The 137,490-nt window shown below is 60.1% G+C and overlaps 6 protein-coding genes across 13 annotated transcripts in view; 1 reads left to right on the forward strand and 5 right to left on the reverse strand.

Annotated features, from left to right (window-relative positions):
* Positions 1-4,912: 4,912 nt before the first annotated feature.
* KCTD17 (potassium channel tetramerization domain containing 17) lies at positions 4,913-15,494 on the forward strand. Of its 5 annotated transcripts, none has more exons than XR_006294506.1 (7): positions 4,913-5,185; positions 6,329-6,437; positions 8,649-8,740; positions 9,541-9,636; positions 11,426-11,551; positions 13,582-13,678; positions 14,610-14,722. XR_006294506.1 is itself a non-coding variant. In XM_043562487.1 (7 exons), the coding sequence occupies exons 1-7, from the start codon at positions 4,928-4,930 to the stop codon at positions 14,984-14,986; spliced, it is 1,122 nt and encodes a 373-aa protein (XP_043418422.1). In that variant the 5' UTR covers positions 4,913-4,927; the 3' UTR covers positions 14,987-15,494. The 5 variants fall into 5 exon arrangements, 4 of the variants coding, with proteins under 4 accessions (XP_043418422.1, XP_043418423.1, XP_043418424.1 ...); XM_043562487.1 differs by lacking the exon at positions 13,582-13,678 and adding an exon at positions 12,878-12,941 and having other exon boundaries at positions 14,610-15,494; XM_043562488.1 differs by lacking the exons at positions 13,582-13,678; positions 14,610-14,722 and adding exons at positions 12,878-12,941; positions 13,146-13,575.
* Positions 15,495-17,928: 2,434 nt separating this feature from the next.
* TMPRSS6 (transmembrane serine protease 6) lies at positions 17,929-58,517 on the reverse strand. Its single transcript, XM_043562486.1, is given in 19 exon segments — positions 17,929-18,780; positions 19,333-19,452; positions 19,454-19,470; positions 22,809-23,080; positions 24,482-24,650; positions 24,956-25,072; positions 31,052-31,165; positions 32,049-32,147; positions 32,459-32,604; positions 39,196-39,305; positions 39,644-39,756; positions 41,176-41,312; positions 43,164-43,368; positions 47,541-47,582; positions 47,863-48,047; positions 48,549-48,616; positions 49,808-49,941; positions 52,558-52,754; positions 58,330-58,517. Coding segments are annotated over 18 exon segments (2,403 nt in total). The 5' UTR covers position 52,754; positions 58,330-58,517; the 3' UTR covers positions 17,929-18,621.
* A 10,553-nt stretch (positions 58,518-69,070) lies between these two features.
* Positions 69,071-83,103, reverse strand: IL2RB (interleukin 2 receptor subunit beta). Its single transcript, XM_043562492.1, is given in 11 exon segments — positions 69,071-70,852; positions 73,475-73,559; positions 74,838-74,958; positions 75,159-75,216; positions 75,218-75,325; positions 76,472-76,620; positions 77,493-77,598; positions 78,337-78,415; positions 79,139-79,253; positions 79,685-79,805; positions 82,983-83,103. Coding segments are annotated over 10 exon segments (1,653 nt in total). The 5' UTR covers positions 79,782-79,805; positions 82,983-83,103; the 3' UTR covers positions 69,071-70,117.
* Positions 83,104-103,941: 20,838 nt separating this feature from the next.
* On the reverse strand, positions 103,942-111,059 carry C1QTNF6 (C1q and TNF related 6). The gene is made up of 3 exons (XM_043562493.1): positions 110,882-111,059; positions 107,946-108,204; positions 103,942-105,655 (listed from the first exon to the last, which is right to left on the reverse strand). The coding sequence occupies exons 2-3, from the start codon at positions 108,196-108,198 to the stop codon at positions 105,108-105,110; spliced, it is 801 nt and encodes a 266-aa protein (XP_043418428.1). The 5' UTR covers positions 108,199-108,204; positions 110,882-111,059; the 3' UTR covers positions 103,942-105,107.
* An 8,193-nt stretch (positions 111,060-119,252) lies between these two features.
* SSTR3 (somatostatin receptor 3) lies at positions 119,253-128,243 on the reverse strand. Of its 2 annotated transcripts, XM_043562495.1 has the most exons (3): positions 127,587-128,243; positions 127,248-127,412; positions 119,253-122,689 (listed from the first exon to the last, which is right to left on the reverse strand). In XM_043562495.1, the coding sequence occupies exon 3, from the start codon at positions 122,642-122,644 to the stop codon at positions 121,385-121,387; it is 1,260 nt and encodes a 419-aa protein (XP_043418430.1). In that variant the 5' UTR covers positions 122,645-122,689; positions 127,248-127,412; positions 127,587-128,243; the 3' UTR covers positions 119,253-121,384. The 2 variants fall into 2 exon arrangements, with proteins under 2 accessions (XP_043418430.1, XP_043418431.1); XM_043562496.1 differs by lacking the exon at positions 127,248-127,412.
* A 7,576-nt stretch (positions 128,244-135,819) lies between these two features.
* Positions 135,820-137,490, reverse strand: part of RAC2 (Rac family small GTPase 2) — a 15,741-nt gene continuing 14,070 nt past the window's right edge. For all 3 annotated transcript variants that reach the window (XM_043562500.1, XM_043562499.1, XM_043562497.1), the window contains exon 7: positions 135,820-136,693. The gene's annotated coding sequence lies outside the window, so the exon portion shown is untranslated. The remainder of the gene's footprint in view (positions 136,694-137,490) is intronic.

A 137,490-nucleotide genomic window follows, 5' to 3' on the forward strand; every position in this document is an offset into this window, starting at 1 on the left:
GCGGAGACAGACGCCATCGGGAGCAGCTGGCAGGCAGAGGGGCGCTCTCTCCACAGGGAGGTGTTGGGGTGCTGTGGGTCTTTACTTCTCCCGCCCCGTGGGGGGGGGGGTTCTCCCCTCCCTGAAGGCTGAGTAAGAGGGTTTTCCACGAGGCCATCTGCAGAGCCTGGCCTTTGTGCCCTGGATTGGGGGTTGGGGGCACAGGCATGGCAGGGGGGCACAGGGGTGGCGGTGGCGCTCAGAGGGTAGGCGGGACCCAAGCCTGGGAAAGCCTGCAGGCGGGAAGCGGAGCCGGCAGGCTGGTCCGTGGTGGAATGGGATGTACGGGGTGAACCCCGTCAGTCCCGGGCCTTGGCTTCCAGGGGGCCAGCTGAGGACCTGGGTCAGGAGCCGTGACTTGCTGCTGTGCCCAGAAGAGACTTTATGCAGGGCCAGGACACAAGGGGAGTGGGCAGTGGCACCTGGGGGGAAGTGGTCCTCGAGTAGGGTGTCCCAGAGGAGCCCCTGCCCAGGAAGGAAAGTACAGTGTGAGCCTCTCCCAGCAGTGGGGGCTCCAAAGAACCCTCGAAACAGTCCTTCAGGAAAAAAAAACCTAGCCAGCTTGGGTCGTTGCTCTGGTGAGAGCCAAGCCACCAGAGGACGTGCGCCCCAGGCGAGGGAAATCTTCCCTTTCTTTTCCCATCTTCATTCCCCACCAGCCACCGAGGAGAGGAGGGGGAGGAGCAGGGGACTCTGGGGGCGCACAGAACACCCCGAGGGGGTCCCCCCTGTGTAAAGGGGCAATCACCACCGCAGCTCCCTGTTGGGTTGAGATGAAAAGAGATAATCCGTGAAAGTGCATGGCGCAGAGGTGCTCATAAATGTCCCTGGGGCAGCCGAGGGGGGCAGGGGGATGGGCAGTAGATTCCTGGTTCCTTGTGAGTCCTAATTCAAGCCGTGAAAGGGCATCCGCAGGAGCCAGAGCGCCGTTTGCAGGCAAGAGAGGTCCCTGGAGAAGGCCGCTAAGACTGAGCCCACCGACTGTCAGGGCCCCAGTTCCCGGGAGCTGAGCTGCAAAGAGAACCAGCAGGAGCAGACGGACCGCGTGGGCCTGCCTGGTGGTTGGGGGCGCGCCGCCGGTGGAGGCGGGATGCGGCTCCACGGACCCGGGCGGGGTGGCGCGCCCCCTGCCGCCGGCCCCCGGGACGAGGTCCAGACCCCTGGCTGAAGAGGGCAGAGCCCAGGCTGAGGACCCGGGGGAGGGGAGGAGAGGAGGGGAAAAGAGGGGAGGAAGGGAGGAGAGGGGCGGGGAGGGGGCGGGAGGGCAGTGTCGCGGCCAGGCCCGGCGGCCCTTTGGTGCAAACTGGAGAGAAAGGCGCCCCTTCCTCCACACACTCGACGGCCTTTTCGCGGTGCGAACGGCGCCCCCTGGAGCCTGCAGAAATTATGGGCCGGCTGTGTGAGCTCTTCCTGGCGAAGGTCTGGGGCTCCTCGGGAAACTCTACAGTCCAGCGCTGGCGCGGGGAGGGCGGGGGGAGGGGGGGCTGGCTTGGTGAATGTTGCCCATCAGAGGAAGGTCTAGGTAAAAACATCGAGGCATCTTTGTTCTCTAATAAATATTCAAGTTTACGGATCAGTTGTGCCGACTCTCTGAGCCCCATCTGTAAAAATGGGCACAATAATACTGACCTAGGCTGGAGTGATACTTCTAGTCCCAGTAAGTGGTCAGTTATAATAGCTACCATTTAGTGCAGGAAAGAGTGCTAAGAAGTATGAATAACATTATGATGTAAATATTGCAAAAGCCGTAACGTAGGGGGTTGGAGAGGTTGTGTAACTGGCCACCATGTCTCACAGCCAGGGAGCCGGAGAGTCCCCCCCCCCCCGGACCACTGGCCTCTGAAAGTCTGTCCGAATCCTTCTGGCTCGTCAGGACACACTCCCCCTGACTGAATATGCCTTGTTTCTCTCCTCAGGTGACCTGAAAAGGTGACTCAGACGCAGGAGGCAGAACTGATGGCCAAGGCAGCGACTGCATTGGATCTGATGTAAACACAACAACAAAGAGTCGAGGCTGATCAGAATGTTCTGACATCTGAACGTGGGGAGGGGAGGGCTGAACCCCAAATCCCCGCAGGGCTGAGTGACATCTTAGCCACGGAACTGACGGCTGATGTGAGACAAGCCAGGGATGCTGCTAACACGACCCTCACAACAGCGTGAGCCGGATACAGTTTAGAAGTGGGGAAACTGAGGTGCAGAGAGGTTAAGCGACTCTGCCAAGGTCCCCTGGCTAGCAAGCCACAAAGGCTGGCTGGCATTCTTGTCTGGGAGCCTGTGCCCCTTAATCAATCACCTCTCCTCCTCTCTCGCTTGCCTTCAGAAGCCCAGTTTAGAGCCTTATTAAAAAGCACCTGAAAGTTGCTCTTCCCAGAAGGGGACAGCAGGGGGCGGTGTAACCAGCAAGCATTTGAAGTTTGGCTCGCGTCCTGGGTAACCATCATCCTGAGAAACTGTCTAAGGGGCGTTTGTGGTTTTGTCCTCTAAACGGGGAAGACACACACACACACACACACACACACACACACAACTAGGAAGAGTGCCAGTCCATAATCAGAAACAGGACCGTCTGGGATTCCATGTTTTGTCAAAGCCACTCCAATTCACCTCCCCAACCTGAGGTCCCCTCTAAAGCAGGGACCACGACTGACATCTTCACTTCCGTGTTTCAATGTCTGGCACGTGGTGGGCATTCAACAAACAGTAAGGCACCGAGTGATGGTTGGTGGGAGCGAAGGGTGTCAGCCCTGTGACCACACTACGGTGTCCTCATCTGATGACGGGGTTAAGGACACAGCTTCGGGACTCCGCGGGAGGCAGGGTGGTTATTGGCTTGGGCTCCAGAACCCACGACGAGACCAGGTTTGGAGGCTGCCTTGCGCTCGGCAGCCAGTTCCAGCACGACCTGTGAAGGCTCACGGTCTTGGAGCCACGGTCTCGTCTTCTGGAGGACGGAGGTGGGAACGGATCGCGTCCTGCTGAGTGACCCTGTGCAAGCCACTCTGTGCCTCCAGTCCTGGGGCAGGTCTGTGGGAGCAGTTTGGGTCTGGCCAGCCCTGGGCTCCTGAGGCATCATCACGCTGAGCCTCAGCTTTCTCAACCTACTCCTCATACGAACTTGTTTCCAACTGGCCCACACATGGGGCTTTTCCTGTCCTCTTTGGTGGGCGGTCTCCTCCCCTCTCCAGTCCAAGTAATTCTCCAGAGCGCCACACCTGGAGGGACAACTGTCATTTGCCCCACAGGCACGGCAAACACAGGTTGGCCCCAGACTGACCTCTCAGCCCCCTGCTCAACTCAATAGGCTAAAGACCAGGGACTATGCCGGGTGTTTAATAGACATTATACGATTTAATCTTCACGGCAACGCTCTACGGTAGCAACTATCAGAGTTCCCATTTTGCAAAAGGAAAAACAGGCTCAGAGAGGAAGTTGCTCAAGAGCATGTATTGTAGCAGCAGTGACGGATTCCCTGACCAGGGGAGGAGATTTCCTCTCAGCACGAAGCCAGGCTGCCCAGTGTGGGGAGCCCTGGGAGGCAGGGGACACTGGGATCACTGAGGGAAGCCTCACACCCCTCTCCCTTAATCCGAGATCAAGACTCGAGCATCCACTGGGGCACCTGGGTGGCTCCATCGGTTAAGCGTCTGACTTTGGCCCAGGTCATGATCTCATGGTTCGTGAGTTCGAGCCCCACGTCGGGCTCTGTGCTGACAGCTCAGAGCCTGGAGCCTGCTTCCGATTCTGTGTCTCCCTCTCTCTCTCTCTCTCTCTCTCTCTCTCTCTCTGCCCCTCCCCTGCTCATGCTCTCTCTTTCTCAAAATAAACATTAAAAACATTAAAAAAAAAAAAAGACTCCAGCATCCAGAAGGTGAGAAAGTTAAGGACAGCTTCCCCTTCAGCCCTTGTCCCTCCCCGGTCCCAGAGGACCACCCTGCAGTCCCCTCCCCTCCCCACCCTGCAGTCTCCATGATGGCAACAGTCCCAGCTCCAAGTTGTCTGGCTTAGAAGGGGGCGCACACAACCAGTCCCTCTCTCCCTCCCAAATTACAGATGGGAAAGCTGAGACCTTGCCCAGTACCTCATCCCACAAAAGCCAAGATGAAAACCCAGTTCTCTCGACTTTGATCCAGTGCCCCTTCCACCCTCTTCCCTAGAAACCTTTCCCTAGGAGCACTGACAGCCCATGGCAGGGGAGCAGGAAAGGGGCCTTGGTGGCGGAAAGGCACCTGGAGCCCACCTGGGTCCTTGCTGGCCTGCCACTCACCAGCCGTGTGAGTCAGGGGGGTCACTTCACATCAGTGTCCTCATCCGTACGATGGGTACAGTAATACCAGCTCTCACAGGGCTGCTGAGAGCTTCAGGGCCAAATACAGACATACTAAGCATCTGGAATGCAGTGGGTGGTCAGTCGACTTTAAGCCCAACTATGTTGTCCTCAACTTATGTTGGCAAAGAACCCAGCCTCCCCACCTTCATCCCCCGCTTCACTCCCCCCCCCCCCCCAGCAACCCAAAGGGCAGTATGAAAGAATCTTGGAAAACAGAGAACAGGTGAGTGCTACAGAATCCTGAGAGCAAACGTTTCTCCCGGCACCAATTGTTTAATAACCTAAACTGGAGCAAGAGAAAACAGTTCTCGGAAGAACACGCAGGAGGAAGGAGCACCGATTTGGGGTAGCACTCACTATTGCCCCACTGACCTCGAACTTGACCTTCCCCAAACACGGTGATTTGGCCAAAGGGCTTCTTCTGGAGGCCGGGTCTGCCGGCCGCCCAGGAAGCGCCCAGGCGGTGGGATTGGGAGCGGTGGCCCCGCGGACCACCACCCCGGCCGCCTCGCCCCGCCCCGCCCCGCCCCGCCCGGGGCGCGGACTACAGTTCCCGGCATGCCCGGCGCGCGGTACCTGCCCGCCCCCAGCCTCCGCGCCCGGAGGATGCAGACGCCGGGGCGAGCGGGGAGGATGGAGGCCGGGGAGGCAGCGCCGCCGGCGGGGGCGGGCGGCCGCGCGCCGGGCGGCTGGGGCAAGTGGGTGCGGCTCAACGTGGGGGGCACGGTGTTCCTGACCACCCGGCAGACGCTGTGCCGGGAGCAGAAGTCCTTCCTCAGCCGCCTGTGCCAGGGGGAAGAGCTGCAGTCGGACCGGGTGAGGCCCGCGCGGGGGGCGGCCGTCGGGCGGGGTCCTCTGCCCGCCCGAATCCGGGCCGGCCTGGCCGGGAACTCGGCTGCTTTGATTTCCCCAGGGCCCGAGGCAGGAAGAGCTAGTCGGAGGAAGGGAGGAGGGAGAGCACGGGATGTGCCCATTGTCGTGGCAACGGGACAACGCCGGGCCGCGGCCATTTAGGGCATTCGGACCACCGCCCTGGGCTCCCACCCAGGAGGCTGGTGGATCGGGACCCTCGCCCTCCTTTGGGGCCCTCCCTCCTTCCCAAACGGGACTCCCGCACCGGGGAAGGAGTTGGCTGCGGTGGCTTCCCCACGGCCCTTTGCGGTGTGGGTGGCCTAGGAGTGCTGCGCGCTGGGTAGAGAAGTCCTGGGGTGCCTTCCGAGCTGGGTTTCATCAGGGAGGAGCCCGGGCCTGTCGGCCACCATTTCTGGGCTCCCATCCCTGCTCTGCTGCAAACTGCCTGCATGACCTTGGGTCGGACCCCTCCCTGCTCCAGGATCAGCCTCCTGTCTGTAACCAGAGGAGGCTGGTCTGCAGGTGACCTGAAGGGCCCCCTCTCCCTCATTCCCTGACCCTCTGCTGCTGTGACCTTGGGCAAGTCTCCTCACCCTTTGACGTGCCTGCTTTCCCTCCGTAGAGTTGTCCAGATGCCCGCCCTGCCTCCCTGCAGGCCGAGCCTGTCCAATGAGATAGCGACTCCTTTGGAAACTTGTAAACATCCAGCATCCCCAGAATGACTGGGGATCTGATGGAGATAGTGTAGGGCTGGCTTCAGGGGAACAACCTCTAAGAGGGACAATCACCGAGCCCTACTCTGCGGCAGGTGCCGCTCAGAACTCACCGGATGCTCACCATGACCCCTGGTTATGGGGGAGCGGAGTGAGGCTCAGAGAGGCCCAGTCACTGGCCCCAGGTCACATAGTGAGGAAATGGCAGAGGCAGGACTTGAACCTACGCGGGTCTGACAGCAAAGCCTTTCTGTCCCATCATGCCACTTCATTCCAATGAAGAGCAGACTCAGCGCTCGCTCCCTCCCTCCCTCCAACCATTGCTGGGCCTGAAGTAAGGGGGTGGGTTGGGGGAGGCCTCTCCTCTCACTGCCTGTGCCCCTTATCTCCTTAGGATGAGACTGGGGCCTACCTCATTGACCGTGACCCCACCTACTTTGGGCCCATCCTGAACTTCCTCCGGCATGGCAAGCTGGTGCTGGACAAGGACATGGCCGAGGAGGGTGAGTTGGTCCAGGGGGCTAGCCGGGGGACTGCATCCTACCTAGCCCTGCCCTCTGCAGTCGGCCAGAGCCTTCCGTGGAAGTCCAAAGCCATTTCTCCCAGTCAGGGCTGGGGGGACATTTGATTCCTTCCATGTTTCCCACTTCCTCGTCCCTGACAAGACTGAACCGCAAAGCCTCTGCCTGGACTGAGCCTGGGGGCCGCACCAGGCTGACCAGCCTGAGTTTTGGCCGAGCGCTGTTGGGGAGGTGACGGAGGCGGAGAGGCAGAAGACAGAGGGCGACAGTGAGGCCGGCAGTGTGTGTTGTGGGCAGGGATGCCCTTTCTCCTGACCTCCTGGGAAGGCAGGTGTGAATAGGGTGGAGACAGGCACGGGAGGAGGCATGGGCTCTCTTTCTGCGGGTGATCCGGTATCTGAGATGCCTGGCAAGGGCTGACAGTCAGCAGGCGGGTGGAGCAGGTGACTCTTCTGCAAATCCAGCGGCCTCTGTGGCACAGCTGGTTGTGGGTGGAGGTGGGGGAGGGGGAGCCGGTTCCCCAGCAGGGGTTTGGTTCTTCCGGGGGCCTAGGGCTGAGGCCCTGTAGATGCCCATGTCTGGCTCCAGCAGATGGCGGGGAAGCCATGCCCGAGAGAATATCCTCTGGGCAAAGCCTCAGCGGGGGGGGGGGGGGGGGGGGGGGGGGCAACAACTATAAACAGCTCCAAGTCAACTCTTCCTTGGGGCACAAGGCGTGGCTCCGGGTCAGCTGACCCAGCCGGGCCAGCTTGGACATGTCACTTCTCCTTTCTGAGCCTCCACATGTCTATATCAATTAGGGGCGGCGATCTACATCGGGGAGAGCATGTTTGGGGACAGCAGGTGTCATGAATCCCAGTGTTTGTACCCTGTGGGTGTTTAGAACAGCCCATCCTTCCTCACGTGGAGCCAACGGTCTCCCCCACTGACCCCCGTGGGACCTGGTGATCTAAAGGCCATGTAGCTCCCCAGTGGGCTGGGGTTTCAAACTTGGAGCCCACGGTAGGCACCAGCCCCTCGGCTTTCGGGCAGCCAGCCCTCAGGGGAGCACAGGTACCCGGGCATGGCTGGGGCCCAGGAACAGGGCCCGCGGGGAGGGGACATAAACACTGCGTCACCGCCGACATCTGTTTACAGGTGCTGGGTTTCTGCCAGTTCTGCTACTCCCCGCACCTGCGACAGGGCCGGGGCCCCCATCAAGGGCCCCGGAGGATCTGGGACGAGATTTTTCTAGCTGTGGGACACCCGGAAAGTCACTTATCTCTCTGTGCCTCCATGCCCGCGTCTGTGGAGCAGGGTGGCGAGAGCACCCGCCTTCCTGAGCTGCTGTCAGGGTGGAGGGAAGGAATACAAGTATGTCCTTTAGTGCAGCACCTGGCACCAAGGGTCACTGATGCCGTGTTCGTCATCTGTCATGGGCAGGGCTCCCCAAGGCGCACTCAGGCAGCAAGACTCGCGGGCCGCCTACTTGGTATTAGGTGCCGTGTAGGTAACCTGGGACAGAGGCTAGATCAGACATGGCCCGGTCCTCAGGGAGCCCGGAGGCCAGTCAAGGAAAGAACCAGGGGGATCCTTGCCCTGTAGGCACTCAGGAGACTCCAAAGGCCTGGGGCCATTCCGCTTGTCGGTGAGACTCTCAGTTCCCTCAGCTGTGTGGGGACAATGCCTGCTTCCCCGTGTCCCCAGGGCTCTTGCTGAGTGCCTGAGGGGGCTTTGTAAAGGGTGTGGTAGTCGGGACGGACGTGTACAAAGATGATGCATCTGTAGTGGGTTCTGAAGTCAGAGGAACTTGGATTTGGATCCCAGCTCTGCTGCTTACCGGCGGTAGAGCCTGGGGCAGCTGCTTCTCTTTCCGGGCCTCGGTTTCCCCCATCGTTCAGTGGGGGCAGTGACCGTACCTACTTCTGGTGCTAAGAATTAACTGCAGTAGAGAACGTAACGTGCTTAGCACAGTAGCTGGCACTTAGCCGCGCTTCATCGATGGGAGTGTGTGATGGGGGGGTCAGCCGGGGTCCTTCTCGTTGTGATGTTCTAGCTTCCGGCCCCAGTGAGTCTGCTGCCTCTTGCCAGCCCTGAAGCAGCCCCCAGATGGGGGCACTGGCGGGTGTGGGGGGGTGTGGGGCAGAGGGGACACGGGGAGAGGAGGGCACGGGGGCAGCCCGAGTGACCCGGGGGCCGCTCTGTCTGTGCCAGGGGTCCTCGAGGAAGCCGAGTTCTACAACATCGGCCCGCTGATCCGCATCATCAAAGACCGGATGGAGGAGAAGGACTATCCCGTCACACAGGTCAGGAGCAGCAAGGCAGCAGGGAGCCAGAGCAGGCTGTGGCGGGAGAGCCAGAGCTGGGGGAGGCGGGAGGAGGGTCGGGAGACGTGGGGAGGCCCAGCTGGCCTGTGACACGAGGGGGTTGTCCAGCTCCCAGACTGCCCAGCAAAGCCCCAGACGGGGAGAAGGACGCTGGGTTCTGTCCCTGACTCGCCTCTGTTCGCGGTATGAAAGAGACCTGCCCCCTCTTCCCTTCCCCACGCAAAATGGGGTCAGTGTGGAGGCACAGGGGGCCTTGTGGGGGCAACGCAGGATTAGTAAATTGTCCATTTCGTGACATCAGGCAGACCCCTGGGGGCAGAGCGCGAGGTGCTGGGGCTTAGGCTTCTGAGCGCCCTGGGCCTGGTCTGGAGGCGGGGCTGGGGGGGCCCCCTCTGGCCACCCTGGAGGAGACGTGGGTGGGGGCAGGCGGACGGGTGGCCCCCGGAGATTGAAGGGGGTTAGCTCCGTGGCCTCTCTTCCCCCTCGTACCACCTGTGCTCCTGCTCTGCCACGCTTCGGCTCCGTGACCTTGGGCAAGTCAGAGCCTCTGTGAAGATCCCGTAACTCGTGGCGTGTGGGGAAGGATGAAGTGAGACCGTGCGTGTCGAGGGCTGGGCGCACAGGGGGGTCCTCAGGACGTGGCTGCCGCCTCCCCACCTTGCACCCGCCCCTCCTTGTCTCCTTAGGGGTGTGCGGTGGGCGGGGGGAGAAGAAGCTGCGGGGGTGACAGGTGCTCGTCCCTCCCCCGGCTGCCCTCCAGGTCACCTCTCTGCCTGCAGGTCCCCCCCAAGCACGTGTACCGCGTGCTGCAGTGCCAGGAGGAGGAGTTGACGCAGATGGTCTCCACCATGTCAGACGGCTGGCGCTTCGAGCAGGTGGGTGGGGGCCACGGGGCCACCCCTGGAACCACCCGGCGTCACGGGGAAGCCCCAGGCCGGGGTTCCCCGGCACGGCCCCCAGCCATCACGCTGAACAAGAGTAGGAAAGGCCACGCTCGGCCGCGGAGTGACCAGAAGGAGAGAGACAGAAGACCCGGGCGGCTTCGGTGGGGGTTCTCCCAGCCCCCGGGGCGTGGTCTCCGCAGGGGCACGGGTGGGTCTCTGGCCCCCAGGCGACAGCTCAGGAGCAAGGGGACGCGATCCCCCATAGGTGAGCGGACCCCACCTGGGGTCAACGCCGCCTCTTGTGACAAGGCCCGGCAGCTTCCGGGTCCCTGCCGGGGGGGGGGGGGGGGGGGGGGGGAGGGCCTGCCAAGTCACAGCCTTGCCACGCCCGGGAAGCCCAAGCGGTGACTTCCCACGAGGACTCACAGGGACGGATGCAGTCAGGAGCAACTTGTCGTGAGTGGTGCCATCCTGGCCACGCAGCTCATGTCACGCGGCTCAGGTTTCCAGAGGAACAGAGCCAGCAAGTTAACCCCACGTCACATTTGTCCTTCGAGAAGGAAGAGGGTTTGGCTGGCTCTGTAGCCGCACCTGCCCACGGCCCCTGGGACGTGGAGGTTGAAGAAGGGAGAAGGCCAGGGCTCCCCGGATGGCCGGGCGGTACGGAGGAATAGCTCCGTCCAGGAGCCAGAGGCCTGGATCTGCCACTTGCAGGCCATGTGACCCTGAGCAAGTCACATCTCCTCTCTGGGCCTCAGTTTCCCAATCTGTGACGTGGGCCAGTCGTGCTCCCTTTGCAAGACTGTTGGGAAGATTAGAAGTGCCGTGGACGGGGGCGCCTGGGGGGCTCCATCAGTTGAGCTACTGACTTCGGCTCAGGTCCCGATCTCGCGGTTCGTGAGTTCAAGCCCCGCGTCAGGCTCTGTGCGGACAGCTCGGAGCCTGGAGCCCGCTTCCAGATTCTGTGCCTCCCTCTCTCTCTCTGTCCCTCCCCTGCTTGCACTCTGTCTCTCTCTCTCAAAAATAAACATTGAAAAAGAAAAAAAAAAGAAGTGCCATGGGTAAAGTCCCTGGCCTAGAGTAGAACTCCCTGGAGCCAGGCAGGATCACACAGATTATCAGCCTGTAAGTCTCCAAGACTCCGGCGAGGACTCAGGATCCCGGGGTCTAACCCCTGTTCCACTCTTCCTGGCTGGGGGACTTCCTGCAGGTTACTGTCTCTTCAAGCCCCGTTTGCCAGAGGGGCTGATTTTCACTCTGCCTGTTGGGCGAGGGTCCTGGGTGGCCGAATGTCATGCGCAGGGCCTCGTGGTTGGGGTTCTTCCAAGGACCCCGGGACAAAGGTGGGGCTCCATGGAGCCCACGGGAGCCTCTGGCAGTTGCATGGGCTCCCAGAGGCTGAGCAGGCAGCTCAGGGGGCACCGATCGTTTGTCCTCCGGCCTAAGGCGGGGACAGCCTGTTCCACCTCTGCTTCTGAGAATGAACAGAATAGTCTGTGGGGCCCCACCATGCCAACCCTACCCTACAGCTTGGTTCTGGGGCTGCTTCAGCCACGCCTGGGACGGAGGTGGACGATGATCCGCCCATCGTGGCCTCCGCCTGCTTTTAGGCAGCGGCCTCTAGATCTGGGCCTGGGGTGAGGGGTGGGGAACCGCAGAGAGAAGGCGGCGTCCTCCAGGGGTTAGGCCCGGCCGGCCAAGCCAGGGCGGGTGGCTGTGCGGGCTGCCTTTAACCCGGCCTCCCAACCTGTCCTCTTTGTCCCCACGCTCCGCCCCCCAGCTGGTGAACATCGGCTCCTCCTACAACTATGGCAACGAGGACCAGGCTGAGTTCCTGTGCGTGGTGTCCAAGGAGCTCTACACCTCCCCGCACGGGCTGAGCTCTGAGTCCAGCCGCAAAACCAAGGTGAGCCCCCCCCCCGCCTCAGCTTCCCCCCCACCTTTTCCTCCATCCTCTCCCTGCCCTCCACCCAGCCATCCCTGCTTCTCTCTCCCTCCTGCTGCACACACATAACCAACCACCTGGTCACAGCCAATGCCATCCATCCCATGCCACCCACGGTCCCGTCTGCTCACGCCGGTTACCCAGGCCCAGGCAGGGGGAGAGATGAGCTAGGATCGTCCCAAGGGCACGGCCAGAGGGGGCCTGGATGCCGTTCGCACGGCGGCCACAGGGTGTACCGAACTAGGGGTTTGGGCACGGTGTGCCGCGCCCTGTGTGACCTTGGACAAGCCCCGGCCCTCCGGTGTGTTCTCTGAGAAGTGAGGGTAGACTACGTCCTCTCTGGTGCCGCCACGCTTAGAGCTTCTGGGATCCAAAATGGCCAGTTTATTTCCCAGAGGTGGGTAAATGTTCCCAGCTGGCCGGGGCCAGGGCAGGGAAGCCAAATCTGTGCATCCTGCCCCTTCCCCGGGCCCCTTCCTCAGGTGCTCTGCAGGGGAGAGGTCAGCAACCCCGGGGGACCCAGCCACGTGTTCCTGCCCTGGCCTCTGAGGCAGCAAAGCCGGCTGTGGGGAAGGGGGCTGAGCACAGGTCCTGCCGCCTCGAACCCAGAGCCGGTTAGAAGCCTCGAGGGCCTTTGGTGGGGCCGATGGGGCAGGGCAGCAAGCCAGGCAGGGAAAGAGGGAGACGGTTCCCTCTAGGGAGGAAAGGGGGGGTCTGTCCCAGTGCGTCGGAGACTTACGAACCCGGGCTTTCTGTCTGTCTGCCTCCCCGTCCTGCGACTCCCCCTGCCCGCCCCACCGCCATCAGGGTCAGTGGCTGGCACTGCCTTGCAAGGGTGCAGAGCAAGCCCGCTGCTCCTGCCTCTCTGCGCCAAAGCCTGGGAGCTTGGGGCGTCGGAACCTGTCCATGGCATCCCCGGGCCTTCCCTGGCCTCGTGTCTACTCTGGGTCAGCCCTCCTGAAGTGAGGCCTTCCCAGGCTCCCCTGGCCACACACCCACCCGTTCCTCTTCCAGCCCTCACCCGGCCTTGCGCCCCGTAGTAGCGGCCGGACTGCTCCGTGAGCATCCCCCAGCGGGGGCCCCGTCCCGTGCCCTTTCTCCGGGCCCTTCCAGAGCCCCCAGGGGACAGGACAAGACGCCCCAGCTTCTCCCTCCTTAAGGTCCCCCCCCCCCGCCCCCGCATCTCGCCCACCCTGAGAGGGGGCCCACGGGGACAGCTGCCCGCCGGCCCTGGCCCCTCGTTAGTTCTCCACTCTTTCTTCCCTGGGTCCGCCGGCTGGTCCACAGAGCACGGAGGAGCAGCTGGAGGACGAGCGGCGGCAGGAGGTGGAACAGGTGCAGGTGGAGGCAGGTACACAGGAGAAAGGTGCAGCCGCCCCCCGAGGAGAATGATTGCGCATAAAAGCCAGAGCCTCCCGCCCACTGCCCCGCTGGAGCCAGCCGCCGAACCGGGGGGCCGGGGCCTGCGGGCGGGGACGGGCCACCAGGGTCAGCTCAGCCGCGTGCCCGGCGCCTCGCCTGCATAACCATCCCTTCTCTCGCTTTCTCTTTACAGCCCAGTCCTCCCAGGAGCCCGCTAACCTTTTCTCCCTCCCGCCACCGCCGCCTCCTCCGCTTCCCGCGGGAGGCCCCGCCTCATCTTCATCCACCTCTTCCTCCTCCTGGATCTCATCTGCACCCTGCCTCTTCCCTCTCTGCCCCTGTCCGGGTTTCCTCTCTGCCTGCTCACGCCTCCATCCCCGGGCCGCCCCGGCCCCCGCCTCCCGCGCCCTCCACCCAGGCGCCCCGGCCCCCCCGCATCCCAGAGCCTCCCGCCTGCCGCCTCCCGCGCCCCCTCTGGCGCCTGCCGCCTCCCGGCCTGGGGACGAGGGTCGTGGCCGCGTCTCCTTGGCGCCCGCCAGCCCCGCCGGGCACCCCTGAGGCCGGGCCGCCCCGCCCAGCGCCTCCCGTCCTCGCCGCCGCCGCCGCCGCCTCACGTTTCCTCCTTGCAGGTCCCCGTCTGCACCCCTCAGGGCTGAGGCTGCGCTTGCAGCGAGGGCTTCTCCTCCTCGGGGCCCCTCGCCCGCCCCCCCAGAGCCGCCATCCCTGGTTTGTAGCTTGGCGGAGCTGGAGGGAGGGCGGCAGCCAGGAGGGGGCGCGTCTCCTGTCCCCGGACCTGAGCCTGACTTTTCAGCCGACTTTCTCCCCTCACCTGTTTGGCCTTGGGTGTGAGGCGCGGAGAGAAGAGCCTTAGGGGGCGGGGCCTCTTTGCCATCTGTCCCTCAGCCCCAGAGCCGGGCTGGGAAGGAGGGAGGGGGGACGGCAGCCAGACGCCGTGGCCTCACCCCTGCCCATCCAGGAGCCCCTGCATCACAGCCTCGCGGCACTGGGTTCCCTGTCTCTTCCGGGGTGGGAAGGACAGCCGGCCGCACCGGGGTTCCTTTGGCCTACGAGGAGTCAGCCAGAGCTGGCTGGGGATCAGGGCGTCTCGGAAAAAGCCCTGGCCGGGTGCCTCCAAGCCCCCACTCAGTCGTAGCCGCCTGCTCTGTGACCTTGGGCAAGTCACTGTCCCTGTCTCGGCCACAGTTGCCTCTAAAATGGGGATAGGCAGCTGCTGTCTGCCACCTTTTGCCTGAGCCGGCAGGGACCTGACCTTGACCGCCCCCCCCCCCCCCCCACTTCCCCAGCCAGAGTCACCAACGCTCTGGCTTCCACGGCAGCCACCACCCAGCCCAGGATGGGGCGTGGGGCTCCCGGATGGGCGAGCTGGGTCCCCTTCCTGCTCCCCCTCCTCGGCTCTGAATTCACCTTCTCTGGGCCTCAGCCTCCCCCCCCCCCTCTTCTGAGAAGGGACCCTGTAACTCACCTACCTCTTTCTCTCTCCCTCTCTTCCCCTCCCCTCCCTCCATTTCAATCTCCTCTCTGCCCTCCCCTGGCCTCGCCTCACCCCTCCTCACTGGCCCCACCCTGTCATTCCTCTCCTGGTGTTCTGACCACCCCCCCACCCGTCCCCCTGCCCCTTCCCCCTCTTATTTTCTAGCTGTTACAAGCCAGAGGCACCCGGATGTGAGGCCCCAGATCACCTCCAGGGACTTGGGGTTCCGATCTGAAATCCTTTATTTTTGTACCACGGGGTGGGGCCCCGGCTCCAGGCGGAGGAAGCACTCTCCCCCCTGCCACTTCTGTCTACACCTGCGGGGCTGTGATCTACCCCTGCCTCTGGGGGCCGGGTGGGGGCCCGCTGGAGCCTCTCAAGGCCTGAGGTGGGCCCTGGGACCCCTGGGCAGAGCCACTGGCCTGTGGCCAAAGTGTGGCGCTGTCCAGCTGTGTTTCCCACGCCGCCATGGTCCCTCCCCCGGGTCCCCCAGCTGCATGAATGAGACCCTCCCTCCTGACCCAGTCACATCTCCTCCCTGAGCCTTAGTCTCCCCATCTGTCCAGTGGGTTCTCTCTCCCCACCGCCACCTACCTCACAGGGTTGTTGTGAGGTTGACAAAGAGGAGCAGGGTCCCAGAAAGCCCTCGGGGAGTGTACAAAGCACCAGGCAGAGGGTGACCCTCCCTTCGCCCTTCCCTCAGAGGGGGAAGGATCTGCTCAGCCCCACATGGAGATTCAGGTATTGGTGGAAGGAAGGGGGTGGGGGTCGGCCCTGTCGGAGGAAGGGGGAGGGGGACTCAGCCTCCTCCCTGGCTGCTCCCACTGCCCTGTGCCCTGCTGGGTGCCGAGGGCCCCCCCCCCCAGCCAGGAGGGGGCGGGCAGGGGCTCCGCAGGGACAGGAACCAGTGAGAAGGGAAAGGGGGCCGTTCCTCCCTTTGCCCTGGGGAGAGTCTGGGGGCAGCAGGGGCTGAGCAAGGGGCCCCTCCTGCGTTGATGATCTCCCAGGCTGTGCCCAACCCCACCATGTAATAAAACCTGAAGAAACAGCCACGGGGCTGCCTCCCTCTCTTCCTCTGGGCCGCTTTTGGGGATGGGGCTAAGCTCAAGGTCGGATAAATGACTCAAAGGTAACGGGGCTTTTTCTTAAGGGGCCCTGCCCTGTGGTCACTCTTCTGTGTGTATGGGGAGAGTGGGGGAGGGAGGTCACGGCTGCATCCTCCGCCCAGTGGCCCAACGGCAAGGTCACCAGCTCTGCCTTGCTGGGAGAACGTTGGCACGTGCCTGCCCCTCTCTGGGCCTCAGTTTCCTCATCTGTAAAGTAAAGGGTTGGACCAGGCGACTAGCAAGGCCCAGTCCCTGAAGCCAGGCAGGTCTCTTCCTGCCTCCCGGCATCCCTAGACCAGCTAGGGATGCTGAGGGGGCAGGGGGTTGCTGAAATCAGGATAGCAGCCCCTCCCCCCCCGCTTCCCAGCCTCACCCTACCGTTCCCATGGCCCTTTGCTTCACAGCCTCTGCTGCGTCCTAACCCCCAGGGTGCCCCCTCTGCATCCTGCTGTGACTTCTCTTGGTCCCCTCCACACCTTGCCATTGCTGTCACCCTTCTGTCTCCAGTCTCAGAAAATATAAACACCCGGGCGCCTGCTCCACGTTCTCTGAGCCCGCCCGCCCGCAGGACCCTGGGCTTCTCTTTCCTGCCCAGGAGGGCCTCCCACCCCACCCTGCCCCGCCCTGGCCAAGCCCTGCTAAGTCTCCACCTTGCTCCCCTGCCCCGGCATCCCTGCAAAACAGGGGGCCCCTAGGCAGAGGCCTTGCCTGGGGCCAGGCGAGGCTCCCCCCCACCCTGCTCCACTCAGGCCGGGGGGGGGGGGGGGCCCTCACCACTCCCCTTGGGGCATCTGGCTCGCAGAACTGACCTCACATTTTGTGTCCTGCTTTGCAGAACCGTCCCCAGGAGGCTTGTTAAAAGAACAGACCGTCCAGCCCGCCCCCATCCCCATTCTAAGACCGGGGTGGGACCCACAAATGTCTATCTCAGCAGGGCCCCCAACACTGTGGCCGCGCCTGTGGGAAGCCTGAGAGGCTAGGGGCTGGAATGCTTTAACATCCTCCACCACCCCCCCCACCCCCACCCCCCCCCGGATCTGGAGCTGTCCCCCTAGGGTCTGCTCTGTCCTCTCATCCTGCAGGCGGGCCCAGCAGGCAAGAGATCGCCTGCACGGGCCTCTGGACTAGCAGGCCATAGCCAAAGCACCAGAGGTCCTCTCTGACCGCTGCCGCTTGGTCGCTAAGGCTCCGCCCTCCCAGCACCCTTTCAGCTCTGGCCACGCCTCTCAGCCTCCCGCGGGAGCCCCCCCTCTGGAGTGTCTATCTCCCCGCCTCCTCAGCCTCCCCGGCAGCGTGTCTTCTGAGGAGGGGCTCTGAAATCCTCCAGACCTCAAGCCCCCACCAGGCCAGGCAACAGGGGATCAGAACAGATCCCTTGGAATGGTCCCTGGGTGATTCCTCTGTCACCCAACCCCAATCCATGGAGGCACCTGGAGGACACTGAGGGTCCTTCAAGTCCATCCTTCCTGCCCCGCTCATTAGAGCCTACCCTCTCCCTCCTGGAGTCCTGCAGTGGCCTCCTCAAGGCCTCCCTGCCTCCCACTCCGTCCACACTGCTGCTGATGGTCCATTCCACAATGTGAATCCACTCGTGTGTCACTCTCCTGTCATAAAGGCTTGCGTGGCTTCCCAGAGCATGCAGGGTCAAGTCCTAAGCTCAACTCCAAACTCTTTGTCAGCTGCTCTGAGTCCCCCCCCCCCGCCCCCCCCCCACACTCCTTTTCATCCCTTCCCACTCAACCTCTGTTTCGCTCAAAACAGCTTACCAATATGTCCCGTTCTGGTGGGACTCTGCCTTTGCACGTGCTGTTCCCCTGTCTGGAATGCCCTTCCCCACCTTGGCCATCTTCGGGCCACACAACTCAAGTTCTCACCTCCTCCAGGCAGCCTTCCCTGACATCCCGAGTTCTCGGCTACCCCAGAGCCCCTTCATGCTGGATTGCCATCCGCAGGCCTCCTGAGATCAGGAGCTGAGCTCTGTGCATCTCCATGGCCCCACTGCAGGAGTTGACACACAGCAGGAGAGCCTGCCGGGTTAATGGCGCCAAGAATGCAAAGGGAGTGTTGTGCCGGAGAAGTGGAGGACTGGGAACCAGGAGGTGGGGCTTCCACGCCAGGCTTCACCCCCAACCGCGCGTGTGCCAATGAGGACGGCTCTGCTCCTCTCTGCCTCAGTTTCCTCCCAGGCTTCCAGAAGGAGCCCATCACTTGTCCCATCCTTCGCTCTGCTCTCCGGTTCACCAAACCCCTGCCTTCCTGGGGTTGGTCCTGGGACCTGGACAACTGCCCGGGAGGTCACTCTCCTGCCCCCACTGACCTAACCTTGGCCTTCCAGACATTTGACGAACAGACCGGGCAGGAAGCGGAGGCTCGCACAGTCGAGAGCGTGAGGTCAGTGCTCCGGGGCCCTGTTTAACCCCCAGAGCAGAGCCTCAGATCAAACGGCTTTATTCCACAGGGCGGCGGCTCATTTCCAGGTGAGAGTGAGCAGTGGATGCCCGGGGGACAGGTAGGGGTGGGGGGAGAACCCTACACCCAGGGCTCCCCCACCCTTTGGCGTACGGTGGCAGCTGGCCCAGCTGGCTGTCTCCGGGGCTCTGCGGGTTCGTCCTTGAGGGTGCCTTCCATCCACACCCCCCCCCCCTCAAGTTCACGGGCTGGGATCTGCTCGGCATTGGCAGAGGGGAGCCCAGACACCTCTTCTGGGACCCGGAAGCCCCGTTGGTGCTGCTGAACCATTTCCCCCACCCCCAGAGTCAGCAGTGGAGGAAGGGGGAGGGGGAGAGGGAATCAGAAGGTGACAGGGCTGGAATGTGAACCCCCTCAGCCGGGCCTGCTGACCATCCCGGCCCTGGGGTGCAGGGGGAGTCGACCACCAGCTGCTGGCCCTCCTCTTCCTCCTGTTGCCCTCCCCGGGGCAGATGTCAGGGAGCAGGTCGGGGACCACGGGACGCCACCCCCTGCCTCTGCAGGGCCCTGCTTGCCCCCAGAAAACTCGCTCCCCTGCCTCGTGGGTGCCCTGGCCACTTGAGTCCGGGAGGTGGGCCCCAGCTTGCAGGGAGGGCAGCTCCTCAGCTCAGCACCTGCTGGATCCAGCCAATCACTCCTGTGATGCGGGTGTAGACACCAAAGTAATTGGGCCGGCCACAGCCCAGGCCCCAGCTGACCAGCCCCGCCAGGAACCAGCGGCCACTGGGCTCCTTACACACAAGCGGGCCTCCCGAGTCGCCCTGCAAGGGGGAGAGAAGAGACAGGGCCGCGTCAGGGTAAGGCGAGGGTCCTGGCCGCTGGGAATTTTCCAGCCGACAAGAAAGTCACACCCCCTTCTGAAGCCTCTACTTGCCCCGCGCCTGGTAAGTGGAGAGAGCCCAAAGCAGCCCTGCCCGTGCTTCCGCGGGTCCTGGCCGTCGCGGAAGCGTCCGCGGGTGTCCCCACGCCCCACTCACCTCTGCCTCCCTTCTGTGGGCTCCCATCCCTTGCCACTGTGTCCCCTCGGGCAAAGTGCCTTGCAGGGGCAGGGGGCAGAACCGGGTTTGAGCCTTAGACCTGCCCCCCACGGTTCTCTTGAGATCTGGGACAACTTGGGGCAAGTCCCTCCACCCCACCCCCACCCGGAGCCTCAGTTTCCTCATCAATGAAGTTGGGGCTAGCCAGCCCCGCGTCGCTGGGAGGCTGCGGGGCCTCGGCAGGCCGGTGCGAGCAGAGGGCCAGGCCGCGGGTGGCGGGAGGGCCACCCTCCCCCCCTCCCTCCTCTCGCCCGCCCCCGCCTCCCCCAGAGTCACCTGGCAGGCGTCCTTCTTGCCCTTCCGGTAGCCGGCACACAGCATGCGGGGCGTCACCTGGTAGCGATAGGCCTCGCTGCACAGATCCTGCGGGATCAGCTGCACATCGACTTTCTGCAAAACCGTTGCTGGTGGGGCCTGCCCCGTGCGGCCGAGGACGGAAGGCAGACATGAGATCTGACTCTTCCTCCTGCCCTTCCCCTTGTTCTCAGGAGCCCCCCTTCATCTGCTCTGCTCACCCCCTACCCCTCCGCCTCACCATCACTCGGCTCTGGCTCCTTGCAGCCCCTGGGGACACAGCCCCCCCCCCCCCCAAAGCCTATCAGGACTAGTGTCCTTCTCCCCACCCCCCAGCCCCTCCTGCTGGCGGCCTCTTGCCTGCACTGCTCGGTGACGGCTCCTGGGGGATCTTTCCAGAGCGCACACCTGACCCCTACACTCTTCCCCGAAAAGTCATCAGTGCTACCCCAGCATCCAGCCCAGTGCTTTTCCACGAGTGCTTCACGTGAGACCCCGCAGGGAGCCTCAGTCGGCACTGTGCCTGGTCCCACCCTGAGATCTGGTCTGTTTGGCCAGCGGGGGGGCTCGACAGCGGTGTCTTTCTGGAAGCCCTCAGGTGGTTGGTTTGTTTTTTTTTTTGAATGTTTATTTATTTTGAGGGAGAGAGTGCAAGCCAGGGAGGGGCAGAGAGAGAGAGAGAGAGAGAGATTGGGAGACAGAATCCCAAACAGGCCCCAGGCTCCGAGCTGTTGGCACAGCCCGATGTGGGGCTCGAACTCACGAGCTGTGAGATCATGATCCGAGCCGAAGGCGGACACCTACCCGAGCCACCCAGGCACCCCAGCCCTCAGGCGGTTCTAAAGTGCGGGTCGGTGACAAAGCAGGAAAGACTATCCAATGGAAAAAAGACTGTCTCTTTAACAAATGGTGCTGGGAGAACTGGACAGGAACATGCAGAAGGTTGAAACTAGACCACTTTCTCACACCATTCACAAAAATAAACCCAAAATGGATAAAGGACCTGAATGTGAGACAGGAAACCATCAAAACCCTAGAGGAGAAAGCAGGAAAAGACCTCTCTGACCTCAGCCGTAGCAATCTCTTACTCGACCCATCCCCAAAGGCAAGGGAATTAAAAGCAAAAATGAACCACTGGGACCTCAAGATAAAAAGCTTCTGCACAGCAAAGGAAACAATCAACAAAACTAAAAGGCAACCAACTGAATGGGAAAAGATATTTGCAAATGACATATCGGACAAAGGGCTAGTATCCAAAATCTGTAAAGAGCTCCCCAAACTCCACACCCGAAAAACAAATAACCCAGTGAAGAAATGGGCAGAAAACATGAATAGACACTTCTCTAAAGAAGACATCCAGATGGCCAGCAGGCACATGAAAAGATGCTCAACGTCGCTCCTCATCAGGGAAATACAAATCAAAACCACACTCAGGTATCACCTCACGCCAGTCAGAGTGGCCCAAATGAACAAATCGGGAGACTATAGATGCTGGAGAGGATGTGGAGAAACGGGAACCCTCTTGCACTGTCGGTGGGAATGCAAACTGGTGCAGCCGCTCTGGAAAACAGTGTGGAGGTTCCTCAAAAAATTAAAAATAGACCTACCCTATGACCCAGCAATAGCACTGCTAGGAATTGACCCAAGGGATACAGGAGTGCTGATGCATAGGGGCACTTGTACCCCAATGTTTATAGCAGCACTCTCAACAATAGCCAAATTACGGAAAGAGCCTAAATGGCCATCAACTGATGAATGGAGAAAGAAATTGTGGTTTATATACACAATGGAGTACTACATGGGAATAAGAAAGAATGAAATATGGCCCTTTGTAGCAACGTGGATGGAACTGGAGAGTGTTATGCTAAGTGAAGTAAGCCGTACAGAGAAAGACAGCTACCATATGGTTTCACTCTTATGTGGATCCTGAGAAACTTAACAGGAACCCATGGGGGAGGGGAAGGAAAAAAAAAGAGAAAGAGAGGTTAGAGTGGGAGAGAGCCAAAGCATAAGAGACTCTTAAAAACTGAGAGCAAACTGAGGGCTGATGGGGGGTGGCAGGAAGGGGAGGGCGGGTGATGGGTATTGAAGAGGGCATCTTTTGGGATGAGCACTGGGTGTTGTATGGAAACCAATCTGACAATAAATCTCATATATTAAAAAAAAAAAAAAACTGCGGGTCGGGTGAACTCCTGGTTCAACCTCCTCACAGTGGCCTATGAGACCCCTGTCCTTCCTGCCGGTCCTCACCCAGACCCACCTGCCCCCAGCTCCCCTCTGGTGCCGGCCGTTCTCAGGGCTCCCTGGGCAGCTTCCTGTGCGCTTAACCGAACACCTTTCTTCTCCGCTTTGTTACTGCCCACCTGTCCTCCCAGCCCCAGCTTAGATATAGCCCCTCCTCTGGACGCCTCCCAGACCGTGCCTGGCTAGGTGTCTCCTCTGGGCTGCCACCGCCGTTGTGCCTCCCCACCCATGTCGGCTCTTAGCACCGTCTCCCCCCAGAATGTTCTCATCTTTATAGTCCCTTTGCCCAACTCAATGCCTAGCATATAGTAGGTGCTCATAAATGTGCCCTTGGATGAATGAATGAATGAAGGAAGGAAGGAAGGAGCAAATGAATCAACCCTTGATTTACTCTTCTCCATCATCCCCTCCATCCAGTCACTTTCCATCTGAGCCTCAGTTTCCCCATCTTTAAATTATCCTCACGGTCCTGCTGGCCTGCCTCCAGATTGTACATCATGTGCCCGTCTTTAAAGCCACCACCTTTAAGGGGTGCTGGGCATAGTCACGGAACAGAAGTAGCCTCTAGGGATGGTCAGTTTAGGTGGGAAGGGGAGAAACCCCCCTGCTGCTGAGAGGCTGTAGCAGGAACAGCAGGGGGTCTGGGGTCAGGCGGTCCTAGGTTCCAATCCTCTCTGGCTGTGTGACTTTGAGCAACTGCTAAAAAAAAAAAAAATGTCCCTGTGCCTCAGTTTCCCCATCCATAAAATGGACGTAATAGCCACCCTTCAGGGTGTCCGATGGAATACATGAGACCACGTTCCCTAAAACCCCACCTCGATGTAGAAAGTGGTAACAATTAAGAGCGCTCCCCAGGCCCCCTCCACCCCACCTCTGTCCCAGGAGCGGAGGTCGGAGCTTGCCCGTGGGGCTGGCTGTTGGGTTCCTAGCCTGCCCCACCACCTCACCCATATCCCCCAACGGAACATGCCCCCCTCCCCCGCGACCTTCGTTCCCTTTAAATACGTCATGCAAGGAGGGAAAGGCCTGGAAGGCAGGAGCCACCCGCTTCTGTGACAGGCATTCCGGGTTCACCCGGGACCAGAGGGCCTCCGGGGTGGAGCCCTGGGGCCCTTTGCCCCGCCCCCTCGGGGCCCGGAAGCTACGGGAGGTGGCCCGCTCCCCGACTCCCTAGACCTGCCCCCCACCCCCCCCCACCCCCGAAGCCGGCTCACCGCCCTCGCGCAGGGCGCCCCAGCCCGTGATCCAGCAGTGCAGGCCGGGCTCGAAGAAGTGGGAGCGCGCGGGCAGGCAGACGGGGCGCACGGCGGGCGAGCGCACCACGGGGTGGTCGAGCTGCAGCAGGGCCACGTCGTAGTCGTGGCTGTCCTCCTCGTGGTAAGGGTGCAGGAGCAGGCGGCTCACCTTGAAGGACACCTCGCCCGGCCAGCGCGAGCTCTGCCACACCTTGCCCAGGAACACGGTCCACAGCGCCGGGGAGGCCATGCTGGGGGTGGGGAGGGGGCGCGTCCTCGCTCAGCCGCGGCCTCCCCGGTCCCAGCCCCTGAGGAGAGCCAGCTTCCCCACGTGGGCCGCGGGCCACCACACCCTCCCTTCCCCACCCCCGGGTAGCTGGTGGGGGGGGGGGGTACAGCGTGGGTGCTGGCGCCAGAATCCCCCTGCCTGGGTTCCAGTCCCAGCTTCACCCCTGCCTCCGTGTGTGTGCGCCTCTCTAGCCCTCAGTCTCCCCGTCTGCGAAATGGGAATAGCACCTTCTACTCCTACGTTACTGGGGGGATTCAGTGAGACTGTGCGTGTAAAAAAATTAGCACAGCGCCAGGCAGTGACGAACATTTCTCTCCTTTTTGTCCCTGCGCTTTACAGATGGGGCTGCTGTGAGCTCGCTGAGACCTGCCTAGTCCTCACTGGGGAGGGGAGGGGGCTCCGAGTGTGGAGCAGTCAGCAGAGAAGGGGCAGTGAAGACCCCCTCCCCACTCCCCCGCCCCCCATGTCAGGTCAGCGTCCAAATCTTTCTTTACCTTGCGGGCTGCGGGGAGCCAGGGAGGCAGTGAGAGAATGAGGTGGTCAGACTGCACCCAGAAAGAGCCCGCAGGCACCTGGGCAGGGAATGCAAAGCGGAGCTGGGCTCTGGGCTGCCTGGGGTGGCCCGAGGCGCTGGCGATAGCGTGGACGGGCCACGGCTGAGCATTGGCCGGGTGCACCGAGAGAACTTGGTCTCTGGCTCTGGATGTAAGGAGCAGGGGGTGGGACGCCCCGATGGCTCCTGGCCTTTGGCTGGGGGCTGTGTAGACCCAGGACAGAAGAGGAGGTGTGGGAGGGGAGTCCAGGGCTGGCTGTCCTGGGGGTGAGGCGGGGCAGGGGGGATGATGGGCAGGAGATGGGGGCCGGGGGTGGGGTGGGGAGGAGGTGTTGAGAGCCCATCGTGCAGATGGAGAAGACCTCCGTGGGGCTGGGTGGCATGTCCCTTCTTGGCTTCTTTGGGCCCCACTCACCAGGTTGGGGGGCAACCTGGCAGAGGGGGGGCATGGCCTATGGCCAGGTCGGGCAGTTCTGTTCTCTGCTGGTACCCCTAGTTTCCGGTCCAGCTCCCTAGCAGGAGCGCAAGAAATATTTCTGAATGAATGAGTAAATGAGTGAGTGGGGAATGAATCACTGACCCAGCTTGAATCGAGATACTGGAAGTAGAACAGAGAGGTTGAGCATCCTTTCTGGGGCCGCAGACTATGTTCATGGTGGAGCCAGGACTGAACCCAAGGGTCAGAACAGCCCGTCTGTTGGGCTTCCACCACCCTTCCTTCCTGCCTGGATCTCAGACCCGCTGTCCACCCCTGCCATGGCCTTCTCTACCCCGTCTCTTGTGGTCTAGGTGCCCATGCCCCCCACTCACCTGTCCTCCTGGAAGCAGTGAGCGGCTGTTATCACCCAGCGGTCAGCGATCAACGCCCCCCCACAGATGTGTCGGCCCCGAACCTGGAGGCTGGCCTGCCAGGGCCACTCGCCCTCCGAAGACACGGCGCCGCCCACTATGCGGCCGGAGGGGCCCTGGAGGCCACAGTCTGGGTGCGTGGGGGAGGGGCAGGGCCAGAAGCCGGTGAGAAACAGGCAGAGAGAGACGGAGAAGGGGAGGCATCGAGGAAGGGCAGAGGACAGATGGAAGGAGGCGGGAAAAAGAATAAAGGAGAGGACGGACCCAGAGCAGGTGCAGAGGCAGGACAGAAAGAGACAAAGTGAGCTCTCCTTCAGCTTCCCCGTGTGGGCACCTCCCTCCCCGCCACACTCCAGGGCCCAGCCGCTGGAGAGAGGCTTCTCTCCGCCCGTCTGCCCTGTTGAAGGGCCCCAGGCAGCCGCAGGCCAGGCTTACCACAGTGCTGCTCGTCTGAGCCGTCCCTGCAGTCCAGCAGCCCGTCACACTGCGGGTTGGGCTTCTTCACGCAGCTGCGGTCCTCACACTGGAAGGTGAATGTCCCACAAGGCACCCCTGCGGGAGAAGGGGTGGGGATGGGTCACCGAGAGTAGGTGCCCAAGCCCAAGGGAGCCTCTGAAACAGGCCCAGGGAATATGGAGCCTGGAAGAGGCCAGAGGAGACTGCGGAGTGATCCCTCGACCACACTGAAGGGGTCCCTGGGGCTCCTGCAGCATGTCCTAAAGGCAGGCCGTGTCCCCTCCCCACCCTTCACCCCCTTCAGACTGGTGTGGAGACCAAGGCTGTGTCTCCTCAGCAGGCTGTGACTCCCGAGGTCGTGCCTGCCACTCCAGGTGTACCGGGAGGCAGAACTATGCCTCCACTTTCAGACTAGGCTTCCAAGAACAGGGCTGTGCCTCTCCTGGCATTCTGAGGCTCCCCGCCAAGCCCAGCCTGCCTCCAGACCCCGGCCCCAGCCAGCCGCCCGCCTGCTCCTCACCGTCTTCGCCGCGAAGACCTTTCTGTGCCACCACCTGGTCTTGGCCTGCTCTCCTTTCCTCCCGCCTCTTTACATTTTACCTCTCTTCAAGGCCATGTTCAAAGCCCACCTCCTCTAGGAAGCTTTCCCTGCCTGATCTCCTCCCGCAGTCCAGACTTCCTGTGCTCCTGGACATGATGTCCAGAAGGTGATGTGCCAGTCACCCATCATGTCTTCCTACTAATGGACAATCCCAGAGGGCAGGTGACTTTTATTCCCAGTCCCTCACTCTGCTTCACCTATCCCTGGGTTGTCTGCAGGTGTTGGTTGGCTGGTTGGATGAATGGATGGATGCATGGGTGGTTGGATGGTTGGATGGTTGCATGGATGCATGGATGCATGGATGGATAGATGGCTGCATGGATGGATGCATGGATGCATGGATGGACAGATGGATAAATGGATTGATGGATGGATGGATGCATGCATGCATGGATGGATGCATGGATGGATGGATGGATGCATGCATGCATGCATGAATGCATAGATGGACAGATGGATGGATGGATAGATGGATGGATGGATAGATGGATGGATGGATGGATGGATGGATGGATAGATGGATGGATGGATGCATGCATGCATGCATGCATGCATGCATGGATAGATACATGGATGTATGGATGCATGGATATATGGATGCATGGATGGATGGATGGATGGGTGGATGGATGGATAGATGGATGGATGCATGGATGGATGCATGGATGCATGGATGGATAGATGGATGGATAGATGGATGCATGGATGGATGCATGCATCCATGGATGGATAGATGAATGCATGGATGCATGGATGGATAGATGGATGGATGCATGGATGGATAAATGGATGGATGGATGCATGCATGCATGCATAGATGCATGGATGGATGGATGGATGCATGGATGGATAGAAGGATGCATGCATGGATGGATGGATGCATGGATGGATAGATGGATGGATGGATGGATGCATGCATGCATGGATGGATGGATAGATGGATGGATGGATGGGTGCATGCATGCATGCATGGATGGGTGGATGGATGCATGTATGGATGGATTGATGCATGCATGCATAGATGCATAGATGGATGGATGGATGGATGGATGGATGGATGGATGGATAGACAGATGGATGGATGCATGGATCGATGGGTGGATGGATGGATGGATGGTTGGATAGATGGATGGATGGATGGATGGATGGATGGTAACATGGATGGATGGATGCATGCATGGATGCATGGATGGATGGATGCATGGATGGATGGATAGATGGATAGATGCATGCATGCATGCATGGATGGGTGGATGGATGGATGGATGGATGCATGGGTAGATGGATGCATGGATGGATGGATGGATGCATGCATGCATGCATGCATAGATGCATAGATGGACGGATGGATGGATGGATGGACGGTAACATGGATGGATGCATGGATGCATGGATGCATGGATAGATGGATGGATGCATGCATGCATGCATGGATGGGCGGATGGATGGATGGATGCATGCATGCATGCATGCATGCATAGATGCATAGATGGACGGATGGACAGACGGATGGATGGATGGATGGATGGATGGTAACATGGATGGATGCATGGATGCATGGATGCATGGATGCATAGATAGATGGATGCATGGATGCATGGATGGATGCATGAATGCATAGATGGACAGATGGATGCATGGATGGATGGACGCATGCATGGATGGATGGATGGATGGACGGATGGATGGATGCATGCATGCATGGATGCACAGATGGATGGATGGATGCATGAATGGATGAATAGATGGATGGATGGATGCATGGATGGATGGGTAGATGGATGGATGGATGCATGCATGGATGGATGGATGGATGGATGCATGCATGGATGCATGGATGGATGGATGCATAGATGGATGGATAGATGCATGGATGGATGGATGCATGGATGATGGATGCATAGATGGGTGGATGGATGCATGGGTGGATGGGTAGATGGATGGATGAATGGATGCATGCATGGATGCAAGGATGCATGAATGGATAGATGGATGCATGGATGCATGGATGGACAGATGGATGGATGGATGCATGGTTGGATGGATGGATGGATGGATGGATGCTTGGATGCATGGATGGATGGATGGATGGATGGATGGATGGATGGATAAACAGATGGATGCATGGATGGATGGATGGATGGATGGATGCATGAATGCATGGATGCATGGATGGATGCATGAATGCATAGATGGACAGATGGATGGATAGGCGCATGGATGGATGGATATATGGATGAATGGATGGGTGGATGGATGGATGGATAGATGGATAGATGGATAGATGCATGGATGGATGGATGGACGGATGGATGCAGATGGACAGATGGATGGATGGATGGATGGATGGATAGATGGATGGATGGATACATGGATAGATGGGTGGATGGATGGATGGATGGATGGATGCATGGATGCATGGATGCATGGATGGATGGATGGACGGATGGATGGATGCAAGCATGCATGGATGCATGGATGGATGGATGCATGAGCATAGATGGACATATGGATGGATGGACGCATGGATGGATGGATGCATGAATGGATGGATAGATGGATGGATGGATGGATGCATGGATAGATGGATGGATAGATGGATGGATGGATGGATGCATGCATGGATGGCTGGATAGATGGATGGACGATGGATGGATGGATGGATGCATGAATGCGTGCATGGATGCATGGTTGCATGGATGCATGGATGCATGAATGGGTAGATGGATGCATGGATGGACAGATGGGTGGATGGATAGATGGATGCATGGTTGGATGGATGGATGCATGCATGCATGCATGGATAGATGGATGGATGCATGGATGGATGGATGGATGGATGGATGGATGGATAGATGGATGGATGCATGGATGTATGGATGGATAAATGGATGTATGGATGGATGCATGGATGGACAGATGGATGGATGGATGGATGGACAGACGGATGGATGCATGGATGGATGGTTGGATGGATGGATGCATGGATGGATAGATGGATGCATGGATGGATGCATGGAAGGACGGATAAATGGATGGATGGATGGATGGATGCATGCATGCATGCATGGATGTATGGATGCATGAATGCAGATGGACAGATGGATGGATGGATCGATGGATGGATGGATGGATGCATGGATGCATGGATGCATCGATGGATGGATGGATCGATGGATGGATGGATGGACGGATGGATGCATGGATGGATGCATGGATGGATGCATGGATGGATGCATGAATGCATAGATGGACAGATGGATGGATGATGCATGGATGCATGGATGGATGCATGGATGCATGAATGGATGGATAGATGCATGGATGGATGGATGGATGCATGCATGGATGGATGCATGGATGGACGCATGGATGCATGAATGGATGGATAGATGCATGGATGGATGGATGCATGGATGGATGGATGCATGGATGGATGGATGGATGGATGGATGGATGGGTGGACGGATGGATGGATCAATGGATGGATGGGTGGATGCATGGATGGATGGATGGATAGATGCATGGATGGATGCATGGATGGATGGATGGATGGATGCAGATGGACAGATGGATGGATGGATGGATGGATGGATAGATGGATGGATGCATGGATGCATGGGTAGATAGATGGATACATCTATTCATGGATGGATGATGCATGGATGTATGGATGGATGGATGATGTATGGATGCATGGATGGGTGGATGCAAGGATGGATAGATGGATGGATGGATGGATGGATGCATGGGTGGATGCATGGATGGATGCATGAATGCATAGATGGACAGATAGGTGGATGGATGCATGGATGCATGGATGGATGATTGCATGAATGGATGGATAGATGGATGGATAGATGCATGGATGGATGGATAGATGGATGGATGCATGCATGGATGGATGGGTGGATGGATGGATGGACGGATGGATGCATGGATGGATGCATGGATTGATGGATGGATGCATGGTTGGATTGATGCATGGATGGATGGATGCATGGATGCATGGATGGATAGTGAATGCACGGATGGATGCATGGATGGACAGATGGATAGATGGATGTATGGATGGATGCATGGTTGGATGGATGGATGGATGGATGGATGGATGGATGGATGCATTGATGGATAGTTGGATGTGTGGATGGATGCATGGATGGATGGATGGGTGCATGGATGGATGCATGGATGGATGGATGCATGGATGGATAGATGGATGGATGCATGCATGGATGGATGGATGGATGCATGAATGCAGATGGACGGATGGATGGATGGATAGATGGATGGATGGATGCATGGATGGATGGGTAGATGGATGGATGCATGGATGCATGGATGGATGGATGCATGAATGGATGGATAGATGGATGGATAGATTCATGGATGGATGCATGGATGGATGGATGGATAGATGGATGGATGCATGCATGGATGGATGGGTGGATGGATGGATGGATGGATGGTTGGATAGATGGATGGATGGATGCATGGATGGATGGATGGATGCATGAATGCAGATGGACGGATGGATGGATGGATGGATAGATGGATGGATGGATGCATGGATGGATGGGTAGATGGATGGATGCATGGATGCATGGATGCATGGATGCATGGATGGATGGATGCATGGAGGGATGGATGCATGGATGGATGGATGCATGAATGGATGGATAGATGGATGGATAGATTCATGGATGGATGCATGGATGGATGGATGGATAGATGGATGGATGGATGCATGGATCGATGGGTGGATGGATGGATGGATGCATGGATGCATGGATGCATGGATGCATGAATGGATAGATGGATGCATGGATGCATGGATGGACAGATGGATGGATGGATAGATGGATGGTTGGATAGATGGATGGATGGTTGGATGGATGCATGCATGCATGCATGCTTGGATGGATAGATGGATGTTTGGATGGATGCATGGATAGATAGATGGATGGGTGCATAGATGGCCAGATGGATGGGTGCATGGATGGATGGATGGGTAAACATGAATACAGACAGGAGACTGGGCAGACCAACAAATGAGTGGATTGATGGTCCAGTAGGGAGACTAACAGCTAGAAGGATGGATAAATGAGTGGATGGAAGGTCCAATAGGCAAATAGGTAGGTAAAGAGACCAATGGTTGGATGCGTGCATACATGCATTCATAGATATGTGGACGGAGAATGGAATGATGGACACACAGGTAGTTAAGTGAACTCATAGATGAGTAGATTAATGGTTCAGTGGATTGGGAGGCAGGTTGTTGGACAGATGGGTGGATGGGTGGTTGGACGGATGGACAGATGAATGGACATATCAGCATCCATACAGATGGGTTGGTAAGTGTTTGGACAAGAAGGCAGAAGCCCTTGCTGAAGAAGCATGTGGAAGGGCTGGGCTGTCTGGCTAAGCCCATTGTTTGGTTTTCCTCTGGACAGCTGGTCACCCCCCACCCCTACCTCCCTGGCACTGCTCCTCATCACTCCCGTTGAGACAGTCAGGCTGCCGGTCACAGATTCTGGACAGTGAGATGCACGTGCTGTCTTCTTGGCACTGGAATGTGGCTCTGCAGACTGTGTGGGGACACACAAAGGAGGCAGGTGAGAGAAGCCAGAGAAGCCAGGCCGGGAACCTGTGCTGCCTGCAGAACATGTGTTATGATCCCAGATGTCTTTCTTAGCTACTCTACCCACCAAGTTTCACAGCAACCCTGTGAGGTACTGTGAGGCACCCCGTTTCATCAGTGGAAAGAGAAAGGAAGTGACTTGTCCAAGGTCACCTGGCTGAGCCAGAACCTGCAGCCAGATGCTCTGGTTCCAAAAATGAGGCACCTTCCCCAGCACATCTCCCTTCCCTCCCGCTTCTCTCCCCAAGGATGTAAAATTGGGTGGGACGGGGTTGGGGGAGGCCTGGGGAGGTCACACAAGAAAAGGCTGCCCCGGTGGTGAATCTGGGGGCCCAGAAGCCAGAACTCAGAGGGACAGGCATTATTCCAAGAGACCACCAGGGCCGGGCAGTGGGGAACATAATTCCAAGAAGATGGCAGCTGCAGTCCGAACCCGAGTAGAGGAGTGAAGACCGCACTCGAGGGAGGGAGACACAGGATTATCTCCTTGGCCGCCCACGCCTCGCCTGTCCCTGCACAACAGCCTTCCCCTTCCTGGTCCTCCAGCCACTCTGTTCCTTCTTGGACAGCCGGCTGGGGGCCGTGACCTGATGGAGAGAAGCCCTGAGCTGGGAGTCAGGAGACCTGGGGTCCCACCTTATCCCTGCTCCTGCCCCACATGGCGGTCCAGGGGAGCCCACTTTCCCACTCTCTGCTTCCATTGTGCCACCTAGCACAGCGAAGGGAGCCCACTTCCCGGATGCCAAGAAGGGGGACCGTGCGTGACTTGAAGAAGGGGGCTCGGCTCAGCATAGAGGAGAGAGGAGGGGTGCGACGGGTGGGCGGCTCACCGCAGTTCCGCTCGTCCAGGCCGTTGGGGCAGTCCTTGACCCCATCGCAGGCTGGCACACACAGGCCATTCACAGAGCAGAGGAACTCTCCAGGGCAGGCTGGACGGGGAGGGCGCCGTCAGGACACGTGTCATCGTGCAGACACGGGCAGACAGACACGCTGCATTCGTGTGCTCACGCACGCGCCGGTATGCACAGTGCATGAGGACATACGTGGCCAGGCACACGGACCCAGCACACGCACGGGCGTGTATGAGAGGGTGTGCCCAGTGAACGCGTGTGCGCGCGCGCGCGCGCACACGCGCACACACGGTCCTTTTGTCCAGCCTCTGGGGATGGGAGGCAGGCGGGAAGAAGCTGCAGGGGCATCGGGGGGTGCCCGCCCTGCCCCCCAGGCTCCCCCTACTCACGATCTGACTGGTTGTATAATCCGTAGTGCACCTGCACGCCGGGCCCGGTGAGCGGGATCTGGGAGGTGAAGTTCACGGTGATGCTGGCGCTGGCCACCACGGGGATCCTCTCGGCATAGGGCTGCAGGGTGCGCAGGCCACACAGCCTGGGGGCGACCGAGAGAGGCTCAGGGCCACACAGGCCGGCCCGAGGGAAGGGACAGCTTAGGTCCCCGCGCACAGACAGGGCAAGGGCAGAGCAGCCGGAGAGGAAGGGGGAGCTGCTCCCCCATCATCCACCTCATCTGTCTTGACTTCTCCCTTGGGTGAACGCTCACCCCCACAGTCATCTTCTGGAAATCAGCCTCCGTCATCCCCCTGCTCAAAACCCTTCAGTGGCTCCCCATTCCCTGCGGGATAAAATTCAAAGCCTGGCTCCCTAGCAAGTCCGTGGCCTTCTCTGAGCCACCCGCTTTCCTGCCTTAGAAAATAAGAGAAATGGTCACCCCCGTTGACTCCAAAGCCGACAAAACTTCAGTGTGTCAGTAGAGGGAGGAGTCCTTGACTGGTCTACTGGGTGTAGACAGGAGAGGATGCTCCCCTTGTGCTCAGTGTGGAGGGGGGCAGGGGGAAGGCAGCCGAGTGCCCCCTTCGGGCACCGTCCTGCCCACTGAGAAGCCTCCATAGCCCTGGGGGGTCTCCCTGTGACTCTCTCTGGACCTGAGGGAGACACCAGTTCTGCTCCCAGGACCAATACAATAGAGTAACGCTGACGGCCATCAGCTTCTCTGTCCCACGAAGGGGGGACCATTTCCCCGGCCACAGGAGGGCCATCACATCCCTCCGGGACTCCCCCACCCCAAGATGATGCCCTCGTCCCCACAGAGCAGGTGGGAGAACTTCCACAGAGGGGTGAAGTTCTGCCCAGAGAGCAGGGAGGAATCTTCCCATCTCCAGGGATGGAGGTATGGGGGGGGCTCATCCCACCCCACGCCTGGGGGCACCTTGCCTCCCAGAGCACCTGGGCACACTTTCACCAAGGGGGGGTGGGCAGCCCACCCCCAGAGTGACGGGGTCGCTACCCAGACAGCAGCCTGGGGTTCCCTCCCTTCGCAGGTGGGATCCCCTCCCTGAACAGCTCATAGAAACGCCCCCCACAGGGAAGGGAGCACCCTCACAGAGCAAATAGGGATGCTTTACAGACGCAGGAAACACCCAGAACACAGGTCAGAAAACATGCAGACGGAAGGGAAAGTGCCCACCCCCCCCCCAGCAGAGAGGACAGGAGGAAGTCAAGACAGCAGGCGGGAATGCCCCAAACCATGATGGGAGCATCCCACAGCAGATGCAGCCCACAGAGCAGCTCCCCTGATTTGCAGACGCCGGGTACCTCCCCGGAACTTCTAGAACATGGCAAGCCCTCCACAGTTCACCTGACTAAGCAATGAGTTCATCAGCAAACACCCGAGGAAGATGTGGGGTTGTCTTGTCTGGCCCCTCCCACATCGACAGCAACATCGCATGACCTCACTGCCCAGAGATTTCGAGGTTCTTGCAACAACTCCATCTCGTGACACAGGGATTGTTCTTGTCCCATTTTCTAGATGAGGCTTGGGTAGGGAATCATCGAGGTAAACCAGAATCCAGGCTGCTCAGGACCTAGGAGGACGCGCTCAGCCCGCTCTGGGGGGGCAGATGGGCACCCTGGCCATCACTGCAACGTGAGCCCCACTTCCCGGGTTCCGCCACCGACCCGGCTTAAGGTCCGGCCTCCTCCTGCTGTCTAGTCACAGTGAATCCTCTCCTTGCCTCCAGACCAACAGGTAGTTCTCAAAGTGTGGTCCGGGGCACCTCAGGGCGGGGCGTCCAAAGTAAAAATTATGTTCATAATAATGCTCGGATGATACCCGCCGCGTTCACCCGCATTCTCTCAACAAGGATGCGGGGGAATTTTCCAGAGACTACACGATGTGTTAGCGATAATGGCAGCCGGTTGAATGTGGAAGCAGATGTGTGTATCCGGTTCTGGTCTACTAATCCAGTTTAGGAGAGAGTTGCAAAAACGTGAAACGATATTTTTTCCCACCAACGGTTTTTGGTTTGGGAAAATATAATTTTTTTTTTTGCAAAATATGTTATTTATGTTAAAATGTAACGGGCTCGTTATTTTGTTTTGTTTTGTTTTTATTTAAAAAAATTTTTTAATGTTTACTTATTCTTGAGACAGAGACAGAGCATGAACAGGGGAGGGGCAGAGAGAGAGGGAGACACAGAATTGGAAACAGGCTCCAGGTTGAGCTGTCAGCACAGAGCCTGACGTGGGGCTCGAACCCACGAACCGTGAGATCATGACCTGAGCCGAAGTCGGACGCTTGACCGACTGAGCCACCCAGGCACCCCCGGGCTCGTTATTTTAAATGAATTGGTAAGTGTTTTTAAATTTTCGTACCTCTAATTTCTAATGCTGTAAATGTAGATGATATGACCCGCATAAGAACGCTTTGGGGCGCTCAATAATTTTAAAGGGTGGAAAGGTGGAAAATTTGGAGAAGCCCGGCTCCTCCAGTCCAAGGGGACAAGACAGGGAGGAAACGCCACTAGGGGGCGCCTTCGAGCAGTCCTGGCCCTTGTCCTTTTAAAACTAAGGAAGCAAAGCGGGTTTGGGCTGGCTGGCTGGCTCGTCCATCGGACTGTTTCTAACGTGGACAAATGTTATCATGGATTATTATGCCCGGAGATTTTCCCTGAGGAGCAGGGACAGGGGAGGTAGGAGGTGGGAAATACGGGGCCAGGGGAAATGTGTCACAGCACAACCCTGAACGTGTTTAATTAAGGCTCAGGGGCGTGAGGCACTGTCCCACACAGTCAGGGACAGACTGTGGAGAGACAGGGAAGGAACCAGAGCCAGGTGGGAGAGGAGTGGAACATTTCAATCTAGAAGAATCTGAGGGCCGCGTGGTCACTCTGAGCTCTGGCTCTCATGTACCAGTGCGTGCTGACCGGACATTTTCCCTACTGGCATCTGAGAGAAGAAATTCCAGAATCAGCCCGTGGCTCAGCCTGGTGTCCCCGGGACCTGTCTGGGCAGCATCTGGGGCTCACCCTGGAGGGCTGGGGCAGGGGCTGGCGACAGCCTTCCTGGGGCAAGTCTCTCCATAAGAATTCAAGGCAGAGGCTACAATCTAGGGACTCGGGCTGACTCACCCAAGTTAAAGACGGTCTGTTTCGTCGATGCAATGTTAAAATAACTTTTTTTTTCAAGTTCAGTCAGCCGCTAATTTCACATAATAATCTAGATTCCTCTTCTGGAAAGGAAGCCCCAGGAACACTGGCTGGAAATAATCAGGGGCGTGTGTGGGGCTGCAGCCCGCCCCTCCCTCTCCTGCTCTCCCCGACGCAGCCTGCCTCACGGAGTGATGCACCAGCTGGGCCCCTGTGTGCATCTGCATGTCTGGATCCTGCTGCAAAGCCTTCTGGGGAAGGGCATGCACCCCCGCTGGCTCTCTAATTCCTCCCCGTCCAAGCGTCACCTCCTCCCCCACCAGCCCTCTTCGGGAGGCGCCAGGAGTCTAAAGGCCGTGGAACCCAGCTCAGCTGCAAAGCGTGGGGGTCTGGAGGCACATGTTTGCGCAGTGGCCAGCTTGCTTTCTCACCTCTCCGGGTTGGGGGTTTTTCCTTCTCGCCTGACCCAGACTGTCAGAAGAGACCCTATCAACCTTCTTGCATATCAGCAACTCCACACCGGGAGGAATTCAAGAAAGATTGGGTGGGTGGATGGAAGGAAGGAAGGAAGGAAGGAAGGATCCAGGATGGCTGCATGCACGCACACATTCCCTTCCCTGAGGACAGATTACGTGCGAAGGCGGGTCAGAAGGCACAAGCACTAAAGAAGGGAGAATAGCAGCGTCTGGCGTGGCGGCCAGAGCTCCGGACCCAGAGCCGCAGAGCCGAGCTGGAGGCCAGCTCTGCCACGTGAAGCAGCTGCGTGACCTCGGGCACATCGACCTCAGCCAGCGTCAGTTTTCACGTCTATAAAATGGGGGTGATAATATCTCCCTTGCGGGGTATGTTAAGGAACACAACGAGAAAACGACTTCCCGGAAAGCCAGCTGCTGATGCCATCGGGCTGTGAGCTCGTCTCGGGCAGCAGCCGGAGCTGGGCCTGCACACGGCCAGCACCCAGCCCTGGGGCCGGGCTGACCTCAGTCTGACCGCGAGCCCCCGTGGCTGCAGGCAGTGCCGGCCACCCAGGGGCTCAGAGGCCTAGGAGGGCCACCCGTAGCCAGGTCAGGCACAGGGGGCTCCCGCGGGCCCAGGGAGCCGGTGCTTCTGCCTCTCCCGTCAGCAGGAGGGAAGGGGAAGCGATCGGGCAGATCACGAGAAAAGTGACATCACAGGAGAGGAAGCTGGCAGGAGGCAGATTCCCGGTAAAGGGGAAACCTATGCTGTGGTGACGCCCAGCCAGAGCGGGTTCTGTGAAATCAAGCCGCCGGTGGCCAGGCTCACTAGGCCACGTCCCTCCCTGCCGCCTCCGGGCCACTCAAAGGGCGTGAGGCCTCGGCCGTGGGCGCCGGGAGAAGCCGGGTAGAAAGGAGGGAGGTGGGGAAAGGCAGAAAGGGCCCAGAGGAGGGAGGCCACAAAGCCGAGGATGCCCAGCCTTTCCTCATCGCTACATCGCCACCTGAAGGGCAAGTCCCCTTTGCCCCCAGCCCGCCCTCTATCGCTCCTCGTCCGTGGCCATTCTGGGTCCAAGGGCCGTGCCCTCCCCCTCCCTATACACCCTGTGCCTGCAAATCAACACCCTTCCCCGGACCTCTCATATCTTTGCCACCCACACAAGCAAATTTTCCAACAAATGCTCATTCAAAGAGTTTCTCAGCATCTACGCTGGATGATCATTATCAAAAAAGAGCGAAACTAGAGGAAATGTTTGTCCGGTGCTTATGATCTGGAGACACACGTCTGCCTTCCCTTCCACACTCAGACATGGGCAGGAACCCCGGGGGGCCGGCCTGGGGCGTGAGTCTCCACCTGGGGACCCTGGATCCTTCCCGAAGGTCTCAGGAGATAGAGGTGGGACTTCCCAGGCCGTTCTCGGAACTGGCGAGGGCCACAGAGGCCGTCAGTCCTCTCACCCGGGTGCCGGTGGGCTGGTCAGGAGCGCCGTGGCCAAGAGAGTGAACAGCCAGCACAGCTGCTCAGAGGCTCTGCAGGAGAATCCGCACTCGGGTGGGCACTTACGGGTGCAGGCGAACATGCGTGAACTCACGCACACAGGCATGCGTATGCACACCCACACACGCTTTGGATCCGACCGCCTCGCCCGACTCTGGTTGCAAGAGTGACTCCCCTGGGTCCCCAGGGAGCTCCCTGAGGATAAAGGTGGAGGTGCCCCGAAATGACACCCGCACGCTGGGACCCATGGGACAGGGTGCCTTTTGTTTCCCGAACAGCACGGGCCTGAGGTCACACCACAGGCATTTTGCCTTTTTTCCCTTTAACCACAGTCCCTGATGAATTGCCAGGGCCCCGGACAGGATGATGACGAGTCAAGGAGCGTCGTCAACCCTGTGACCTTTTGTCTGAATAGCAGCGACCGACAAAGCCCGCGTTGGCGAACGTGGACACCAGTCCCAGAATCCGAGGCTTTTGGAGTCCTGGAACCTTTTTGCATTTTATGTCCTGGAATCTCGGACGCTCAAACTCCGTGAAGCCAAGACGTCGGGAACTTTGCACATGAGCATCCCAGCCTCTGAGGCCAGAATCCTGGGATTGGAAGGGAGGGCAGAGGCCCGACACTACGAGGTGCAGAAGCTTCTCTCCAACGTTCTTGGACCCCACCCCGGCCGGCAAGGCTACTTCAAGACCCCTCTTCTCTCCCCAAACGTCTGCCCTGCCTGTAACTTACGTCATCATCTCACCGCTACAGGTGCCCGAACCTTCCCCTCTCCCTCTGGGGGCCGCTCCCACTCAGGGCTTAGGCATGGAGCCCCTCCCATCATAAGTATCCCCTCCCCCAAATGTCCCAGGTCACCCACCTCTTCCCAGACTGGGGAGAGCGTGTCTACACTGCCTCCCTTCCCCACCACCCTCCCGCCTCACTCCTCGCAGCTGTCAGGGTCACCGGGGACCCCAGGTTGCCTGCCCTAGTGGCCATTTACCAGTCCTCCTCCTACTGATCAAACTGCATCCCCGGATGACCCACGGGCGGCCCCGCTGTGTCCTGTCCCACCTCCCTGAGGGCTCACTTCTTCCTCCGAAACTTTGTCCCCCGGGGGCCCAAGTCAGGACAGACAGCAGGGCAAGCGTCCCGTGGGTGATGTGGGTGATACGGAGCGACCCTGGCGATCGGCCACCCTTGGTCACATTAGCCAGAGCGGGCTTGGCCCTGGCCATGCAGCTTTCCAGCCCGGAAGCCACTCGACTTTGGCCAACAGCAGGGCGTGGGGTAAGGGAAGAGGGGTCCCCAGGTGCATGTGGAGTCCTGTGGCTCCGGCATCGTCTCACTTGAGAATTCAGGGGACCAGTGGGGTGACAGCAGCCAAGGAAGCGAAGCCATCCCGCCCGAACCAGAATCAACAGCCAAGGTGTCCGAGACCTTCGGGTGGCAGGACGGGAGGCTGGGGCCGGGGCGGCGGGCCTAATAGCCTCGCCTGTGCCCTGTGCCCTCTTCCTGCGCTGCCCCTCTGAGGTCCGGGACGTGGGCTCCCCAGGCGGGTGACTGTGGGGAGAGGAAGGGGGCCCCAGGGGGTGGGTACCTCCGGTTCTGGATCGTCCACTGTCCCTGGGTGCACGGCAGGTCATACCTCTGCCTCCGCAGAGCATAGGCGTCAAACCAGAGGGCTAAGCCGTAGTCCAGGGAGGGCACCTGTGACAGAGGAGTGGTCACCACGCGGCCCGTGGGCTGTGGCTGGGCTGGTGGCCCCACTTCCCAGCCCCGCAAAGGGAGGAGGCCTGTCGACACAGAGGGCCTGCCGGGGCTGAGGTTTGTCTGTCACCCAACACACAGGCACCACTGCGGCCAAGGGAGGCAGACCTTGGCCACACTTGTCCTCCCCTCCCCCTCCCGGGGAGATTTGCACCCAGGGCCCAGCCTGTGGCTGCTCCAGCAGGGGCCGGACAGCGGTCCCCTCCCCGTCGGGGCTTCCTGAGGTCCATAGGGTGCCCTGGGCAGAGGGCAGATGGGTGGCAGGGCACGGGGCTCACCATGAGGTGCCAGGAGCAGTGGGTGCTGGGTGAGTAGTAGCTGGGGAAGTAAGGCGTGCTGAGGACGCCCTGCGGCTCCAGACGGCCCTCCAGGGTCAGGTTCACCTCGCAAGCTGGGGCCCCGAGAACAGCTGTTACACAGGGTCCCCCCGGTCCCAGCTCGCTGCGCCTCCCAGCAGGTGAGAGGCAGCCGCAACCCCACCCGCATCCTGCCATTAAACCGTCGAGCTCAGTGGTCGAGTGTGAATGTATGGCCTTGGGCCTCAGTTTCCCCATCTGCAACACGGGGGCCACAGTAGCACCTACCTCACAGGGCAGCTAAGCCGATTAAATAGACACGCAACGCACAGAGAGCCTGATCGGTGGTGAGTCCTCAAATAAATGTTACCTATTGGCATGAGTTGTGTTGCCCTTGAACGTTTACTACACGTGGTCACCACTGTGCAAGCCTCGCGGTTCTGGGCATCGGGGGAGGGAGAATCATTCCCCTTTGCAAAACTGAGATTCCGAGAGGAGGAGGGACGTGGCTGAGGTCACACAGTGAGAGGGCGAGGGATCAGGAGGGTTCCCAGGGGCCCCGCCACCTTTCCCCGGAGCCAGGGTCACCTTGTCCCCCTCTCCTCTGAGCTATGTCAGTGATTCCCTGGAACCAGCACGGGCTCCGGCAGCTCCTTGGCCCCAGGCACCCCCCACAGGGCTGCTGGAACCCAGCCGGGGCCGCTGGGGACCTGGGCCACTGCCAGGAGACCTCTGGGGCCAACACCAGGGGCGGGAAGAGGCAGACTGCCAGGAGAGGTGGGGGCAGCGTCTCGTGGTCTCCTGTCTCCAACCCTCTCTTCCACCTGCTCCAGAAACTAGAGGGGCCTCGCTGATCCAGGCCTAACGACAGCCAGGGCACGAAGGGCAGGGTGAGCTCTTCCTGGGAAAGGGGGTGTCAGCGAGGGAGATCCGGAGCAGGAGGACAGCGGGGAGACCCGCGGGCAGCCTGGGGAGCCCTTCCCGGAAATGGTGTGGATAGCCCTCCCTGAGCTGAACGCCTTCTCCAGAGAGATGTGGGGTTCACCCTAGGTATGCGAGGGTGATCTGGGGGTGAATCTGAGGTTCTCTGGGCCTCCTGACCACAGACCCACCCTCTAGCCTCAGGCAGGTGCAGGGGCGGGAGGGGGGCGGGCGGGGGGGGGGGGAAGGGCCAGGGGAGGAGCCTGGAGAGGAGACACAGGTCCAGGGTGGGGACAGAACAGACAATAAACAGAAAGAGGGGGGGAGAGAGAATGAGGGAGAGGGGCGACAGGGACAGGGAGGGCCGGAGAGCCAGGTGAAAGGTAGGGAAATGGAGTGAGAATAGAGGACGGAAGAGAGGGGCCGAGGGCACGGGAGGGTGGAGAGCGGAGGAGCTTCCAGAACCTTCCCTCTGCCCCCATCCCACTTCCAACTCCAACAGGAAGGTGAAAGGCCTGCTGGCCTGTGCCCTGGGTTTCTCACAGCAACGCCCCCCCCCCCCCCCCCCCATCCCTAGGGACCCGTCCCCTCACCCTGGAAGGCGACAGGCTGCACGGAGAGTACAAAGGGGTCGTAGTAGCTGTGCAGGCCTTTCTTCCAGACCACGGCCATGACGGCGCCGGATGCCAGGACTTCCACCACGGGCTCCTGGCGACTGCAGCCGTAGACCCTGGAAGGACAGAGAAAGGTGGCCGGGGCGGGAGGGGCCCGGGAGGGCGGTCTAAGAGCAGCACAGCTGTGGCCAGCCTGCTGTGTGTCCTTGGGCAGGTTTCTGACCCTCTCTGGCCCAGGAGGCCGACTGGAGGCCCTGGGAGGGTCAGGCCAGCTCCTCAGGTGAGAGAGGCCAGGAGGTTGCCTCCCGTCCCTCAGCCCCTGTCCCCTCAGAAGCCCTGTGACCCCCGAGTGCCCGGCCGGTACCCCGCAGGGAGCCCAGGTTTCAGGGTTGAGGGGCCCAAGGTCACCTGTAGTGGGCGCCTCAGCCTTTAACGTTGGGGGTTCTTTTCTTTTATCTGCTTAGCAGCAGAGACAAAAATGTGTCGCCGTCTCCCAGGGTGTGAAACCCATAAGAGAAACCACGGGGTTCAAGGTAGGTCGGGGACCCTCCTGCTTTGCCCTCTTTATCACCACGCAAGACCCTCTCACGACTCTGGGGTGCAAGTCTGGGGACCCCCTGACCTTATCCGACCCATCATTGGAGACCTGCAAGGCTCTGAGGTGGGATGTCCGAGCTGCCTGGGTACCACAGCGGGCAGGGGCGAGGCCGAGCCGGGTCCCCTCCCTCTGGGCAGGCCGTGTGGGGGGTGGGACTTGAAGAAGCCCCAGGGGAAGCCCGCAAGCGTCCCCACCCTCATCGGGCCTGGAAATCAGATGGTGTCTGACTTCTCCGCCTTCCCAGAGCCCTCCAGGAACCCAGCCCACGCACACCCCAGATTGAGGTCACCATGTGGGGGGCGGTGTCGCAAATGAGTGTGCCGCCTCAGAGCCAGGATATTCAGAGAGGCGGGGGGGGGGGTGAGGGGGGAGGGGAGGGATCTGGGGGAGAACCTCGGCCCTGCCCAGCCTCCAGGACTGCCCTTGATCTGAACACACGGGTCTCGCCCCCACTCCCGCCTGGAAGCTGGGCCAGCCCGAGCGAGACAGAGGAGGCAGCAGCCTGGGGCACCCCCCTGCCCTCCCAGCCGGGCCCCTCTACCTGTCACAGAGCCACGTGACACCTGGGCTCACAGAGCCCCTCCCCCACGCTGCGGAGGTGGCCACATCTCCTGGAGGCGGAGGCCATTTCCAGCCCCCTCGTGGTCTCCCCCCACCACCCCCCACCGCCACTTGCCTGCTTCCTGCCCTTGTCATCCTATCCGATGTCCTAAAGCCCCGCTCCTCTGCTCAAGAACTTTTGGGGGGGGGCTGGTAAGTGGGGGCCACTTACCAAGTGTTACAGCTCAAACTGCTCCTGGCATTCAATGCCCCTCGTTCAATCCCACTAGACTATATACAATGAGAGTAGTAACGGACAGCAGTTACTGGATATTTGATGGATACACTGAACACATAGCAATAATGGATAGCATTACGATGTGTGAGAAGCGTGGCACTGATGGTTTCCTTTAAATCCTCGCAACAACCCGGCAAGGTGGGCGTGATTCTGCCCACATTTTACAAGTGAGGAAACTGAGGCTCAGAGAGGCAAAGTGACTTGCCTTAGGACACGCCCCTGAGAAGCACCAGAGGTGGGGGGGGGGGGGTCTGGGGCTGCCAGACTCTGAAGCGTCCTGTCGCCCCTCAGAGCTGAGGTTCGGGGTCATCTCGTACAACCGCTTTGTTACAGGTGGGGAAACTGAGGCTCAGGGAGGGAAAGGGGACGGCCCACAAGACGCAGCCCCTTTCAGCCCCTTTTCCCTTTCTCCGTGGGCTAGCCCCGCTGCCTCTCAGAGACCACACACCGAGGAGCAGGGTCACACAGCCCCTCATCTCGGAACGGGGTGCGATTCGGCCCCCACATCACCGCCCCCTTCCCAGGACTCACGAGGTGATGAGCCTCCTCTCCAGGGGCCCGGCCACGTCGTACATGGCCAGCCGGTCCCGGCACTCGGCCAGCGTCCACTCGAGCCGGAGTTTGAGCATGAGATCCTTGGGGCCCTGCAGGTGCCACAGGCAGCTGGAGGCCAGGTGGTCGGGCCCCTTCAGCCGTTGAACCTGGCCCTGGCCCACGTAGCTGTAGCGGTAGCAGCCTGGAGGAGGGAGAGGCACAGGCCCCCTGACCCCTGTTAGCCAGGAGGAGAGACCCCGGGGGGCCAGCCGGTCCTCACCTGGGCGGCGGTGGCCCGGGGACAGCAGCTGGATGGGGAGCAGCCCAGATGTGCCATGTCCCTTCTTTCTGTCTCCCCCCTGGTTCCCATCTCTCCCCATCCACGCATTCACTCATGGGTCCATTCGTTCATTCGCTTAAGCGCTCACTGACCTCTCCATGCCCGGCGAGTGCCAGAGAAAGGTCCGGTCACCGCCTGGGAGCACCAAGAACAGCGAGGACAGATACAGAGCCCAGCAGTAAGTAACAGCTCAGGAAGCGAGGGCTCTAAGCCCAGCCGGCTGTAGGGCTGGGGAGACCTGGGGTGGGGGTGGGGGGTGGGGGGAGGCAGGGTCACAGCGCGAACAAACGGCCGGTGGCCAGAGGGGGCCAGGGGACTTTGAGGCAAGAGAGCAAGCCGGAGAAGGGAGGCAGGGCCCAGATCACGCCCTGGAACGGAGACCCTTTCCCCCGTGGCCACGGGGAGCCATGGAAGGTTAGGCAGGGCTGGGGCGTGGCGGGGCTCGGATCACAGACCCCTCTGACTGCTGGGAGCAGCTTCGAGGAGGCCGAGCGACCTGCAGGGTGGCTGTGCAATCAGGGGAGAAGGGCGAGGGGCTCCCGGGGGGCTCCGACGGTTAAGCGTCCGACTTCGGCTCAGGTCGCGATCTCGCGATCTCGCGGTTCGCGAGTTCGAGCCCCGCGTCCGGCTCTGCACGGACAGCTCGGAGCCTGGAGCCCGCTTCCGAGTCTGTGTCTGCCCCTCCCCCGCTCATGCGCTGTCTCGCACTAATGAACTTCTACAAAAATTTTTTTGCAAAAAGGGGGGACTAGGGTGAGGGTTTCATTTCAGGTGGAGAGGAGGGCGCGCGCTCCGGTGGGGCCGAGAGGCAGCGCTGGGTCGAGAAAGTGGCCTCAAGCTAATGATGAGGACACAGATCGCACTGATTAAGCATTTGATGCAGGGCTGTGGGGAGGGCGGCTAAGCGCCCTCCACTCACCACCTCACTTAACAGCCCCGTGAAGCAGTTGCCGTCAGCGTCCCGCTTTCCAGACCCGGGCCGGATGGGGGCCACCACACCGCCCTGCAGGCCTTGTCACACGCTTAGGGCTGATGTGCGTTTGCGTGCCCACCACGGGGCCTGGCACAAAGCAGGTGCTCCGAACGCGCGGCGAGGGTTCTCTGGGTGAGTGGGGGGAGGGGGAGGAGGGGGAGCTGGGGCAGAGAGCCCTGTGACTTGTCAGCCTCCAGCCGGGCCCCCCCGCTTGAGGCTCGGACACAGCCAGTCCCCCCGGCTGCCTTCACTCTGCAGCCCCTTCTCCGTCACGGACTCCCCTCCTGCGTCCGCACCCCGCTGCACCTGCCGCCTGACTGAATCCATGAGCCTTGCGGGCAATGTCAGGACGTGCACGGCAGGCCCCCCTGCACCGTTCTAGCATCTTCGTGCGCTCACCCCCTCGGCACGGTCGGTGGGGGCCCTACTGTGTGTTTGATTCAGGCCCCAGGGACCAGCAGCCAACAAACAGTTTCTCCCCTGGAGCCCGAGTCTCTCGTCGAAGCCTCACGCTAGGGTAGCCCGGGAAGCAGCAGGGATGAGGGGAGGCGCCCCGGTGGGTGGGAGGCAGCCTGGTGGGTGAGGGGCTCGCCCCCTGCCCTGCAGTCCCAGCGCCACCTTCTCATCAGCCGCGTGACTCGGTTGCTTCGCCACTCCGTTTTGGCGACCGCCCACTATGGTCGCCCATTTCCCACCTCCTTCTCTGGGGGGTTCTGAGCACCAGTAAGGGAACGGAGGGGAGGATGCTTTGCTCAGATGCTGCTGCCTCAACCCCCTCGTCCTGAGCCCTGGCCGTCCTGACTCCATCGGGGAGTTGATTTCCTCCGGGGGGGGGGGTGCAGGGATTGGGGGGACGGGGCACCAATGACAGGGAAGAGACAGGGCCTCTGATCTGCCTGAGCCAGCACCTGGGGAAGGCCGCCTGGCTCTTCCTGGTCGTCTGTTTTCTTCAAATCTTGCCCCAAGTTGAGGTTTTGCTTTTGCCATTTTGATAATTTCTCTTTTTTAATTAGTTTTCTTTGTTTTGGAGAGGCAGAGAGAGACAGAGCACGAGCGGGGAAGGGGCAGAGAGAGGGAGACACAGAATCCGAAGCAGGCTCCAGGCTCCGAGCTGTCCGCACAGAGCCCAACGCGGGGCTCGAACTCATGGACCGCGAGATCCTGACCTGAGCTGAAGTCGGATGCTTAACTGACTGAGCCACCCAGGCGCACCCCCCCCTTTTTTTTGAGGCTTATTAAGTAGAGAAGTACCTGCTGGTCTCTGTTGATCATCAGAAATATGTTTGGGAACCCTGTCACCTCTGGTCATTGGGAGAGAGTAAACGAACATGCCTGCTGCATTCTCCTCGCCTGGCCTTTGCTCATACTGTTCCTTCTGCCCAGAGTGTCCCTTCCTCTTCGCAGCCTGACAGACCCCTACCCATCTCCCACGCCTGAGTCTGCTTCCTGACCCCCCCCCCCCATGAAGGCATCCAGGACCCCCCGCCCTCCCGGGCAGGAGCAACTTTTCCCTCCCTCTAGAGGCAGGGTCTCTTCTTCTGCTTTGGACTGTGGCCCCTGGTGTCCCTCCGTCCCCAGGGTGGAACGATCCCCCCCCTTCCGCTGCCCCTGGGACCTCTGCTCTAGCGCTGGCACTTGGTGTTATGAGATTCTGTTTATTTGTCTGTCTCTCTCCTGGGCTCAGAGCTCCTCTGAGGGCAGGGGTGAGGACACGGTCATCTGATGTCCCCAGAGCAGGCACGGGGCCTGGCATGGGGGAAATGCTCGAAAAAGCCTGTACGAAGGATTTGAATTGTCATCCTCGCCCCATTAGACACCGTGCTCCCGGGGAGCAGGGACTCCAGACGTGCACCGAACCGAATAAAGATGAAACCTGAGGACGCGTGGACAGCCAGCTCAGGCAAGGGCGGCAGAAAAGCCCATCCAAGACCAAGGGTCACGGTGTGAGCACCGGTGCAGCGGAAGATGATAGGGAGCTACGTAGGGAGATCGATCGATCGGTCGATCCCTCCATCTGTCCGTCTTTCACATTCTCCTTTGAACCAGTTTTGCAATATTCTACTGGTTCCCTCGTTAAGAAGTTAAATACATCTTTGATGTGTGCTCACTATAGTTTCGAGAACCATGATTTTAGCTACTTGGAAATCGCACTTTGACCTCATCACCTCCATCCCCCGAAGAAGTGAACATTTGACCGGCCAGAAGATAAGAGAGGGTAGGACGATGATTTCAATGCTGCCTGCCCCACTGAGAGGGGGCTGATGCCCTCAGCCTGGCCTCAGCTCTGGGTAGACGCTCTAGGTAATGTAAGAAGGAGCTGGGAATTTAGGAGCTTCTGCTCGGGACCACAGGGCACAGCAGCACAGGTTGTGCACTGCACAACCGCAGGAGTCTCCAGTCACGCAGACTCCGGTGTGGACAGTGCCGCCTGGCGCTGTGCGGCGTGGTGGCCCTGCTGGTCCTTTGTTCCCGGGGCTCAGGAGGAGGACTACGGAGCCTCTTGGAGAAAAGCAAAGCGAGTCTGGCAACAGGGCATGGGAGTAGGGGAGGAAGACAGGGCAGATGAGCCTGGCTAAGAAGGGGAAGGAAAATGTGAAGGGAGTATCCTTGAACGTGACAGAAAGATCTCCAAGAGACCAAGGTTTAAATGCGAAGCGGCCGATAACGCTTGGAATTGGCAAGAGTGTTTTCTACCATTAGTGGAAACCGTAGCTTGGGAGTTTGGCGATAAAAAAAAGGAAAGTCACGTTTACGTGCAATTAACCCGGCTACTCACTCCGACACCCCGCACAGGCAACGCGCGCGCGCGCACACGCACACGCACGCGCACGCACGCACGCACGGGGGGGGGGGGGGGCGCACCATCCCTCCCGTCCCCTGCGGGCCCAAGCCTCGCTCGGGACTCATCACCAAGCCCACCACGGCAGCCCCCCCGGGTCCCTCCAGGCCACTGCTCCCCGCACCCACCGGAAGCCACGCGGCCCCCCGACACTCGACCAAAGCCAAGCGCAACAGCGACTCAAAACGAAGCGGAGGGGAAAGAAAAACCCCAGGCGCGTACCCAGCGTGGCGTTCAGGGCAACTATGTCTTTCACGCTGGCCTCTGTTAAAAGGAAACGAACAGACAGATCAACAAAGACCAAAGGTCAATAAATAAAACGACCTGAAAAAGTGGAAGTAAAAATTGCGGCCACCATCAGAGCCAGCCTGCCTGAGATTGACCCTGAGTGCCGACCCCCTACCGCCCCGCAGTGGTCCTGGCTCCCGGGGTGGGGGTGGGGGTGGGGGTCGCTCGGAGACCACCCCACCCCCACCCTGAGAGCATCCAGGCCTGCGGAGCCCTCACCGGCCCGCCCCACACCCCCCCCCTCCCCAGTACTGACCCAGGATCACCAGGCCCTCGGGGTCCACCTCGTAGTCGGCCCTGTAGGGGGCGGGGGCCGAGCCGTTGGCCGTGGACTGTATCTCCTCCGCCAGCAACGCCCGCACCACCTCGGGGCTCAGCATCGGCCGGCGGTGCTCGGGGATTTGGAGGATGAACCAGAAGAAGCAGGTGAGAGGCCCCTCCCTAAGGCAGGCAGAAGGCGGGGCGGGTGGGAAGGGGCCGGACATCCGGCTCCGGTGGGGGAGACAGCCAAGCTAGGCTCGTGCCCACTACCCCCCCCCCCCCCCGCGCTGTGGTCCCCCTTCACGTGGAAACCTCCTCCCGACAAACCCGGAGCGAGGCGCTCTCTACCTCCCGGCCGCGCGCGGGCGGGGTTCAGGGGTGTGCCACCGGCCGGAGCCGGACATGCACGGGACAGCTGGGCCAGCCCGACTCCCGCCACCCCGACTCCCGTGCGGCGTACGCGCGCCGCACAGCCACGGTCCGGCGTGAGCCCCACCGCGGCCTTGTGCCCATTCTACAGGTGAGGAAACCGAGCTCCGCGAAGGGAAGGCCCATGTCTCGGTGTCCCCATTTCTAAAAACAAGGCCATCGCATCGGAAGCCGCCAGCACCCCCTCCTTGTCCCTGAGTCTCAGGTTCTAGTGAGGGGTGGGGGTGGGGGTGGGGGCCCGGGGCGACTCACCCAAACGAATAGACTGAGCTGGAGTTGTAGTAAGGCCCCAGGCGGGTGCTAGCAATGAGCTCCTTGAGCTAAAAGGAGAGGAGACAGCAGCACCCTGGGGACCCTCTGCGGAAACCCCCTCCCACCTGCGCGCGTCCTTTGCCCTTGTCGGTGGCCCTGCTTGACAGGAACCCACGGGGTGGAGAGGCTTGCCCGAGGTCACCCAGCGGACGAGCCGTGGAAAACAAACTTGACCCCCGTTCCTTTCCCCTCCCCCCATACCTAGGCCTTGCCCCTCAACGCTGCCGCCTACGCCAGCCCACCGATGGCTTCCGTCCCTCCTCCTCAAAAGTCGCCCCTCCACTCCGAAGAGCCCCAATCGGCTCCCCTCCCGAGTCGGGTCCTCACCGCCCCCCGCCACCAGCCACGGGGGCTGAGCTGGTCGGTTTGCGCGCGTGTTCGCAGCCCGGCGCGGACGGCAGGAGGTGCATTTGCGGAGCATCTTGGACACCTTGAACAACGTCCCCACCATCCCCTTTCGACCCCGCGCCCCTCTGGATTATCCGCGCTACAGAGGAAAGAGAGCGTTGGGCGCGTCTCCCAGAAGCAAGTCCCGAGACAAGGGTGTGGGGAGAGTGGCTTCTTTGGGGGTGATTCTGGAGAGCACCGGGGGGTGGGGGGCGAGGAGGACAGGCCGGCAGGGGGACGGCCAGTGTGGCTGTGAAGGAGGACAGGGCCGTGGGCAGCTGAGGCACCGTCCAACACGGAGCCCTGGGAGGCCACCCAGAGCTGGCGCCTCACCAAGGCCAAGGGAGCTGGGGTATTTATCTACCCGCGCCCTGTCTGGTGGCTGAAGGTTACTCCCAGGAAGCACTGCCCCTCAGCACTTCCGGCCTGCCCTCCCGGGCGGGGTGCCATCCCGCAGCCGGAGGGTGGGACGTTCGGGCAGCCCGAGACCATCCCCAGGGCAGGAAACCATCGCCCTGGAGGGGAGGGGATGTGGGTGGGCCCGGACAGCACCCCTGCACGGCCCTGACCTCCCCCAAGGTAAGGCTGCTAGGGAGTGACCATCGGGACTTAACCCAAGTGCGTTTCACCCCCGAGTCCACTGACTTTCCCACCCCCCTGTCCCCCGTTCCCCTCCCGTCGTGCCTGGAAGAGGACCCGGCTCCCAGCGAGGGCTCTGAAGCGACTGACCGACGAGCTCGGCCTGACCGGGGCCCTCCGAGTCCCTCCCCACCCCTCGTCTATTCCCTCCCTTCCCTGCAGCCCTTCCCTACCATCCTCTGGGCTTTGGCCGTTTCACTGCGGAAGGCACTGGACTCCCGGCGGGCGAGGTCCTGGGAGAAGTGGCGATTGAGCACGCGGAGGCTCCCCGAGTACACCTGGCTGACCGTGACCTCCGCCTTGTACCCTGCCCGGGAAGAAACCAACAAGGTCAGCCGAGGGAGCCTCCGGTCTCCCCGACGCCTTCTCCTGCCACCCAAACCCTCAGCTCAGCGGCCGGCATCCCGGGCCTCCGAGGCCCCTCCCCCATCATCATCTTTGCCGCGGACGTCGCGTCGTCCGGTTTGTTCGGCGACAGGGAGGAAAGAAGCCCATAGACGATGGCGTCCCGAAGGCTCCCAGGCAGAAGCTCGGACACAAGAATCAGTCCAGGATACAGACCACACGAAAGCCAGGGGACCCGTGTGGCCGAGAAGGTCAGGTTTCGGGTTAGCGCCTCCGTGCATCCTTCCCTTCGCCAGACTCACAGCCCTGGGTCTCTAGCCCCGTTCATTCGTTTATTCACTCAGTCAGCAAATGGTACTTGAGAACCCTACTGTGTTAGCGCTTGAGGTTTAACAGTGAAGAAAACAACACCCTGCCCTTAATGGTTTGTTGAGCAAGAAAGGCAGACAATAAACGAACAGTTAGAGGCGTCAGTGCCGCAGAGATCAGGGGTGAGGGCGGGCCTCGAACTGGCGGCCAGGGAAGAAGGCGGATGTTAATCTACAGACAAAAAAACGTTCCAGGCAGAGGGACCAGCAAGCGCAAAGGCCCTGAGGCAAGGAGCTCATGTGGTGTACTTGAGGAACACAAGGAGGGAAGGAGGGGAGAGTAGGAAGAGATGGGAGGGGGGAGGGACGGGGGGGGGGGGGGGGACTTGGGTTTTGCCAGAAGGTGGGAGCCGGGGGAGGTTTAAGGGGAGAGGTTAGGTGCTTTGATCTGCTTTCTAAATCGGTCCCCCTGGTGTTGTGTGAACGGGCTGTAAGGGGGCAAGGGTGGAAGCAGGGAGCCCCGCGGCCGTCGGGGGAGGGGGTCTCCTACAGTCGTCCAGTGACAGTGGCCAGGCGAGGGGCGACCAGGCCTGCTGGCCAATTGGGGCCGGGGTGTAAAAGACGGGAGCAAAGGGGGGCATGGCTGGAGGGTCAGGATGGCCACTGAGTGGGCGGGGGGGTGTGGGTCCGGAGGATACGAGGGAGAGCCGTGGACTGCGGTCCGAGGTGCCCTTAGGCATCCTGGTGGAGGGCAAGCCCCGGCGACAGAGGGGCCCAGGCTGGACGGATTTGGGAGTCACCGGGGTATAAAGGACATTTAAGGCCAGGGCCACCGGATGAGACCCTGAAAGAAAAAGGCGGACTAGGGAGAAGGGGAGCCCTCGACCAGCTGAAGGACACGCGGGAGAAGCAAACAGTGTGAGCTGGGGGAAGAGAAAATGTGGGGCGCCCTGGCAGCCACGTGAGGAGAGGGTTTCGAGGAGGAGGGAGGGAGGGGCCTGGTCAGATGCTGCCGGTGGCTCAGGTGCCAGGCGGACAGAGGGCCGGACGTCGGATGTAGCGACGTGATGACTGGCGACTTTGGCGAGCGCCGTTGGGGGTGGGGGCGGGGAGCCAGATTGGAGAGGGTACCGGAGAGGCTGGGGGTGCAGAAGTAGCCTAGGCTTCCTAACAGCGTGGCCCAGGGGCCGGCTCCAGACAATCCCTACCCCGACGCCCACTGGGGCTGGGCCTAGGCTGATGTCTCTGATGCCTGCTCCATAGTGGGTCCCCGTTCCCTTCACAGGGCCTGACATTCACCATGAGACTCGGCCAGTAAGGAGACTAACTTCCGCGGAGTGTTTATGGGAAGTCTCTGATCGCTTGGGCAAGGTGCATTGTCTCCACTCTGGTTCCTTGGCCGCTCACCTTCCTCTGTCCTAGCCCATGGCGTGCTTCCTGGTGAGGGCAGGGGGCTATCTTCAGAGCCTGGCACAGAGCCTGGGGCACAGAAAGTGCTTGGTACTGAATAAGGGAGTGAGTGGATGAATGAATGAATGAATGGAAGGATAGACAGATGGACCCAAGAACATGGGCCCATTGCTCCTGGGTCTCCCGGGGACCAGTTGAGGGCTGTGATACCAGAGGGGGAGGCCAAACTTCAGGCCAAGGCCAGCGTCCCCTGGCTGCCTGCTCTGGACACTCCAGATCCCCCTTCCCCGTGTGTTGAATTGTAAGCGTGCCCGAGCTGGGGTGTGAAAGCCATCTCTGTGCAGGGACACTCCCCCGGGTGTCTGAGTCCTGTGTCTCCCTCCCCTTCATCCGCACTCATGCTGGGTCCTGGAGACCCAGAGGCGACAGCTGTGGTCCCCACCCCAGGTGCCAGGTACCTCCCGTGCCGCTGGGCCTCCTCCCGAAGAGCCAACTGGCTCTGAGCCCAGGGGCAACCCAGGAGGGCTTCAGGCAAGTGGAGGCAATGTTTACACTCCTGCTTGTCGGTTCACGGGAATTGGGTGCTGTGAGAATACGCCTTCCCCCGCTGGAGGGAGCTGGGGGCGCTTGACTCCAGCAAGGAACTTGCCCTTGACCTGAGCCCAGGACCTAGAACGTAGGTGCAGGAGGTCTCCCATCTCACAGGACGGCAGAAAGACTCAGAGAAGAAGTGCCTTGCCCAGGTTCACGCAGTGAACTCCGCATTCCCCGAGCCTGGACTTCCGGTCTCTCCTGGTACGCCCCCGACGGCCATCCCAAGTCCTCCCCAGGCGCCTCTCCCAGATGGGCCCACAGGTTACCTAGGAAATACCAGAGCAGGACCCCCACCGAAGCCAGCACGACAAGGGCCAGCCACAGGGGCGCCAGGCGGAGGTAGTCCCGGACTTTTCTCTTGGAGTCCTTGGGGGCCTTGAACATCCCCTCCGGCTCTGCCTCCTCGCCATCACCTCCATCACCCTGTCCGCCAGCTGCCTGGGGGGCCTCGGCCGTGGGCATCCTGGTGGAGAAACAGACCCGGGTTGGAAACGACCCGGCGTCGGCAAAGGAGCTTTTGCCGAATACCAAGGGTGCACGGAAGACAGCAGCCCTGCCTTTGGGATGGGAAGTCCGCGACTCTGGAAGGCAGTGATTGAGAGAGGGCACCTGCCACCTCCTAGGGTCTTGGGGCCGCTCGCTCCAGAGGGCAAGTGGAGCTGGACTCAGTCGGGCTCTGGAAACGCCACCTTTGCGGCCGCACCGGCCTCTCTGTGGTCCGAGGACAGAGAGGGGCTTCGGTTCCCAAGCCCCCCACCGCCCTGCGATGGTACCCGCAGCCGGAGAGCCCGGAGTGCAAATTTCTATCAACCAGCTCCTCGCGCCCTTGGCCTTCCGTCCACTCAGGCGATTTCCTTCCTCTCGGTTCTCCGTGGCACAGCGTCCCGAAATACCGCTGCCTTCCATTCACGTAAACCCTCCCCCGGCAGCCCCTGAGCCAGTATAATGCTGGGCCACACCCCTGCCCTTCCAGAAGTGCGTCCCTCTGGTCTCCGCCCCCCTCCCCCCCACTCCAGCGCAGAGTGTCTTGGGGCCAGAGGAGGCACAAACTAAAATTCATCGAGCGTCTCGGGAACAAAATTCATTTCATCCGCTCACCCAGGGGCGTGGGGCTCGTTGTCCCTCTGCGTTCCCCTTCCTCGGGCCCACGCTGTGTGGACACTTTACGTGTCTGCCTCAAACCTCCAAACACCGTTCGAGGTTCCGCACCCACTGGGCAGAGGAGGAAACCGACGGCCAGAGCGTTACAGCCACAGCTCAGTCCGGGATTTTCCTAGGCTCAATTTCCCAATGCGGTTTGAGGATCTGTCACTCACGATCAGCTCCGTTTTACAGATGAAAAACCCGACGCCCTAGAGGCTAAGCCACACTGGCCCAGGGTCACACAGCAGGAAGGTGGGGATCAAGCCCAGGGGTGGGCGGGGGGGGGGGGGGGGGGGGGTGTGGTTCTGTCTCCCTGCTCCTGCCAGGACCCTGGGCTGCTTCCTGTAAATGAGCTGTTCATTAACAGATCATGACTTCATAACAACCGGATGTTGCCCCTCTCAGTGCCCTGGGTCTGCGGCTGTATCTTCGGAACCCCCCAAGGAAACTTCTGGGTGTTATTTGGCTTTTCGGGGAAGGCCCTTTAGCCATCCGCCCACCGGCAGGGTCAGGATGCTAGACCCTCGAGAAGTGTCTCACTGCATCCATAAATGCCACTGTGGCTTTAAAATACACCCCCAGATGTGTATGTGGGGGTGAGGGGGTGGGAGGGCTTTCCTTGGGGCTGCGTCTTAGGTTTTCATACAGTGGGTTTTCTGAAAAATGGGGCTCCCCAGCGAAGCTCGAAGCTCTCCCGGCTGGATTCAAGGGGCCTCCTGGCCCTCCTCCCTGCGTCCCTGCTCCCCGTTGCTCCTCTTGGCGTTAAGTCTCTGGCTCCCAGCCACAGTGACCCTTACAGTGTCCCCTCCCCCCGGAGTGCAAGGGAGGAGGGACTGTTGGCAACCCTCAGCCGGGCTGAGGCTCTTCCAGAAGCCATCAGTACCCACGGGGCCGCAGCCGAGGATGGCCGGTGCACATCCTGCGAAGGTCGGGGCAGCCTCGCCCGCCTCCCAAAGCGTCCGCAGCAACCCTGGTGACAAACTGGCCGTCCCGACAGGCTGGCTCGAGGAGAGCCCAGGTCCTCTCTCAGCCCAGGTCCACCGCTTCTGCCAGAGGTGGCCACACCCCTGGTTATATACTCTTGAGCCTGGATCACCAAGGAGCTATTGCGGGATTTCTCGCCCCGCCATGGGGACTTGGGGGCACAGAGGTGAGGTTGAGCGGCTTGGCCGGGGTCTCACAGTTGGTTAGAGCAACAGAACCAGACTGTAAACCCAAGCAGAGTAGCGCCCCGACCCCTATGCTCTGCTGGCTCACGCATCATCGGGGTACCGAGGCGGGGGGTAAACGAGGCCCGGAGAAGGTCAGAGGTCTATTAGGGGAGGCGCCTAGGGGAGCAGTCCAGGGTGGGATGCTCAGCAGGCCTCCCCTCCCTTCTCCCCACCCCCGAGACCAGACCTTCACTCCACGGATTTCATCTTCTTCCTAAGTGTCCCTCACTCCCATCTGGGGGGGGGGGGGGGAGACAGTGAGCATCACAGAGGAGCCCAGTATTAGCAAAGCCACTGGGCAGAAACCCAAGGTAAGATCGGCCCAAGTTGGATCCAGCCCAAGTTGGCAGGGGGGGGGGTGCAATTCATCGGGACCTCCCCATCGCCTCCCACCTGGGCTCCTGGGGCAGACTCCTCCCTGGGAGGACTCCTCCCTGGGGTCCCCATCTCCTGTCTCCTCCAACGTGCCATCACACTGTCACCGGGCAGCACTCCCTGCCCACCTCCAACCGCTCGCCTGCTCAGAACGCCCTCGTGGCCACCTCTGCACCCTTGCTGTAGCGCCCAAGACCCTCCATGGCCAGGCTGCTGCCCACCTTCTCCCGTAGCCCTAACTCCCAACCCGCACATCACCCCGCAGGCCCACAAAGCCACACCTTTGTGCAGCCACGCCCTCCGCCTGAGGACTGCAGGGATCCCTAAAGGCCCCGTGCAAGGCCACCAGCCTGGCGATGGGTCCCCAGGCCCTGGGTAGTAGGCCGCCTCCTCTCCTGGGCGGTCAGATCCCCAGGATGCCTGGCTTTTGGCTTCGTCTCTTCCCCCCACAGGAGAGACAGGCCTGCGTCCTCCTCACCCCTGCTTCCCCGCAGAACCCACAGGCCCTGCTACGTGAATGAGAGAACGAATGGCGAGGGCCCCCAGGTCTCCAGACCCCTGGTACGGTGCTCTCTCCTACACCTTGCTGCTTCCAGGAGGCAGAACCTGGGGCTTGCCTGCCGTGTCCCCCTGAACGACTCCATTTAAAAACAAATTTTTTTTTTAACGTGTATTCATTTTTTGAGAGACAGAGCGTGAGCTGGGGAGGGGCAGAGAGAGAGGGGGACACAGAATCGGAAGCAGGCTCCAGGCTCCAAACTGATAGCACAGGGCCCGACGCGGGGCTCGAACTCACAAACCGCGAGATCGTGACCTGAGCCGAAGTCGGACGCTTAACCGACTGGGCCACCCAGGTGCCCCCGAACCACTCCATTTTTGTCGGGCACCTGCTTGGTGTCGGGCTCTGCACTGGGCACGGGGAAGGGGGGGGGACACGCGCTGGTGAATATGAGCCCTGTCTCCCGTCCTCTTGGGGCTGACAGCCCAGCAGGAGATGGGCAGGTGTGACAAGTGACAGCTGGGAAGATGACCCACGACTCCTGTCTTTTACTATGATACAGTGCCCCCCTCCCTGGTTGCTTCCAGGGTTCAGTCCATCAGAAGGGTCTGTGGTTCTACCCTCCAGCTGCTTCCAGAACCCGACCCCTTCCTGGAACCTCTAGGGCTCCCACCGTCATCCAGGTCAGTATCATCCGTCACCTCGACTCCTGCAGTAGCCGGCTGTGTGGTCACCGCCACTAGCGAATTCCCACACAACCGCCAGAGCGGGCTTTTCACCGTGGGCCCCGCTCGTGGGCCTCACATCGCTCTCCTCCACCTAGAGCGGAGCCCGAAGCCCAGATCACAGCCCACAAGAGCCTATGGGACACGGCCCTGGAGTGTCATTCTGTCCTCTCCCACCCTCTGCTGCAGCCACACCCAGCTCCTTGCCAGACCTTCCACTATCAAGCACGCGGCACCTCAGGGCCTTTGCACATGCTGTTTCCTCTGCCAGGAACGCTTTTCCTTCGGTTCGCCCCAAGGCCTGCTCCTCTCCCTCCGGGTCTTTTGCTCGAATTTCTTCACAGCCCTTCTGGTGACCTACACTGCATGATGCTGAGTGTCCTTTGTCTGTCTCCTCTCTGGCTGAAAGCGGGCACCGGGACAGGGGCTTTATTCTGCCCACCGCTGTGTGCCCTGCTCCCAGGGCAGAGCTCGACCCCCAGTAATTGTCGTCAAGCGAGGGAATGCTGGGATCCCAGCTCCTTCCCGATAGCTGGAGGGCGCTTTGGGCACGCGTGGCCCGGCCGACTTCTCCTGCCTTCCTTTCTCTCTGCTTTCTTTTTCCCCTTGACGCTGGACTTCTCGGCCATCAATTCTAACAATGAAGATGCTACAAGAGGTATACAGGTCAAGGGCCCTGAGCTCGCTCTGCATGAAAAGCGTCACGCGGGTCATTTCGGGAACCCTGAAAGTTCTTGCTCGTCACCTGGCTTTCCCTCTGCCTGGGCTGCCCTCCTCTGACTTGGCCAGCTCCCAGCTGACCCCTGCGCGCCTCCCACCTCCTCTTGGCAGTTCTCCCAGGGTGCCTCAGGAGGGGTGGCTGCTTCTCTGGAGCATCCCAGGCCTCCCCCATCAACGCGCAGTTCACCTTGGGACATTCTCTGTCCCCTGAGGGTGAGCCCCTGGAAGGAGGGCTGGGTGTGCCCCAACTGCCACCGGCTTCTTCTCTGATCTGAGCACCTGGCCCCTTCCCTGGCACCTGCCCCTCTGCCCTCCAGCTCTCCCTTACCCTCGGAGCGTCCTGAGTCGGCCCACCGGAAGCTGAGCTCCCCGGGGGGGGGGGGCGGGGGGGGGCAGGGCCGGGCCACCCCCCCCTGCCTGCCAGCCCTTTACTGGACAGTGTTGCGAATCACATTGTATCTCAGCCTCCAGCAGCCTGGGATGTTCTGCTTTGTTATCTCTATCTAATAGTTGGGAAATGAGGTACGGGGAGAGAAAACGACTTGCCCAAGGTCACTGAGCCACCGCAGGGCAGAGCGGGGAGGAACAGACCAGAAATCTCATCTAGAGCCATGGAAGGCACCTTCCAGCGAGGAGGACCCGGGCCTGGAGCAGATCCCTGCTACGAGCCACGTGGTGTGCGCCCGAGGGTGGGGGGAGCGCGTGAAAGTCCCTTCCACGCACACGCGAATACGGTATAAATATGTGATAAACCCACACACAGATCACAGAGGCAGACACACGTTCCGGTACACACACATCCGTCTGTGACACACGAACTCACGGGTGCATTCCTCAAACTTCACACACGCGCACGCACACGCGGAGCCGGCTGCACGCAGCTCCGGGCCTGGGACCTAAGGGTCCCCTGTTCGGCACAGCGTGAGGCTCGGGGCCCGTCTCCCACACCCGAGAGCCCAGGTGGGTGCGTAGGTAGGGAGCAGGGCACATCCAGTGTTGCGGAGTGTGGGTGGGGAGCTCGGCCTGGCAAACGGGGCCCCTCCTCCGCCCAGTCCCTGGCCCAGGGTCCACCGGCCCCACCGGAATCCAGGCCTCCCAGCCCCCGGAGCCCGCAGTGTCCCCACTGCCCCCGTGCCTGCCCATATACCTGGCCTCACGCTGCCCCGTCTCGCCCCCACCCCGGCTCTGGGGACCCCTCGCCCTCTGCTTACCCAGTCGCTGTCTGGCCGACGGGGCCCTGAAGACCTGTTCTCAGAGCAGGGCCGGAGGCTCCAGCCCCAGAGAGCCAGGCCTGGCTCTCAGAACGGACACTGTCACCGGGCCATTCTTAGATCCTGGTCCCCCGTCCTGGAGGCCCCCGCTTACCTCTGGGAGTGGCAGGTGGGTGCCGGGCCTGCACGCAGGCCCCAGAGCCTCTGTTTGTCCAGGCCAAGGTCTCCCTGCCCCCACCAGCCAGCCTGGGCTGGATCAATGGCCCAGAGCCATGGCCGGGCTGTCTGGCCCTTGTCCCCTGTGGCCTGTGGCCCCAGGCTCCATGGGCCTTCGGCCGGGTTCAGGTCAGCACGGTGACTGAGCCCAGGTAAACAGGCCGGAGGCAGGAGACAGGCAGCGCCCGCCCCACCCCACCCCGCCCCGTGGGCACCCCGGAGGCTGGCGGGCAGGTGCAGGAGATCCGAGCTCTCCCCTGAGGCCTGTTGCCTGGTGACGTTCCTGCCTGGTTACAGCCCCCGGTCCCCTAGAGCATGAGGTTGGGGGGGAGGGAGGGACTGAGGATGGGGGGCTGTGCAGAGGCCCGGGCGGCGGGGGCAGGGGCTCGTGTGGGTCTCCTTACTTAGACTGGGGACCCCGGAGGAGCCAGTGGCCCGGGAGAGAGCAGGAGGCTGGGCCCCTGTGGTCCGGGGACAGAAAGGGGGAAAGCGGGGTCTGCTGCTACTTTCCGTTCAGCTGGACGTGATTTCAACTCCTCCCTGATTCTATAGAGGGGTGCTCTCCATTGAGGCGGCCACTGGCCACAGGGGGCCCCTGAGCCCCTGAGGTGCGGCCAGTCCGACCTGAGACGCGCTTGTGGTGAGATCCAAGCCTCAGGGCGAACAAAGAATGTCCGACACCTCAGTGAGAAGTTTCCACATTGATTACACGCCGGCTGTATTGGGTTAAACAACAACTTATCGCAATTCATCTCACCTGCTTTGTGATGTGTGTGTTGTGTGATGTGGCCGTTAACACTGAAGTCACGATGGCCAGGCAGACGCGGAGGGGCTGACCCGAGTGGAGTCCAAAGAAGCCGGGTCGCAAGGAGGGGGAGGTGTGAGTGAGGAGGGTCGGGGTGAAGGGCACAGCTCTATACCGCGCACTGGCTGCAGGGGGCTGGCTGGGGACTCTGGCTGGGAGGGGGGTGGGGGGCACCTTCCCTGCCCCCGCCGGGACCCTGGGACTGAAGCCCCCAGCCTTGCCCCACCTCCTGTCACCGCAGCCCCCGGGAAATCTTCCCTCCTCCCTCCAGCCTCCCCTCTTCCCCTCCTCCCGGCCCCCCCCCCCCGCTGCAAACTTTCCAAGGGGAAGGGGGTTCTTGGGAGGGTGTGGGGCAGAGAGACTGAGACTTGCGTCTGAGCCGCATCCTGTCGTTCAGAAGGCAAGGTGGCCCCAGACCGTAGCCGGACGGACTGAAAAGCAGGCCTCGTTCAATCGGCATCCTCTGTACTTGGCGGCCACCCGGCCATTGATTGGCCACAGCCCGGGGGGAGGGGCTGGGACTGGGGGGTTGGGGGGGGGCAGCAAATTGCTGAGCGGGGCGTTTGAAAGCAAAAGTGCAAGAATGTCAACTCCCCAAGAGCTCAGAGAGCCACCACGGGCGGGGGACAGCCTGCCCCGGAGTCAGGGCTCCTCTCGGTCCTCAGGGCAGCCATGCGCCCTGGACACCCTTGTCCCGTGGCAGGGGGACACATTCCCACACAGACGGGATAAGAGCCTCAGTGTTCCCAGGGTATCTGCATTTCACGTTCACACTGGGTCCCCTTGGTCTCTAGGGACAGAGAAGCCACCTGGAGGCCTGGCCAGTGAGGCTTGGAGGCCAAGGGACACAGCAGGCTTGATCCATCAGGACAGGGAGGGACAGACCTCAGTGGGCCCACCACACTCAGGGGACGAGGATCCAGCCAGACGTTGGAGAGTTCGAGGACCTGACTGGAGTCCTCTTAGTGACCTGGCGAGCCATGTCACCTGCCATCTTGTCAGCTGTGGGAGGGAGATGATAAAGAATCGTCTGGAGTCGGGAAGATGGAAGGGGAGAGAATTCGCGGGTGCTGTGCCCTCTACACGGGAGGCCTTTCTTTTCATCCGAGGTGGGAGTGAAATTAGAGGTGCGGACGGGCAGGGGCGCCTGGGTGGCTCAGTCGGTTGAGCGTCCGACTTCGACTCAGGTCATGATCTCGCGGTCCGTGGGTTCGAGCCCCGTGTCGGGCTCTGTGCTGACAGCGTGGGGCCTGCTAGGAACCCCCTGAAGACAAAAGCTTGGTCTGTCCTGACCCCACTGGATCCCAGCCGGGCTCACGGGACACACACACACGCTCGCTGAGCGAGCAAATGATGGTTACTGTCATTTCTTTCGATGATGATCTGGTGGGTGTTTTGAGCTCTGGGCCGCGAGCTGGGCCCCTCCTGGGGATGCCTCAAGTCCAGGCTTGGGAGTGGGAATCCGTGACTCTGCTCAGCTGAGGAGGAGACCGAGGTTCCGGGGACGAGAGGCTGACTTGCCCCGGGTCCCACCGCCCGTCTCAGGGACTCTGGCCTGATCCCTTTGATGGGAGCGGTGTCATTTTTCTGGGCTGCCACGAAGAATTACCATCCCCGGGGCTGGAAACAACAGAAATGCGTTCTGTCACGGTTCTGGAGGTCAAGATCAAGTGTCAGAGGTCTAGGCTCGCTCTGGAGGCTCTAGGGAAGATTCCTTCCCTGCCTCGTCCTAGCTTTTGGGCATGGCTAGCAACCCTTGGCATTTCTGAGGTCCAGGGGCTGCGGTGGGGGCCGCGGGGGCGGGCCCCTTGTGTGCCACCCAGATGCTGTCTAGACAGGCGATGGGGAGGACCGAGCTCCCCTAGGCTCCAAGGCGGTGTCTTCGTTTTCTAGAACTGTCCTAATAAGGTACAGACGATGGAGTGGTGTCAAACGACAGAAATTTATTCTCTCACCGCTCGGGAGGCTAGAAGTTCGTGATCAGGGTGTCGGCAGGACTAAGCTCCCTCCGAAGGCTCTAAGGGAGGATGCTTCCTGCCTCTTCCCAGCGTTAGAGGTTATTGGCCGTCCTTGGAATTCATTCAATCTCCGCCTCCATTGTCGCATGTCATGTGTCTGTCTCTGGATCCCTCCTTTCTTATAAGGATGCCAGGCGTGGTGGATTAGGACCCACCTGATGACCTCATCTGATGTACATCTGTGAAGAGCCCTGTCTCCAAAGAAGGTCACATTCATAGCTATCAGGAGTTCGGACTGCGACATATCTTTTAGGGGATGCAAGGTCAACCCCTCCTGGGCAGGGGGAGAGGGGTTTATTGGCAATGCCGCGGACTACTGTTCCAAAGGTCCAAGTGACCCTGAGTCCTCAAGTCACTTCTTTTTCTTTTTTTTTTAATTAAAAAAATTTTATTTTGGGGCACCTGGGTGGCTCAGTCGGTTAAGCGCCCGACTTCAGCCAGGTCACGATCTCGCGGTCCGTGAGTTCGAGCCCCGCGTCAGGCTCTGGGCTGATGGCTCAGAGCCTGGAGCCTGTTTCCGATTCTATGTCTCCCTCTCTCTCTGCCCCTCCCCCGTTCATGCTCTGTCTCTCTCTGTCCCAAAAATAAATAAAAAAAGCATTGAAAAAAAATTTAAAAAAAAAAATTTTATTTTATTTTACTTTTGAGAGAGAGAAGCAGAGCGTGGGCAGGGGAGGGGCAGAGAGAGGGGGAGACACAGACTCCGAAGCGGGCTCCAGGCTCCGAGCCGTCAGCACGGAGCCTGATGCGGGGCTCGAACTCACGGACCGCGAGATCATGACCTGAGCCGGAGTCGGACACTGAACCGACGGAGCCACCCGGGCGCCCTCCCTGCTTCAGAAGCACGTTCCCTCTGCACGTCTGAGCTGCTACCCCTGCCTTGGTCGGCCCCCTCACAAACACAGATGTAACCTGTCACTTCCCCCTCCTTGTGGCCTCTGGGAGCCGTCTCACGGCTGGGAGGAAAGGAAGCTCCGTGAGCTGCGCACATCTTTCCAGTTGCCTTGACCAAGCCTTTAGGGGCTGCCCCGGTAGGGGCCCCGGAGGCCACCTCTGTCACCTCTGCCCAGCACACGGTGAACGTAGAGCAACTCGCTCGCTCTCTCATTACACGGGTGTCAGCACCAACAGGGTGCCGGCCTGTGCTGGGCCCCAGGGCCGCAGAAACAAACAAGGCTCAGTCCCGGTCCTTGAGGGACGCAGCTCAGCCGGGGGAAGACAGACAGTGCGACAGATGCCAGACTGTTCTCTCAGCAGCAGGCAGAGAACGAGGCCCTCGGCGGCACTTAGGGACACTCCTTAGGAATGAGAATCCGTCAGGATGGCCTGTCATCGACTCAAGTGTGAGACCTCGCAGGAATCACTGCCTCAGTGACCCTGCTTCCCTCGCCTATAGAGGGATTCGAGGCTCCTAAGGGCTTCCGGTACCCTTATGGAGGCCCTAAGGCTCTGCGATTTTGTGGGGCGCCCGGGTGGCTCCGTAGGTTAAGCGTCCGACTCCGGCTCAGGTCACGATCTCGCGGTCCGTGAGTTCGAGCCCCGCATCGCGCTCCGTGCTGACCGCTTGGAACCTGGAGCCTTCTTTGGCTTCTATGTCTCCTTCTCTCTCTGCCCCTCCCCTGCTCATGCTCTGTCTCTCAAAGATGAAGAAATGTTAAAAAAAAAAAATTAAAAAAAAGACGCTGTGACTTTGTGATACAGTTAACCAGACATGGGCTGGCCTCATCCCCTCCCCCCCAGAAGAAAAATGGCCATTTCACTCCAGTTTGCAGGTGAGAAAGTGCAGATGTCACTTGTCAACATCATACAGCCAGGAAGTGCTGGGATTCAACCCCAGGACCCCCTGATGTCAGATTCCCCCAGGGACCACCCCCCTTCTGGGTCTGTGTCCCTCCCCCTTGGGGCCCCTCACCCCTTCTGTCCCAGCTCTGGGTCCTGGCCTCTGGCCTCTGGCCTCTGTGTGCAGGCACAGTTAGAGGAGGACTCAGCAGGTCCCGGCCTGGCCCCTTGACACTTTCCCAGCCAGAGGTCAGGGGAGTGGCTTCTGATCAGGGGTTTGGGGGTTGAGGCCACAGTCGGGGACACAGAATGGAAACTCCTCATGCATCACCCAGCCTGTCCTCCTCCACTGTGCGGTCCCTCCTGGCGGCGGGGGCTCCCGGAACACGCTGGTGGGGGGAGGTCACCAGCAGGCCTGGGACTGGAACCCAGCTTACCTGCTTCCCAGTCCTGTGCTCTTCCCAGGGCTCTGCCCAAAGATAAGTTCTTAAGACTAAAACCCAGCAGGCAATAAAAAACTTCCAAGGCACACAGAAGTCCAAGTTTCAACAGATACGTGTACGTTTCTTCTGGTCTCAAAATGCTGTCACAGCCAGGGCTCCTCCCCTGCGGGCAGTTCAGTTTGAGGGCCCAGATCCAAAGGCTGGAGGCATGGAAGCTTCTCCAAGGAGCGGCTTTCTGGCTGCCTTGGAGGAAGCAGCCAGCGCTGGCTCGGGTCCCCCGCCCCCTCCGAGTGCCTCTCTCCTCTGGATACCTTGTGTCATCAGGGCAGCTGTCAACCCAGATGTGGCCGTGACGGCCTGTGGGCTCTGTCCTTTCTGCCGTCCACGTTGGTTCCAATCTATATACAAGTTCAGGTTCTTGGACCTTGTGTGTCCTTCCCTCCTTCCCTTCCTTCCTTCTCTCACCCATCCAGCAATACGCACATTCACTCAATGAACACCCTGTGGCAGGCGCTGGGAGGGACAGCGGTGGGGACAAGGGCCTGCGAGGATCCTTTAGTGTCCCTTCAAGAGCTGCCTTCACTGAGCACTTAGCACGCCTGAGCCTCTGTGCGAAGCACACGGTGTTATTAACTCACTTGATCTCCACAACAACACCATGAGGGAAAGAAGGAGGTACTATTCTGAGCCCATTTTATTTTATTTAAAAAAAAAGTTGTTTTTTTTTCAATGTTTATTTATTTTTGGGACAGAGAGAAACAGAGCATGAACGGGGGAGGGGCAGAGAGAGAAGGAGACACAGAATCGGAAGCAGGCTCCAGGCTCTGAGCCATCAGCCCAGAGCCTGACGCGGGGCTCGAACTCACGGACCGCGAGATCGTGACCTGGCTGAAGTCGGACGCTTAACCGACTGCGCCACCCAGGCGCCCCTATTTTTTTTATTTAAAAAAAAATTTTTTTTTAATGTTTATTTTTGAGACAGAGAGAGACAGAGAATGAACGGGGGAGGGTCAGAGAGAGGGAGACACAGAATCTGAGGCAGGCTCCAGGCTCTGAGCTGTCAGCACAGAGCCCAACGTGGGGCTCGAACTCACAAACTGTGAGATCATGACCTGCGCTGAAGTCAGACGCCTAACCGACTAAGCCGCCCAGGTGCCCCTTGAAACAATTATTTTATGTTTCATATGCTTTAAATATATTTCAGCAACTGTTGAGAACTACAGATTTGGTTCATTCAATTTCTGGAAACTATCGGCCATATTTACCTCACTGGCAAAGCCAACTCTTATAAGTCAAAACAGTTGACCAAATCAGATTTAAACTTTCTTCTTTTTTTTTTTTTAATTTTTTTAATGTTTATTTTTGAGAGACAGAACATGAGTGGGTGAGGGGCAGAGAGAGAGGGAGACACGGAATCTGAAACAGGCTCCAGGCTCTGAGCTGTCAGCACAGAGCCCGACGCGGGGCTCGAACTCACGGACCGCGAGATCATGACCTGAGCCGAAGTCAGCCGCTCAACCGACTGAGCCACCCAGGCGCCCCTCTGGGCCCATTTTAGGGCTGAGATGACCAAGGCACGGAGTGGCCAGTGACTTGCCCAAGGCCACACAGCTAGAACGTGGGGACGCAAGGATTTGAACCGGGAGGACTTTAGCACTCACCCGGGCAAGCTTTTTTTCACTGATTCTCAAGTGCGTGCACGTCTAGCGTCTTACCCAGTCTCTCAGCCATCCAGTGAAACAGGAATGACGGAGTTTCTGAGTTCCGCGTCACAGGGGAGGGCAAGAGGTTCTGAGAGGACAGCACACGTCCCCCAGTGAGTTTGGCTGGGGGGGGGGGGGGACGGCGGTGGGGGGGGCGCCGGAACCCTGGGCCCTCACCCCTGCGTTCTCCTATCTCAAGGCCACTGTTGTTGAGGGTTGGGGGGTAAGCGGTTGGGTTGTTGATTAAACTTAGCTCAGCACGGGTGCCTGGGCCTGGCCACTGTGACAGCCGGGACATCCCCTTGGCTGGCTTGTTCAGAGACATTTTCCACCACCATGATATGACACACTCGAGGCTCCCATCGCAGGGCCCGGCGGGGTGGGTGGGTGGCGAAGGGCTGTGGGAAAGCAAGGCCGGAAGTGCTGAGTGGGGAGAGAGATACAGGTTGGGGGGAGAGGTTCCCCGTCTACAATTCCAGGAAGCCAGGACGCAGAGGGAGGGAGGAGCTGGCGGGAGACGCATCATCTTCCTCTGTGCACCTGGCCTCGTGCCACGCGCTGGGCCACAGAGAGGAGGCTTGCTACTGTCCTTCTGCGGAGTCCCCAGCCCTGGGTGGGGGAGCGACCGTGGAGAACACAGAGAGGAGTAGAGGGACAGCCACACCCTCCTCTGTGGAACCTGAGCCTTTATTGGAAATGGGCTGCATGGGAAGCTTCTGGACGAGTCTCCTGAACTGGGGAGGGAGAGGGACCTGTTGCACGGGGCTGTGGCCAGAGAAGCTGAGCCACTCTTCAGCTAGTTTGGGATACAGTTGGCCGAGGACGTGGAAGAATTAAGATAAGCAGGTGGCAGGGGACAGGCGGACCAAGGAGGAGGCTGAGCAGGGACCCGAGCTCAAGGCGATGCTGCCGCCTCACAAGGGTGGGGACGGTCTCAACTACGATTACAATCGTGCAAAGGGGGCTGCTGTTGTCACTTGTTAATCCGTTGCCGGGAACTTTTAAACTTTTAAACTTCCCTGAGCCTCAGTTTCCTAATCTGCAAAATGGGGGACAAAACACCTGCTTTGCTGGGTCTTTTCAGGCGATGAGGGTAACGCCTGGCAAGCAGTGGCTAAATAAATGTGCCTCTTAATCTTTTCTGAAGTCATCCAGGATGCCAATAATTGAGAGGGCAGAGGTAGGTATTCACCCCAGGATGGACTGTTTCCTCCGTAATTTGCTCGGTGACCATGGACGCTGGAAGTTGCTTGGGGCGGGATCTGGGAAGCGGGGAGAGAGCAGGGATACCAGAGGGACTGGGGAGGTGAGGAACAAATATAGTTCGAGAAATTGGAGGTCTGAGAGGCTGGAAGGCCTGCCCACCTCTCCCTCCCTTTCTCTGATCCCCTAGTCTGCCCGGCTGCCTCCTGCTTCCCACTCCGCACCTGACAGGTCTCCCGGGGCTCTCTGCTGCCTGCTTCCCAGCTGGTGCCGCTCCTCTCCCTGCGATCTGACCCAGGCAGGCCTGTCTCTGCTTCGCCCTTCCTGCCCCTACCAGCTGCTTCCTCCTTGCCCTGTCCCCGGAGGCACAGACTCTGACCCACCCACAACATGTCACATGGTGGCTTCGGCCCCATCAGTCCACCTGGTGTAAGGTGGCCCCTCATTCTGCTCACCGCCAGCTCAAGCCTCTCATCAGACCACGGTGGGGACCCTGGGCATGTTCCCTGGGCATGTCTGCTAATTGGCCCCTCTCCGCTTTCCAGCCCCCAGCCCTGCCTGGAAAATCGGGCCTGGGAAGATAAGACCTTCCACTGTGGAAGGAATCTCAGGGGGATTATCTGGTCCAGATAGGTCACCAGGTGCCAGCTATGATCATTTGGGACCTGCCTGCGGAGTCTAAAGCCGTACCCAAACTTCGCGGGAAGGAGAGCTGTGATCGGTTAGCGATGTCTGGTATGAGAGGGTGCAATTGATTAGCAATGTCTGCCATGGGTGCAGCTTTGTGAACGTCAGATATCGCCATCCGTGATCTGGTCCAACTGTTCAGAGTCAAAGGCACTGAAAGGGAAAAAAATTATATATATATATATATATATATATATATATATAAAACTTTATTTACATTTATTATATTCAATTTATATTATATTACTTTATATTACATTAAATGTACATATTAGTCATATTTTTATGATATTTTATTTTTATTTTCCCATGAGACCATGTCAGAAGGTGCCTAGGCACAGAATAAGAGAAACCTGACTCCTATTAGTGAAAATGATATTCCTCTTATAATCTTTTTGCTTTCTCACTGTTTGGTGCTGGCATGTCTTCAACAGCCTCCCAACACTTGCCAATCTCCTCTTTAAAAACGTTTTTTAGTGTTTTTGTTTTTTTAATTTATTTTTGATAGAGCGTGAGTGGGGGAGAGGCAGAGAGAGAAAGAGAGAGAGAGACACGGAAACACAGAGCCCGAAGCAGGGTCCAGGCTCCGAGCTGTCGGCACAGAGCCCCATGCGGGACTCGGGGGCTCGAACTCGTGAACCGCGAGATCATGACCTGAGGTGAAGTCCGTCGCTCAACTGACTGAGCCACCCAGGCGGCCCGCTAATCTCCTCTTTAAACTAAGAAAGCGGATTTCCAGCTGGCAACAGACGGAGACATTTTGTTTTATTGCATTTACTTTTTAGAGTTCCCTTTTATTTACAGAGAATACCGGTGTCTCCATTCACGGAAGCAACAGGACGATTTGTCTTTAAATACAAGTAAACAAAATAGTGAATGGAGTGACAGGAAAATATTAAGTACACAGTAACAGAGGTGGCACACGCAGGTCACTGATACATACACTACAAATGAGAAATGTAACCGTCCCAAGAACGCTTCAAAGCGGAACCTGACTTGCAGAGCGGTCTCTCGGTTGGTCCCGGGACACAGCGCAAGGGTCTGGGCACGAGCTCGGGTCTGAGGCTCAGATCAGGACCGAGGAGCTCTGTGGCCCAGAACACATGGCATCACATGGTAGGAGGTGGGACATGAGCTGGCCAGGTAATGAAGCTCTTCCGTGGGAAGGATCCAAGACTCAGACAACCTCAGGAAAGGGGAGTTTATTCTTGTTTTCTAAGGAAAACAAGAATCTTGAGTGAACAGTCAGCAGCCTCCTTGGCAGCAAGAGTCTCTGTTAACAGAGCCCGGCGCTGTCCTCTATACAGGACGAAAGTCCTCCGCTGCCTTCTCCGAGGGCGCCTTTTCTGCAAGGACGTGCTCCCAGGTGCCTCCCTCCCTGAGTGCACCCTCTCGAGACAGAGAATAACCTGATTGGCCGGTGCGGGCCCCGCCTCTCTGATTGGGCAGAGCTTATTTTCTGAGCCAGCTCATAGGCTGCTTGTCAGCCTATGGGTGGGCTTGTGTCAAGTGCCCAATCAGGGAGGAGCAGGGCCTATAAATAGAGGACCTGTCTGGTCCCCCGCTGAGCTTGGACGAAGTCCTTTCTTGTATGAGGTTGGGAGTATGGGGGCAAGATTGTGACAGACGTCGCAGGTGTGACCAGTGCCAGAGACAAATGGGAAGAGAGATGGAGAGGTGGTGGGGAGCACCAAGAAGGAAGGGGCCGGCTCTGTGTGTTTGCGTTGGGGGGGGGGGGGGGGGGGGAGGATTGCCATTGTGAAGGGGATGAGCGTCTTGCTGGAATGGGCCCGCTGGAGCCTAGCGGGCATGGGGTTTGCCTCTCTGAGTCTTGACCTCACACGGGTCAAGGCGCCGGGGGTGCTCTGTGCGGTGGATGACGCCCCCTATGTGAAGGCAGCCGGGCACTGGGAGTCCGAGCAAGACGGTTCCAGACGGTTCATTATGTCATCCGGGGGATACGGTGGGGTGCCAGGTACCCCGTGTCAAGTGCGGTGAACGGAGTTGCGCTTCTGGAGGCGGTGTGCCAGCCCCGGAGCCACGGAAGAGGTCCCTCCAGTAGAGGGTGGAGTGGCAGGGGCCCAGATCTGGGCTCCCTGGGACAGCATCGGAACCTGCCACTGACAGGAGGTTCACTTTCCAGCAGCATGCCTTAGGAGTCTGTGAAACCTCCATGGAAACATCCAGCCAGTGTCCCCTCCTCTCCACCCCCCCCTCCTCCCGGGGGATTTGTGTCCATACTGTGGTAAGGACACAGCAGCGAAGCATGCTGAGGTCATGAGAGATCCCAAGGGCGGAGTGACAGAGCCGCTGGGTCTAGCCATCCCGTGACCCCGAGAACTGTCCCTCCAGCACGGAATCTTGAAGCCTGGGCACATGAATGGAAGCAGTGTTTCCTTCCAAGGGAAGCGGACACTTGAGGGATAAGGGGGGTTTGTCCCCTAGATGAAGGAGGCACTGAAGGCACCGGGTGGCAAGCATGTGCCAAGGTGTGGGGGCAGGAGGGAGCTTCTGGTGGCTCAGTAGGAAGGTTCCAGAAGGGAATGCCCCAACACGATGCTGGAGGAGCAGGGGCCAGGCCAAGAAGTGAAGCGGAGGGCAGTGAGGAGGCATGGCAGGGATTTAACCGGGGGAGGCAGCTTAACCATATTTACGTTCTGGAAAGAGCGTTCTCATTGTTCTCATTGCCCTGCGGGGGAGGGGGGGAGGGGGGGAGATGGGGCAGGAAGCCTGCGGAGAAGACCCCTGGAGAGCCCCGAGAACGCTCCCCCAAGAGTGCTTGCAGGGCTGAAGAGGAGGGATGCTTCAGGGACAAAAGCCATGGGGCTCCGTGACTGATGAGGGAGTGGGGGAGTCACGGTGCCCCCACCCCCCCCACTCTGCACTTGGGCCATAGGACCAGGAAGCAGCAACTGAGGTCTTTGGAAGTGAACGGCCAAGTGTGCTAGGTTGGGTGGGGGCCCTCTGGGCAGAGATGTCCGGGGCACGGCTAGAAACCAGGTGACCCAGCAGTGGACAAGCCTTGAGGACAGCGAGCCCTCAACTGGGCCTGGCACCACAGTGGGCAGTGACCCGCCGGGTCGTCCGTCTACCCCGAGCGAGCTGGGTCCTGATCCTGCAGCTCCTGGAGGGACAGGTAGGCATCGGTGTTCAGGGTCAGGCAGGAGGCAGGGGCTCTGAGCTGGCCTTGCCCAGGAGGGCTGGCCCAGGGGAAGCTGACCCTGACCCCCTCCCCAGGGCCAGGGCCCGGGCCCGGGCCCTCCTCTCTTGCTCCTTCCACGGAGCCCTCCAGGGGTGGCTGGATGTCCACCGGCTCAGGTGCCCCTGGCGGGGGAGACATCGGGGGCCGGGGGGCCCAGTCTCTGGGAGCTCCCTCCTGCAGGGAGGGGGCCAGCTTCTTGTCATGAGCTCCAGTGCCCCCCGGGGCCGTGTTTGGGGGGCCCGGGCCGCCGAGGAGGAAGGTGCAGTAGGCGTCTTCCTCCCCGGGCGGAGGCAGCAGGGGTGGCAGGAGAGACCCCGCAGGCGCCCCGGGCCCAGCCTCATCGGGCTCTTCCGTGCAGGGGTCATAGGTGAAGTACACCTGGCAGGCCTCGATCTCCAGAGCGTCCGGGAGGTGGAAGAAGAAATAGCCCTGATTGGTGAAGCAGCTGGTCAGCGAGTGGCCGCTGGTCTCGGCTGAGGACGAGGAGGGCACCTTCTCCTGCTGTAGCAGGAGCAACTGTGTGGCCTTGGCGTCCCTGTCCAGCACCTCCAGCGGGGAGATCTCGGGTGCCGGCGTGTTGGGGCTGAAGGACGACGAGGGGAAGGGAGAGGAGAGCCACTTCTGCCAGGAGAAAGAGCAGCGGGGAGGTGAGTGGGACGCCTCCTCCAGACTCTCAGCCACAACTCCTCTAACTACCGGCTACGCAGGGCGGCCACCTCCAGGAAGGCCTCCCTGACTGCCCGCCCGCCAACTGGCTTGGGGAACCCTCTGGGTCAGCCCGGGGAGTGTGCTTGCTGTAGGCGCCCGGGGGATGCGTTGTCTCCGCGCGCGACTGTCTCTGGGGCACCTGCTGTGAAGCCTGGCGCTGATCTAGGCACCGGGCACAGGGTAAAATCCTCCGTGTGTCTGGTGGGGGCTGGCACCGGTGTGAGAATCAACCAACCCGTGTTGGAAGCGGAAAGGGCCCTGGGGCACATCTCGTTCACTTCACAGATGCCCGGAGAGGGGACGTGCCCCGGGGCCGATCACACAGCCAGTGGCCCCGGGCACCGTGGAAAAAAAAAACTCTCTGGCGGGGACCTGATGGCCCCGCAATTCTCCTCTCCCTCCCAGCGCCGTGGAGCCCCCACCTCCCGCGCCCTCCATCCACGGAGAGAAGAAAGTGCCCGCCTGAGCCCTTCCCACTTGGCTCTGGGATCCGGAGGGCCCTGGCAAGAGCAGGGAGAACCACGTTCCAGTCTGGGCCCCGGCCCCCTCGCTAGCTGTGCGACCCCGGGGGCGGGTCACTGCACCTCTCTGAGCCTCAATTCCACAACAGTGAGCCCCCTCTTTCCCAACTTCCCTGGGGGGGGGGAGTTGGGGGGGGGTGGCAGGAAGTTGTCAAAGAAGAAAATGAAGGTGGGAATTCCTAGCACAGGGTGAAATGCAGGCCACCTGTGAGGGACAACAGATTCCTCGGGCAGGCGGGCGCGATGGGGGCTTCAAGTGGGTTTTTTGAGAACCTCAACAAGCCCTCTGTCCTGGGAGCCCTCAGCAGCCGGACTGTGGTCCCCTGAGTACAGGGCCCGGGCCTGATGGGTTCCTCTGACACCCCTGTGCCCAGCAGGTCTGGGTAGAGGAAAAGAGCGCAGGGCGGGGCGGGGGGTGGGGGGAGGCTGGGCAGGGTCTGTCGCGAGAAGAGGCAGTGGAGGAGGCTAGGGCCCGGCAGCCGGGCATCCAGAAGAAGCAGAGGCCAGTCCCGTGACCAGCACCCGTGTGCCAGGGCCTGGCCGGCCCCCCTCGGAGGTGTGTGTGGTCAGCCACTTCCTGGGCCCAGGGCCTCCATCCACAGTGCCCTGAAGCGGGGGGGGGGGGGGGGGGGCGGAGGGCGCAAGGAGAAGCTTCTCTCCCCCTCTGGCACGCTCACACACTGGCACGCACACTCCCAGATCCCGTGGACAGGGCAGCGGGCCTTGTGGCCCTGTCGCCGGAGGTCCTGGGGTAGAGAGGGAGGAGCGGGCCTCCCACCCCGACACAGAGGAGAGGATGGGGTCCCTCTTGGCCAGCCCCAACCCCCGAGCACATCGTGCCTCCCCAGGGCCTCCTTGGGATACCCCCCCTCCACACCCGAGGGCCGGGGGCAGGCATCTAGGCCTGGGGATGCCCTCATGGGAAGATGGGGTGGTTTGCACCCCTCCGGAAAGGAGCTCACTCCCACCCGGAAGGTCCTAGTCCCTTAGAACCTAGATAGTCAGCCAAGGCTTGCATGAATGCCTCTGTTGACGGGGAGCTCACGACCCTTAGGGCTTTAGGAAGAATTTTAAGGAGATGCATTCCTGCACATCAAGAGAACCGTAGGTTAGCGATCCCCAGTCTTGGGAGTTTTCCGAAGAATTCCAGAAGGGGCCCTGATCCCCGGGAACAGAGAACTCCGGCTCTTGATAGCTCGGGCCCAGCGTGGCTTCCCGGCCTGGCCCCTCGGGGCTCCTCCGGATCTCCTTCCATCCCCACCCCCACCCCCCCCACCGAATCTAGAGAGCCTGGGGAGGGGAGGGTGACAGAAGCAGCCCACCGCATCCCCCACCTCCCTTGACACTTCCTTCCTGAAGCAAGTGTGGGCTCGGGGAGGGGAGGCGACTGAGGTTGAAATGGGGTTCAGAGTGTTACTACTCTCGGGGGCCCACGCTTTAACCGTGAATCTGTGTCTCAAGTGACGAGGTGTGGCTGGAGGACTTGTTAGCACCGGGGACGAGGCAGGGAGCCTGCTCGGGGCTTTGCGCGGGGTCAGAGGAAGCCCTGCGCCCACGAAGAAGGTCTGCGCAAGTGGTGGGGTCGCGAGAATTTGTACCTGGCAAGCCCCGCTCGGTGGACAGACCGGGGACAGTAACTCCCGCTAGGGCCCCTCGAGCACTTACTGTGTCCCAGGCAGTGGGTCCCTACGCCTGGTAACACTATCTCTCTCCCCTTTTTACAGGCGAGGAAACGGAGCACAGAGAAGTTCTCTAACTTACCCAACATCACACAGCCAAGAAGGGGCGGAGCCGGGATTAGAACCCAGTAAGTCTGGCTCAGAAGGGAGGTGCCATTCAGCCTGAGAAGGCCGGTGCCAGAGCTGGGGAAAGGGGCCCACCGCCACCCCGGAGGCTACTCCCTTCCTTATTTCGTCTCCTTTCGCAAAGCGCAGACCCACTCACACCTCTGCCCGCTCTCTGGCCAGCCCAAGCCGGCCGTGCCTGCTTCTGGCCTCCACCTCCAGAGTCCTACCTGGAAATCTCCTCCATGCACTGACTTCAGCTGGGAGAAGAATTCTGAGGGATCTGGGATGTGACATTTCAGAACCTTCTTCAGCCTGAACAGGAGAGAGGGAGGGAGGGAAGGTGGATGAGAAGGGAAGGGGGCCATGGTGTCCGGCCAGCCCCCCACGGCCCTGAAGGTAGGGTACCGAACCCCTCCACATTCATTCATTTGGTCAGTGTCAAGGGAATGCCCAGTAAGGGAGGGGACACAAGAATGGCAAACAGAGAAGGCCCCCGATCTTAAGAAGAGACAGACACGAACCAAGTGTGCGACATTATCATGCATTCTATGCAAACAGAAAGCAGCGGACTGTGAAAGAGAAAATGTAGGGCTGGCGGGGGGGGGGCGGGGGGGGGGCACGTGAGCCAGACCGGTCAGGGACCACACACAGCCAGGCGTCTGGAGTAGAGTGAACCAGGAGGAAGGAGGCAGGAGAGAGGCCAGATCGTGGGTCTCTTAGTCCAGGCTGTCATGGATGGTGGTTCAGGTTGTGCACTGCCCAAGGGCACCCGGTTCTAGGAGGGTAGTGAGTGGGGGCCGACTTCCAGCCCGTGCTCGGCCTGCCAAGCAGAATGCCCCAGTATCTGTAGGCACCTGCTTCAAAATGTAGTCAGAGCCCCAAGACCCCAGAAAGCCCATCTGCCCCGCAGATGTCGGGTCAGCCCTCTCCTCCACCCCCTTCACGTAGGGTCTCTGCGTACCCGGTTTCTTCTGTTTGGGATGCGCTCCCCAACCCCCTCCACCCTGCCTGCTTAGCTCCTCCTTCAGATTTCAAGGGACCCATCACTTCCTTGGAGAAGCTTCTGCCAGCCACCCCTCAGTCAAGGTTCCTCTCCCTGATGTCTGTTTCCAATACATCGAACATCTTCCTTTGCCATCCTCCTCGTGGTGTGTCATTGTACTCGTGTGTGATTAATAAACATCTGCCTTCTCCCATGGGTCTGTGGGCTCCAGATTGCATGCGTGTGGCCTCCCCTGCATTCCCAGCACCCCGCCCCAGGCCTGGCACTGAGCTGGGGCTCAAGAAATAAAGAAATACACCAACGCGTGCCCGGACCTAGAGAGACCCGTGAGGACACACGCGCAGACAGCCGGCATGTCCGCACACACACACACACACACTCAGCTCCTGAGAGTAATGCTCGGGGCAGGGTTGCCATGGGGCTCTCCTTCCTCGGGTCCCCTGAGGCCGGTGCCATCTTTGGGGGTGGGTGGCAGGGCAAAGCCAGGTGTTAGGCAGGGGGGACTCTCGGGGGGGCAGAGGGAGCACCAGCATGTCGGTGCGTGTGTCAGAGGAGAGCACGACGGAGCAGGAAGGGAGGGCGCTCACCATGGCCCGATGTACCGGCAGTTGGCCAGCAGGTAGACCGAGATGATGAAGCCAAAGGCACTGCTGACGCCCATGATGATGTGGCCCAGCCAAGGAAAGGGCACAGCCTCCTTCCCTGGGGCTGCCCGGGGGTGGGAGAAGCAGGGAGAGGGGTTAGAGAAGGGCCCCCATCACCCAGGTCCCTCCAGCATCCCCCTGCCGCCGCTGGGGCCGAGCCCTGGACCCCGTCCCCAGGCCTCCCCCGCCAGCTGCCCTCGGATCACACCCCAGCCAGCCCCTCTCCTGCCTGAGCTCTGTCCCACCCCTTCTGCCCACTGGTACCTGCGGGCCTCGTCCTGAAGGCCAGGGGCTGGCTCCAGGAGCTCCAAGCCTCGTTTTTTGCCCAGCTGGGGCCTGACCCGCACTTGAAGTTCATACTGGGTGTCTGGAGTGAGGGTCTCCAGGCAAATCCATTGCTGGTTCTGCGCGAGGGTCAGCAGGGAGGCCTCCTGGGGCAGAGACAGGCGGGGGTGGGGGCTGTCAGAGCAGAGGGGTCCCCACAGCCCTCCTCACCTCCCACATCAGGGCTGCCTGGGAGGCTGAGCAAGGAGCTCCTTCCTTCCTCGCCTCCAGCCTCCATGCCCCCTCACCCAGTCCTACCAGAAGGCTCCCTGACTCCCCAGTGCTGAGGCCCCAACCCCAAGCTCATCCCGAACCCCTCCCTCTCACTCAGCCTCCACACACAAAGCCTGCCGCCCATCAGCTGGTTCCCCCTGCGGAACCTATTCTAGACCCTTCTCCTTCTCTCCTCTCCTTCCCCCATCTCAGGCAGGGGCTGGTCTCCCTGCTCCCACCCAAACTCTGCTGCAGTCTGTTTTCCACGCGCCCAGAAAGAGGATTTTCCCAGGGACCCCGCCCACCTCTGGATCCCTCGTTGCTCCTCCCCGCTCCCCCCGCCACCACCCCCCTGCCCTCCGCCAGCCCTCAGACACGCAGGGTCTTGTCTTTGCGGTGTCTCTTTCCTCTGCTTGGAAAGCCCTCCCCAAACCTTTGCAGGGTCTGCTCCTCCTTGGCCCTCGGATCCCACAAGCAGCCTTCTGTGGGCACCTGACCTGAGGGCCTGCTCCAGGCCCTCTCAAATGATGTCATCCCATTTAATTTCCTGGGTAGCACTGATCAATATCTCATAGTCTCCAGGGTCCTGTTTGCAGACAGTCTCCCCGCCCTCCATGTGAGTTTCCTGACCCCAGGGGGGGGGGGTGATCTGGTCAGTTTCATCCTCCACCCTCTTTGCCCCCTCGGGAGCACATAGTAGGTACTCAGTGTTTGCTGGGTGAGCGAGCAAATGAGGGAGCGGGTAAGTGAATGGGTCAGTGGATGCTGACCACACCGGATTTGAAGAACGGAAAGGTGGCTTCCCGGGGTCTCTGCAATCTCCCGGAGAGGACAGTCCCCGGCCTCTTGGCTAGGTAAGACCTTGTCCTGGTGCCAGCCCGGCATCTGCCACCAGCTGGAAGCTCTGGATTGTCAGGGGGCACATGGAGGCAGGGGGGGATCGGAGCTGGCAATAGCCTCGGGGCCGCCGTGGCTTGGCTGAGATGAAGGATGGACAGGGTGACCGGGGCAGGAGGGAGGAATCAGGGCAGGGCACTCACCTCCCAGCTGTGGCCTGGGGATCTTTTCCGGGCCTCAAACTCCAGGTATCTTTCAATGTAGTGGGAGGACTGGCGAACTTCCCAGGTTATGTTGCATCTGTGGGTCCCTACGTGGGTGACTTGGAGGGAGTCGGGGGCCATCAGGCGAACTGGAAGCAAGAGAGGGACAGAGGGAGACAGGAAGGGAGAGTGGGCTTGGGGGACGCCGGGACACGATGCTGAGGCGATAAAACCGAGACATGCTGGGATTCCGTGGTCGCCCTCTCCCTCTCCCCGCCCCCCACTCACGCGCGCGCTCTCTCTCTGTCTCAAAAATAAACATTAAAAAAGAGAGAGAGAGAGCTGCCTAGCTCTCGCCCTCTCTTCCTTAGAGACGGCCCCTGCATGGTCTGCGGCTGGAGTTGGACACCCAGTCATTCAACAAACCTTCCCGGAGCACTGCCCAGATGAGGCCTGGTGCTGAGTACTTGGAGTGGAGACAGAGGGATCACAAACACTCCGCCCTCAGGAGCTCACAGCCCAGTGAGGGGAACAGTCCCCTGATCAGGCAGTGAGGACCCAGGACCTAAACACCCTGAAGGAGGAGGCACAAAGGGCTGGGAGAGTCTGGGAAGGCCTCCTGGAGGAGGTGACTCTCCCCCGAGCCCTGAAGGGTGGGTGGGAACTTTCCTGGTGGGAAGAGCCTTGCGGGCTGTGGCACCCGCACGTGCAAGGGCTCAGAGGCACGGAGGGGCACGCTGAATTCGGAGAGCTGGACTTTGGTCGTGGCGGGAACACAAGCCACAAGAGGAGGAGTCCTAGATTGGGAAGCCAGGGCCAGACCCTGAGCCTCGAATAGCAGGGTAAGGAATCAGGACTGCATCCCGAGGGCGGCAGGCAGTGACAGCTCGCACGCGGGTGTGGAGAGAGACTGGGACAGGCAGGATCCCCCAAGGGAAAGACAGGGAAGGAGGTTCCCAGTCCGCCCCAGTACCCGCCCCCCCACCCCCCGCTCCCCCCTGCTTCCAGATTCTTCACTCACGGTTCTCAAAGGGCTTGAATTTCTGGGTCATCAGCACCCTCCACCTCTCCCCTTCGTGGCACGTCACCCTCATGTCCACGGTGTCAGCCGAAGTCAGACTCTGAGTCTGCAAGGGGGGAGGGGGGGGATAGGGGAGGGGGAAGATCGAGACCCCAATAAAAGTGGAGCCCCTCCGCAAGCCCCCCCCAGCTAAAGCAGGGGGTCGGCCAACTTTCTCCGCAAAGGTGCAGATAGTAACTCTTTGTAGCTTTGCAGGTCAAGCCGTCTCGGTCACGACTACCCAGCTCTGTCGCTGTCCTGCGAAAGCAGCCAGAGACAACCCGCAGGAGAACGGGCGTGGCTCTGTGCCAGTGAATCTTAATTTACAGAAAACAGGCATGAATTTGATCCATGATCTAAAGCGGGGTGGGCTGCCTCGGGGTGGGGGAGGGAGTTCCCCATCACAAGAGGTGTGCAAGCAGGTTAACCAACCCCCCCCCCTACCACCGCCCCCGGAAACGTAGATCTGGAACAATAGCTTTGAGTATGAAAGCCTCCCTTCCTCCATTTCTCCCCACCCCCACACCCTGACTTTTGGGGAAGGAAATGGCCAGGTAGTGAGTATCCCCTGCGGGCAGGCAAATGCTCAGGTGCCTTGGCCACTCCTCCGGTGGATTCTTGCTGCAGGTGGGAAACCCAAAGTCATGCATCTGGTCAGCAGGGGCGTCCGGATTCAAACCCACGCCTCTGCACCCAGAGCCTGTGCGCTGTGCGAGCCCATCTCCATGTTCTCCTGCCCCTTAAGAGTGGATATAACCTGCTGGTGCTTGGAAAACGGGCTCTCTTCTCAGCTCCCACTACTCACATCTGGGGATCCAAGGATCAGGTAACAGGCCCAGGAGGCCGATCCCATCGGAAGCAGCTCACAGGATTTGTTCCAAGACCTTCCAAGGCAAAAGAACCTCCTTAGGACAGAAGGAGGGCCCCCCAGAGCCGGCCCTGGGGACGGTCCCCCATCCAGCAGGGCCAGTCGGCGCGGGGCTCTGTGCCAACCTCGGCAGAGGCAGAATTCTGCTCCGCCTCCCGTCGTAGACACCTTCCCCAGCCCTCCCCAGCCCGGCCCCGCAGTAGCCACAGTGACCTTCTAGGGCAGGTGGCCTCCACACGGAAAGCCCTCCAGAATCTTCCTGTGGGGCTTGATGGAGCCTTTGGAACCCCGTAGAATCACCACCCACTCAGAGTCACCTTTGCCACGGCCACCCAGAACGTTTGGGTCACAGAAACCCCTCGCTGACTCCTCCTGGGGAGCCCCCTTCCTTCTCCCCCTTGGCTTCTCAAGTCCAGGGTAACCTTGGCATAACAGGTCTTACAGCTCTGTGTCCCCAGACTACGTTGTCCAGCCCATCCCTGGCCCCTGCACTGCAGCCTGGACCCCTGTTCCTCACGCCCGCCCTGGTCTCAGGCGTCTAAACATCTGCCTCCTAGCTTTTCCAGCCTGATGTGCTGCCAGGGGTCTGGGGGTCCCATCAGTCCAAATGCCCAAAATATAACATCTTGGCGTCTACAAGGAAGGCATTCCAAGAGTCTAAATGGCAATGATTAGAAGACCCACCCTGCCCCGCCCCCCGCCCCCGACTCGAGATGCTGTGGTTTCGCGGGACACTCACCGTTGATCCGGCTTAGCGTGGATCCTACAGGATGTGGCCTGTAGGTCGCCATCCCAGCTCCAGACGCAGGAGATGTTGGCTTTTGAGTTGTAGAAACACGCGAGCTTGGAGGGGTCTGCCGACAAAAAGAGGCGTGAGTGGCCGGCTGCAGGGTGCCCTCCGGGGCCGGCCTACCACCCTGCGCCCTGCACCCTGTGCCCACCAGATGGGCAGGTAGGCGACCCTGCTGGGCAGAAAAGATCTGGGCGGATCCATTTCAGAGAGGACAAAACTGAGCCCCAGAGCCTGCAAGGTCCCAGAGGCAGGCCGAGGCAGAGCAGGGACGAAAAGCCAGTGTCTTCCTTTGGCGTGGGGGGACGTGTGGATACAGCAGGACAGAAGGACCGAGGGAGAAGGTGGACGCCTGATCTCTGGTCCCATCGCCCTCGCCTCCCTCCCTCCCGGCCTCCTGCCCCTGCCGAGAAGCGGGGGTCCTGAAAGGGCTTCTAGATGGCTGTTGGCCACCTTCCCAAGAAAAGCACGGCTATCCAGATGCAGGGTCCTCACCGTTCACCGCTGTGGATGCCCGAGGGATGGCCAGGGGCAGGAAGAGGACAAGGAGGGACAGACACCAGGGCAGACCAGGAGCCGCCATCACATCCATGCATGGGAGCTAGGGAAGGGAGCCCTGGAGGGAGGAAGAAGAGAAGGCACAAGTGAACACCCGCCACTCCGGGCGGCGGGCTGGACCCTACAAAGCCAGCACCGTCCGGCCTCAGGGCCTTTGCACCTGCTGGTACCTCGGCCCCGCCTACACACTCCCTTCCTTCCGGGATTCAGAGCCCCACACGTTGTCAGAGCTGAAAGGGCCCTCTGAGCGAACCCAACCCCTTGTTCAAAAGCTGGAGGAACTGAGACTCAAAAAAAAAAGGGAAGACTTGCTCCAGTCCACACAGCGAGGCCAGCACAGAGCTGGGATTAGAGCCCCCCCCCCCCCCACCGTGCCCCGCTGCCCCTTAATCACACCAAAACCCGTTCATCGGGAGGCTCCTGTAGGCCGGGCTGTTTTCAACTCTTTAAATGAAGCGATAAGGCCATCTACCAGATGATACCCTTATTATCTCCATTTTCAGGTGAGGAAACTGAGGCACAGAGAGGTGAAGCAACTTGCCCAAGGCCATAGAGCGGAAAAGAGGCAGCTGTGGAATCTGAGCCGGGACAGGGCCCAGGCAGGGACTCCGGTAACTTGTCCCACCCACCGAGACCATTCACACGACCGACCGAAGACACGAAGACACGTACTGATGACCTCACAATACTCATGGACCGAGCGGTTTACATACATCAGATAATCTTATCTGCCCAGCAGCTTGGGGGTGGGTGCTTGTCTTAGCCCCTCCCACAGATGAGGAAACTAAGGCTCCGGGTCCTCAACCCGCCAAGGTCACACGCGCAGAAGGGGGCAGAACTGGGATGTCACGGCCACGTTCACTCCCAAGGCCTGTTCTCTCACATCCTCTGTCCCTGCCCAGACCCTGTCCGGGGCACTGGTCCCAGAGGTAAGGCCGACAGCCTCCCTGCCCTGGAGTCCGGGTCCGGCAGGGGCCCAGGCCCACAGTCAGGTCTCCGGTCTGGGTTCAAAAAGGAGCCCAGAGAGGTGCCCATGGGCTCCTCCTTGCTTGGCCCACCGTCCCCTTAGTGGGGTGGGCTTCCCAGCTGGAGTGGGGGTGGGGGCTGGTTACTTCTTTCCTTGGGAACCCCCGACAGCACAGGGCACAGGGTTGGGACCCTAAGGGGGTCCAGCAAGCCCTGCTGTGCCCCCTAGTCGCTCGATCGTGGCCTTGGGCGCAGTCCCTGTCAGTCTCCTGGAGGGTGTCACCCTCGGCCAGCGCCAGCCAGCAAGGCAACCCCATGCCCAAGACAGGACCTGGCACAGAGCCCCAGGGTGAGGGGAGGAGGGTCAGGGAGGGTGTCACCCTCGGCCAGCGCCAGCCAGCAAGGCAACCCCATGCCCAAGACAGGACCTGGCACAGAGCCCCAGGGTGAGGGGAGGAGGGTCAGGGCAAAGGCATACAAGATCACAGGAAGGTCAAGGCCAAACCACAGCCCCAGCAGGGGTGAGCCAGCAGGAGCAGAAGCATTATCTAGAATGAGCTCCCCACCGCTCCCATCAGAAAGGGCGCATGTACCCTCCAAGGTTGCAAAGCACATGGGTGGGGGATGCGTGGGGGGCACCAGAGGGGCTTGGGGCTGGGAGGGCTCCTAGCCCACTCAAAGGAGCCTCGGAGAGGTTAAGGAACCTGCTCAAGGTCACGGGCCCAGCCTCAGGGAGAGCAAGCAAGTAGGACCTCTGAGCCCCAAGCGCCCTTAGCCCTAGGTTCCCACGCACACCCACGCACCATGCCCTTCCCAACTGCAAAGCTGTCCACAGCCACACTGACTCATAGGTCCCCACCACAGCCCGGGAAGGTGGCTGTCGTCACCCGCCCCTTTGATGGATGCCAAGACTGAGCTCTGCACTGCCCAAGGGGCTGGACTCAAAGCCAGTCCTCTGATTTCAGGCGAGGAGATGATAATGACGGTGACAATGATGGTGATGACGGTCCTGATGGTGACAGGGATGATGATGGCGATGGTGACTAATACTCGGCTCTCACTCTGTGCCCCGGTCCTCAGCACTCAGCAGATGACACTTCATTTAGCCCTTACAGCAACCCCGGGAGAAGGTACCATTATGACTCCTTTTCTCAGACGAGGAGGCCAAGGCCGGAGTGTGTGTGGGGGGGGGGGGGGGGGGGGTTGGGGGTGGGGGAAGCTAGGGGTTGAATGGGTCATTACCGCCTGAGTTCCCGCAGGGCTGACGCTGCGGGACTTGGGGTGCTTGGGGGAGGGGGAGGATGTGAGGAAGGAGCTCAGTAGCCAGACCACTGACCTTGACGGGCTCTGTCTTCCCTTGTCCTCCTGGCCACACACACACACACACACACACACACACGGAGGGGGGAGCGGTGGGGGGAGGGGAGGGGGCTTGCCTCTTGCTGTTTAACCCCTGGGGCTCTAGACCCTGGCTGTGGGGCTAGGAAGGGGACCCTCAGAGCTGGCTCTGCCCCTCAGCTCTCCCACCCCCGAGGTGCTCCGAATACAGTTCAGGGCAGGAGACCTCGTTCCCCAGGGCAGGAGAGAGGTGCCCGCCCCTCCAGAGGTGCCCGGAGACACTACTGAGCTGCCCCCTCACACGGCCAAGGGCGGGACAAATCCGGACTCAAACCTGCAGGTCTGGCCTCCCGCCCAGGGCTTCCCTGGCCACCCCGCTTCAGGGCCAGGTCTCAGAGAGGCCCCCCTCTCTCCTCTCCTGCCCCTCAGCCTCCTCGGGAGCACTTCACCCGGGGGGCGCCTTTCCATAGCTGTGAGGAGGGGGCTTGCATGTCCCCCCCACCCCACATCCCTCTGTCCTCTGTCTGGGGCTCAGCAGGCCTCCCCTCTCCCAGTCCTCCCGCCTCTTCCTTCACCCCTCTGGGTTGGAAGGCCCCTTGCCCCAGAGCAGCCCCAGCGTCCCCAGGGATGGGCCGGGCAGGAGAGGTAGGTCCCAGCACTAGGGACCAGCATTTTTTTTCCCCTCAAGCCAACAGCCATGAGCTCAGGACCTGCCTCATTCCTGAGGGATTTCGAGATAAGGCTGGGGGTGGGAGGGGTGGCCGGGAGGGCTGGGAGAAGGAAGTCCGGGCAGATGACGTCCTGGGGCATCTACGTGAGAGCTGAAAGCTGTCCCATGACCTTCCCTTCCAGCGGGGGCTGGCGGCAGGGCCGGGAGGGAGCCCCTGGGTGCCCGGGGACCGAAGGGGGGCAGGGGCGAGGGCAAAGTCACCTGGCTGAGACATGGGGTTGCGGCGCACTCTCTCGGGATCTCTCCGCTGCTGGGGCCACGGCCATTGCCCCAGGGCCCTGCTCCGACTCAGACTCCCAGCCGCCCAGGTAGCAGCTGGCTGATGAGGCCAGCGAAGTAAAACCCCAGGGCCAGCCCACTTCCTGTGCAGAGAGGATGGAGGGGGCAAGGCCTGAGGTGGGGACAGGGGGGCGGGGGGGGGGCCCGGGGGGGGGGGGCAGGGAGAGATCAGGCTGGTGAGAAACTCTGAAACTCCTAAAGCACCTAGAGGCCAGATAAAGATCTCCCTCCCCCGCTGCGGGGTGGGGGGGGGGGGCACCGTGGGTGTCTTGGCAACAGACAGACAGACGCACAGACAGACAGACACACACACACACAATCGCCCTCGCCAAGGCGCCTTGGTGCACACAGGAGCCCCAGGGGGTGCAGCCCTCCCTCACCCTCCTACACGTATCCCACCCCATCTCACACAGGTCACTGCAAACCTCTGACACCTTCACCCAGCCACACACACACTCACACACACACACACACACACTCAGGCCTTACACACACACAGGTGTCCTTTTCGGTGTTCCCAGCGCTTCTCCTCTTATCCCACCCACCTCTCCGAGACCTCCCTTTTCGCCCAGGCTTCCAGGGAGCCCCTTCCTTAGTTTAGCATCCAGAGAGAACTATTTTCCAGGGCTTTGCAAGCAATTTGAGGGCCACTTATTGGACATTCTAGAACCTTCCCTTCCCGCTCAGGTCATGCTTCCTACTCCCCCCCCCCCCCCCTCCGCTCTTTGGATCAGCTCAGGGCTTTTTTTTTTTTTTTTTTTTTCAAATGATGAGAAGCCGCAGGGCCCCTCTTTAGAAAGGCGCACATCTATTCACGTGCAGCGTCCCAGGCCCGGGGACCTGTGAGGTTCCATCCAGCCTCCAGAAGAAGCAGTTCTGTGTTCTCTCGTTGTCCTGACCTTAATGCCCCTGCCTCAGGTGGGGGACTTTCTCATCAGCTGCTCTCTCTTTCAAAGAAAGGGACGGGGCAAGCAGGAGAGGGGTCAGGCAGCTCCAGAGACCCGGCTGTCTGCACAGAAGGGAGAGCAGAACTGACGACCCCGAGAAGAGAGGCAGACCCAGCTCCCTTCTGAGTCGAAGCAGAAGCAACAGGGAGGCATCCTTGAGAAGAGGATGACCTTCTTTGGGGCCTGCCCACAGAGCCACCCTGCCTTCCCAGGGGGAAGGAGGCGTGGTGGTTCCTGTAAGATATACGTGCCCGAAGCACTCACCGTCCACGGCACGTTTAATGAACTCACAATATTCCCTCCTCTCCCCTCCCCTCGAGCAAAGCTTTCTGGCTGCAGGGGCGGGTAGTGAACCACCCCCCACCAAGAGGAGAAGATGGCCAAGATGTCTGGAGCCCAGAATATTTCTGGGAGCTTCTCAAGAAACCAGGAACGTTGGTCCTCCCGGGAAGGAAAGCCAGGTCGGGAAGGGGCAGGGAGAATGTCTTTTCACTGTAGACCCCACATGTACCACCGGCACGTACGTCCTGCCCCAAAATAAATGAACTCGGTTAAAACTTTTTTAAAAGAAACATATGAAAAGAGCGGCGCCTCGGTGGCTCAGTCGGTGAAGCTTCTGACTCTTGATTTCGGCTCAGGTCGGGATCTCACAGTTCGCGGGATCGAGCCCCGTGTCGGGCTCTGTGCTGAGTCTGCTCGGACCAGTGCGGAGCCTGCTTGGGATTCGCTCTCTCCTCCCTCCGCCCCTCCCCCGGCGAGTAAATAAAGAAACATTTTTTTTTTTTAATAAAATCAAAATAAAAACACGTATAAAGAGAAAAGACATCCCCGGGCGAAGCCAGAAATCACAAACGCATCTTGTAATAAGGAGTCGGCACTTTCGTCCACGGGGACGGCATTGGCCTGCCCTGCGTGGCCTGCCTGAGACTCTGCACCTCCCCCAACCCCCTTTCCTTCTTCCCTTCTCTCATTCAAGTTCGGCAAACATTGGCTGAGCACTGAGATGTCCCCGCAGCAAGGGCAGGGACCGGCAGCAGGCCCCAGGCTGGCGTGGGTCCAGGGGAGGGAGGGGGGTGGCTCTAACCAGCCGGGGCCCTGGGAGTTGGGGGGCGGGTGCAGCACCACGTGGCCTCCACCCGCCGAGGCGGCTTGAATAGCATAGTGAGGAGGGTCCTGCTTTGGCCAAAGGGCTCCGGCCAGGACCCCTGAGGTGGAGAGGCAGGGGTGGCTAGGGAGCCCGGAGAGCTTCGACCCTACACGATCCACATCGTCCACCAGCAGTCGGGGGGCTTTGCCCCGGCTGATACAGAAGGGGCCGCGGGTGCCTGAGCTGGATGTTAAAGCCAGGTAGGGGGGCGAGGGCGCAGGCCAGGCTGGGGGCCCAGGGGGTGCACAGAATAGGTGGGGAACAGGTTGCTCCGTCCGGCCCCCGGGCCAGGTCCCACCTGCCATCACCCGCCCCTGAGCCAGGCCCGCAGAAGCCCCCTTACGGGCGTCCCTGTTTCCACTCCTGACCCTGCCCGTCCGTTCTCCACTCAGCAGCCAGAGCAAGCTTCCCCTGAGCCAGATCAGCCCATTTCACTGCAGCAACCCCGCTGAAACCTTCCAGTAGTTTCCAGTGCGTCCATAATACAATTCAGACTCTGCATCTCGGCCTCAAAGCCCCGCGGAGCAGCCTGGCCATCGTCTCTGAACTTTCCTCCGGCTCAGGCGCTGCGGCTGTCAGGCCTGTCCCCACACCTCGGGGCCGTGCGCCCAGATCCCTGCCCGCCCCACTCTCTACAGCGCCAGCCCCTTTCCCATTTTCAGGCCAGGAAATCGAGGCCCAGGGGTCATCTGACAAAACGTGGCAGAGCCAGGATTAGAACCAGGTGCGTCTGATGGAGGACATCAGATTCTCTGAGGTAACCCGAAGAAGAATCCAGAAGCTTCTCCAATGCCAGAGGCCTGACAGAGCTCACTGAGACCTGCCCAGACCTTTATCTCAGGGATTCTGGGGGTTGGACTTAGCCTCCTCCCCTCCCAGCACCGGAACGGCCAAGTGCATCAAACCCTGACTCCTACGACGGCCTCTCCCGTACCCTCCACGCCTCCACCGTCCCCCCCCCCCCCGCCCCGACGCGTCCTCACAGTGCCCGTGGCGAAACAACGGCCCCTCACCCCTGCACCCTCAGCCTTCATAGCAAAGCCCCAGCAGCTCAACTGCCACTGCCCGGGGACCCCACTTCTGTAGGCGCCACAGGCCAAGCACATGTGGGGGCTCCTGGCTTCCTCTTCCTCGCCCCCCACGTAAGCCGCCACCCTCCCCAGTCTCCGCCGTCACTTCGCCAGCCTCCCGGGCTCCAGATCCGATACCCGCGCGTTTCCGTGTTCCCGTGAGTGGCTGGTTCGCCAGCCCCTCGAACACCAGCACCCCAAGCAGCTCACATCTTGCATAAACCATGCCTTCCACTCGCCAGGACTGCTCCAGGGGGACTGGCTGTCCCGCCTTGCCTGGGCCTGAAGGGGTTGAGGGACATGGGACTTTGAGTACTCACGCCTGCAGGGAGCGGAGGGGGGGGGCAGAAAAGTCGGTCACATCATTCCCATCCCACTCGTCCCGGACTAACTCAGCTCCCCGATTTAAAGCCAGTCCTTCCCTGACCCCCCACCCAGCCAGGTCGGAGTCTATGCACGTGCCGGTTACCCCATCTCGTGTCATGACTGTTTATGAGTCTACACTAGGACCCCCCTGGCAGCAGGAACCGTGTGTGACTCAATCCAGACAGCTCCAGAGCTTAGCAATGACCCAGCATACAGAAGATGTCAAGATGCATGGAAGGAAGGAAAAAAGAAAGACTCAAGTGTTCCGAATCGGATACAACGAAGATTCCAGCAGATACAAATTAAAAAACGACTCGGGGAGGAATGTATCGAAGATTCCAAAGGCTCGCCATCGGTGTGGTTTAAAAAATTTTTTTTTCAACGCTTATTTATTTTTGGGACAGAGAGAGACAGAGCATGAACGGGGGAGGGGCAGAGAGAGAGGGAGACACAGAATCGGAAACAGGCTCCAGGCTCTGAGCCATCAGCCCAGAGCCTGACGCGGGGCTCGAACTCCCGGACCGCGAGATCGTGACCTGCCTGAGGTCGGACGCTTAACCGACTGCGCCACCCAGGCGCCCCCATCAGTGTGGTTTTAAAGGGTGGCTCCCGTCGCTGGTGTGAGCTCCAGCGGCACAACCTCTCTGGGGGCGCAATGTGACGACATCCGTCCCGTGACCCAGCAGCGCCGTGTCCCAAGTTCATCCTGCAGACAGAGGCAGGCCCACGTAGGAAACGTGCGCGCCAAGGCGGGAAGCAGCCGGAATGGGCATCGACGGAGGACGCCGGGTAAGCGGAGAAAGGACCATGCAAGGCGACACAGCCGCGACAAACCCAAGCAGGCAATTCTCTGCGCCTGACCCGGCACCATCCCCAGGGGGTGTGGAGGAACCAACAAAAGCCCAGCTCAGAACGAAGTGGGTAACATGCTCCGCCCCGTGCGGGAGGGGCCGATGCGAGTGAGTGTGTAAATGTGAGAAGGTGTGTGCACGCGTGTGGGTGTGTGCACGCGCCTCTTTGTATATGTGCGTTACGTGGGCAGGAGTCCGTGTGTCAGGGTGCACACGTGAGGGTGTGATGGTGAGTAGGTGTGAGCACCCATGCCGGGAGCGTGTGATGGGTGTGAAGGTGCACCTGCGTTGGGGGGGGGGGAGCGTGGAGGTGTGTGAGGGTGGGCATTGGTGAAGGGGTTGCTGTGCGTGTGCGTAAGGCTAACTGTGCGTGCGTGCGAATGTGTGTGAGTGCATGCGTGCGTGCGAATGTGTGTGCATGCGTGCGTGCACGCGTGTGTGTGAGCATGGCTGTGAACTAGCACGTGCACCAAGTGGAAGGAATCCCTAGAGATTTTCCAGCTGGGAGACCCAGGAGGGAGAGGAGGGGGAGGAACTCTCCGGAAGAGTCTCGTGTGCAATTTGACCTTTCTTTCCTGGGAACAGAGTATCCACTTAAGAAAGTGAATAAAATTAGAACCAAATAGGAAACAAAAGTGGAGGACCCTTTGCGGGGGTGGAATTCCCCTGAGGGCTCCTGATCACGTCCCGCCTCTCCCAAGGAACCTGAAAATCCTCCGGTCCCCAGGCCCCTGGGACCACCCCCCCTGCCCCGAAGGAGCCCAGGGAGAGAGGCTCTCTGTCCACACCCATCTCGACTCCCGACCCCTGTCTCCTGACTACCGGGCCAGAGTCCCGTGACGGGGACAGTCCGGAGAGCGCCAGAGACCCTCTACCAACACCTTCAACTGGTTGCCCCCTTTCCCGTGGGAAACAGGTAGAAAAGAATCCTTTCGCTTTTTCTTAAGCGGGTTTCACCAAGATATGTCATCTTTCTCAGAAGACAATCTAGGTGTCGCACCGGCAAAAGAGAATGTGTGATGTTTGCGATGTGTCTGTGAGAAGTTCCTCTCCATCTAGAAGTCGTGCTTGCTTGCCTGTTTTTCTAGGTGTTTTTATTAAGGAATCGGAAGAAAAAAAAAATGTAGAGGCCCCTCTATGGAGCTTGTGTCTGGCTGTCACCACTGCCTACAACGTCGGCTTGGAGGACAGCAGTTAGATGGGGTCAGGAATCGGCCCGAGCTCTGGAACGATGCCTCTCAGTCAAGCCTGGCTCCAGGGCCAGGAACCCCGGACCCCCAGAGAACAGGGGACCCCCGAGCAGTGAGGATGTCAGCTTCCGGCAGTGGGCAGGCGCGAGGTGGGCCACACGTGGCCCTGCATCGCGTAGAGAGAGACTCCACTGACAGCAGAGGTGGCTCGGGCCCGCCACAAAAGGCTGATTTCCAAGAGACGCCGAACGTCCGGATTTCAAGACACGTGAAATCCTCCCGCTTAAAATCCTGGCCATAAATTCTAACGAATACACAACACTCCCCTGCGACCAGGCCTGCCTCAGAAGACAACACAGGAAGGGACATCGGGCGAGGGGGTGGGAGGGTGGGGGTGGCTGAGGTCCAGGGCTGACAAAGGACCCTCTGTTGCAGGTGCTTCTTCTTCTCGGGCGCCGGCCAGATATTTATCTTCCGTCGTGGTCACGGAGCTTTGCAAACCTTTCCTGTGTTTGAGGTGTTTGCTTCTCTCGGCGGGAGCCCGGTGTCCCAAGCAACGAGCCGAAGCACTACTTTCCCAGAGTCCTTTGCAGCGGGGCAGGTGAGCAGGTGACCAGGCTCCTCTACTCTGACGTCTCCGTCGCAGACCTCAGTCTGGGAGCCGGCAAGACTGGCAAGGAGGCCGAGGAGGGTGGCATCAGAGCGTCACGTCCCAGGGGCGCCTGGGTGGCTCAGTCGGTTGAGCATCCAACTCTTGGTTGGGGCTCAGGTCGCGATCTCACAGTTCGTCGGTTCGAGCCCCGCGTCGGGCTCCGCAGCTGGCATTTCGGAGCCTGCTTGGGATTCTCTCTCTCTCTCTGTCCCTCCCCCACTCGCGCTGTCTTTGTCTCTCTCAAAATAAATACACTTAGGGAAAAAAAAAAAAAGAACATCACATCCCAGATGCCACACCCCCCTGAGCCCGATTTGCGGGTCCTGCCGGAGATGCCCCCACATCAGAATATCCTAAATAAATTCCTTTTCCAATGGAGGAAGGCAGGCTGGGTTCTGTGGCTTGCAACTGGAATTCCCAAGGCAGGTGCCTTTGCCACACGCATGGATTTAAGATTTCAGATCTCAGCGCACAGGTTTAAGATTTAAACTTGTCTTTAATTGCCCCCCCAGCCCCCCCCCCCAACCCTTCGGCAATGGCTGACCAGCCCAGGGCGAGGGGAGGGGGGCGGGCAGCAAGGTGAGAAGCTGGTGAAAACATAAGAGAAGTGTGCCTGGGGCGCCTGGGTGGCTCAGTCCATTAAGCATGGGACTTTGGCTGAGGTCATGATCTCACAATCTGTGAGTTCAAGCCCCGCATCGGGCTCTGTGCTGACGGCTCAGAGCCTGGAGGCTGCTTGGGAATCTGTGTCTCCCTCTCTCTCTGCCCCTCCCCAACTCATCCCCTCTGTTTCTCTCTCTCTCTCTCTCTCTCTCTCTCGTTCTCGCTCTCTCTAATAAATAAACATTAAGAAAAAGAGAGAGGTTTGCCTGGCCCGCGGTTTTCCCTGCTGGGGCCACTGGAATAGGATTGGCAGTGTGACGCAGGCCTGGAAGCCAGGTGTCTGAGGGGACAATCCAAGAGGGCCTAAGAAGCACCTCCTACTGCCTGGTGAAATCAAGCGGTAAGTGACCCTAAAAAGGGGGTTTACAGCGCGATGTCTTCCTGGCTGGCTCCATGGTTGAAGGCCTCACTTTCAAGGTCTTAGTGAGACCCAGGTACACACCCCAGTTGGCTGGCTGACCTTGAATCTGTCCCACTGACTTGTTTCCACTTTTGGGTGCTGGTTAAGAAGGAGCTCTCAGAACTAGCAGAGGCCCGAGTATTTGGTGGGTGGCTAGTTTCGCTTTCAGAGTGACTTAGACACGGCCCCATTGTGGGTTCTCCCACCACACGGAGTCACAAACCCACCCTGGCTCGTCTCAACCAGGTCAGCACATGCTCTGTTTACCAAATGCTTGTTCCCCGGGAGGCCCTGCAGCCGGGGCGGAGCTCCTACCACCTGCCGGAGGGGGGGTGGGGGGGGCTGGTGCTGGGCAGGGAGCCTTGCTGGCCGACCCCACCTGCCCAGTGTCCCAGCGTGGTTGAGCCACCGACCTCCCCTGCCCACCCAGGGGCCACGGGCGAGAATATTCATTTCTTCTCTTCCGTTCCGCTGCATTTCAGTCCTCCCGGGGGACGAGAGCGCTGGCTGGGAATCTGGACACCTGACTTCTGGTCCCCGCAGGGCCACCAGCTCACCAGTCACAGGTGCTAAGGCTGCAGGCCAGAAGAAGAGGCTGTGGCCAACTTGAGCCACACAGAGCTAGCCAGAAGAATCTAGAGTGGCTTACAGGTTCTGGAAAGAGCGGGAGACTCAGGCCTCAGGGGGGAGCAGAGGGAGCTCGGAGGAGTAGCGCTACAAAGACCCCCTTCAGGTTCCCCCCCCAGTACCCCCCCAGCTGTTTCCTGGTTCGTTCCACTAGGATTCAGAGAGCCTCGCTGGCTAAATGAGCTCAAACGCCCTCCCCTTGGCTGGAGAGGATGGGGTCCTTTGACCGACGGCTTGACGGCGACCTCACCTGATGCAGGAAGGTAGATTTCCAAAGAGAAGTGGGGCGCGGCTACCAGAAACGGGGGACCAGACAGAGTCTGGATAAGCAGGAGCCAAAAGTGCCCGGCATCCCCTCTTTGGGCTCAGCCTTCCCCGCCCCACATGGATGGGATGGGGTCCTATGAACCTGAAAGCTCTTCCAGGAGAGGCAGCCTCTAGTTGGAGGACTCTGACCTGGGCACCTTGTCGCCCTCGGGGGGAAATGGGACTCTCTTCAGCCCTCAGGGGCAGCCTCTGGGGTGAGGGAGCTTCTCAGGCCCCACCCGGAGGCCCCCCATTTAGGACACAACCGGGCAGGGGCAGGGCTGCCTCAGTGGAGAGGAGGGAAGCTCGCTTCGACCCCCTACGTGAGGCTTGACCAGTGACCTTGAACTCATGGGCCTCCGGGAGCTCACGAGCCAACCTGAAAGCAGCAGAGGGTAAGGGCCCCGGACTGCACCGCTCTCTGTCGGGGGGGAGGCCCGAGGAGCGCATGATTAGCTCAGGTCCTCAGGGCCCTGCTCCCGGGAAGGAGCTTCAAAACAGAGCTGAGGCAGCCAGCTGCACGGGCTGGGAGGCCCCCACCAGCTCCTAACCGATGAGTGATTTGTGTTCCCAGAACACTCGTCACAGGGCATCGAGGGGGACCCCTCGAAACAGGCTGGAAGATGAAAAATAGAGACCATGAGCGAGGGTGTGCTGGGAGAGGCAGCTCGTGTCCCACACTCGGCCATCCACCTCCCTCTACACCCCCTGCCCCCCAGCCCCTGCGGCTGCCCACCCCCCAGCCTCCTCCACCTCTCCAGAAGCACCTAGGATCCCCAGCCTCACCCTTCCCCCAGCCAGGGCTAGGGATCACACCAGGCCTGGTGGCCAGAGGCCAGGAGCGGGGGAGGGGGTTGGGGTCAGGGTGAGGAAAGGGCTGTGGGGCGCTGCGATCAGGAGGATGTGGCCAGTGCCTTCAGGCCTGCGGTTCCAGCCCAGAAGTGCTGCTGGCACCCTGGCTGAGGTCACCTGTGTCTTTCCCGCCGGAAGCAGAGGTGGTGGGAGGGGAGGTGGCTGGGAGGCGGGAGGGGCGGGGGGAAGCTGCGAGGAGTGTGGTTTGGGCTGTGAAGCTCACATCAGAGCGAGCCCGGACACTCAGGTGAGTGGGCCTCGAGAGACGCTGCTTTCCACCGCCCCCCCCCCTTCCTGTTTCCCTTCTCAATTCTCTCCTGAGATCGTCCTCTGCCGGCCCACCTCCCCCCCCCCCCAACATCTGTCCCTCTTCAGGGCCCCGAGCACAGACCCCAGAGGAGGTTCAGAATAGCCCAAAGATATCAGAAACTACAGCATGGCCAAGGATCCGGAGAGCAGAGTGGCATGAAGGACGGGGAAGGCAGAAGCCATACGCTTCCCTGAGAGGTGCCAGGTAAAGGCAGCCAGGAACACCTCCCAGCCCTTACTCTGGGCCAGGCCCCGTTCTAAACACTTGAGGCATGAATTGCTAAATACTGCCAAATGCGGTTTGAGTTCCAACAGCAGGGCGTGCCCAGGAGCTCGTTGGAGATGCAGCATCCCAGGCCCCGAGCCAGACCTGCTGAGTCAGAGTCTGCATTGGAATGCTTGTTTATTTTTGAGAGAGAGAAACCGGAGGAGTGTGAGCAGGGAAGGGTCAGGTAGAGAGAGGGAGACACAGAATCCGAAGCGGGCTCCAGGCTCCGAGCGGTCGGCACAGAGCCCGACGCGGGGCTCGAACCCACGAACGGCGAGATCGTGACCTGAGCCGAAGTCGGACGCTTAGCCGACTGAGCCACCCAGGCGCCCCAGACTCTGCATCTTAAGCACATCCCTAAGGCAGTTCCCGGGCACATGGAGGTTTGAGAAGCAGCCTATTAACTCATTTAATCCTGGCAACACTTTCAGGTTGGTACTCTTCGGGATCCTATTTTATGGCCGGGGAAACTAAGGCACAGAGAGGTTAAGTATCTTGCCCAAGGCCACCCAGGCGGTGAGTGCCGGGGCTGGGACTTGAACCCAGGCCGTTGGGCTCCAGAGGACATGCTCCCAACGGCTAGGCTGCTACTGCCTTTGGCACGAGGAGCCCTGGGAACGCAAAGCCCTGCTGATGGTTCTGTGCCTACCCTGTCTGTGCCACCCCGGCCTTCCAGAACCCAGCTGGCCCTCCCACCGTTTCTCTGACCCCGACCTCTCTCGGGAGAGTCTGAATGGTGTCCCCAGGTGTCCAAGATAAAAACGCCGCGCCGTCAGCATGGAGCATTTTTCAGGCACCCGTATCAGCCCGGCTCTGGGCTGGGAATTACGGTACCCGCCGAAGATCTTCCAGACAACCCGGCCTCGAGGACGCCAGGGCCGAGCGAAGGAGCCAGGGCACAGGCGCGTGTGCGAATGCAGTAAAAATAACCAGAGTTTGTTCGAGGTGTTCAGACACTCCCTGGGCAGCTGCCTCTTCAGGGCAGACTTCACGGAGGAGGCGGCTTTGAGCCAGGCCTCGAAGGCAGAATAATGGCCAACACAGAGCCAGGGGCAGAGACCGGCCTGAGCACAGGGGCACAGGTGGGGATGGACACGGGTGTAACGGGGCCTGTGTGGCTGAAGCAGACGCCTGGAGCTTGAAACATCCCAAGTGCAAGGCCCCTCCAGGGCGAGTGCCCAGGCTCCCTTGATTTCCTCCTGGGATGCAGCGATCACTCCCTCCCGGAGGAGCAAGCCCATTCCGGCTCAGGTGTGCACCCAGGTGTGCTCCAGGCAGCACACCTGTGTACAGGTGGGCCTCCTCCAGGCACACCTGAGCCAGGCAGAGCCAGCCGGCCCGGCGGCTAATGGGGAAGCGAGAGATGCCTCCCAGGCCCAAGGTCCCCACTGCACTGGACGGGCCCCCACAACCTGACCCATACAGAATCCCTTCTGTCTTTAACCTCGCTGCCACTCCTTCATGCCTGGCTCGGAATATTGCACACAAAAGGCACTCGATAATTGCTTCTGAGGAATACTTAGGTGAAAATGCAACAGGGCACGGGGACGTGTGGTCCCAGAAGTTGCCACCAGAGGGCGGTGCTTGCTCCTCCTCGGCCTCTACACAGCGCTCGTGCTGCTGGAGAGGACGCAAAGGCAAGGTGAATGACCCAGATGGATCAGTACCCGTTTCCTACCTGGGAGTTCCGGGGGGGGGGGGGCATGCCCCCGCAAGATAGGATGGGGAAGCAGGCAGGGCCCTGGATTCCAGGAAGACAGCGTGAGGGGAGCCCAAGGAAGGAGAAAGCCAAGACCAGCGACCTACAAAGGGATCTGGAGGCTCTGATGATGAGTCTGAGCTCAGAGAGAGCAGCTATCAGCCTTAGGTCCCACAGCAGAGTGAACCTTGAACTCTGGCCTGCAGCCCTCCAGATCCCTCCATCCCGTTCAGTCCTGGGACAGAGCAGGGAACTTAACCCAGGAGGGTCCTCATCTTTCTTTACTTGGTACAGATCAGAAACAGGGTCACCTCCTTCTCCAGGCCCTGACTGTTAGGGTTCCTGACACAGCTCTCTTCCTCTTGTATCTCTTTCCCTTAGCCCTGGTGATGGTGTCGCCCCCCCACCTCTGGCCCTGACTGCCCCTGAGTGCCAAGGATTCACAGTTCTGCCCCTGCAGCCCCGACCCACATCCTCAGCCCTCCTTCCTCCTCCCTCCCTCCCTCCCAAGTACCACCGTCATGCCCTCAGCCCCAGCTGCTTCTGAAGACAAAAATCTTAAGACTCTTTCTCGTCCTTACCACCACACCCCTGGGCGCCTGTCGTTCCTGGAAGGCTCAGAGCTCTTTCCTGCCTTGGGCTCTTACCACCATGGCCTTCAGCCAGTGGTCACTCTCCGAGGGACGCCCTCCCTGGCCAGCCCCACCCCAGCTAAGGCAGACGCTGGCCTCTTCTGTCCTGCCTCTTGCCCTTCTTTCCCGAGCATTTGCTCTCATTTAACTGTTGGGCATCGGCGGAAGATTTGCTTGGTGGCTGTCTTCCTGGCTGGACTGTGGCACCTCAAGGTCTCAGGGATTCTCTGGCCCCTAAAGCCATGTGTGACTCAAATAGACACTCACACTGTATTTGTTGAAAGGATGGATGGATGGATGGAAGGGTGGATGGAAGGATGGATGGATGGATGGATGGGTGGATGGATGGGTGGATGGATGGATGGACAAATGGACAGATGGATGGATGGAAGGATGGATGGAAGGAAGGATGGATGGGAGGATGGATGGATGGATGGATGGAAGGATAGATGGATGGATGGATGGATGGATGGATGGATGGACAGATGGACAGATGGATGGATGGAAGAATGGATGGAAGGAAGGATGGATGGGAGGATGGATGGATGGATGGATGGACGGATGGATAGATGGATGGGTGGATGGATGGGTGGATGGATGGATGGACAAATGGACAGATGGATGGATGGAAGGATGGATGGAAGGAAGGATGGATGGGAGGATGGATGGATGGATGGATGGAAGGATAGATGGATGGATGGATGGATGGATGGATGGATGGATGGACAGATGGACAGATGGATGGATGGAAGAATGGATGGAAGGAAGGATGGATGGGAGGATGGATGGATGGATGGATGGATGGATAGATGGATGGATGGACAGATGGACAGATGGATGGATGGAAGGATGGATGGAAGGAAGGATGGATGGGAGGATGGATGGATGGATGGATGGACGGACAGATGGATGGATGGAAGGGGAGTCTTGGTATCAGATTGAGGAGGTGTCTGTTCATGCTTTCTTTAATTCGACAGGGATTTACGGGGATCCTGTTGACAGCCCCATGCTGGCCACTACAGAGGTTACAAGAACACCTGGCACCTACCATCTGCATAATTCAAGGCACCTTCTCTCTGGATGGGGGCAGGACAATACACAAATAATTGTAACTAAGGGACCGTGTCAGTACAATGACCACTGGCTTGAAATTTCAGGACAATCCCAGTATTGAGTGATAAGAATAAGCTCTTATTTGACTCTAAGCCTTTTAAGGTTTTATCTAAATCAGTTAGCAAGACAGAAAAAAGAACTGTTCAGTCTCTATAGGCAATTGTGCCTTTAAAAAGTGGTCTTGATGGGTGGGAGACACATAGAGTGTGCCCCGTTCTAACAAAACGCAGGCAGAAGACATTGGCTGGGGCAAACAGGGAGAGCTTCCCCACGCCCACCCTTAACCTCGACCAGTTCTAGAACTCCTATTCATCCAGTAAACAAACATTTATCGAGTGCCTGCTACGTGCCAAGCTCTGTGCCACCAGCAGTGAGCGAAACCGAGACCCCTGCTCTTACAGAAGTCACAGTCCAGCAATGGGGGAGGGGGAGACACCAACAATAAATAAAACGACAAAGCAAACGCCATAGGAATTCGAAGACAAACACTATGGGGAAACCAGAAAACAAGACACAGGGTGCAGGGGCACGATTTCAAATCGGGTGGTCAGAGGAGGTGATGTGAAAATCCGAAAGGAAAGGGGATCTGGGAGGAACTGGAGGAGGGATGACAAGCGGGGACTGTCTTCCGAATTTGCGGGACAACTGCCATGCTCCCCGAAATGTGCCCCGGGACCCCCGATCCGTGCCCTCGCCCCATGCCAGCCTGTAGGTCCTACATGGCATGAGGTGGCTTGACTCGCTCTCAAAAAGTATCTATGAGGGGCGCCTGGGTGGCGCAGTCGGTTAAGCGTCCGACTTCAGCCAGGTCACGATCTCGCGGTCCGTGAGTTCGAGCCCCGCGTCGGGCTCTGGGCTGATGGCTCGGAGCCTGGAGCCTGTTTCCGATTCTGTGTCTCCCTCTCTCTCTGCCCCTCGCCCGTTCATGCTCTGTCTCTCTCTGTCCCAAAAATAAATAAAAAACGTTGAAAAAAAAAATTAAAAAAAAAAAGTATCTATGGGATTTGTGGGCTGATTCGTACAGAATGGAATGCTCCCTGCAGCCTCCTTCTTTGCCTTCTTCCACACGAACTCCTACTCATCCTTCAAGACCCAAACACATAAGGATAGAGTTGGTTGCTCTCTCCTTGGAGCTACCCACCCTTATTCATGCAAGCTTTGCACCTTATACAAACTTCTTTCATAGCCCCCGCTGCACTGTATTTCCCTTCTTTTCCTGAAGGTCCTTCCCTGCACTGGGAGCCCTCAAGGGGATCTGACTTCTGGACCCCTGGAGCCTCCTGGAGATGCTTGGTTAATGGTGGCCGAGTTGAAATGGCCTGCTGTCCCTTCAGCGCTCCCTCTCAGAGAAGTGGTTTGCATTTCTGGGGGCCTGGGGTGCCAGAGCTGAGCTCCTTTGGGATGTGAGCAAGATAATTCAACTTTTGCTAGTTTTAAAGTTGAAAAACAAACAACAAAAAAAAGTGATGTTGAAGATGAGGGCTTGAACCCCAACCAAAGCTCAAGGTGGGAAAAACCCAGAGCCCCAGGACCTTGGCACGTACCATGCCTGGGCTCCCTGACTGGAGCCCCGCCTGAATGTGCCCAGCTCCGTCAGCTCTGGCCGGGGCTTTGCTTCCCTCATCCCAGGAGCCGGACTCAGGCTGGCCCTGCTGGGGTGGAGGCCTCCCTTGGAGCCACCAACGACCCTGGCCACCAGCGGGCAGGGTGAAGTAGACAGCCTGGGCCCTGGGTGGGGTGGGGGCTGGTGGGGTGGTGAAGGGTCCCAGATAAAGAGCAGGTCACTGAGCCTGGGACCAAACACCCAGAGAGCCTCCTTCCAGGGGCCCTGCCTCACTCAAGCCTGCCCTACGCTTCCTGTGTGAGAGGCCCGGGACTCTGGCCTTATTTGAAGGGTAGGGGTGTTGGAGGCAAAAGCTCTGGGACACCCTTTCCCTCCCAGGTGGCTGCATTTTTTTTTTTTAAACAAAGGCTTTGTTTTCCCCAACTTACCATCGGAACATTGTGATGTCCCTGAACTCAGAGTTGGGAACAGATTCACACCATTGGCCCTGGCCAGCTGGTGCGAGCCGGCTCCAGCATGCCCCTGGCTGCGGGGGTCCAGGTTCAAGGGCACGAGCTCCCCTGAGACTCCCCGTGAGGAGCCCGGCCGGCCCTAGCTCGAGGAAGTGTTGCCCCGTCCAGACACCCTCTGAAAAATCCTAGCTCGGGTCCTAGATACTCGTCAGCAAGGCCTGGGTTTGACTCCTTCAAGTGCCCACTGGACAGGTTCAAAATCCCAGGACCCGCAAAGCCGGCTCCTTCCCGCCTCCTGGCTTTTTTCAGTTCCCGGGAAGGGCTGAGCAGTTTCCTACCCCCAGGCCCAGGGCCTTTGCTTATAGACTGTCAGCCACACGAGGGCGGGGCCCGTGTGGATTTTGTGTTCACGGCATCGTCCCCCGGGCCTAGCACGGCGCAGAGCCTGGGAAAAGGCAGTGACTCCGTAATTGTCGAATAGATGTGCACGTGGTACCCAAAGGCACTTATCTGGTCTCTTTCTTCCTCTGTAAAAAAGCAGGGGCGCCCTGGTGGCTCAGCCGGTTAAGCCTCTGACTCTTGATCTCAGCTCAGGTCAAGATCTCACCGTTTGGGAGATCGAGCCCCGAGTTGTGCTCTGCACTGACCGGGCGGAGCCTGCTTGGGATTCTCATAGTCTCCCTCTCTCTCTGCCCCTCCCCTGCTCGCGCGTGCTCTCTCTCTCAAAATAAATAAATAAACTTAAAAAAAAAAAACACAGCATAACCCAACGTCCTACCTTACAATAATACTTAGCATCTTGGGGCGCCTGGGTGAACCAGCAACCTCGACTGAGCTCAGAGAAGTGCGACTCTTCTTGGGAGGGTGGGGGCGGGGCTCTAAGACATGGTGACCTTGGTGCCCCGGGGGTTTGAAGGCCAAGGGGCAGGGCTGACAACTGATAAGCGCTGGGGGACGCTCAGGGCCGATGCTGCCCCCCCCGCCCCCAAGTCTGGGAAGGCTCCCTAGAACCAAGATACCTGGCTGAATCAGATGGCCAGCTGTACCTTTGACGCCTCCCCCACAGCCCCTCTTATCCCGCTTGGGGGTTCGGCCCGGACTCTCAGGGCTCAGAGGTAAACCTTGCTTCCCACAGTTCTGTTCTTCCCAGAGGCTGGGCCGGGTGCGGTCATGTGACCGGCTCTGGCCAAGGAGAAGCTGCAGGAGAGGCTGCAGGAGGGAAGCCTGGTCATCTCACCCGCCCTCGTCATGCCCGATGTGACACGCCGGGGACCCGGGACAGCAAAACGTGTGGCCACCAGCTTGTGGCTGCCGTCCTGTGGCCCTGAGGGAAGCTGGCCTGAGCACAAAGCTGTGGCGTTAAGAGCGCCCAGTGGCACCCTGGGACAACCCGTGATCCTTAGCGAAGCTGCGGGGCTGCTGAACGAACCAGCCCTGGGATTTCGGGTTATTTGTCCTTTCTGACGCCTTATGTTCTAGAAGCAGTCTGTGCCCCCCAAAGCATCCTAACAGGCACAGAAGGGACATGCCACGAAAAGCAGAGGGAGGAAAGGATTCTTTTCTAGGTTCTTATGCGTTTTTTTTTTTTAATCTTTATTTATTTTTAAGAGAGAGAGAGAGATACACACAGAGTGTGAGCAGGGAGGGGCAGAGAGAGAGGGAGACACAGAATCCAAAGCAGGCTCCAGGCTCTGAGCTGTCAGCCCAGAGCCCGACCCGGGGCTCAAACCCACGAACTGTGAGATCGTGACCTGAGCCGAAAGTCGGACGCTTAACCGGCTGAGCCACCCAGGCGCCCCTAGGTTATTTAAAACAGGGAGGAAAGAGCCTGTCTGCCCTGCCGAGAGCTTTGGGAGAGGGTGCCCTGAGCAGACACTGAGTAGATCTGAGCTCCCGGCTACCCCTGGGGGGAGGCGGGCAGAGGGGGAGGAAGGAACGTGTCGGTCTTGGGGTTCCTGGCTGAAGGGGACCGTCGCCCCTCCTCCCCAGCTGAGCCTGGATGTGGGGTACAGAGGAGATCCCCAACAGGTGTGGGGCAGCTGAGACTCAGAGGGGCCATGGCGCCCTCCCAGGCCGAACCCTGGGGAGGCGGCTGAGAACCCGGACAAGAAACGGCCACGCGGTGTATTCAGGCACAGGATCCCGGGCTCAGACAGCTCCCGGAGCGATGCAGAACCTGTGAGACAAGCCCCTGTGCAGAGCGCCCCAAGAGGGACGAGAACCCAGGGGGGCTCCGCAGGAGTGAGCGTGCGGCTCAGCGGGTATGTGGGGGGGGGGGGGACCCAGGAGCCCAGAGCGGTGGAAAGCAAGTTCTAGTTCGCGCACCTCTGTGTTTGTGACACCGATGCGTCCCCCGCCCCCAGCGGGGAACAGCAGTTGGCCAGAGGAAGGACAGGGACGGCCGCCCACACTCACACTCTCACTGCGCTGCTGCCTTGCAGTGGGTCCCCTGTTTCCTCCGTGGGCCCGGACCTCGGTTACTAGTTCCTCCCGCCCACACCCTCACCTCCAGGCAGCAACTTCACACCCCAGCCCGACCCTGCACGGCGCCCCACCCCCCCAGCCTCCCTTCCTGCTGGGTGTGCAAGCCAGCTGCTCCCGGCCACGGGGGCTTAGCCTCGCACTCTTGACTCCTGTCCTGGAAATCCCTCCTTCCTTCCTCTCTGGCTCCCGCAGCCTGCCTTCTGGAAGCAGCTCTGCCCTGCCGGGCCCCACCCCGAGTGTTCTTGACATCTGTTTCTGGTCGTGTTGAGTCTCTGCCTATGTTTTCCCTTCCTCCAGATGCACACGTGGCAGCCTGTGGCTACCGGGCCCCGGGCCGCGGAGCTGGCGGGAGGAGGAAGAAACAGTGGAGGGCGCTGCACGGATTCCAACCCCCCCCCCCCCCGCCACCCCCGGGCCAGGACTCCTGGACCTTGCCTCCCGCGGCTCCTTTCCCCTCCTGCTCAGTACACGTCACCCATCCAGCAAAATGGCCTTGGAGCGCGGGCCGGGCGCCAACCCCCGCGAATGCGCGAAACACCATCACGTTCGGTCTTCATTTGAAACAGAACTGAGACTCACGGGGACGAGGTGACAGGCCCGGTTTCGCGGGCACAGGAGAAACAGTGGTGTCGGCCCCGAGCCAGGAGCTGTTCTAAGGGAACAGGGACCCGGGATCAGAACCCCCCCTGGCTGGGCTCCAGAGCCCACATGCTCTGGAATCTGAGCGCTCACCGCTTCCCTGAAATTTCTCAAGCCCCGTCACTTGGCACTTTCTATTTTCTGGGACGATCAGCGCTGGTTTCACGTTCCTTCCCATCGTCAGTCCAGGGGTCCTGTTCTGGAGTTCTGAAAGTCACCCCGTATAGCCTTGGGCACCCGCAAAGGCCTCCGTGGGCCAAGAGAGGAGGGGCTTTGAACCTGACGTGACAGATAAGGACAATGGGGGGACCCACAGAGACTAGATGCGTTACCCAGCACCTTCTAGTCCTCAGCTGACTCAGGGGGCTTCCCCGGGGCAGAGCCGGCACGGGAGCCCAACTACTGGCACCCAGGCCTGCCCTCTTCTCACTGTCATAGAAAAGTCTAGTAGGGGCAACAGAGCCTGGTAGACCCGTTGCCCAAGCTGAACCCGCCCCCCATCTGGCTGCCCTCCGCCCGCCCCCCTCTGCCATTAAATCTCTTGCCTCCCTTGAAGTCCAGTGGGAATACGGCCCTCTCCCGCCGGATGGCGTCCTGGGTCCACACCGTGCCCTTCCCGGGCCCACAGCACCGCTGACCGCCTCTGGTCCCACCCTGTACAATCCACACTCCCCCCGGCCATGAGAGCGGTCTGCCCCGTTAGTTAGCTCTAACCAGTGACCACGCGGCTCAGAACCCTCCAGCAATGCCCCAGCACGTGGGGGGTCAAGTCCAGACGAAGGCAGACATTCGAGACCTTTTATGACTTGGCCCCTCCTCACCTTTCCAGCCTCAAATCTCATCCTGCCCTTGTCTCTTGCATTTTTCCAAACATTTCCATAGCGTGCTGCCCTCTCCAAGTGCCCAGAGCATAGACCGCACTGGCCCACGGCTATCCCTTGCACCCCACTGTCCCTTTTCCCCCAGATCATGGTGTCTTTCAAACTCCTATTCGTCCTCCGAGGCCCGGCTCAAATGCCCCCTCCACTAAGAAGCTTTCCTAGATCACCCTCTCGAGAATTCTCCACACTCTTCCCCATACTCCAGTGCAACAGAGGAAGATCCTTCCTCCTGTGTGACTTCCGGGCACACCCTACCCAAGCCCATGGGATGGATCCAGCCCACCCGTCTGGGTAGCAGGCCCCCAGGGACACAGCTGGGTTCAGCTGCCTGCACCAGCTCTGTTCCTGGTTTCAACTCAGATCCCTGTCCGATCACCATTCTCCCCGCCCCCCACACCACCCGACCAAGCAATGGCCAAGCTGAGGTGAGGTCCCCTGACTCCTCGTCCAGGCTGTTTTCCATTTCATGAGCCTCTTCGCCCCCTGGCCCTCCTCTCTCTTCCCTTCCTGGGTCACTAACTCTTCGGAGGGAAATATTCTTTTCAAAATATGTAACTGAAAGGGATTGCCCCCGGGGTGGGGAGGTAACCACATGGGCTCGCCAGAGTCACCAGGACTAAGCATTGCAGATCTCCGGGGGACACTGCCCCCCCCCACATTCCTGGCAGCAGGTTTGGGGGGCCTCCAGTTTTCCGGGCCCCTCACCCAGCCCCCGCCAAGACGTTGCCTTCCGGGAGAGCCCCCATCACAAAGATCCAGGGGCTCTTACCACCCATTGGAGAGAAGCCACCAAGCCAGGAACTGGGCTCCTGTGGGGACACCTGGCCCAGGCAGGCATCAGAGGCCACTCTGAACCACGGATAGAGGCGGCATCTGCCACAGGTCCGCTGAGACACTGGGGGAGATGCTCTCTGGGAGCCCTGAGCTAACATGGCCCGGAAATGCCTGGGGACCTTTGACCTCAGCTTGCAAAGGACAAGCTTCAATCCTCCTGCGGGTGCTTGGTGAGAAGTTTCCAAAGCTTTGCTGCCAGAAAAAAAAAAAGGAAAAATAAAGTTTTGCTGCCTTATCAATCAGCAAACCGGCTTGTCCTTGTGACGTGACCATGGCAAAAGGCTCCTGGCGTGGTGGGGGGGGGGGGCAACCTTTACCGCCGGGGGTCGGGGGATGCTGAGAGGGAGTGCTGGTGAGGCCAATGGCGCATGAACAGAGCCTGGACGGAAAGCAGGCCCTGGGATCGCCTCCCCCTGAGTAGCCCCTGACCTGTTAGGAGCCCCTCGGGTGAGAGCTGCAGGGAGTTCAGGTCCAGTGGGAAAACTTCTGTGGCCGTATAGGTTCCAAAGACTCGAAGACTTGTGTCTACCCCCTGCCTGGGTGGGCCACCGGGCTGGGCTAGGCTGAGTCCGGGGGGCCGTTCGTCCTGCACAGCTCGTTCTCACACACAGCACCCAGGAAGCCATCTCACACAGCCACAGGGAGGCCCAGGGGTGCAGGATGTCCCGTCGAGTCTGCGAGGGGAGCCTGCGCGGGTTACGTCAACTGTAACTACATTTACGTGAGTGGCCACCACGCGCTAGCTTGGCCGCCCCCGGGCACCCTGGTGGATGAGTGACAGAGGGGGCCGGTGTCTTGGTGGGTGGGAAGCACATGGAGAGGAGCCCTGGGCTGCCTCCGTCTCTCGAGCCTTCCCCGGGGGGCACCGGCAGCACCGGGACGGGCCGCCCTCCCAAGGTGGGCAGAGGAAGCCGAGCGGAAAGAACCAGCCCGCATTGCCAAAGAGACACATGAACTTTAATCACTCTGGACAAGCAGGGCAGGGGCGGAAGTCAGGCTGGGGGGGCGGCTGGGAGAGCGCCAGCCTCGACGGGACCTGCTCAGGTCCCGCTGCCAGCCCCCAGCCATGTAGCCATGGGTCCGTTGGCTATGAGTGAGCACCAGAAACCACCACTGGGGCCACCTCTGCCCCGGGGTCTGTGTAAGCACCAATGGGCGGAGGCCATCTCCCTCTGGAGAGAGGTTCAGGCCACCCGGGATGGGGGGAGGGGAAGGCTGGACGTGGCCATGCCGGCCCACCCTGGGAGGGGGAGAAAGGACAGAAGGCCTGATGTCCCCTTACTTGACCTTGGCCTCTCCCGGTGCCTGTCTTGGCTTCATGGCTCAGAGGAGCCTCCCCCTGATTGACCCGGAATGTTGGCCGCTTCAGTTCCCTAGACCTGCTGAGGGGTCCAAAGCCCGGCCCACTCCCCGGTGGCATTTGTAAAGGCGGCATCGGGCCAGAGGAGGCGCTGCTGGGCAGGAGACGCCCACCAGGGCTTTAGCACCTTAACCAAGCCTGGAAAGCCAGGGACGCTGGGCTGGCGAGAGAGGCCAAGGAGGGTCAGCGAGCACCTGGGAGCCAGGCACCTTCGGGAGGGTGGGCTGGGAGGGGCAAGAGAACAGAGGAGGGGGAGCCCCAGAGGGATGCGAGAATGGGAGGATGTTGGGAAGAGAATGTTCTGGAGGCTTCCAGAATGTTCCGAAAGTAGAAGCGTGTGAAAGTTCTAGAATCTGGTGGCTCAAGCGGGGTCCACAGCCCAGCCCCATCAGCACCACCCAGGAACGTCTTAGAAATGCAGAATCACGGGCCCCCTCCAGAATCCGAATCGGAATCTGCATTTTGGCACAGCCCCCAAAGTCATTCAGATGCACGTTCAAGTCCGGGACGTGCCGGTTTAAAAGGCTGGGAAAATTCTAGAACGTTTAGGTCAGAGGGCTTCTTAAGATAGGTCCAAGAGAGGAGAGAAAGGGGTGACGGAGGGGAGAAAAGAAGAGGAAGACCATCCAGAACGCCAGGTCCCGGGGGCCCACTTTACGGAGGTGCAAACTGAGGCCTCGCAGGGGACGGCCCTGCCCCCAGCCACCCCCCCCCCGGCCGGAGCGGCCCCCGCTGGAGGCGCTAGTCCTCCTCGGGCTTGATGAGGTGGCCGCTGAAGGTGATGTAGGTGTCGACATCGTCGCTGTAGACGGCGTTCTCCCGCTCGCGCTTGAAGAGCCGCACCCAGACGCGGTCCCCGGGCCCCAGGGCCAGCATCACGCTCTGACTCTGCATGATGCTGCGGTCGCTGGGCTGCGCGTACAGGATGACGGCCGCCTCCTGGTTGTGCACGACGTGCACGTATGTCTCCTTGAAGTTCCAGCTGTGCACGTTGAGGCTGAAGAAGTAGAGGCCGCGCAGGGGGGCGACAAAGTGGCCGGCGGCCAGGTCGAAGTGGCCGTCCGGGTTCACGAAGACGGTGTCAAAGAGCAGCGGCTGGAACCCCTCGCTGCTGTGCAGGGCCGTCTTGCGGCCCACGGAAAAGGCGGAGAAGCGCGTCCGGCACGGGCCCCCGGGGCTGCCCGCCTGCCCCTTGGCGCCCTTGGTGCCCTGCGGGCCGCGCTCCCCCCGGGGACCCTCCCTGCCCAGCTTCCCGGGGGTGCCCAGCAGGCCTCGGTCCCCTTTGTCACCTGTGGGGACAAGAAGGGGAAAGTCAGGGCGGGCGCCCAGGCCTGCGCCAAGGGAGTCCCTCCGTGGGTTTGCGGAAGACGCGAGAAGGAGGCCAGAGCGGGAGCCAGCGTTTACAGAGCCCCTTGGTGCATGCCAGCCCTCACCTCCCTGAATGCCCGTCTAAGGAAGATACCATGACCGTCTCCGGTCCCAGGAAGGTTGAGGGAGTCGCCCAGGGTCACACAGCTCAGGGGAAGCAGGTAAGGCAAGACTCAGGAGGGTCTGTCTTCCGCCTGCCTGTTCCCCTCCTCCCTACAGCGAAGGCGTGGTGTGGCCCCTGGGAGGCCAGGCCCAAACCCCCAGCCAGACTGCAGTGGAGACGTGGGCTACGTGCAGGATGCGCTTTGCGTTTCTGACCCAGAGAAGGAACCCAAGGAAAGTACCTCTGCTTCCCTGAAGGGAAAAGCCTGGGTAGGAGCCAGGCGGCCCTGGGTGGGGATTATGTCCCACCGGGGCGTTTCCCGGTCAGGGTCCTTGGTTGCCTTGTCTATATCTTGAGAAGGATCACGTCCACCTCACAGGGGTGCTCCTGGGCCCTCAACAAAATGTCCTAGGGACAGTGCGCCACAGCCCACACTCACGAGGTGGGATGGCCCACCCAGCGAGGCTCGGCCCGTCCCTGCCTGCCCTGGGGTCCGGCAGCGTCTAACCTGGTCCTCAGGCACGCACGCCTCTGCCCAGCCTTTGTTCCAGGCCGACCCTGAACTCAGGAGACGCAGGTGACCGCCTGTGTCTCCAGGTACCTGACCCCACATATTTGATGATCGCACCATCAGCCCCTCCCCTTGGAGAGACCCGCAGGGCCCTGTGGTTTCCCAAGGTCTCCTAGGACCGTGGCCACACCCGTGGGAAGAGAGGAGGAGGGCCCAGCCCCTGGGAGGAGAGGCCTGGAGACAAGCGGGGACAAAGGGGTCCGCAGCGCTCTGGCTCCACGGCCTCCACGGAGAACGGTCTCATCGCGTGCCCAGCACTTTACAGTTTATGGAGCACCTCTTTGCCCCGAGGGAGGAGGGGGTGAAGGGTGGTTTTAGGAGGGGGTCTCCTTCTCCGTTTTACAAGTGAGGCAGCAAGCCAGGGAGGGAGAGCCGAGCCTGACCCACAGGGCAGAGGTGCCCAGCAGCCGGGGCTGGGACCCGGGAGCCTTGACGCCAGCCAGGAGCCTTGCATCGCGGCCAAGGGTCCACCCCCACCCCCCCCCCGCAACTAAGTCTGACCCGGGTGTGTCCTCCTCGACTCAGGGTTTTCGGAGGGCCACATGGAGGAAGGGAGGCGTCCTCACCCGTGAGATCTCAGGGCCGGAGGGTCTCAGAGGCCAGCCGAGTCCTGGCCCTCCGGAGACCTCGGGCCAGACCCTGGCTCTGCTCCTGACAGCTGTGTGCTCCTAGCACAGCTCCTCCCCTCTCGGGGGCTCAGTTTCCCCATCTGCAAAGTGGGGGGGGGGTGAGGAACGACAAAGTTCCGAGCTCTTGGGGTGGTTGTCAGCGCAGGCAGAGGTGACGGGGGTCTAGGGCCTGGCCCCAGCCCAGCTGCCCGCGGCCCCCAGCAGCAGAAGCCTCTTCCTGATTTTAGAGGACAGGGAGCCAGCTCCGACCTGGACAGCCCCAGGGGCTGCCCACGGGTCTCCCTGCTTCCACCCTGGTCCCCATCTCACTCAGAGGGGAAGCCCAAGTCTGATCGGGTCCTTGCTTCGCCTCCAGCTTCAGCTCCTCCTTTTGTCCCCTGCCCCTGAAACACACCAGACCCACTCCTGCCCCAGGGCCTTTGCACCTGCTGTTCACCTTGGCCCACTCTTCCCCGGATATGGCTTCTCCCTCACCTTCTCATTGAAACTATACTGACCACCCCCATTTAATATGCAACCTACCCCCCCCTTTACCTGCACTCCTGATGCCCCTTGCCCTGCTCTGCCACTGCCACTGCCATAGCATTTTTCACCATCCAACGTCTGTCTCCCTAACGCGGTAATATATTTATTGCTCACTGTCTGCCTCCCCGACTAGAGCGGGAGCTCCGTGGCAGTGGGCTTCTCTGTCTGGTTTGTTCACGCTCCGTCCTCAGAATCCAGAACAGTGCTGGCACATAGCAGGTGCTCAATAAACGTGCGAATGAAAGAAAGGGTCTCGGACAGCCTTCCGTCCTGGTGTTTCCTGCTCCCTCCACCTCACTGACCCCAGCCCGGGAAGAGACCCCCCCAGGCCCTCCCCATCCCCAAGCGGACCCGTCTAGCCTGAGCCACGTGTGGGCACTCACCCTTCAGGATGGTGATGTTAATGTAGGGCCTGACCTCAGGCAGCACGTACGGGAGGGCAGATGGAGAGGCTGAGGACACATCTGCTTCGTCGGCGGGGGTCAGGGAGTCCTCAGGGTCACAGCACCGGCGACAGTACCCAGGGGGACCGGAGGCCACAGCTTCCCCAGAGGTGGGCTCCTGGGTGGGGATCCCAAGCACCAAGAGAGGGAACAGAAGCACCGCACAGAGGAGGCCCAGGGCAGCTATCCCCATGGCGACCTGGAGCAAGGAAGGAGGGGCAGGGACTCTATTTAACTTAACATCTACACCGCACCGATGCCCGGCCTGGAGGCTGCCCGCTCAGCGTCCGCCCACCTGACATAACTCGGGGAGGGAGCGATCGTGCCCCCACTTAACGGACGAGAAGACTGAGACCCACACAGAGAAGCAACTTCTCCAAGGTCACGAAGAGACTGGCGGCGATGCACGGCCTGCAGGCCGAGGCCCCAGAAACCCAGGGCCTGGGAGGGAAACCCCTCTAGGGAGCCACAGGCCAGGAACAGACAAGGGTCCCTGGAGGCCTCTGCTGAGGAGGGTGAGGAAGATGTCCCAGCCACCCAAGAGTCATCACCAGTGAAATGCTGTTTCTGCCCCCCCCCCCCCCGCCCCGCCCCGCCTCCCCGGGGCTTGTGTTCTTGTCACCCGCTCCTCCGTGTCCGGCGAGCACATGCCCCCGGCAGCACGAGGAAGGTCGGTGGACCCTTGGGACAAACACAAAAGATTCTGCAGCCTTGTTCTCCGGGAGGGGGACGCGTGGCTGAGCCCACGGTCTGGCACAGGGGCACCGTGGTCCGGCCAAAGGGGCCAGGAAAGTTCATTTACTCTAGCAGCCAGGCAGCGACATCCGTCAGAGAAAATGCACGGGGCTGTGCCCCATGATGCTGCCCTTGTACCTTTGAGATACAATTGCCTGGGTGCCAGGCAAAAGGAGGTGACTCTCTGGCCGGACGCGTTAGAGACAAATACAGAGAAGACGTCATCTTGGGAGGAATGCGGCACTGAGGGCGCGTGGCTTGGCAAGGGCTGGCGTCAGCCCACCTTCCCTCTCAGCACCTTTGCACCGTCGACAACCCGCGCGACCTCACACGGAAGCCCTGCAGGGAGGGCTCCGGAGTCAATTCATTGGACGGCGGTTGCGTCAGTCATCACAGATCTGCCAATCCGCTGCCAAGGGGGTAAATTGGAATTAAGGAGCAGGCTGAGGAGGTCCGGAAAATTCAAAAGGCTCGGAGAAGCCCAAGGGGCTATGCAGACCCGTCTCTGGCCTTGGCCAAGAGCCGATCCAGGGTTCCAGGAGAGGGCAGGAAGTGGCCGGGACAGCAGACACCGGGGACAGGCGGGTGGGCAGGAAGCCAGGCAGAGAGCCTTTGAGGTGATAGCGGTGTTTGGGGGCTGGCACCTTATCGCAGGATCAGAAACTCAGCTCTTGAAACCAGATTGGCTTTGACACTTCTGGCGTTTCTTTGTTTATTTCCTCTTGGTTCTACTTTAACATTTAGTACGATTCAAAAATATTTTTTTGTGTGGTTAATACGTGCAGAGAAGGTAAAATTATTATTATTTTTAAATGCTACTCTGTCTCCACTGAGCACTGAGGTAACAGAGAGGTTTTAAAAGAGCAGCTCTGGGGGCTGGGGGGGGCAGCAGCGAGTGGGGGGGGGCAGGCAGTCCCCGGAGACACCACCCCTCTCCTTAGAGGTGACCATTCCCAAGCTCCACCTGCTCTGGCTTCCTGGTTCTGCTCAATCAGGCAGATCAGTTTCTCAGAGATCAGCCTAATCTCTGTCCAAGATTATCACCCTCATCTTGTATTTGTAAATGTCACATCCCAGTGATTTTTGAGAAGAGCAAAAACCCCCTCTTTTTCCCCCCCACCCCGGTCATAGAGAGAGACGTGACTTTCTGGGGACAGGGGAGGCCTCGGGGTTGGACCTGAGATCCCGGGAGAGTTTACAAGTTGTGTGACCTCCGGGCTAGCGGCTTAACCTCTCTGGGCCTCCCACTCCTTGACACGTAAAAGCAGAAGAAACCACCACCCGCCTCCCAGGTTGTTTGGAAGGATCCAAAGGCAGGGAAAGTGCCTGACTTGTAAAGGACTCTGACAAAAAGAAGGAAAAGAAGACAGCAGAGGGAAGACCGTTAATAACATTGCAATAACACCGAACGGTGACTATGCTAATCGCGGTGAGCACTGAGTAATGTACAGAATTGCCAAATGACTGGGATGTAGTCATCTACGCCTGAAACTGACACTGCATGTCAATTACCCTTCCATAATAAGCAAATAAAATAAAACAACATGTTCCTTCTGCAACCGACAAGACGTCTTCCCAGGGCCTGCACAGGACGGGACGAGCAGAGTCTCTCCCAGAGGACTGGCACGATCGGGGATCTTTCTGTGGGCCCCGGGCCAGCCGGGAGTCAAAAGCTCGGAGACACAGAGAACTGTAACCTGGGAAGCAGGAAGCAGGAAGCAAGGCAGCCTTGAACTAGAGTATTAATAACCATAGCCATGATCATTGACTGGCCCTGGGGGAGGGTGCCTGGCAGGGATCAAGGGTGAGGGACCGTGTTGTGGTTGGGGGGGGGGGGGCGGGGGTGATCAGGGGTCCCTGCTGCCTCCACTCAGGAGCTGGGAGCTCTCTGGAGAAGGAGGGAGCCGGGCCTGCAGAGTTGAGCCGGTGAGTGTCCAGACAGGGGCAGCCCTTCTGGGGTGAGGGGTGCTGAGATCTCAGTCAGCCAGAGAATGAGCGAGAGGGGCTGGCCAGGGTCAGAGGGAGACAGCAGAACCCAAGATGTGCCTAGGAAGACAGGGGGGGGAGGAAGGGAATTCTGGGCTCTGACCCCAGCCCCCTGGGCCCTGCTGGAGGGAGTTACAGGACCTTTCATCACTCACCCTGTGTCCAGCGGCCTCCACAGCGGCTCACAGACCCCCAGCCTCTGGGCAGCCTCTGGCTCCTTGGCCCATGTCTGCCTCTTGCTGGCCCGGACCCCCAGGCCAAGCAAGCAAGCAAGCTGAAGAGGGAGGGATGAAGGGAGGGAGGGAGGCGGAGGGAAGGCGGAGGGAGCGGGCTGAGCTGGCTTCCCACTTCCCCTCCTCCCCGCCTGCTCCTCTCCAGCTTCTGGGATCCGCGTGGAGATAAAGGGAGCCTAGGGAGCTGGGGATTTCCTTCGCTTAACTCTTTGGCGATCCAGTGGGGTCTGGTTTGATTCAGAGGCCCCATAGAGCTGGAGCCGGAAGGGGCCTGAGTGAGGCCCCCTGATGTGCAGGCTGGAAAATCAAGGCCAGGGAAGGGATGGGACAGGAGCCACCCCCCCCCCCAAGTTGCTCAGGAAGGGGGAGGCAGCGCTAGAATCTGGGGTGGGCCTGGGCTTGGTGGGGGAGGGGGGCTGCGGAATATTTGCAAAGGCTGTAGCCTCTGGGGTCAGAGAATCCGCCAAAGGCAGGCTCAGATGTCCCTCACCCTCCAGCACCCTCTGATTCTGCATTTGTTGAGGACTTACTGCCTGGGCTGGACCTCATCTTTGCAAGGTGAACACCTAAAGGTGTTCCCATTTGTTATCTCAACAAACCCCCCCTCCTCCCCCCGCCAGCCTTGGGCTTTCCCAGGGTCACACGGCAAATGAAGAACCAGAACCCCACAGAAAAGAAGGGCTCCCCCACCCCACACCAGAGTCCCGTGAACACGCCTGGGCATCGCTGAGGGGCAAAGGCTGTCGTTCAGGGTCCGTGCCCTGGGAAGACGGGGGTGGTGACATTACTGTCCTCGGGAGGCACAGAAATGTAGAGACCCAAGGGTGATCGGATTTCAGTCTGGGGCTTCGGACCCCAAACCCCAGGCTCCGCTCAGCTGGGCAAGGTTGGAGGAGAGGATAGCCCCGGGGCTGTGTGTCCTTGACCGCCTCTCCTCTCTGGGCCTCCGTTTTTTCTATCAGCTTGGGGGCTAATCAAACAGCAGAATATCAGGCCTGGGAGGACTCTTCGAGGTGACCTAACTCGATGACTTAATCTGACCAGCAGGGACTCTGTGACCCAGAAAGACCCAGGGCTTTGGCTCAAGGTCACAGCCAAACTGGAGTCCGAGCTGGAATGAGGCTCAGACTCGCCCAGGTTCTAGCCTTGTGCTGCTTTCACCTCCCAAGCCCACGTGGAGCCCCCCCCCCCCGCCCCACCAGGCCTATTTCGGGGTCCCAGGGGCCCCACAGGAAGCAGACTGAAGGACTATGGCCGCTGAGAAAACTCGAAGTCCACGTTGGCCATGCCCTCTCCGTGGCCCTGCCCCAGGCAGCATTCCCAGGGCACTGAGCCAAGGCTACAGAGGGAGGGAGCCAAGGGGAGCCACCCTCCCCACCCTCCCCGAGCTGCTGCCACCAGAAAAGGGCTGAGTCAGCAGCACCAGAGGGGGAGACAGCTCCTGGCTGTCTCTGAGCCCTCTGGCTTAGGACAGGGGGAAGGGAAGGGAAGACGGACCCGACGGGATGGGAGGCTCAGCTCAGGGACACAGGAATAGTTTATCCTCTCGTGTGCCTGCACTGTACTCCGTGCAGCCCCCCCGACAAAGGCTGCTCATCCCCTTTAACAGGTGAGAAGGTCGGGGGCCAGGAAAGGGACTGGGCTTGCCAGGTTCTAAGGCCGGCTCCTTTGGCCCCCAGCCAGGCCGATGCCCCAGAAAAAAAAAAAAGCCCCTCTTTTATTCTGTCCAGAACAGCTGGAGGCAGGGCAGGCAAGACAGCAAGACTCAGATGTATTATACTTCAATATTTTTCCTCTCGCTCTCTCCCACTGTGCCTAAAATGCCTTCATCGATGCAGCATCCCCGGGTCCTCCCAGCCATTCGGAGGATCTCCCCAGCTGGCCAGATAGCTTAGAGACAGAGTTCCAGCTCTGGGGCAGAGAAAAGTGTTAGGTCTCCGCTCCTCCTAGCTGCGTGACCTTGGGCACGCTTCCCTACATCGGAGCCCGGGAGTCCCCGGGCCAGAGGGACACGACGAGGCCGAGGGCGTCTGAACAGCTTGTGGGACACCCGGTGGGGTACCCTGTGTGGGCCACCCATCAGTGCCTCTCCATGGTTACACCGTGAATATGGCAAGGGCATGAGCCCATTCTCATGCACACCCGAGTCAGAAGCCCTGGGACCCAAGAGACCGCACCCAAGAGAAGCTGGCTTGGCATACCTCTCGTCACTCTGCGACAACCCCCATCAGCAAGGGTGTAACCCCAAGGCAGAAAGCCAAAACCTTCGTCGCCAAGGCCAGAAACCCAGGGCAGAGCTGTGTGTTCCCCAACCACCCTCTTTCCCCCTGCTTACAAAAGATGACTTTTATTCCCTACCTGGCTCTGTCCTAAGGGGGGTTTTTTTACGCATATTAACTCATCGAATCCCTCAGCAAATCTCTGAGTATTATCCCCATTTTATAGATGAGGAAAATGAGGCACAGACTCCCTCTCAGAACCAAGCTCCTAGCCACGCCTAGGTTATTGCCCAGGATTGGGGAACAGGTATAAAAATAGTGACATTCGGTCAGTGCTTACAAAGCGCCAGGAAACGTCTTGTAATTTAAAAAATAAGATGTGTGCTTCTCAAAAATGAGATAGAAGAGAACACATGATTCCTGGAGTCAGCTTTGCAAATTGCGAAAGACAAGTCACCGATCTGACCGCTCAAGGTCAGTAACCAATTAAGAAACTTAACAAAGGGAACCGGGAGGGAGCGCCGCCTGCCGAGCAGGGCCGGCGCGCCGGGTAGCTTGTGTGCGTCCCATCCCACCCGCGGCTTGTGACGCTCCCCACGCGTCCCGCCCCCTTCTTCAGGAGATAATGGGGTAGAGGAGGGGACGAGGAAGATGAAGGGCCCACTGCGACGCGCTTAAGGGGTGGCCCTGGAGCCCATGCACTTTTCCCAAACCCCATTCTCCACAAAGTGGACGGAGGGTCCAAGGGGACCCTCCCTCTCCCCAGCAGTTCGTCCAGCTTCCCCCCCCCCCCTGCGCGGTGACCCCCAGACTTGGTTGTACCGAGCCCTTCCACTGGCTGGTCCTGGGGGAACGTCCACCTCTGGACTCAGTTTCCGTCCTGGACTCGCTGATCCCAAGGGTGTTAACCCGAGTTGGGCGCGTTTAATCCCGTTTCAACCGAAGGGGAAACTGAACGCCCAAGAGGCCCAGCGAAGGAAAGGGCCCGCAGGTCTCAGGACGCCTGCCCGTCGCCCGCCCCCCTGCCCCGCCCCCCAAGAACCCCGTTCGTTAACTGTTAGAGGGGGAAACTGAGGCTAAAGGAAACAGGTGCAGCAACGGTTCCCTCCCCACGGGGCGGCTGGCGGCAGAACCGGGATGAGGAGCCCGCCAAGGCGCGTGGGAGGGAATCCAGCAGCCAACCTTGGCCTCCTCTGGGAAGAAGTGGGGGTGGGGGCGACTCCCCGACCCAGGCCCACCCGCTTCGGCCTCGAGCACTGGGAAAAGCCTGCCACCCGGCCGCGGGCACGCTCGCGGCACCCTCGACACGGCCCAGGGCTCGGCCAAACCGGGCCCCACCGCGCCACCGCCGACCGGCTGCGGAGCCTCAGGGCCACTCTGCAGCGGCCTCCGGGCCTCCACCCGGGAAGCCCAACCCCAGGCGGCAGGGAGGAGCCACCGCGGCGCCAGGGAGGGGACTTGGCAGTCTAGGGCCCAGCGGCGTCGAGCGGGCGCGAGCCAGGCCGGACATAGCCGACTCTCGCCGACCGCTGCCGAGGACAACCGAGCAAGAGCCGAGTCCGGCCGGGCCTTAGCGGGTGCGGCCGAACACAGCCGAGTCTGAAAAAGCGGGTCCGAGCCGAAGAGAGCCGAGTCCAGCCGAGCGGAGCCGCGACCAGGCGGAGGTGCCGCGGCGCCCCCTGCCGGACACAGCGCACAGCGCTGGCCTGGGCCGGAGCCCGTGGCGCAGCCCTCGGGTCCTGCGACAGTCCTGTGAGATGCGGGTAGGAGCCCGTTTTACGGATGAGGACACCGAGGCTCGAAGCCAGCCCGGAGTCCCGCAGCGCTAAGACGTGGTGGCGGCTGGGGTCGGAGCCCGATGGTGTGGCTGACCGCTCAGCTGACTGCCACCCGCATGAAGAGGCATTGACGGTTCGCTTCGTTCTCTGTGTAACCGCTGCCATTTGATGGCCCGAGAGGAGAAACCCGCCCTGAGGAGCAGAGGGAAGGCGACGACCCCTCCTTACAGATGGAGAAACCGGGTCTGGGCCGTGTTGACCAAGTGCGGCAGCCGGCCACCAGTTCCCATGTGCAAATATTGACACATTTTCTGGCAATTAAAGCAGACAGCAGGCCCGAGAGGCCGCATCCCACCCTGGCCCTCTTCCCCCCTCCCACCATCCTCTTCACTCCTGCTGTCCTCCCCCCTCCCCCATCCTCCCCACTCCCCCCTGGTCCTCCCCACTTCCACGGTCCTCCCCACTTCTCCGTCCTCCCCACTCCCCCCCCCGCATCGTCCTCCCCACTCCCCCATCCTCCCCACTCCCCCCCACCCTCCCCACTCCATCGTCCTCCCCACTGCCCCCCCCCGTCCTCCCCACTTTCCCCAGGTCCTCCTCACTCCCCCCATCCTCCCTACTCCCCTGTTTTCCCCACTCCCCCCCATCCTCCCACTCCCCCCTGGTCCTCCCCACTTCTACGGTCCTCCCCACTTCCCCATCCTCCCCACTCCCCCTGCCTCATCCTCCCCACTCCCCCCCACCCTCCCCACTCCATCGTCCTCCCCACTCCCCCCCTCCGTCCTCCCCACTTCCCCCAGGTCCTCCTCACTCCCCCATCCTCCCCACTCCCCCTGCCTCATCCTCCCCACTCCCCCCCACCCTCCCCACTCCATCGTCCTCCCCACTCCCCCCTGGTCCTCCCCACTTCCCCATCCTCCCCACTCCCCCTGCCTCATCCTCCCCACTCCCCCCCACCCTCCCCACTCCATAGTCCTCCCCACTCCCCCCCCTGCGTCCTCCCCACTTCCCCCAGGTCCTCCTCACTCCCCCATCCTCCCTACTCCCCTGTCTTCCCCACTCCCCCCAGGTCCTCCCCACTCCCCCCATCCTTCCCACTCCCCCTGTCCTCCCCACTCCCCCCAGGTCCTCTCCCCTCCCCCATCCTCCTCATTCCCCCCAGGTCCCCTTCACTCCTCTCCCTCGTCCTCCCCACTCCCCTCCATCCTCCCCACTCCCCTCCATCCTCCCCACTCCCCCCAGGTCCTCCCCAGTCCCCCCATCCTCCCCACTCTCCCGTCCTCCCCACTCCCCTCCAGTCCTCCCCACTCCCCCCCATCCTCCCAACTCCCCTTCAGTCCTCCCCACGCCCCCCCCACCCTCCCTACTCCCCCCCATCCTCCCCACTCCCCACAGGTCCTCCCCACTCCCCCTGGTCCCCCCAACTCCCCTCCCTCGGTCCTCCCCACTCCCTTTCGTCCTCCCCACTCCCCCCAGGTCCTCCCCACTCCCCCCCCACCCCCAGTAGCAAGCCGACCATAGAGGACACGGGCTCCTGGCTGCCTACTGACCGTGTTCCCGGGGTTGTGTGACCCAGGACTATGTTCCCGGGATGTGTGAACCGGGAGGTGTCCGGAACCCTGGAGATGCCAGGTGTGGCCTGGGCATTTTCTTTGAGCCTGTGAAAAAGTGAGGGCTGGCTTTGCCCTCTGCGCACACGTGCGCGTGCACACACACACACACACACGTGCACAAGTGCATCCCCTTCACTCACCCTTGTGTGCACACCACCGTGACCTGCCAGCCAGGCCTGTGCTGAGGCTGAGGCCGCAGGGCTCACCGGAGGGGGGGACTGAGCCTCTAGGAAGCGACGGAGGTCCCCTGTGGGGCCCGGGCTGGCCTCTTGCCTGTCAGGTCTTCCCTGAGGGCATCACCTGACTACCCAGGGGCCACCCGTGGCCTCGGGGCCCTCTCTCCACCGCCAGCCTTGCTCCTGTCCTGCCACCCTGTCCCCCCGTTTTCACAATTGTTAAAAACTAGAGACACTGGACTGGGGGACTGGGGACTCAGAAAACAGGGCTCTTGGTCCCTGCTTCCGGAGCCGTGACCCTGAGCAAGTCTCATGAGCATCCCAGGCCTCACCGTCCTCAGCTGGGAATGGGTATCGGAGCCGTTCTGGGTACCTGGGCCTCCTTCCCTGCGCCATCGACTCTAGGTTCCTCTTTCGGCTCAGCTGGGCCCTAACGCCTCCCGGGGAGAAGACGTCCACCCTCCACCGGCAGAGGGACTCTTGCTTCTGTTAAAACACTTCCCACGTCAACACAGCACCTAACGCATCAGGCGCGCGTCTAAACTGTGTACAAATATTAACTCATTTAAACCTCCTAACGGTAGAGAAATCTGCCCTCCCTCCCCGATCTCAGAGCGGAGGAAACAGAGGCACAGGAAGGTTAAGTTAAGCGGTTCAGGGCCCAACAGCTAGGGAAGGGAGGAGCCGGGACTCGAACCCAGGCAGCTCCAGAGTCCGCGTGCTTAAGAACTGACTTCTTTCTCTCTCATCTCCGCTGTGACTTCCTTTGCTCCTGAAAGACGGACCTTGCACTTCTCTGCCTTCAGCCTTTTGCAGCTGACAGTTGCCTAATAAACGCTCACTGAATGCAAGAGCGAACGGGGCGGTGCCACGGTTCCACACACACACACACACACACACACACACGCGCCCCCGGAGATCCCGGAGAAGAGGGGGGATTATCTCTGTCTCGCAGGTGGGGATCTGTTAGCCCGTGCGCTGGGGCTGCCGTAACCGAGGGCCCCAAACTAGGTGGCTTCCAACAGAAATTAATTTTCTCCCGGTTCGGGAGTCTGGAAGTCTGAAATCAAAGAGTCAGCATGGTTGTTTCCTTCTGAGGGCTCTGAGGGCCTCTCGCCCAGCTTCTGGCAGCGGGCGGGCAACCTTTGCCATTCCGTGGCTTGTAGAGGCATCACCGGGCATTCTTCCTGTGCCCCTGTCCGTCCAGATCTCCCCTTCCATTAAGAACACCAGTCACTGTAGGATTGGGGGGAGGGGCCGCCCCCCACCCCGGCATGACCTCATCTTAACTCCTTGCATCTGAAAGGAGCTTACTTCCAAATAAGGTCGCATCCAGAGGCCCTGTCTGACACCACTTCTGTCCCTCAGTTGGGCCTGACCCCTCCCCCCCCCCCCCCCCCCCCCCCCCCCCCCCCCCCCCCCGCCTTCCACCTCTCTTCCTTTTATTCCCTGCAGCTCTCCAGCCTCAGGGCCTTAGCACACCAGGTTCCCTCTGCTCCAGGCTCAGCCCCCACCCACGGCCGGCCCCGCCCCCCCACGCTCCTCCCCCTCCCCCTCCCCCTCCCCCACCAGGTAGTGATTCGTGCGCTTCCGTGGTTCCGACAAAGAGCACGGAGACTGTGCGTTCTTCCTCCCCCGTGCCTTCAGGCCAGCCTGCCAGCGGTGTCACTGAGAACGTCACCAGGGCCCGCCAGTGACACGGGGCACTGCAAGGCGTTGGCAGGGCTGCGACCTCGCGCTACTCCGGGGAATGCCCCTCACACCCCAGCCTGGGGTTCTTTGTGTTTAGAGTCCTGTGGAGCCCAGCTGTCACCTTCCCATGGGACAGTGACCTCCATCTTCCCCACCCCTTGTAGGCGAGGACACCTGCAGCCTTGGGCCCTCGGCTCCCCCTACTCCAGGCCCTGCAGACTCCCAGATCCTCACCGCCGATGCCGATGCCAATGCCGATGCATGAAGTCCGGGCCCAGAGCCTGATGGCCATGGGCTGTTGCCTGGCAACCGCCTCTGAGAGAGAAGTTGAAGGTAAGGCCCTGGCTCTGAGCAACTTGACCGCCTGGAGAGGAGGAATCAGGCAGGGAGGGCCATCACCACTCTATCCTTCCTGCTCAGGCTCACAACCCCAGGTCTCTCCTCACCCTGTGGCCCCCGCCTTTCCAATAACCCACAGATTCCAGGCCCAAACCCCTACACAAGCTCCTTCCAGCGCCGCCCCCCCCCCCCCGCCCCGGCCCTCCCCACATTTATTCAGGGTCCCTTCGTGGCACAAATGCAAAGGAGGCTAGAGTCCCGGTGTGAAAATTGCCCCCCTGCAGCTTGGGAAATGGGATCTCCCTATTCGTTCATTTATTCCAAGTATTCATATGTACGCGACCCCGGGAACACAGCCCATGCCCGGAGAGACACGGCTGGCGTGGCACGCACACACGCGCACACACACCCATCCATGCACACCAGTCTAGACGCACAGCACCTGGCAGAGGAATTGGCCCAGGTCACGGCTCTTGTCGGGGGTCACTGTCTTTATTGACAAGAACTAGGGGGAGGAGTCGCACAGGATTTCCCTAAAGGGCCTTCCAGCTGCCCTTGGAGAACAGGCGCACCTGTCCCAGGGCTCAGGAAGGCGGGGCCGGCCAGGGAATGCCGAGATGCCGGGCCCTTCTTCCCTCAGACCCCCAGATCCTCATCAGGGGAATCCCAGACTGGGGGCCGGGCCTCCAGCGCCAACACGCGTACGAAGTCTGGTTCGGTGACCTCCTGAGGGGGCCGCGTTCCCCCAGCCCTGCCTGTCTTTGGCCTCTGACTCTCCGGAGCCTTCCTCCTGTCTTGGGCCCCGCAGTATTCTTACCTCCGAGAGCCAGAGCCAGAGAGGCCGCTGGCGGAAGGAGCAGGTGTCGGCCAAGCCTGGCATGGCATGGGGGTCGTTTCCACTTTATAACGTGACGCGCCCACCCCCACCCCCACCCTTCGCGCTGTGCTTGGCGGCTGGCCCAGCATGACTCATTTTCTTCCCCAGATCTGAGCAGGTAGGCAAGCCGGGACAACCTCCATTTTATGCTGGAGACACTGAGGCCCAGAGAGGTCAAGGCTAGGCAGGATCCTGAGGTGGGTTGGAGACCTAGGTCTCCCCACATTGTGGTTTCCGTACTTTCCCTGAGGAGCCCCCTGCCCTCCGCAGGGGGCGGGGGAGGGAGGATTGAGGGATTTAGCCTGAGTACTACCCTCCCCAGGGCCAGCCTCGCTGTGGCTCTAAACGGTTATCTCCGGAAGAGAGTCCTTGCATGGCGGCCCCTCCCTGTGGTCCCTGTCCAGGCCCCGCTGGCTTGTCTTCCCTGGGCCCCCTCAAACTGTAGCCCCAGAGAGTGAGGGGCTTCCATCAAGACACGGCCCCTCCTAACCAGCACAGACAGGCCCTCCGGGCAGCCAGCGCTGTGCCTTCCAGACCATTTGCTTTCCCGTCCTCACTGCATCGTTTTCTTGAAATTGATCAGGCCCGGCATCCACAGCCTGCCTTCGGGGACGCTGCACCTGAGCCCGGCCCAGAGGGGCCAAGGATCGCTCCAAGGTCACGGAGCAGATCTGTCCTCCACCCACCTCCTCCTCCTTCCCTCCCTTCTCTCTCCTCTCCCTCCTTCTCTCCACCTCGCTGTTGAGACGCTGTGCTTCCCTGCCAGTCTGCCTGGCCCGGATCCTGCCTTGGTCTCCGCGAGGGGAGGAACGCCGGGGGGTAGCTGCTAAGGGGAGGCTCCTGGAGCCCGCAGACGCCCAGAGACACCCCCACTCCAGCCACGGGACGCAGAGTGAGCCGCTTTGGGGATTGGTCAGCTGCCCTCAACGGGAGCTGAGCCAGGCTTTAGGTGGCCTAAATGTATGCAGTGTGGGGTCCCTCTTTATGAAAAAGAATACAAAATTACAAGTACAAAATAAGATACAGGGCCTTGGAAGGGCCCAAGCGGTAAGGGGCCCCGAAGCTGAACTGCCTGACTGTCCTGCAAAATCCCGGACAATTCTCCTGCCCAGGAGCACGGGAGCCCCAGCGCTGGCCGCCCGGGCCGAGAGGGCCTGGAGGTTCCTGGGTTGTTCAGCAAGGGAGGCCTGAGGCCCAGAGAGAAGAGCCCGCCCAGGCCTTGCAGCGAGTGGGGGAGAGCTGATGTGGGGCCTAAGCAGTGTGTACCCCTCCCTGCACTGGGTAAGACTTTCTTCTATTTGGGGTCCCAGGCCCTCTCCCGGGAGCCTGACTCTGAGCCCCGGGCGATCCAGACCTCGGTCCGTCCCTCCGAGGGCCAAGATCCGGGCCCATCTGCCAGGATGCTCTGTCTTTGAGGGGGAAGGCCGGTGCGCAGCTCTCTGGGCCCCACGCAGGCAGGTCGGCCCGCGGCAATGCCCCTCCGGACTTCTCGTCCAGCAGAGCCGGGCCAGGCTCAGTCCTCCCATCCCTGAGTCACAGAAGAGAACACCAGGCGCAGGGAAGGAAAGTGACCTACGCGAGGGTCACACCGTGAGTCTCAGCAGCCACAGGATGGGAGCCCAGGCCTCCACACATCCCGTCACGGGGCCCCGGGCACCGTGGGTGGCCCGCCCGAGGCGTCCCCACAGCTTCGGCCCCGTGCTTGGACCACGCTGGCCTCCCCGCGGGCCCCTACAGACAACTGGCGTGCAGTGCGCCCGGCTTGCCCCCGGCTGCGGGCTCTCGGGGCAGGAACTGCCTCTGCTTGCTGGCCGTGCCGCTGGGCGGCCGCTCCTGCCCGCCGGTGCCAGGCCGTGCGATGAGGCTGACCCGGCCGTTCATCTCCTTCCCCTGCCCCCGCCCCCCTGCCGCCTCCTCGCCGTCCTCCTCCCCCTCGTCCTCCCCGGTCTTCTCCGGAGGCCCGGCAGAAGGCTCCTGACTGCGCACGCGGCGGGAAGGCCGCAGCAGGACCCTGCGGAAGCCCTGCTTGAAGCGGTAGGAGAGGAAGCCGTAGAGGATGGGGTTGGCACAGCTGTTGGCATAGGGCAGCGCCACCACCAGGAAATAGAGGCCGAAGAAGGCGGGCTCCTCGGGCAGCGGGCGCACCACGTTGACGATGTTGAGCACGTAGAAGGGCATCCAGCAGAGGACGAAGAGCGCCACGACGGCCACCACCATGCGCGTGACCCTGCGCTCCGAGTGCCGCCGCCGCTGGCACGAGGGCGCCCGCACCCGCCGCCCGGCCGAGCGCACCTTGACCACGATGAGCAGGTAGCAGAGGCAGATGACCAGCAGCGGCCCGAAGAAGCCGAGCGCGGCCGTGTAGATGATGAAGCCCGCGCGCCAGGCGGCCGCCGGCTCGGGCCACTGCATGTGGCAGGTGCTCATGCCGTGGGGCACACCCGAGAAGACCACCACGGGCAGCACCACCACGGCCGAGGCCACCCAGACGGCCACGCTCACCGTGCGGGCCACGGGCGCCGTGCGCCAGCGGGCGGAGCAGGTGGGACGGACCACGGCGAGGTAGCGATCCACGCTCATGACCGTGAGGCAGAAGATGCTGGTGAACTGGTTGATGGCGTCCACGGCCATGACCAGGCGGCACATGAGGGAGCCGAAGGGCCAGTAGGACAGGGCGTTCTGGGCCGCCAGGAAGGGCAGCCCCAGCATGAAGAGCTCGTCGGCCAGCGCCAGGTTGAGGATGTAGACGTTGGTGACCGACGGGCTGGCCGTGTGCCGCAGGACCACGTAGATGACCAGCGAGTTGCCCAGCAGGCCCACCACGCACACCACCAGGTAGACCAGAGGGATCAGGACACCGCTGACGGCCAGCCCCGCCACGCTCGGGGCCGCGGACACGTTCCCCAGGGCGACATCCGGGGGCCAGGCCGAGGAGGCGTTCCCAGGCTCCCAGGCGGTGGGGGCCGATGAAGGAAAACCAGGGGTGTCCATGGCCGAGGAGGCGGGGGTGGCGGCGGTCAGCGGGCAGCTATTGGCCTGGAGGGGGAAGGACACGGCCGGGTCACGATGGGTGATGGCGGTCCCTCCACCGCCCCTCCCCCCGTCGCTCCGAACCTGGAGACGCCGAGAGCGCCCCCACCCGGCCAGAGCCGGACAGACGCCAGCCATTTTACTCTGCACGGGCCGCCAAGGCATCCCCGCTTGTCAGACGAGGACACTGAGTCTCCGAGAGGTGACGTCTGTCACATGGCCAGGGTGTGGCCGGGGACGCGGGCTTGCCTGGCTGCAAAGGGCGGGGGCCTGCGCCGGCCTGTGCCTCGCAGGGTCCCCGTCCCCTTGGCACCCGTGCCCCTGTGGGTCCTCCACAGGTGTCTAACGGAGGAGTGAACGGATCAGTCCACTGGCCCTTCCTTCTAGACCAGAGCTTATCGGCCGTCTCTGACGCCAGCGTATTTTACATTGTGACTCAGCGAGGTCCTACTGTTTCAGAAAGCAACACTGGCCCTTTCTACACAGGATGCCTCGGCTGGCAGAAGCCCAAGCCCAAGGGCATCACCCCCTGCGATAGACCGAACGTGTCCCCCTCTCCCAAATTCACGTGTTGAAACCCTCCCCCCCCAGTAACGGTCTTAGGAGGCGTGGCCTTTGGGGCGTGAGTAGGTCTTCGAGGGTGGAGCCCTCATGAATGGGGTCTGGGCCATAAAAGACCCCAGAGGGCCCCTCACTCCTTCTGCCCTGTGAGGACACGGCAAGGAGAGGACTAACCACGAACCAGGAAGCAGGTGTCGCCAGACACGGAATCTGCTAGCACCTTGATCTTGCTTTTCCAGCCTCCAGAACTGGGAGAAGTAAATGTGGTTCGTAAGCCCGTTGTGGTCTGTTATAGCAACCAGAATGGACCGAGACAGCCACCCACAGGTCTCAGCCCTCACATTGGAAAAACAGTGCTGGGGGTGGGGGTGGGGGGGCGCCTGGGTGGCTCCGTCGGTTGAGCGTCCGACATTCGGCTCAGGTCACGATCTCACGGTTCGTGAGTTCGAGCCCCGCGTCGGGCTCTGTGCCGGCAGCTCAGAGCCCGGAGCCTGGAGCCTGCTTCGGATTCTGTGCCCCCCTCTCTCTCTCTCTCTGCCTTTCTCTCTCTCTCCCTCTCTCTCTCCAAAATAAATAAACATTAAACAAACAAACAAACAAAAAAAACGGTGCTGCGTATCCCGGGTCTTTAACCTTGAACGTGGGTCTCTCTATGAACTTCAGAGGATCCATGAGCCCCCCAAAACTCTGGCGAAAGTTCATGCATCTACGTCTTGTCTGGGCAGAGCCCAGAGCTTGTATCAGATTCCTCAGATTCTGAATGGAGTTAGGAACCACAGGCACAGTGATGTCCCCTGTCTTGGAACCGGAGTGCTCGGGAGCCCCCCCCCAAGCCTAGCCCGTCCCTCTGAGCTCCCACAGAGGCCCTGCCTGGGATGGCCAGCTGTGAACCTGGACAGGGGGGTGGGCGTATGGGGCCCCTTCTCCCCCCATGGTGAGAAATTCACACCGGAAAGGAGGGACAAGAACAGCCACACTTCTCTGCACCGGTGGGGCAGGTTTCCCAGGGAAGAGAAGGTTCCAGACGGGTCCTGAATCATGAATGAGAGTCTGCCCAGCGACACGGTGGGCACCATGCAGCATGCCCGTTCACTAAGGTTAGTACCTTTCTTATCGTGTCTCCCGTGTGTTGCAAGGAGCTAGACTCTTCCCGGCTTCCCCGCTAGACTGACTCTCCCGAAGTGTGGAGACCCTCTCACTCCGCTTTGAAGCGTCTCCTCGTCCCTCATACAGCACAGGCTCTGCATCGGTGTTGGAGGCATCGGATGAATCAGAGGAACCCGGAGTGGACAATTCTTAATGCAAAGGGGGTGGGAATTGCCGACAGTGGAAATTCAAGACCCGCTAGGAAAGGCCGCCCACCTCGGAACTTGCTAGCCTACCTCTGGCTCTCAGGAGGCCCAGGTGGAGGCCAAGGCTCCCCACCCCTTCTTCCTAATGACCTCCCCCCACCATCCCTTGGCTCCTGCCTGTCCCTACAGAAAACCCTGAGAGAGAAGGAAAGCCTCTGATATCCCCCTTCTGACCCAACACTGTGCCCGGATCCTTCCAGTGGAACCTGCCACCTGCATTGCCCTATCTGGACACTATTTTTAAGACGCAAAGCTTCTGGGGGCGCCTGGGTGGCTCAGTCGGTTGAGCGTCCGACTTCGGCTCCGGCCATGATCCGACGGTTCGTGAATTCGAACCCTGCGTCGGGCTCTGTGCGGACGGCTCGGAGCCTGGAGCCTGCTTCTGGCTCTGTGTCTCCCTCTCTCTCTGCCCTTCCCCCACTCGCACTCTGTCTCTCTCTCTCTCTCAAAAATAAATAAACATTGAAAAAAAAAAAGATGCAAAGCTTCTGGAAAAGGGAAGCACCCTAACTAGGAACAAACGTCTCGGTTTCTAAAGTCTCTCTGAGCACCAGGCCGGGCACTGCCTAGAATAGCAAAGAACCCCTTGACCTTGGTTGCTCCTGATGATGCCCCAGGCTGGTTGGGCTCAGAGAACCCCCCCCCCCGGCTCCTCCAACCCCAGGGGGTGCCCCATCATCACCCCAGGACCCCATCAGCTCTCCTGACTCTGGGACGGCGGCATTAAGGGAGGGGCTATCTGGACACTGGGCTCATAGGATCCTAACAGCGCTTCTGGCTCCTTGTCACTGACCCCAGCTGCCAGGTTCCAGGCGAAGCTAGTGAAATGCAGCATCCTAGGGGTCTGATGGGGGAAGGACGAATGTTGTCCCCACCATTGGACACATTAGCCCCGGTCACACAGCTAAGAAGGGGCAGACCTGGGAGGACCCTTAAGATCATCCTCCCCCCCCACCCCCAACACACACACGCACGCGTGTCCATTTCACAGGCTGGCAGACTGAGGCTGGGCCTTGGGGAGGCACCCAGCCTGCATCCCACTCTCCCACCAACCTATTTAGAGCTTCCCTCGCTGTTCTTCGGGCTCTTGAACTCTTAGGATCGTGGGCTCAAACCCCTGGAATCGTAAGATCCTAAAACCAGAATTTTAGTTTCTTAGGCCTGAGTTGTAGAGTCACAGATTTTTAGATTCCGCGTCCTTGAGTCCGAATGTCAGAATTCCTGAATGCCAGAATCGGCCCTTGTTCAACCTGGAAACGTGGAATCTGAGACCTTGGAGTTCTGGCTTCCTCAGCCCCGGAGCCCTGCGTCACCCATCCATCCACCTTGCCGCCCTGCGCACATTCTCTTTACAGCATCCCCATGGGGCAGCCAATCACAGCCCGGGGCTGCAGGAGGCAGGAAAGCGCCAGGCTCTGAGACAGCCTGGGAGCTGGGCAAACCTAATTTCCAGGCTGCAGGGACAGATGCCCCCAGGGAAGCCTGGAGGTGAGCCCTGAGGACACCCCCTTCCCACCTCCTTCTCGGGCGCGCGCGCGCGCACACACACACACACACACACACGCACACACGGGCGCGCGCGGCCGGCCCGGGGGTGCAATAGCCCCTCCTAGAGCCCCTGCCCTCCCTGGAAGACTCCCTGCCTCCACCCTCCATCTGGGCCCATCTTCCCTGTCAAAGTTTAAGCAAGAAAATTACAGCTTTCTGCCCCTACAATTTAGGTGCCTCCTTTTCTTTAAGGAGCTGGGATCCTGTGCATGATCTGGTTCATCCTCAGGGAGGAGGGACTTTTCCTCCCTGTCTGGTTTATCTTTGGCACAAGCTCGCCTGAAAGCCGGGGGCGGACTCCTCACAGGACTGCTCTGGGAGGGCGGGGACAGAGGCCCAGAGAGGGCGAGGGGCTGCTCCGAGCCACACAGCAATTCAGGAGGGCCCCTCGGAGATGCCAGATACCCCCATCACCTTCCATCCGCCTGCCCCCATCCGCTTACCCGCAGGCTCTGGGTCGCAGGGACCGTGAGTTATTTGTTTCTTCAGCCCCAGCCCCTGACACAGCACCGAGCCCTGGGAAACGTGAACAGACGGAGCAGTTGAGCAGCCAGAGCTCCGAGCAAAGTGGGGGCATTGCTCCTGGGCACAGACCCACATCGTGAAATCCTCACCAAGCCCAGGAGGGAGGATTTTTAAAGGGGAGCACGTTGAGGCTCAGAGAAGGTCAGTGATTTGCACAAGTTCGCCTAGCTGGTGAGCGGAAGACGGGAACTAAAACCCAGTTTGGTCTACTCCTGAATCACCAGTGCCTTCTGGCCCTGCTAGCTTCCCTGAAGGCCCCGCGCTGAGAGGAGCCAAGAGCCAGGACGGCCTTGAATGCCGCAGGCTGATGCCCTTGGCCGACTGCCTTCTGCCCGCCCTCTGCAACACTGGGCCTTCCCCCAAAAGACCCGGACTGTGCTGATCACTGCCGACTCACTCACTCATCCCATTCCAGGCCCGGGGCCCGACCCCCAGGAACACGCCCCGCAGGCCCCGGGTTGGGGGCTTGGTCTCTGCCACAGAATGATGGCACCAGGCTACTGTGTGAACTTGGGCAGGTCACTGCCTAGCTCCGGGCCTCAGTTTCCTCCCGTTCAAATGAAGACGGGTAGACGTACCTCCCGGGCTTGTTGTAAAGATTAAATGGGAGCGTGCCGTGAGCACAGCGCCCGGCGTGGAGGGGGAGCTCAGAGAAGCTGGCACGTGAGCCAAGGAGGCCAACCGACATGATGCATCCGCTTTCTTCCAGCTCTGACACTCGGCTGTTGTGCGATCCCAGTATTCTAGAATCATGGCACCTGCAGCCCACCAGGAGGGCACAGGAAGGCCTCCTTCCTCCCTGGGCCTTCCCACCGTCTCCCAGCCCCCAGCCCCCAGCCTCTCAAGTTCACCCTGGGCAGAGGGTGGGCCCCGGCACCCCACCCTCTGGGACCCCACCCATGCCCCAGCCTCCTTACCTGCCCATGGGGTGAGGGCTCCCCTGCTTGCCGCCAGGCTGGTTATCATCCTGCTGCCCCCCTCCCTGCCCAGTCCCCAAGCTCCCAGAGCACCCTCAGCTGGGGTCCCCACGCGGTGCCCACTTCTACAGGGCTTACGGCCCGATCCCCCTCCTAGGCCCGCGGCGGCCACAGCTGCCCACAGAGCCTCTCCCATCTGGTCTGCGGCCCTGACTTCCCACGGGTGCCTTGTGCGTCACCCCCCCCATCTCCAGGACACGTCCTGGAGGAGGGGGCGGGTAGGGGCACAGGGGGGGTTCTGCGGGCAGGAGCGCAGGGTGGGGGTGGACGGAGAAGCAAAGGGGAGCAGGGACTGTGGGAAGCCAATAGGAATAGAGGGGAAAGGGGGGTCGGTCGGAGGTGGAGAGAGAGGGAGAGGGAGAAGACGGTGAGTGGGTGGAAAGCCAGAATGAGGGAGAGTGATGTGAAATGCGTGGCAGGGAGGAGAGAAGGGGCGAGAGGAGATGCGGAGAGAGGCAGGGATGGAGAGCAAGGAAGGAGGAAGGAGAAGGAGGGGGTGGCAGGCAGAGTGACAGAGAAGGATTGTGCCACAGATGGTGACACGGAGAGCCGGGGAAGGAGGGGGCAGGAGGGGGGGGTGCGGGAGGGGCCGGAGAGCAGGTGCGGGAGAGGGGAGGGGCGGCAGGTTAGGAGAGGAGGCTGGGGCGGCGGCGGGGGGCGGGGGGGCACAGACCCTGTTACCGGGGAGATTTGGCCACCCACGCTGGCCTTGGCTCCCGCAGAGGGGAGGAGAGAGGAGCGTGGTGCCCAGGGGAGCTGGACGTCCCCCAGGCCACTGTGGCACATGTCCCCCCGGGGACGACAGCTGGTTCCCGATCCCAGGCAGGTGAGGGGTTGGGCAGTGCTGCGAGGGCTGGCAGCGCGAGGGAGCACTGCGGTGGGAGTCCACAGTCCTGGCCACCGGCTGGACACCAGCCAGAGGAAAGCCAGGTGGGGGCAGCCGTCCTGAGACCGACTGAGTCCGGAGGGCCCAGGGCAGGCTGACAGGGTTAAACAGTACATATTTCAGGCTTTGGCGGGGGGGGGGGGGGGTCAAGGGCAAAATCAAAGTTATTATACAGGAGAAAACAAATGCCCACGCCGGCTTCTGGAGCCCCCGGCCCCCTGATGCTGTCCTTGCACTTGCCGTGGGTCCTGGCCAAGCCCCTCCTTCCAGCCTCAGCCTCTCGTCTGTCTGGCCAAGTTCCCGAGGAGTAGATGGGCTCTAGGAAGCTCCCGGAGGTGAGGAAGGGGTCTCCCTGCCCTGCTCGGGGCCCTCGCCTGGCTTCTCATCACCCCCAGAATTAAGCCCACCCTCCGGAGCCCTCCAGACTTTACACCGCCCTAGTCTTTCCTCCCCCTGCCTCCCCCCTCCGGCTCTTCCTCTGCCGATTTCCTGCCTGCCTGTGCTCCAGACACACCCAGTCTCATTCATTCATTCATTCATTCACTCATTCATTGGCTCGGACCAGCGAGCTCAGAAGGCCTCTGTGAGACAGTGAGAGGGATACAGCACCATCTAGGGAAGAAGGCTCCAGTGGGGAGCCGGGCCCTGCCGGGGTGCTCAGGTGGAGACAAGCTTGTGCGTTCGGGTGACCAGGAGGAGAGCAGGGTGGCTGGAGAGGAGGGAGGCAGGGGGAGGCCTCCGAGGCCAGACCACGCAGGGCCTCGGCTCAGTCTGGGTGGCTTGGGGGCTTCACAGGTGGGAGCAGAGGAGTCTCTTGACCTAATTTATGTTCGTCAAAGGCTCACCAGTCAGGCACCGGTGACGGCGCTGGTTTTCCTCAGGGCCTTTGCACAGGCTGTGCCCGCACCCCACCCGTACGTGTGAGACGAAGTCCTCCCGGAGCCGTCCCTGGCCTGGATCGGCGAGGCCTCTCTTCTAGGCTTCCCGGAGACCCCAGCCTCACCGTGTCCCCAGGCCTGGAAGCGCCTAGCACGCAGTAAGTGTTTGCCACATGTTTACCGAAGACAAGAAGATAGATGGAGGACGAGCGGGCGGCGGGGGGTGGTGAGGGGGGAGGATGGGAGACTATAATCTGCTGGAGGCCGAGTGGTGGTGACGGGTCCCGGGCGCCAGGCTGCGGGCAGGGGTGGCCTCAGTGGGACACCGAGGGGCCTTCCCCGAGCAGAAGTGACCCGGGGATCCCAGGGACCCAGATCTCCCTCTGCGGGGAGGGCAGGGCAGAAAGAGGAAGTGAAACTCCACACCCGTGAGCTCTGGGAAGCTAGGGATGCTGTGTCGGAGCCGTGAGGTGGCCCCACCTTGCCTGGCAAGGAGGTCCTGGAACATGAGAGCCTCTAGCCTCAGACCCCCATCTGGTCCCTCGGTGCTGTCATGCCCGCCTGGAATCCTGGCGGGGCTGCCCCGAGCGCCTGCCGAAAGAGGACAATGCTATGTGTCCCCCATCAGACCCTGACCTCCTCAGAACCAGGGCCGTGTCTCCACCCTCAGACTAGAGGGCTCCCTGAGACCAGGGGCTGTGCCTCTACCATCAGACCGGTGGTTTTCCAGAGAGGCTGGGGCCCAGGCCCCTCCCATTCCAGGCAGCCAGGAGCATGCTGTCCCCTCCCTCCTCTCCCCCACAACGCCAACGCCAGAGCCGACCACAGTGTAGGGTGGAGGCCTCAGCTACTGACGCTGAGGTCCGTCCTTCAAACAAGATGAAGTGAGCCAAAATACCTCCCCTGCCTGGCCCCTGGGGCTGTCACGAGAGTGTGGACACCTATAAAGTGGCTCATCAGCCCTGCTGTTTGCTGCTGGGGTTGAATCTCAGCTTCTGTACTCACCGGCTGTGTGACCTCGGATACGTGACTTAGCCTCTCTGAGCCTCAGCCCCTCATCTTCAACACCTGCCGCGCTGGGTTGCCGCGACGATAGAATGCGTCAATCCCTGTACACATCCGCAGGTCCCAGGGACACCGAGAAGCTACAGGTAGCGTGAGCCTCCCCTGTCCTCATCTGCGGCAGGGGCAGATGGGCCGGCAGCCTGGCTCTCTTTCTGCAGCGCTGAGGCCTTCACTGTGAACCCCGTGCGGGCCCCAAGCCCTTTGCACGGGCTGTTCCCTGTCCCTCTCTTAATCCTTCAGCAGGTTGGGGTACCAGCCGCCCTGAAGCCTTCCCATTCTCTGACGCTCCCTCTTCTGGCTTCTCTTTTATCCATCAGGCAATTATTTTATATTTGCTCTTTTTTTTTTTTTTTAATCAAAGCACTGCTTGCCGGTAAATTTTACAAACCAAAGTGATGAAAAGGACTTATAACAGCAGAAAACGGCAGTCCTCCCACAGCCCTGCCCCCACCCTTATGCCAGAGGCAATTTCTAGCTCTTTCTCCTTGTATTTGCCTCCGTCTTGCTAATTATCAGGTTTCTTTTTCCATCTTTTGAGCCTCCAATCTGACCCATTATCTACTGACTTCCTACTATGCTACGTGAGGATTCTAGATTTCTTACACACTCTGGCTCCTTCTCTCCACCCTCCACCGAACGGCGTTTTCGGTTAAGTGCACGTTCAGTGTTTTCATTAGGAATGTACCGTACATGTTATTTCCTGCCCAGCCTGGAGTTCACAACCGCTTCATTTTTTTTTTTCATTTGCTCGTTTTTTGTGTTTTTTAATATCTCAGTTTTCTAGGACTCCGTATTTGCACAAGCTCCGACCTACAGCTCAGGAAAAACCTCACAGGGGAATGTGAGCCTGGTCAGGATTTCTATGTGCAGATGTCTCAACTCTGCCCATCTGTCCTGGCTGTCCTCTGTGCCTGAGCGTGGCTACCGCCCTGAGACGCTCTCTTCGCTGCTCTCAGTGATCCCTTTCAGCTTTTTCCCTGTTAGGTCCTGTTTCTTGAATCTTCCTCCATAATGGTTTACTCCCTTTTTTTGCCGGTGCGAAACCTCTACTAACTCCCTGAGCCGGTGTGCACATGTGAAAATAGTTTATTCTCCTCTCATGCGCATGGATAGCCTGGCTGGGTATAGAATTCTAGGTTGAGAATTACTTTGACTCAGGGGTGGAAGGCATCTGTCCATGTCTCTAGCTCCCAGTACTGTTCTTATTCTCAATCAATTGTGGGTAACCTTAGGTCATTTTTTTCTTTATAACGGAAGCTTCTAGGATGTTTGCTTTATCCCCAAATTTCAGAGATTTCCTAACGCGTGGGTCATGCCACCCAGCCTACCCCAACAACAAGTGTTTGGGGCATTTAGCGCACTGTGTTAGCCTAAAGATTTGTGTTCTTCAGTTCTGGGTAAGATTTCTCTATTATTTTCTTTTGGAACTCCTGTTATTTGACTATTGGCCTCCTGGATTAACCCTGTAATTTTCTTGTTGTTTACTTTTACCGTCTTATTCTACCTTCTGAGAGTTGTTTCTATGATTGTTGCTGTTCCCTCTGCTTTTTCTTCCAAACCTTTTATTTAAAAACTATTTTATTTTCTTTTTTAAGTTTATTTATTTATTTTGAGAGACACAGTGATAGCACGAGTGGGGGAGGGACAGAGAGAGAGGGAGAGAGAAGGAGAGAGAGAACCCCAAGCAAGCTCTGAGCTGCCAGCGCAGAGCCCCATGTGGGGCTCAAACCCACAAAACCTTGAGATCGGGACCTGAGCCAAAACCAAAAGCTGGACACTAAGCCACCCAGACACCGCCTAAAAAATGTATTTTTAAAGTTTATTTATTTATTTTGAGAAAGAGAGAGAGAGAGAGAACACAGGAGGGGCAGAGAGAGAGGGAGAGAGAGAATCCCAAGCAGGCTCTGCACTGTCAGCACAGAGCCTGATGCAGGGCTTGATCTCATGAACTGCGAGAACACGACCTGAGCTGAAACCAAGAGTCGGACACTTAACCGACTGGGCCACCCAGGTGCCCCGTACGTTTTTAAAATTTTAATAAACATAGTATTTTTCATTCCTAAGAGCTCCTCTCGGTTTTCTGATTGTTCCTTTATTATGGTATTCTGGTTTTGTTTATGGCTATGCTACGTTTCCTTCTCTCTCCAAGGATAGCCGTGGTAGTTTCTTCACAGTTTTCTTCTGATCGCTGCCTTGTCTCTATTTCTTGCTAATTCCTTTTTCTCTGTTTGATTGAGTTTTCTTCAATCGTCCATTCATCTTCTGTTACCCATTCATTTTTCGGAATGAAGCCTTAACACTCAGATTGGCAGCTCCGTGTAGGAGGACAGGGCTTGCGAGGCAATGAACGTCGCTATAGGGACAGCTGGCTCTTTCGTCAAGCATACCTAGATGGGACCAGAGGTCAGCAGCTGTGAGACTTCTCTCTGGGGTGGTCAGATCCTATCCGCAGACTCCTATCTGTATGCCTGGGTGCTAGCATTCCTGAACTAAGCCAGGGAGAGGAGGCGGGCTAGGGTCGCCCTGTTTGGTATTCCGACTTCCACTGAATCCCCCTGTATCAGTCAGCTACTGCTGTGTAACAAACAACCACACACATGGCTTTGGTGCACGAGAATAAGCATTTATTGTACCTCACACCTTCAGGTCAGCTGGAGTGGGTTAATCTAGGCAGGTCGGCTCTGAGCTGCAAGCAGCTGGGTACCTCTCCCGTTGCATTCTTGGATCCACTGGGCTTACCAAGGCATGTTCTTTTGTCAGCACAAGGGAACATGTCCAAGGGTGCAAGCACATCGAGTCTCTCCTTATGATGCATATGCTAACATCCCACTGGCAAAAGGCAAGGCCGAAGGCCAAAGCTAGTCAGTGGAGCAGGGAGGGGAAGTGTGCTCTTACCCTGGAGGGGGGCGTGGAGGGAGTAATCACCTGCCAAGCATTATCAGACCTACTGCACCTCAAACAATCAGCCTGGGGGCTCACCCCCGCCTGCCCTGTAGCTGGTGTCCTTGGGTCCAGAAATGTCTGGTTGGATTTTCCTGCCCAGGCTAGGGAGGGATGGTTGCCTGGCTGCATCGTGCAGGGTGGGGGGGGAGGGGGGAGGGGCTCTGGGGGTCTAATTGCCCCTTAAACAAACTTCTAAATAACCCGCCAGTTTTCAGCCTCCCGCCTGGCCGTCTGCGGTGGCTGAATCCCCCACTTGGAAGCTGCCCTGGGATTCTGCAAGGCCCGGTGGGTTGCGTCTCTTCCACCTGCAAACCCTCCCCCCCCCCCCCCCCCGCCGCCCCTCCCGCAGCACAGCAGGCGCTTGGGTTTGCCTTCCCCGGGCCTCTGTTAAATCATTTACCACCCCTCCATCTGCTCTCCGTACTTGTGTGCTGGGCGCTGGCTGGTCTGGGTTCACAGGTGTCTCCTGGTTTCCTTGAAGATGAGAGTTTGTGTTTCTGTTTCGTGTTCTCCACATCGTCGTCGTCGTCGTGGTGGCTGCTTTTCAGCAAGGGGGAGGGGCCAGAAGAAGCTGTGGCCCAGCACCCCGAGACAAGACCCTCCTCTTTGCTCTGTTGCATACACTTCTGTGGTATGTGGATCGACCACACAGCAGGTGTCGAGTTGCTGGTCGGTCCGTCTCACCGGCCCCTGAGCCCCCTGGGGAGCGCGGGGCCGGGCGTCACCCTCACGGCACCTCCAGCTCCCACGCAGCTTGGCATGGAGCCCCTGGCTCTACGTGAGAACTGAAGTGAAGGGACTAAAAGTGACATGGATGACTGCTCGTCGTTCCACCTAGCTTAGGGCCTTCAGAAGTCTTCTAGAACCATCCTAGATCTCCGTCGCCCTCCCCAGAGCCTAGCCTGCCCTGCGTCTTACATCCCATGAGGCCTGGATGGAGTCAGAGGTCCCCAGAGGCGACTCTTTCTCTGGTTGCGGGTTGGGGGGGGGGGCGGGGAGTTAAGAGGGGAGGGCGGAGAGGCGAAAGAGCAAAGGCAGAAACTTTTCTCGGCCCCGGAAAAGTCGCCGTTTCGGCATACCACGGTATTATTTCCCATGATTTTATGAGGTGGCTGGACTCAGTGGGATGCTCGTCTGCTCCGCATGATTTTGGCCGGGGCCGCCATCATCCGGGGACTCGACTGGGCTGGCACATCCAAGATGGCTGACGCGCACGACCGGCGCCTTGGCCAGGATGGCTGGGAGGCTGGGCTCAGCTGGGTCACTGGAAGGGCTGGGTCTCTCTCTCTCCAGTAAAGTCTATTCTTCCGTCTGCTTGTTCGTTTACATCAACAACACGCATGTATCCAGCGTGGACTAGGTCCCAGACACCTGCTAGGGTCATGGTGAGCCATCCAAGCAGAGGGGCCATTGCCCGGGGCTCCCTGCGGACTCAGCTGTCCCCACTGGGCTGCGAGCGAGCTCCTGAGAGCAGGCCCACGCTTGACTCACCCTCAACCCCCGCGTTTGGCACACCGGCCCAATAAGCATTTGCTCAGTGATTGGGTGACTGAATGAATCAATAGCTGGGCGAGCATTTCTTTAGGGCAATGGGCGTATATCGTGCCATCTGGGTCGCACAGACCCCCTGAGGCTTCGCTCTCCTATCTAAAGACCTATCTGGTCCTCTGCCACTTTGCACAGCGATACAGGAGGAAGAACACGGCCCTGGGAGACCCAAGACCTCAGTCACAAACGCTGTCAGCTAACATCAACAGAGGCCTGCCCAGCAGGGGCGTAACCAATAGGTGGTTTCATTTTCCTTTTGTTCCCCTAGCAAGGCAGCCGTTGGCACCAGTTCTGCGGCCACCCGAAGTTGTCAAGGATCCCCCCTCTTTGCGTCCCTCTGCTCCTCCACTCTTAGCCTGTCAGCTTGTGGCTGCGTGCTTGTGGTTTCATGTGTATAAGATGGCTGCTGCAGCTCCAGACATCTCATCATTATTCATCGGGGAAGAGGACAGGACAAAGGGCCGTGGCCATTTTTGCGTTTTGTGTTTTTTTTGGGGGGGGGGCGGAAGAAAACACAAACTTTCCCAGAAGCCACCTCTCCAGCTGACTTACACCTGCCTTGCTGGCCAGAACTGTGCCCCCGTGGGACCCCAGCGGCAAAGCAGGCCGGGAGAACAAGTGTTTTGGTCTGGGGCGAGGGACCTCGCGGCTCTCCCCGAAAACTAGGTTTCTGTTAGGAAGGATGCGAGCAGTGGGAGCAGATGGGAAAGGAGAGTGTCTGCCTTAGTGAGTTGAGCTCCAGCCCAACCGACTCCCGTGCCCTCCTGTGCCCCTGTTTCCTTCTCTGCAAAACCAAGCTACTAACACCTACACTGGGAGGCCCCGAGGGGGGATTAAATGAGATAATATCGGCTAGGTGAGAACGCACGGTGGTGAGAGAATTTATTTCCTGGCGTTGCTGTTGGCATAAAGCAAGGGCTGTGCCCACTGGGGCAGGCTCGGGGGAAGAGGCACGTGGCAGAGACCCCCCCCCCCCCCCCCGCGCGCCCTTGGCATCTAGGGAAGTTAGAGGCGCAGAGGAAATTCTTCGAGGAAAGAGGACCAGACCAGGGTGTGCCAAGGGCTAAGACGAAAGAGAGGTCTTTGAGGAAATGAGAGTTCGGTCTGAGGCTGGAGTGGAGGCGGGGTGTGGCCAGGCCTCGGGAGTCAAGGGAAGGGGTCCCAGATTTATCTGGAGGCCCCGGAAAAGCCGGGAGCAAATGAGGTTCGCTTCAGACTCTGGACGACTGGAGGGGGCGCCCCAGGGCTTCTAAACAACCAGCGTGTCCGATTATGGGGGGTGATGGGTCTGTGTTCGCCACATGCTAGCCAGCGAGCAGGCGTGGGGTTTTCAGGGGGGGTGGTTTGTTTCCGTGGTGAAGTCACCTTAAAAACAGAAAGGCCTTGTCTGAGCGGAGGCTGAGAGGCGCCATGGGGTTTCCCCCTGCTAAACCCAGTTCCTTTCAAAGGGGTGGGGGTTCCTGGGAGGCCGGTGAGGTGGAGGGCCCTGCCTCTCCCAACATCAGGACTTATGGGGGCGGCTGGGGGGGCGGGGGCGGTGAGCAGAGAATCGCAGAGAACAGAAACCCAAAGCATTTCGCGGGCTGGCAACCGGGGGGACTTCTGTGCCGTGGGGGACGGGGTCTTAGACCTCTCTTTTTTTATTCCTGCCTTGTAGCTTCCTTGTAGCTTCTCCAGAGTGTCAGCCCCCGAGGGCAGGAGCTCATGTGCAGCACTGGACCCCGCACCTGGAACAGAGGGAGAAGGCGCGCCATAAACATGCATTGGATGCGTCCTTGAAGCTTGGACAGAGGAGAGCAACCGTCCACAGGAGCGCAAAGGCTGGCACTTGTCAATTAGGAAACTCTAAGGTGGGAGCGCAGTCCCCTCTCTCTCTTAAAGAAACTCGCTCTTGCTTCGTGCCTCCAGGGACGGGCATTGCTTCCTTACCCCGTGGGGACCCTTTCGGTGACCCGCAATAAGGGTGGTTGGGGAGTTCTGGCTGCTCGACACCCATAATCCCGAACTCCAACAAGGGCTCGGTCCTCCTTGGGGAGATAACCCCTCCACCTTAAGTAGATAAGGTTCTTATCGGCTTGGAACCACCCCTCACTCCAGCATGGGGTGTGGTCCAGGTCTGGCCAATCAGAGCTCAGCACCCTCCCCCCACCAAATAAGATTGGTTGACTACGACCCGCAAGTAAGCTGGTCCAATCAGAGTAAACCTTAATTAGAACTTGGCCTGGGGACCGGGCGCCTGGGTGGCGCAGCCGGTTAAGCGTCCGACTTCAGCCAGGTCACGATCTCGCGGTCTGTGAGTTTGAGCCCCGCGTCGGGCTCTGGGCTGATGGCTCAGAGCCTGGAGCCTGTTTCTGATTCTGTGTCTCCCTCTCTCTCTGCCCCTCCCCCGTTCATGCTCTGTCTCTGTCCCCCCAAAAATAAATAAACGTTGAAAAAAAAGTTGAAAAAAAAAAAACTTAGCCTGGGGCAGATACTTGTGCTTTTTTTTTTTTTTTTTTTTGGCCGAACTTGAACCCGGAAGAAT

This window comes from Prionailurus bengalensis, chromosome B4, assembly GCF_016509475.1.
Source record: "Prionailurus bengalensis isolate Pbe53 chromosome B4, Fcat_Pben_1.1_paternal_pri, whole genome shotgun sequence".
Lineage (NCBI taxonomy): Eukaryota > Metazoa > Chordata > Mammalia > Carnivora > Felidae > Prionailurus > Prionailurus bengalensis.

What these genes read in the sequence shown, in the direction of transcription:
- KCTD17 (XM_043562487.1), top strand. Translation starts at nt 4,928, where the DNA reads ATGCCCGGCGCGCGGTACCTGCCCGCCCCCAGCCTCCGCGCCCGGAGG. An exon ending in AAGAGCTGCAGTCGGACCGG is followed by an intron (nt 5,186 to 6,328) that starts GTGAGGCCCGCG and finishes TTATCTCCTTAG; the next exon opens with GATGAGACTGGGGCCTACCT. An exon ending in ACGGCTGGCGCTTCGAGCAG is followed by an intron (nt 9,637 to 11,425) that starts GTGGGTGGGGGC and finishes TCCGCCCCCCAG; the next exon opens with CTGGTGAACATCGGCTCCTC.
- C1QTNF6 (XM_043562493.1), bottom strand. Translation starts at nt 108,198, where the DNA reads ATGGGGATAGCTGCCCTGGGCCTCCTCTGTGCGGTGCTTCTGTTCCCT. An exon ending in TAACATCACCATCCTGAAGG is followed by an intron (nt 105,656 to 107,945) that starts GTGAGTGCCCAC and finishes TTGTCCCCACAG; the next exon opens with GTGACAAAGGGGACCGAGGC.
- SSTR3 (XM_043562496.1), bottom strand. Translation starts at nt 122,644, where the DNA reads ATGGACACCCCTGGTTTTCCTTCATCGGCCCCCACCGCCTGGGAGCCT.